This window comes from Trachypithecus francoisi, unplaced genomic scaffold (assembly GCF_009764315.1).
Source record: "Trachypithecus francoisi isolate TF-2019V2 unplaced genomic scaffold, Tfra_2.0 Lachesis_group7, whole genome shotgun sequence".
Classification (NCBI taxonomy): Eukaryota; Metazoa; Chordata; class Mammalia; order Primates; family Cercopithecidae; genus Trachypithecus; species Trachypithecus francoisi.
In genome coordinates this window covers 15,835,597-15,979,775 of record NW_022681472.1, presented here as the reverse complement: position 1 = coordinate 15,979,775, position 144,179 = coordinate 15,835,597, and the positions used below count along the sequence as shown (strand labels likewise).

At 39.6% G+C, this 144,179-nt stretch overlaps 1 protein-coding gene and 2 pseudogenes across 3 annotated transcripts; all 3 read right to left on the bottom strand.

The window, feature by feature from the left end:
* Positions 1 to 27,073: 27,073 nt before the first annotated feature.
* RAB2A (RAB2A, member RAS oncogene family) lies at positions 27,074 to 134,561 on the bottom strand. Of its 2 annotated transcripts, XM_033203226.1 has the most exons (8): positions 134,027 to 134,528; positions 90,136 to 90,207; positions 76,737 to 76,804; positions 64,781 to 64,863; positions 64,259 to 64,351; positions 57,366 to 57,477; positions 30,428 to 30,496; positions 27,074 to 28,405 (listed from the first exon to the last, which is right to left on the bottom strand). In XM_033203226.1, the coding sequence occupies exons 1-8, from the start codon at positions 134,070 to 134,072 to the stop codon at positions 28,310 to 28,312; spliced, it is 639 nt and encodes a 212-aa protein (XP_033059117.1). In that variant the 5' UTR covers positions 134,073 to 134,528; the 3' UTR covers positions 27,074 to 28,309. The 2 variants fall into 2 exon arrangements, with proteins under 2 accessions (XP_033059117.1, XP_033059116.1); XM_033203225.1 differs by lacking the exons at positions 27,074 to 28,405; positions 30,428 to 30,496 and adding an exon at positions 43,483 to 43,896 and having other exon boundaries at positions 134,027 to 134,561.
* On the bottom strand, positions 112,004 to 112,178 carry LOC117079725 (annotated as a pseudogene).
* Positions 116,887 to 117,440, bottom strand: LOC117079409 (annotated as a pseudogene). Its single transcript, XR_004435420.1, has one exon. The product of XR_004435420.1 is annotated as a ubiquinol-cytochrome-c reductase complex assembly factor 2-like (transcript).
* Positions 134,562 to 144,179: the final 9,618 nt, after the last annotated feature.

Here is a 144,179-nt window from a genome sequence, read left to right as displayed (position 1 = left end):
TCCTCAAATTTATAGTAATGCAATATGTCTTTTTTTTTTTTTCTTGGTATGGAAAAGAGAAGAGATATAAGGAAAATTTTAAAAAGTTGCAGCTTCCTCAAATGATGGTTTTCTAGACACCTCACCCTCATCCATCATAATACAGGAATAAAAAAAGCAGAAATAGCATGATTTCTGATAGCTGTCCCTGGAAGTGAACCATAAATAGTTGTGTGAGTGAAGCAGATTTAGTTTTATTTAAACTCCTAGCGCTTAAATTCTTAATTTTTATAATTAAACTGGTTTTACTTAAAAGTTAGTGATTAAAATTTAGAAATTAAGCTGAGTGAAATAAAAAGTTGTTTATAATAAACCCAAACATCAGGCAATATGATATAGGCTATCAGTTATAAAATACCTCAAAAAAGTAAGTTTGAGACTTTTCCAGCATGTGTTTTCCTTAGGATTTTTGCTTTGGTATTCAATATGTAACTTTATATAGAGTGATAGTATTTATGGAACACTTGGTATATGCCAAACACCATTCTAAGTATTTTATTTAATCTTCACAAAGATTTTAGGATGCAGGTACAGTTATCCCATTTTAAAGATTTGGAAACTGATGCTCTAGAGGTTAAATAACTTGCCCAAGGTCTGACAGTCGGTGGATATAGAACTGGGATTCCAGCCTAACTGATTGCTCAAAGCCCTGTGGCTGTATATTTGCAATCACTCACTAAACAGACTTATAGCTATAGATATGAGTATTTATTTTTCAACTTAGAGATTATTAATTCATTTTGATCAGACCTCTTGGACAGTTTACTAATTTAAACATTTTTGCATTAGCCTTTTCATTCATTTATATTTCAGGTGGCTGTGTGAGTATAAGATGGCCATCTGTTAAGTCAAGCACCCGTGTAATTTTTAACAGTATTATCCCTTCGAATTTTCTTCTTCTCTCGTCTCTTACTGATTGATGGATTGATTGAGACAGGGTCTTGGTCTGTCATCCCAGGCTGGAGTGCAGTGTCGTGATCACAGCTCACTGCAGCCTGGACCTCCCAGGCTCAGTTGATCCTCCTGCATCAGCCTCCCAAGTAACTGGGACTACAGGCACACACCACTACACCTAGCTAATTTATTCACTTTTTTAAAGATAGGGCCTTTTCATGTTGCCCAGGCTAAGTCTCGAACTCCTAGGCTCAAGTGATCCTCCCGCCTTGGCCTCCCAACATGTTGGGATTACAGGCATGAGCCACCACACGCAGCCTTCTGTGCTCTTTTAAACAGACCCTTGGCATGGATAGTGGTGTGTGGGTAAGTCTTTCCACTTCCTGTCTCTGTTCCCTTTCCCCCTCTTTTTCTTCCTTCAGACCTATTGCTCCATAGAACTCTATGCCTATTGGCTGTGGTTATGGCATCTAATGTGTCAGTCCCAGAAGAGGTGTTAGCATACGCAGTCACTCAGTTGTTGGCTGAATGCCTACAAGTCACCCAAACCTTCAGAAGATGGAGAAGGGAGGAGGAACCAAGAGGGCAAGAGACAGGAATGTTGGAGGTTCATTAGCATGGCTGAGAGGAAGGACTGTGTTTTTAAAATTTTTTTTTGTCTCTCTTCTTCAGTCTGTACCTTTGGTTAAGACCTGGCACATCGCTAATGGCAATCGAGTCCCCTTACAGTTCCTGTGCTCTCTCTCTTTAGGCACTGGTTCTGTAGTTTTTGACCATTAGAGCGCTCATCTGTAGCTCTGCTGAAGACAGGAGAAAAAAAGAGTGTAGTCAGTCTCAGATCAATCCCAGTTGTTGCTTGTTTACAGCGTCTATAAGGAGGGTTAAGAAGTTAGAAATAAAATTATTCTGAAGGGGATCGTTTGTGACTTATTAATCCATGTGATTTTTGATGCTCATTATCACTGAAAATTGAGTTGGCTAAGTCTGTTTAACTTTTGTGATTAAGGATCAGTGTGAGGATTTGATGTTCGGGCTGAGAAGGAGAAAAAGATTGTATGCACACATCCTCCCACTTATCACTTAGCTCTCTTTATCTTTGGCCAACAACTGATTCTCTAGCTCCTGTACAGTGAAGTGACATCTAGGGAACAGCATGGAGGAAGGGACAGCAGCTGGCAAGCCCGACCCATCGAGTCACTCTGCCATCGGGGTGACTGGCATGGCTGTGCCCAGTGTCTTAACACCCGAGGTGCCCCAGGGGCAGTGGAGACACCTCTTCAGGCCCTGCTAAAGAGGACCACCTGGCCTCTTATTAGCTAATGAGTGTGTCTTTTTTTCCCCAAGTTCCATAATTAAACTTTTACCATGTGGTATTTCTCAAACCCAGATATTAAAACATACTACAAATATTTAAAAATATTTTAAATCTGATAACAAGCACCTAGTTTTCCGGATCTTTTTTCTAGTATTTCTTAGGGCTCAACAGGTGGCCACTCTTCCTTGCCTCTAGCGCACGGCCCGACTCTGGCTGTGCCATCTTATCCTCTCAGGCTAAGGGAAGGCCTGGCTTCCCACTGCTGCTGGGCCCTGGATTTGATGACCTCCTCAGATGGTGCCTGATTCAGACGCCCATCATGGTCCAGCCCCTCCTTCACCTCCAGTCTACACTGTGGTCTTTGCTTTCTGCATCCTTGCTTCTGACGCATCAGACTGCTGCCCTAACCCACCCACCACTCTCAACCTTGCATATGCTGTTCTTTCTGCCAAGAATACGAAGACTTCCTAGAGCCCCTTCCACGTGGACTGCCTCTATTATTGCCGTTACCACATTGCATTTTTAAATTATTTTTACATGTCTTTAATTTTTATTTTTTTAGAGATGGTGTCTTGCTTTGTCACCCGTGCAGGAGTGCAGTGGCACAATCGTAGCTCACGGCAACCTCAAACTCCTGGGCTCAAGTGATCCTCCCACTTCAGCCTCCCAAGTAGCTGGGACTGCAAATGCCTGGCTACCATATTGAATTTTAACTGCTGCCTTGCCTTTCCAGAACTGGAAGTTCCTTGAGGTCAAAGATGGTGTCTTACACATCTGTACCTTTTTGGTGCTTAGCACAAAGCCTCACTTATGGTAGAACATGAGAAAGTAATAGCTGAATAATAACTGAAAATAAGTTTCTTTCTTCTGTTGATTCTTTTCCTAAATCAGCTTTCTAGAGTTTCAAAATTGAAATTTAAAAAATTTCAATCTTGTCAGTATTTGTGTACATAAAATTATGTACTTTAGTATGTACATGATAGCATGCTTTTACAATACTGTTTACGGCAGATGTGCTCCTGAAAGTTCCATAGATTAATATTTGAAATTTAAGTGTTTTTAAATGTAATTTGATTTTTTTATTAGTGGTGAAGATTTCTTTGTGTATAGTAAAGAATCATTCTGTAAGTTATATGACTTTTTCCTCTATCAGATTTGCCTTAACTAATCCTATGTTGAACTCATTATAAATAGGTTTGACTCAGAAGTATTGTTTTAGTGTTTTTTTGCTTGTGAACAGAAGAATAAGAACCACAGTGTAATCATCATATTTTTCTTCATGGGAATTCCACCATCTGTGTGTTTTGGGCAGTGGGAGAAGGGGAGGACAAACTTCTCCTCGGTCTCTCCCTGTGTTTCTCTAGTTCTAGCAGGGACGTTTCTGTAATTGGTTTTCAACATTTGCTGAGAGTCTGTTTCCTCTTAACATTCAACATGTTTAACAGAAGTCTTGTAATAGTTCCAAAAATAATAAAACCAGTCCCAAGAATAAAAATGATACATTCACAACATATTGGTGTGGGTTTTTTTTGTCATGGCTTTGGTTTTGTTAAGTTATTTTTAATAATTCCTAGTGTCAAATCACGTGAAGAAATAAAAAGGTTTTCTTCACAGTAACAAAGCCCAGTGAAGAAATGCTATCGATGGCTTGTGCAGCCGGGGGGGTTGTTGGCCCAGAGGCAGTCACAGGACAGTGTTGAAGCCACTCCCGGTACAGTGTGGCCATCTCAATGTCTATGGCTTCTCTGCAGTGATGTAAGTGGATAGTTATGGTTACATGTAATGCTGTAGCCTAGGACGAATGAGAGCTGATGCTTCTGATGTATCATTAATGCTGCTCTTAATCTGCTGAAATCCATTCCTCACATTGTCAAATATTGACATAAAAAAGCAACACCTACTTATATTTCATCCCACCCCACCATCACCCCTAATACAGTGATTAATGTGTCCCAACAATAAATTTCTCTGCTTTAATAATTAGATGTTTGACAAGTGAAAATAATTGGACTTCCTTTACAATTATTATTTAATTTAACATTATTATTATTATTAAAGCATCTTTAAGTGTTCAGGGATTCTGGACTTAGGAAGAGCTTTAAAATCCCAGAGAGAGATGAGAGGCAACTGCCAAGCAGGTAACTGGGGAGCTGATAACAAAATCTCTTTGATTTCATGCAAGGCATTTTAATTGTTTCTTCATCAGTAAACTGGAGTCCAAAAGACCTAAGACCTTGGCAATAAAAGCAATAATTCTGGTGTAGTGTGGTCCTCTGTGTTGCTGTTAGAGCATGCATCCCAGAGCTAGCAGGATTCACACCATGTTTGGGAAACTTTTGTCCTTTCCCTACATCTATCCCTTGCACTCTTCTAAATGAGCCCAGTTTTCCCGGACCTGGATGGGTTGTGAACAAAAAGCCTTGTCACAAGTGTGGTTTCAAGGCCAGCAGCATCCTCGTGGCTGTACTGGGATCGTCTGACTCAGATCTAAAGACATCTTCAGGGGACTTACATGCACCCCCCCATCACAGGAGAAGCCGGGCTGAGAGCAGACCCCAAACAGAGACCAACCAGAAGCCCCCATAGCTCTCACAATGGGAACCCCCTTGTGTATTTTGTACGCCATTTTGCAGGTTTCCAGAAAGTGGAAGGATTTGCAGTGGAATGAGAAGGAGTATGCACCTCACAGAGCTCCATCAATACTGCGGTTCTGGCCAGGCGCAGTGGCTCATGCCTGTAATCCCAGCACTTTGGAAGGCTGAGGTGGGCAGATGGTTTGAGACCAGAAGTTCGAGACCAGCCTGAACAACATGGCGAAACTTCATCTCTACTAAAAGTACAAAAAAAAAAAAAAAAAAGCCGGGCATGGTGGTACGTGCCTGTAATCCCAGCTACTCGGGAGGCTGAGGCACGAGAATAGCTTGAACTCGGGAGGCGGAGGTTGCTGTGAGCCGGGATCGAGCCATGGCACTCCAGACTGGGTGACAGAGTGAGACTCTATCTCAAAACAACAAAAACAAACAAACCAAAAAAAAACAAAAACAAAAACAAAAACACCCTGTGGTTCAAATTCAAATTATATCATCGCCAAGGTAAAACCAAAAAGACAAATGGTGGTGGGGGATTGTCATTCAGTGTGTAAGCATTACATTTAAATTTGTGTTTGTTTCTTAGGGCTGCTGTAAAAGTATCACGGACTGGGTGGCGTGAAGCAGTGGAACTGTATTCTCTCACAGTTCTAGACAAGAATGGGGAATCCAGCTACAGGCAGTGCTGTGCTTCAGAGCTGCTGGCTAGAAACCTTCGTGGCTCAGCCTAGCTTCCAGGGTTCCTGCAATTGGCATTCTTTGGCTTGCAGCTACAGGGGAAGAGGGCACAGAACAGAGAGGGACACAGCAGCTTGGGAATGTCCCTTGGAGCGACTTTGTAACCAGACTTCAGGCGACTCCCTTCGGACTCTGCGTCCTGGATCCTGTGTTTGTAACAAGTCCCAAGTGACTCTGATGCAGGGAGACAGCCTCACTTGCAACCCACCCCACGGCATCAGGATAATGGGGAGGTCTCCCCAACATTCTGCAGCCCACACCCATGCCCTGCCCAGAGTGCACCCCAAGTGTGCACGTACATGAACAATTGGGGGAAGTGTGAGAATAATGGATCCGAGCTGGAGGAGCCCAGTCCCAGGGAAAACAATTAGGAGTTTGCTGTGAGAGTACAGTGACAGGTGACAAAGGCCCTCAACAGTGTCATGAACACTTTCATTGTTGTGAAGTCCATACACTAACCCCAAGCCTTGTGAACTAGAGATGGTTCATTCACTTATCAAATATTTGAGTGCCAAATATATGCAAGGCACTATATTCAGTGCTTTGGGATTTGAGAATTTTGCTGTAGTTCTTTTTTAAGCAAATTACATAAATTTAGGAGATTAATATAGAATTGCACATTTACAATTTTTATTATGCCAAGTATGGAGATTTTTTGAAAGTGCCATCATAAAAGACTTTTTTATTGTTATTTTATTTTTTATTTGTGTTAATTTATTTTTAAATAGGTTAGTATTCAAGAGTCTATTAAACAGGCTGTGTGTGGGTGTGGCTTATGCCTGTTATCACAGCACTTTGGGAGGCCAAGGTGGGTGGTTCACTTGAGGTTAGGAGTTCAAGACCAGCCTGCCCAACATGGCAAAACCCCATTTCTACTAAAAACACAAAATTAGCCGGATATGGTGGCGTGCAGCTGTAGTCCCGGCTACTCAGAAGGCTGATGTGGGAGAATCGCTTGAATTCGGGAGGTGGAGGTTGCAGTGAGCTGAGATTGAGCCACTGCACTCCAGCCTGGGTGACAGAGTGCAACTCCGCCTTAAAAAAAAATCTATTAAACAAATTAATAGAGTATTTTTTATTTTTTAAATTAACAGGCTATTTTTTTTAGCAGCTTATAGAAAACTTTCCATGTACCCTCTTACCCACCTATTATTAATATCTTGCGTTAGTGTGATCATTTGTTATAATTGGTGAATGCCGATACATTATTACTAACTAAAATTAGGAATTTACATAAGGGATCATTCTTTGTGTACATTCTATGGGTTTTGATACCTGCAAAATGACATGTATCCACCACTACAGTTTCAAACAGAATAGTTTCACTTCGCTCAGGTACAAAGGATGGTGGTGGAAAGTAAATGTCCCTTGCACAGAGGCAACCTCTATTATTGTACTAAAAAAAAAAAGCCATTTTAATATAAACAACTTGGAAAAACATAATCTTGGAGAAAAAGAGTTTTTTTCCACAAAAAGAACAGTTGGGAAAACTATGCTTATATATTTTTCCTTTCTTTATTCATTCACTTATTCATTTACCAATGATGTTTTTATACCCCTCTAAATGAGGTGTGATTTCAGATGCAGGAACCAGAGAACAAAGCAGTGAAAAACCCATAGCCTGCCTTCTTGGAGTTGAAGTTCTTGTGGGAGTTGGATCAGAAACTGGGACACCTCATGGAGGCATGTGTGAGCAAATGGGGAACCCCAACAGAAGCCAAGGAAGAGAACATCTACCTGGGCCAAGAGTGAGCTGGGTTTATTCCAGGTACTTAGATACAAAAATGAGCACACGTTTAGAAATTGACCACCTGCATGGCCGGGCGCGGTGGCTCACGTCTGTAATCCCAGCACTTTGGGAGGCCGAGGTGGGCGGATCACCTGAGGTCAGGTTCGAGACCATCCTGGCTAACACGGTGAAACCCCGTCTCTACTAAAAATACAAAAAATTAGCTGGGCGTGGTGGTGGGTGCCTGTAGTCCCAGCTACTCGGGAAGCTGAGGCAGGAGAATGGCGTGAACCCGGGAGGCGGAGTTTGCAGTGAGCCGAGATCGCGCCACTGCACTCCAGCCTGGGCGACAGAGCGAGACTCTGTCTCAATTAAAAATAAAAAAAAAAAAAAGAAATTGACCACCTGCCTTGTCCAAGACTGGTCAGACAGGGCCAGTAGGACAACTAGTCGAACGTCTTGTGTAGGTCTGAACTGGACTCAGGAAACAGAGTCTGATAATAGGACTTGCTCCTGGCTTGAGTACTAATGCAAGGCGAGGCGGGAATACTAAAGCACTAAAAAGACAGTCTTTTTTTTTTTTTTTTTTTTGATGAGGGGGTTTCTATTTATGCAAAGAAAGCAGCTGAATCTGCCTGCCGTTTGCATGCTTCTCTGTTCATCTTTCAAGCATCTGGCCTTGCCTCTGATTCCAAGCGGCAATTGAGCTGCACTGAGTTACAGCTCTGCCCATGGCTCTCCCATCTGGAGATCTGTTGGGAAGGGTGAACCACAAGCTTTAAACCTTTACACAAATGAATAGAGTATTCTTTTGATTATTTTTTGAATGAATAGATTACTTTTTTTTCTTTTCTGAGATGGAGTCTTGCTCTGTTGCCCAGGCTGGAGTGCAGTGGCACGATCTCGGTTCACTGCAACCTCCACTTCCTGGGTTCAAGCAACTCTCTTGCCTCAGCCTCCTGAGTAGCTAGGATTACAGGCATGTGCCACCACCATGCCCAGCTAAGTTTTGTACTTAGTAGAGACGGGGTTTCACCACGTTGGCTAGGCTGGTTTCGAATTCCTGACCTCAAGTGACCCACCTGCCTCCGCCTCCCGAAGTGTTAGGATTATAGGCGTGAGCCACTGCGCCTGGCCTAGATTAGTTTTGTTTTGTTTAGTTTTTTGCAGTTTTAGGTTTATAGAAAAGTTTCCATGTACCTCCTCTGCCACCCTAATTTCCCCTATTATTAACATCCTACATTCATGTGGTAATTTGTTATAATCGGTGAATGCGTATTGATACATTATTACTTACTGAAATCAGTAGTTTTAAGGTCATGCCTATATTCCCAGCACTTTGGGAGGCCGAGACAGGCGGATCTCTTGAGGTCAGGAGTTCAAGACCAGCCTGGGCAACATGGCAACACCAAATCTCTACTAAAACTACAAATATTAGCTGGACGTAGTGGTGGGTGCTTGTAGTCCCAGCTACTCGGGAGGCTGAGGCAGGAGAATTGCTTGAAACTGGGAGGCAGAGGTTGCAGTTAGTGGAGATCACACCACTGCTCAAGCGTTCCACCCGCCTCAGTCTCCAAAAGTGCTGGGATTACAGGCATGAGCTACCGTGCCCTGCCCCTTTATGGGTTTTGATAATTGCAAAATGACATGTAACCATCACTGCAGTATCAAACAGAATAGTTTCACTGCCCTAAAAATCCTCTGTGTTCCACCTATTCATCTCTTCTCACCTCCCCAAAACCCCGAGTAATTATTGCTTTTTTGACTGTCTTTACAGTTTTGCCTTTTCCAGAATGTCATATAGCTGGAATCGTACAGTGGAGAGCCTTTTCAGATGGTCGTCTTTCACCTAGCAATATGTGTGTAAGATCCCTTCGTTTCATTTTGTGCCCAATAGCTCATTTCTTTTTATTGCCGAATAACATTTCATAGTAGGGATGTACCACTGTTTTTTATCCATTTGTCTATTGAAGGACATTCTGGTTGCTTCCAAGTTTTGGCAATTATGAATAAAGCTGCTGTAGACATTCATGTGCAGGCTTTTGTGTGAACATAAATTTTCAACTCATGTGGGTAAACACCAAGAAACGTTATTGCAGGATCATTTGATAAGAATGTGTTTAACCTTTATGCTTGTTTTTTCAAACAAACTTTTATGTAAAGTGTTTAATGCAAAAAATGTAGCATAATATTTTATTGTAAAACAATATGTTGCGTGCAATTTCTTTTTTGACAGGAGTTTGCCAGTTTAGGAATTTGCCACACAAAGCTAAACACTTTAATGTCCAAAACAATATTTGGGACATTTGGTTTTTTAAAAATAGACTTTGTTTTTGAGAGAAAATTTAGTTTCATAGCAAAATTAAGCATAAAGTACAGAGGTTGCCCATATGCCCCTCGCACCTTTTTTTTTTTTTTTTTTGAGACAGAATGTCACTGTTGTCTAGACTGGAGTGCAATGGCGTGATCTCAGCTCACTGCAACCTCTGTCTCCTGGGTTCAAGTGATTCTCCTGCCTCAGCCTCCCTACTAGATAGGATTATAGGTGTGTGCCCCCACGCCCGGCTAGCTTTTGTATTTTTAGTAGAGACGGGGTTTCACCATGTTGGCCAAGCTGGACTTGAACTCCTGACCTCAAGTGATCCATCCACTTCAGTCTCCCAAACTGCTGGGATTACAGGCATGAGCCACTGTGTCTGGCCTAGCACCTACATTTTTACAGTCTATCATTTATGAAAATATAGTTGCATGTGGGTTGGCTAATGAAAATGTTGACTTTGAAAAAAAGCAAAACTTCACAACTTTTAAAATTCAAATGCAATAGAAGCACACAGAAACAAATACAAGCAAAGCAGACCTGACGAATGTAACCATCACTTCTGGCCGGGCGTGGTGGCTCATGCCTGCAATTCCAGTACTTTGGAAGGCTGAGGCAGACAGATCACTTGAGGCCAGGAGTTTGAGACCAGCCTGGGCAACATGGTAAAACCCCATCTCTACAAAAATTACAAAAATTAGCCAGACATGGTGGCGTGCACCTGCAGTCCCAGCTACTAGGAGGCTGAGGTGGGAGAATCCCTTGAGCCTGGGAGGTGGAGGTTGTACTGAGCAGAGACTGCTCCACTGCACTCCAGCCTGGGCGACAGAGGCCAACTTTGTCTCAAAAACAAACAAAAATATAATTTCTCCTTCTTTCTCACTCCCACCTCCTTGCCTTGGTCACCACTCAATACAATGTGTAAACCTACAGACATAACTTTTCTGTGCTTCAAAAGTGAAGTTAAGGGTTTTTTGTTATTTTTTTTCTCAGTTCACTGGCAGTTTCATTTGTGTTATTGTTTTTACAAAAATAGGATTCTACCATAAATATTGTTCTGCAAATTTTTTTTCTTTAAATACAGTACAGATGCTTTTTAATTTATGATGGAATTGTATCCTGATAAACTCATCATAAGCTATCCAATAATTGTTAAGACCTCAAAAAATAAAATAAAGTAAAAAATGTCATTATAAGTTGAAAATATCATGTTAAAAATTCACTTAATACACCTACCCTACCAAGCATCATAGCTTAGCCTACCCTACCTTAATGTGCTCAGAACACTTACATCAGCCTACAGTTGAGCAAAATTATCAAACACAGCCTATTTTGTAATAAAGTGTTGCATATCTCATGTAATTTATTGAATTCTATGTTGAAAATAAAAACCAGAATGATTGCTTGGGTACTTGAAGCATGGTTTCTACTAAATGCATATTGCTTTTGACACCATCGTACAGTAAAAAAATCATTAGGTCAAACCATCGTAAGTTGGAAACTGTCTGTATGAACTTTCCAGCTGAGTGCATAATGATTGCATAGTATTCCACAATCCATTACCCTATGATAGAAATATAAGTAATTTTGTTATTCCAAATCATGCTTAAGTAAACATTCTATACACACATCTTTATGCATTCGTGCTAAAATTTCTGTAAGACGAGGCAAAGTATAGAATTGGGATTATTGGCTCATTTCATACACACACACACACATACACACACACATGCACACACACTGTCATCGATTTAAATGGTTCTCTATAAGTTCCAGCAACATAAGTAAATCTCTACATGCTGGATGGTATTTTTTGCCACCTTCAAAGGCAAAAATTGCAATCTCATTATTTCAAGTTATATTTTACTGATCTTGAACATCTTTTCATATGCTTGGAAACCATTTGAATTTCTTTCTTCTGAAATTGTCTCTGTTCATGCTTTTCACCTATTTTTCTTTTAAAATAATTTTCACAAGTAATATACAACAATTCATATAATACAAGTAATATATTAATGTAATGTCCTTATAAAATTTCAAACAGGGCCAGGTGCAGCAGCTCATGTCTGTGATCCCAGCGTACTGGGAAGCTAAGGTGGAAGCATCACTTGACATCAGGAGTTGGAGACCAGACTGGGCAACATTGTGAGACCTCATCTCTATAAAAAGTAAAAATAAAAAATTAGGTGAGTGTGGTGGTGCATGCCCATAGTCCCAGCTACTCAGGAGGTGAAGGTGCGAGGATCGCTTGAGCCCAGGAGTTGAGGTTACAGTGTGTTATGATCGTGCCACTGCACTCTAACCTGGATAACAGAGGGAGACACCATCTCTTAAAAAAAAAAAAAAGAATAATTTAAAAAAAGATTTGGACCGGGCGCGGTGGCTCAAGCCTGTAATCCCAGCACTTTGGGAGGCCGAGACGGGTGGATCACGAGGTCAGGAGATTGAGACCATCCTGGCTAACATGGTGAAACCCCGTCTCTACTAAAAAATACAAAAAAAAACTAGCCGGGCGCGGTGGCGGGCGCCTGTAGTCCCAGCTACTCGGGAGGCTGAGGCAGGAGAATGGCATAAACCCGGGAGGCAGAGCTTGCAGTGAGCTGAGATCCGGCCACTGCACTGCAGCCTGGGTGACAGAGCCAGACTCCATCTCAAAAAAAAAAAAAAAAGATTTGAACAGTACAGAAGTGGATAGAATTAAAATGTAAAAATTCTGTCTCCAGAAATCAGCTACTCTAGTCAGAATTTGGGATGTATTCACCTATAAAGTTTTTTTCTGCATATGTGATACATACATACATGTATACAGACATGTGTATGTGTATAACTATGATCATAAAAATCTATTATCCTGCATCATGCTTTTTGAACTTAATAGATTTATATATAAATTGTTTTACTTAACAATGTGTCATACATAGAGAACCCTGATTTATTTTTATTTATTTATTTATTTATTTTTGAGACAGAGTTTGGCTCTGTCACCCAGGCTGGAGTACAGTGAAGCGATCTCAGCTCACTGCAGCCTCTGCCTCCTGGGTTCAAGCGATTCTCCTGCCTCAGCCTCCTGAGCAGCTGGGACTACAGGCGCGCACCACCACACCAGCTAATTTTTTTTGTATGTGTGTATTTTTAGTAAAGATGGGGTTTCACCATGTTGGCTAGGCTGGTCTCAAACTCCTGACCTGAGGTGATCTGCTCGCCTCAGCCTCCCAAAGTGCTGGGATTTACAGGCATGAGCCACTGTGCCTGACCAAGGTTTTTTTTTCTAAATTATTTTATTTTATTTTATTTATTTTTTTGAGACGGAGTCTTGCTCTGTTGCCCAGGCTGGAGTGCAACGGTGCCATCTCGGCTCACTGCAACCTCCTTCCCCAGGGTTCGAGTGATTCTCTTGCCTCAGTCTCCTGAGTAGCTGGGATTACAGGCACCCACCACCACACCTGGCTAATTTTTTGTTTGTAGTAGATACAGGGTTTCATCATGTTGGCCAGGCTGGCCTTGAATTCCTGACCTCAGATGACCTGCCCACCTCGGCCTCCCAAAGTGCTGGGATTACAGGCTTGAGCCGCCATGCCCGGCTTTGGAGAACCCTGATTTTTAAACCATCCTTTAGTATTCCATGTGGTATAGACTGAATGTTTGTGTCCCACCCCCAAATTCATATGTTGAAACCCAACCCCGAAGTGAGATGGTATTAGGAGATGGGGTCTCTGAGAAGTTAGATTTGGATGGAGTCATGAGGGTTGGAGCGCCCATGATGGGATTAACGTCCTTTTAAGAAAACAAAGAAGCTAGAGCTCGAGTTCTTGGCCCTCTGAAGGTACAGTGAAAACGAAGCTGTCTCCAGACACCAGATGTGCCAATACCTTGATTTTGGACTTCTCAGCCTGCAGAATTGTGAGAAATAAACGTTTGTTGTTTAAGATGTATTTTTGTTATATAGCCAGAACTGACCAGAACATCATTAGATTTTTCTCCCTTTTGTTTCCTTTCTTTTTAATCAACACATACATATTGCGGGTGGATAAGGTATTCTTGTAGTGCTTTATAAGTATTAGCCCATTTAATCATCATAACCATCCCATAGAGCAGGTATTCATTTGATTAAGAAAACAGGTATGAAAAGGTTAAGTACCTTGCTCAAAATCACATGCTGGTAAGTTGCAGAATCAATTGAAATTTTACTTTAAAATTACCTTATTGATAAGTTCACGCCGTTTCTAGTTTCCTGCGGTTTCGCATGGTGCTGCAGTGCACATCCCAGGGAACCAGCAAGCAGCCTGGAGAGGAGCAAGGAGTCAGGTTCAGGGGGACTGAGAAGGTCAGAAGCACCAACACAGGTAGAAGAAAGAAGGGCTGAAAGCCTTCTTTCTGAAGTGTGGTATGCAGGTGGCCTGCAGAAAGAACACATTCTCACAGCATCCAGGAGCAGAAAGAACAGACCATGGAGCCAATCAAGGACAATTTATCTTGAGAACAAGGTTAAAGTAAGTCAATAAGGGCCAGCTTGCTGGGCAGGGTTTCAATGTGGAAAAGTTGCTTTATTGAGCCACAAGCTATGATCCTAACAGTCATTATTTCTCAATGATTTGGATGATATGTATGAAAGAATATTATATTACATTATCAAATAGCACATAAATATGATTTGATATATTTACCTGGTGAATTTGCTATATTTACTTAGCATTTGAGAAGTTTCATGTATATTGAATTGATTCATATGCATATGGAGTGAATATTTGCTGTTTCTTCCTGGATGACATTTTATAGCTAAAATAAGATAAATACTATTTTTCTTTTTATATATTTTTACTTTTTTTGGAGACAGAGTCTCACTCTGTCACTCAGGCTGGAGTGCAGTGGCGTAATCTCAGCTCACTGCAACCTCCGCCTCCTGGGTTCAAGCGATTCTCTTGCCTCAGCTTCCCAAGTAGCTGGAATTACAGGTTGCACACTACCATCATCATAACTATCCCATAGAACAGGTATTCATATGATTAAGAAAACTGAGGTATGAAAAGGTTAATTTTTGTTTGTTTGTTTGTTTGTTTTTGAGACGGAGTCTTGCTCTATCGTCCAGGGTGGAGTGCAGTGGCATAATTTTGGCTCACTGCAACCTCCACCTCCTGGGTTCAAGCAGTTCTCCTGCCTCAGGCTCCTGAGTAGCTGGGATTACAGGTGTGCACCACCAATCCCAGTTAATTTTTGTATTTTTAGTAAAGACGGGGTTTCACCATGTTGGTCAGGCTGGTCTCGAACTCCTGACCTCATGATCCACCCGCCTCGGCCTCCCAAAGTGCTGAGATTACAGGCATGAGCCACCGTGCCTGGCCATTTGTTTGTTTTTTGAGACAGGGTCTCGCTCTGTCACCCAGGCTGGAGTGCAGTGATGAGATCTCGGGTCATTGCAACCTCCACCTCCTGGGTTCAAGCAATTCTCCTGCCTCAGTCTCCCAAGTAGCTGGGACTACAGGCGCCTGCCACCACGCCCGGCTAATTTTTGTATTTTTAGTAGAGACGGGGGTTTCACCATGTTCAGGATGGTCTCGATCTCTTGACCTGCTGATCTGCCCACCTCGGCCTCCCAAAGTGCTGGGATTATAGGCGTGAGCCAATGTGCCTGGCCAAGAAAGACTATTTTTTAAGATAATAAACTAAGAGATGTATAGAAAGCAATAAATTGAAAATAAAAATAGATAAGAACTGATGAAAATCAGAGTTAGTAGAAATTATGGAACCTCTTAGATTTGGTCAAACAAAAAATAAAAACAGGCAGGAATTTCCTTCCTAAAATGAACAAAATTTTGAAAATACAGAAGCAAAACAAATTTTAGATTTTGAAAACAGAGATCATTAAAACAGAAGTGTTTCTGGAATAAATGTCATTATCTCTAAATATTTTTTAAAAGTCCTTGTTGCATGGAGGCATATCTTGCTCCTGGATGAGAACACTTGCTATTATAACAATATCAATTTTCCCCAAATTAAACCATACATTTACCTCAACTTTCTAAAATCCCAAGAGAACTATGAGGGTCTCAAGTGGTGCCACTAGCATAGAAATACAGAATCTGTGACACAAAAACTTGAGAAGCAGGTTCAAATATGCATATAAAAGTTGCCTGAAATTAAAGCATTTAAATGTACTGAGGAAAGGATTAACTGCTTAATAAATGATATTAAAACAAAACACGAGCTCATCAAGTTGGCCAAAAATATATTTTTCAAATAAAAATTTCCACTATTGGTAATAGAGTGCAGGAACAGAACATTCTCATGGTCTGATTGGAGTATAAATCGGCACATTTCTGGAGGGTAATTATACAGATATAAAATCTTCAACAATGTCTATACTTTATGAACCAGTAATTCAATTTCTAAGAATGCGTTCTAAAGAAATCTAATATTTTATTTTATTTTACTTTTTACTTTTAGAGACGGGGTCTCAGTTTCTCACCCAGACTGGAGTACAGTGGCACAATCATAGCTCACTGCAGTCTGGAACTCCTGGGCTCAAGTGAAAGAGTTGTTGATGTGTCCAAAGATGTATCTCTGAAGATAATAACTGAGTGTTGATTGTTTTGCATAAATTATTTGTCAATCTAAATAGTCAATAGGAAGGTATGATTAAATAAATTATTTAATTTATTAAATAATTATTAAATAATAATTAATGACATTTTATAGCTAAAATAAGATAAATACTATTTTTCTTTTTATATATTTTTACTTTTTTTGGAGACAGAGTCTCACTCTGTCACTCAGGCTGGAGTGCAGTGGCGTAATCTCAGCTCACTGCAACCTCCGCCTCCTGGGTTCAAGCGATTCTCTTGCCTCAGCTTGTGAAAATTTGCCTCGGCGATTCTCTTGCCTCATTGTGAAAATTTCATTTCACAATGAAACCTTCACTCAGTGAACAGCATCACTGTGTAGCCATCAAAATTATATAGCATGACAGTGAGCTAACATCTGCCCAGTGCTTAGCATTTGCCAAGCAGATTTCTAAGAACGTGACGTGCAGCAACGTGTTTCACCCTCCCCACACATCTGTATAAGGCCGGGCGATGATCACTTTCATATTATAGCTGAGGAACCCAACGAGGGGGTGCAACTCCTTGCTAGTAAGTGGTAGAGCCCGAATTTGAACACTCCTAATCATTACAACTATGTAACAACGTTGGAAGATTTTATGCAACATAAGTGGGGAAGGAGGCAGTGTGCTCAGTGTGACCTGATTTTGGTGAAAGAAGGCATGCATATATAATCATAGAAGGAAATCAGAATGAAATCCAGAAAGATGCTGAGTGTTTTCTCTGGGTGGTGGGATTCTCAGTCTTTTGAGCAGAGGCTGTTGATACCCTGGCCCACCCTTGTGTCACCACCTTGAGTTCCCTTATTACAGGCCACGAGTTTCCTGGTCTCTCTGCCCAAGGGCATCTCTGACCAGTGCACAGGGCAGACTAGACTGCTGAGGAGCTGATGTCCCAGGAGTACCCCCTACAAATGACAGAAGGTCCCCTTTGCAGGCTGTGTCCTTCCCACTGTCTCAGAGAGTCCCCAGGAGAATGAGCACCAAGGACCCATAGCAGTAAGATTTATAGCAGTGACAACACCTTCATGAGCTTTATCTGTTCCTGTCCCATCTCATTTCTGCTTTCTTTCACCGTGCTTCCTGGGATCACCTCCTGGCAAACATATTGGCACCCAAATCATCTCAGTGTTGGCTTTTGTGGAGAATCCAGACTTGGTGAGTAGTTTTTAAATGTTCTCCTTTCTTCAGGTTTTTTTTTTTTTTTTTTTTGCAAACATGTTGCATTTTAACAAGTTAAAAGGAAGACGAAGTTATTGTTAAAAAGGAATTTACTAGATTTCTAGTTAAACCAGGTGGATTGAACACATGCATTTATCTCCTTCACAAGACTGCAGAAAATGCCATCAAGGGAATAAAATATACAAATACACAGGGCAAAGAGAATAGGAGAAGAGATAGCAGTGTACAAGAAATGCCAACAAATATTTGACTTAGCAGAGCAAAATGTCGGTGAACAGAGTTGCAGTCATGAGGGAAGGTGAGCCAAGGTGTGGGGCTGCCTCTGTGTCTCCTCCAAACACCACACAGCCAGAGATTCAGCCTCCATCCTTCCTCACGTGGGAGATGGAGATTGAGTTCGGGTGCCACTGGCTTCAGATAAGGGATGCCCAGTGCCAAGGAAGGAGTGAGTAAGAAACAGGGCTGAGAGCTCTGGGGAGGGAATTGCGAGGTGGGTACAAAATGAGGAGGGGTTGCTTTCTTATTATAAGACTTGTAATACTATCTGGCTTCTAAAAAAACTATGTGCTTGTATAGTGTTCATTTTAAAATAAAATATTGAAGGAATGTTTTTATTTCAATTTAGAAAAATCAGACAAGTGCTATTTAATCCTCAGATGGACACAAAGGCACAATGTCTATGGCAGCACTGGTCACAACAGCCGAAAGGTGGAAACTGCCCACATGTCCATTGGTGGAAAAATGCATAAGCAACTTGTAGTATAAAATTCAGTTGTAAAAAGGAATGAAGTACTCGTACAGCTACAGTGTGGATGAAGCCTGGAAATATGCAAAATGAAAGGAGCCTATCATAAGATTTTATTTATGTGAAGTATCCGGAACAGGTAGCTCCATAGAGACAGAATGCAGATGGTGGTTGCCTGGGGCTGGGTGGAGGGTACTGGGGCGTAACTTCTGGAATGAGATCCCCTTTGAAACTAGACAGAGGTGGTGGTTGCACACATTGTGCATGTGCTAAACGCCACTGAATTGTCCACTTTAAAATGGCTAATTTTACATTATATGACTTTCGCCTCAGTTTGAAAAGAAAGAAGGGGAAAAAAAGGATTCAAGACTGATAAAGGACTATGTGCGGTAGCTCATGCCTGTAATCCCAGCACTTTGGAGGTTGAGGCAGGCGGATGGCTTGAGCTCAGGGATTCAAGACCAGCCTGGGCAACATGGCAAAACCCCATCTCTACAAAAAATACAAAAATTAGTTACATGTGATGGGGTGTGCCTGTAGTCCCAGCTACTCAGAAGGCTGAGGCAGGAGGATTGATTGAGCCCATGAGGTTGAGGCTGCAGTGAGCTGAGATTGTGCCACTGCACTCCAGCCTGGATGACAGAGTGAGACCCTGTCGAAAAAAGAAAGAAAGAGAGAAAGATGAAAGAAAGGAAGGAAGGAAGGAAGGAAGGAAGGAAGGAAGGAGAGGGGGAGAGAGAGCGAGAGAGAGAAAGAAAGAAAAGAAAGAAAGAAGGAAAGGAAGAAAGAAAAAGAAAAAGAAAGAAAGAAAGAAAGACAACTAAGTGGGAAGGCAAGAATTAGGAATGCTGGGCACTACTGCACTCTTGCCATGTTTTCAAGAATGTTACTGGGCAGACCAGTGATTCTGCCTCGCAGGATGACACATGGCCCTCGGACCAGGCGACACAGTGGAGACGTGCATGCCAGCCTCGTGAAATCACGGAGGCTCAAGGAGCAAAGGGCTCACATGCCTAATGAGTGTTGAACAGGTGGTAAGACACCCACAGTTAGGAAGGGGATTGATTATTCCACGTGCTGAGCTTTTCTCTAGATTCAGCAGACACAGATGAAAATAAGGAACACGAAGGAAGCATTCTTCAGAATCTCTTTATACCTTGCCTGTTTGTGTCACACATAGTGTTCCCTAAATCCCAGCTTCATCATAAAGACTCCCTGGGCTGAGGAAGGAGCTGAGGGCTTCCCTTTTTAACCCTCTAAAGCTCATAATCTACAGTCACATTTTTTATGAGTGGAATTGTGCTCCAGCCCAATTCATATGCTAAACTTCTAAACCCCAGTGCCAGAAAATGTGACAGTATTTGGAGATGAGGTCTCTACAGTGCCGTCAAGTTAAAATGAGGTGACCAGGGCAGGCCCTACTGCAGTATGACTGGTGTCCTTATAAGAAGGGGACATTTGAACATAGGGACCCACACAAAGGGAATATAATGTAACCAGACAGAGACAAAACGGCTATCTCCTAGCCAAGGAGAGAGGCCTTAGAGGGAACCAACCCTTCAACACCTTAATCTTGGACTTGCAGCCTCCAGAACTGTGAGACCATACATTTCTGCTACTTAACTCCCCGAGTCTGTTGTACTTTGTTATGGCTGCCGTAGCCAAGCAATACTGCACTGTATACTAATCCCTGCTCTTCAGCCTTCAAATGCATATTACCTGTACAAATACTTTACTCATCTTGTATTGGGTAATCTTGTGAAATAAACTCATGATCATTTTAGATAATAAATTTTTATAGGATAGATCCTAGGGATAAATAATTTTTTGGCTACAGCCTCTAACGGAACCATCTATGATTAGAGTCATTAGTAAATACTTTTATACTACTAACTGCAAAGAGGATGTTGAGTATCAGTGCTTTAACAGAAATCACCACCTGCTTGAGGAAAAGGTATGACATGAAGCATGGATAACTCACACCTGGGCAGCTCCCAACACAGCACACACACATAGGCAAAGAGGCAGCACGGGGCTGGCGCAGTGGTCATTTACCACGTTCTATAAATGTGAATTCTGTGCGGCAGCAGCATCTCCTGGGGACTGTAATGTGGCCATTTTAATGCAAAATTAATTGTCAAATATAAGACTGCAGCGGCCTTCTCCCGAGTGATTACCTCACCCTCCAGCAAGTCATCTTCGCTCTTGTCATCGATGCTCCCTACCTTGTTAGCAATATTCAAATGATCACAAATGACTTCAGGATCTCACACTTAAAATGCAACACCTCCTGGTCAGCTCACACCCATTCTAGAATTTGTTCTTACTTGCTTATTTCTACAATAGGAAGGGAATCATTGCCGGAATCTGTGTTATTTCTCCATTGTCATTGTCATCATCATAATCATCGTAAGATGACACTTGTGTACATTTGACCCCTGCTTGAAATTTAGACTGAATTCTGGGCATAAGTCACATAGAAAATGTGTCTCTAATATTATAGCAATAAAGTCCTATGTGATACGTGTGATTTTTTATGGAATCTCTTATGTACTGATATTTGATATTCTGAATAGCCTCTTGGTATACAGATTATTGTGAGGCTGGAAGATGTAAAAATAATACTCCTAGATATTCACTTTGCTTCTGCCAAGTTGAATTCTACACATGCCAGGCAGTGCAGCAGCTTTACCCTCCCATAGCCCCTGGCTGTGACGTGCCGTTTCACTGCAGGTACACAGACAGCCCAGCAGAACAAATGTCTTTGTTTGCAGGGTATAAGGGGTGTATTCGTTTCTATGACTCCCATAACAAAGAGACTCTTTGGTTTAAACCAACAGAAATTTATTCTTTTACCATTTTGGAGGCCAGAAGTCAAGGTATCTGCAGGGCCATGCTCCCTGTGAAACCTGGGGAAATCCTTCCTTGCCTCATCCTAACTTGTGGCTGGCAGCCAGTAATCTTCAGCGTTCCTTGGCTTGCAGCTGCCTAACTCCAGTCTCTGTGTTGGCCTCACCTGGCGTTCTCCTTGTGTGTCTGTCTTCACCGGGCCGTCTTCTTATAAGGAAACAGTTTTGTAGGATTGGGGGTCCACCCTACTCCAGTAGGATTTCATTTTCATTAATTGCATCTGTCATGTTCCTATTTCCAAATACGGTCAGATTCTGAACTACTGGGTGGTTAGATTTCATTTCATTTCCTTTTTGTTGTTATTATCATTTACAGAGACAGGGTCTTGCTATGTTGTTAGGGCTGGTCTCAAACTCCTGGCCTCAAGAGATCCTCCTGCCTCAGCCTCCCAAAGTGCTGGGATTACAGGCATGAGCCAAGTTAGGATTTCAACCTATCATCTTTTGTATTCAACCTATCTTTGCATTGTAGACACAATGCAACCCATAAAAGGGGCATGCTGCAAACTTCATGCTTTTTAGTTTTGAGGGCAACTTATAAGGCAGCATTTTTGTTTGTTGAATGGACACAAAATCTTATTTATAGGGAAGTGCATAAAACACATAGGTATAGTTTATGGACATATAAAGCAAATATCCATGTAAGTCTCATGCAGGTCATGAAACAGAACATAGCTAGTCCCAGATAATCTCCTTGTGCCCCTCCTATCCTGCTAGAGGTAACCAATATCCTGACTTTTGTGATAATATTTCCTTACTTAACTTTAGAGTTGATGAAATGATGCTATATGTATTCTTTTCTGTATAATATTTTCACTAGCAAAATTCATTCGTTTAAGTAAAATAAGGGTTACTAATTTAAAAATATCATTCATGTTGCTAAATGGTTGCAGTTCAACTCATTTTCATTGCTGTATGTTATCCCACCATATGAATATACCATGGTTCATCTCTTCTATTGATGCACATCAAGGTTGTTCCCAGGAACTATTACTTATGACACTGAATATTCTGGCAGAAGGATCCTGGTGCACACGTGGATGAATTTCTCTAAGGCATGTTCTGAGAGAAGGGTTTGCAGTTGTTTTCTAAAGTGGTTGCACACATTTGCTCTCCTTCCAGTAGTATATATGAGCATTTCCTTTGCTTTACAACCTTGCCAACATCCAAATATTTGATGTCAGACTTTTACATTTTGCCAACCCATGGATTATAACTGTTTCACTGTGAGCTTTAAAAAAATTATATATATTTAGAAATATAGATAAACATGTTGCAAAATTATTAAGATGGTGTCTTGTTCTGTCACCAAAGCTGGAGTGCAATGCCGTTATCATGGCTCACTGCAGCCTCAACCTCCCAGGCTCAAGCAGTCCTCCCACCTCAGCCTTCTGAGTAGCTGGGACCATGAGTACACACCACCACACACGCTAGTTTTTTTGTTTGTAGAGATGGGGTCTCCCTGTGTTGCCCAGGTTGGTCTCAGACTACACCAAGTTTCCATATACTTGTGATGCATCTACCCCGATATTAGCTTTTTCTTTTCTTTTTTTTTTTTTTAAGATGGAGTCTCACTCTGTCACCAGGCTGGAGTGCAGTAGTGGCACAATCTTGGCTTACTGCAACTTCCGCCTCCTGGGTTCAAGCAATTCTCCTGCCTCAGCCTCCCAAATAGCTGAGACTACAGGTGCACGCCACCACACTCAACTATGTTTTGTATTTTTAGTAGAGACAGGGTTTCAACCATGTTGGCCAGGATGGTCTCAATCTCTTGACCTTGTGATCCACCTGCGTCAGCCTCCCAAAGTGCTGGGATTACATGTATGACCCACCGTGCCCAGCCAAGATTAGCCTCTTACATAACCATAGGAACAATGATCAGAACTAGGAAATTAACACTGATTAAAATGCTGCTAATGAATCAGCAGACCCTATTCCTATTTCACCGTTTTCCCACTAATGCCCTTTCCTGGATCCAGCATCCCACACTGCATTCAGTTGCCATGGCTCCCTATCTCCTCTAGTCTCTGATAGTTCCTCGTTCTTTCTGTAACTTTCATGATGCCCAGATGTGAAGTGTTGGCTACTTTGTAGAATGTTGCTAAATTGGGGTGACAGGTTTCCTCATGACTGGGTTGAGGTGACCCATTTTTCGCCATGGAATAGTGTGTTTTTCTCAGGGCATCCCATTGGGAAGTACCTAGCATCCTCACATCTTCCTAATCACTTGATAAGCCATGGTGTCTGCCAGGTCTCTCCACTGTTGTATTGTATTTCTTCTTTTGCAATAATATTTTGTGAGGAGATACTCAGACTGTATGCATAGCCTTTCTCAGGCTCTTGCCCACGAATTTTAGTATTGATTCCTGCCTTTAACAATGACTGTGTTGTAGATTTTCTGTTTACATCATCCCTTTTATCTTTACTAACTGGTCGCTAATGTAAAGAAGAGCTGCGTCTTTCCCACTTACTTAATCATTCATATTAATATAAACTTACGGATATTTATCTCACTCCCTGGTTTACGATCCATTACTAGCACGTTAGTGTCCTTTGGCCTGACTCCCCTCTGCCCCATCATTTTACAAACAATTCCTTCCTTTTCTCTGGTATCGCAGGATATTCCAGGCTCATTTTCTAATTTCACTGCCCCAACCCAGGAAATCAATCATTTTTCTAATGAGCCCTAGTTTCCTTTATTAGATAATGCTATTTAGAAACCAGTAATGGGCAGTAGGTATTACGCTCATTGCTACTGGGCCCTCTCAGCAGACAAAGGTGAAGAAACATGTTTACTCACAGTGCATCTGTACATATAAAATCCACGAGTTCATGATCTCCGCAATTCCAACCTACCACCACAAGGTTCACTCTAGCCTTTCTCAACTTATGTGCAATGCATTTTTGATGAGGAACTTTGCTCTCATTATCCACAATGTATTTACTTGTTTGCTCAGTCTATGTAAAAGGTAGCTTTGCATTGCTAACCCATCCCCTTTACTAGCTACAGCCTTTGTGATCGTTCATTTTGTCTTCAGTCTTACAGTAAAGTGATACTACTATTTTCCAAAGTTATATATGTTGGTTTTCTTCCCTACCTCTTCAGTGTGGTGTTACTCATTTGACAAGTTCATTAATATTTTGTATTTTACCGAGTTCCCGCACTTCATGGTTGACTTTAATTACGTTTGGGTTATGTGAAACATAACCATAGTTGTCAGAGCCATACAAAAAATGTACACTGAAAGCAGCAACATTCTCCTCTTGTCCCAACCACCCTATTCCCAGCCCTCTTACTTTTCACCCTGTACCCACCCAGTGTTTGTAACTAGTTTCTGGTGTATTCTAGAGATCTTCTTCCTCATCCTTCTTTATAGCTGTGTAGGACTTCACTGTGTGGATGGACATAAGTTTATTGAATCACTATAGTTTACTGAATCACTATAAGTGGAAATGACATGTAAGTCATTTCCAATAATTTCTAATTACAACCAATGCTGCAGAAAGTAACCTTGTGCATATGGAGCTTTTGCTTTAATGGGAGAATTATCACTTGGGCAGATTCCTACAAGTGGGATTTCTGGGCTAACAGCAAGTGTGTATGTAATTTTATTAGGTATTGTCAAGTTCCCCTCCAGAAAGGTAGTTCCAGTTTGCACTTCTACCAGCAACACACAAAGGTGCCTCACCAATACAATACAAGGTGGCGTTGTATTTGACATTTCTTCCAGTCTCATAGGTGAGAAATGGCATCTTAGCTTTAATTTGCATGTCTGAATTTTTAAAAATAAATTCTATTGTGTTTAAAAGTATACAACGTTATGGGATACACATAAATAGAAGGTTACTAGATCACTTACATTATGTTTGAATTAAAAATGCATTTTAGGAACATTTTATATCTTTTCTTGTAAATTGCTCATTTTCCTCCATTTTTCTATCAGGAGTTTGGCGCTTTGTTCTTCAGTGTTTAAGAATTGGCCTCATAATTTTGTAAAACTAATTAATACTAATATATAGACTGACAGTTTTTGGCTGGGCGTGGTGGCTCACGCCTGTAATCCCAGCACTTTGGGAGGCTGAGGCGGGCAGATGACCTGAGGTCAGGAGTTCGAGACCAGCCTGGTCAACATGGCAAAACCTCATTTCTACTAAAAATACAAAAAGTAGCAGGGTGTGGTGGCAGGCGCCTGTAATCCCAGCTACTTGGGAGGTTGAGGCAGGAGACTCACTTGAACCTAGGGAGATGGAGGTTGCAGTAAGCCAAGATGGCACCACTGCACTCCAGCCTGGGGGACTAGAGTGACTCTGTCTCCCAAAATAAAATAAAATAAATATAACCAAGTTCTCTATCATGACTTCAACCAAGAAAGTAATAATACCTAGTCCATCCCAACAGAGGATGAGATGATCTACCGTGGTGTTAGGCTTCATTTTAATGTAAACATAAAGCACACCTAAACTCTTGAGAAACACAGGTAGACACTCTGGTTTACCTATTTGTACAGTCAATTCCTATTTATTATTAAACAGCTTTATCTCTTTGTGTATCTTTTACTCATATAGTCAAACCTCATGCTGCCAACCTCAGGACTAAATAAACTGAGATGCGGCTTTACTATGCATGAGAGAATAAATGTTTGAGGTGTTCCAAAGCCAGACGTGAATCAGTTTTTCTGAGTGATTGGAAACATTTTGGTACGATTTATATCCCAACCCTTTTTGACCATTAGCAGAGAAATAGGGACTATTTTCCTGTTAACAGGCTATTTTTAAATATCATTAAAAACAAACTGTATGCAGTTGTATATCCTGTTTCAGTTGTATATCTAATTATATGCCACATTCAAAAAATTGGCTTTTCATTCGGTTGTCTTAAATTTGGAAGACGAATGGTAACAATATCTTTATGAAGATCACAATTTTGAAATGTTACATGTTGAGTGAGACATTGAAAGCTGTGTTTTTCAGTGATTGATTTTCTGTGTCCATAGATGCTATAAAAGTTGATCAAAGATCAACTAAAGATTCAATTACAGTATTACAAATTCAACTGCAGGTACCAATATTACATTATTTGACAGGGATAATAAAATGAGCAAAGAGTGGAAATCATAGACAATAACATTGCTTTCTCAATTAACAGAAAGAATTCATAACATATTCCTTAATGGTAGATGCAAATTGTAGAGAATGTGGAAATGAACTATTGAGAAGTCCACCTGCTGCCCCAGACTGAGGCACATTAGGGTGGTTGTGGGAGGAGTTGTATTTGAGGGTTCGACTTTTCCTTAGGGTATTAAAATACATGTCCTGGTTTGTTGTTTTTGCCATTAATTTCTCTTCTTCGAATAAAATAATTAGGGGAGAAAGCATGGAAAAGAAACACATTAAACTTCTGGAAAAGTTAACAGAAGCTTAAAAATAACAATTTCCAAAGAATCATTCTCTTCTTGGTATAGAGCAGAACCTGTCCTAGCTGCCTTAACTTTTTCTACTCATTGGTAAAGAGAGTGATTACTAAGACCAGTGTATTTGATATGGCCACTTGAAAGAAAAAGGCTGTACTACAAATACCCATGAAAATAGATTTTCTCTCACCTTTCCCTCTGCCCTCAAGGAGACAGTTAAAACAAAACTATGAGAGAATTTGGTGATTTCCCACAAGAGTACTGTCAAACTTTTAACAGAGTATTGCTGAATCTTCAAGGAAGACCTGTAGAAAGTTGAAGGCCGTGAGTGAAATGAAAGTAGTTAGTTTCAGAATTAGAACTTCTTTATGCTTTTTTTCAGGCATGAGTGCTTTTGTGCTAGTTCAAGAGTAGAAAACACTTACATTGCTTACACCGTCAACAAAAATAATTTCAATATAGTGAGATTTGTCACATTTTAGCAAAATTTTTAAAAAGGGTTGAGTGTTAAAACATTGTGACCTTTTTAAAAAACATGCTTCAACACATGTAAAAGCTGTAAGGGGACTAAAAATACATTTAAAAAGAGGTGGTCATAATAAAAAAAAAAGAACACTTTTATACATAGGATTTTATTTTGCACTGCTGTAACAATTTCATTATAGACCAAGGGAGAAAAAGAAAAAAAAGGATAAAACCACCACACTGAGTAAATTGCTAAAGCTTTTCTACTTTGTAACAGTATTTTTCCATCTGATAGATTTATTGTCATATCCCCTTCAAAACAGACAAGATGCTTACCATATTTAAAGATTATAGAGGTTGCCACCGAAAGAAAAATTTTACACAGTCACTGTACATCAAGGTTGAAAAACTGTCCTGCATGAAAAATATACTTAGAAATCATGTGAATAAAAGAAAAAAGAAAACATTATTGTGTTTAAGGAAAGATTAAAGTCCTCATAATGTGCCATCTAAATGTGGATACTCATTCTTCTTGGAGTCGCTAAGATGTAGGAATTTCTTGCTTCTGCCCTTTTCACTCATTATACTGTGTTTTTCTCCAACAATATTCGTTAAGGCAAACAAATCCTTTTCTGAAGAGGTCTTAAGGAAGTTGTGGACAAAGCAAACTTTTGGCATTAAAACAGGTTAACATATACAAAGCCTTTAGTAATATACATTAAGCATATTTCTCTTGGACTAGTGACAAGAAAAGATGAACATGCTTGTTAACAATGTCAAAAAGTTTAAAATTCAGTGTCCAAGCAATTCCTAACAATGCTTCTGTAGCTTTAAGCTCTAAACAGTATAGAATTTATGCAAATGCATTAAAGAATTCAAGCTTGGCAAATTACACCCAAGCAGGTTATTAAACTATATATACAGAAAGTAAATGATAAATACAGAATTAAAAGAGTCCTTCTGTTCCTTATAGCCTTGAAAATTGACAAAGTTTTTGAGGACAGTTCTATAATATTAAACATTAGGTAACCACAGGTGTTGGGAAACCTAACTACACAAACCGATTTAAAATACTCAAGATGACTTTGTAGTGTTTAATACAATTCAGTTCGTAGTTAAGGGCACAAGACAACATTTAACAAAAATAATCACATCAATTGACCTAGAAATCAAATGCAAATAGATATGAATACAATCTCCAAAATCTGTCTTTTAAGTGAACATTAACCATTTATTCAAAGTTATACAAGAATTTGAAGGATTAAAGTCTTCTGTGACATAAAGCCATTTCAAATAGTTTCATGTCTCAGCTGAGCAGGAGGAGAGGGGGTGAAAGAATAAGTGAGTAGGCCCCGTTGGGCAGCTAGACAGTAAAAACAGACTCAACAGCAGCCGCCCCCAGCCTGCTGTCCTCCCTGATTGCCTGCATGTGTTGCATTAGTAGCAGCATGCTGAGGGCCAATTTTAATGCCATTTGCCTGAAATAAAAGAGAACAGAACAATAAATATGACCAGACACAACCAGACGATACAGTTTAACTAGATTCTTAAAAAACTAATTTAATTCTTTATGATACAATTTTATCAAACAACTGAGAAAAATATAGTAAGTAGATTTTAGCAACAATTAAAACAATATCTCTTAAGGGCTGTTCCTTCCTTTTAAAAACACTGTGGAAATGTTTCTGAAAGCAATTCTTTATCATACCAGGTACGCGGTAAATAGATACTGGATAATGCTGCTTTTCAGGAAATTCTCATAATGCAGAAATCGTTTAAAATAATTATTGCAAGTAATCTTTAAAGCATAAAAATACCCAAAGTCCATGCTGCTTTAATACAACGTAAAATTTTTTCACTAGACAGTGTTTCTGTTCCATGTTGAATCAGCTGTACAGGCTAAGGGCATATGAGTGTTCTGTGTCATCAATGATTTCTATGATCCCCAAAGACATGGCAGCTTGCCAAGAACCCACACACAGAGTAGTTCTTTCATTCATCAAACTCACACTTATGTCTTAACCCTCACTCCCTCAAGTGGATTTTACCTAAAAATACAACACTTTGAGAAAAGTAATACAGTAGCTTCAGAAATTAAGCTCTTAAGGAAACTTTACGTCACAGTAAATCTCAGATTTATAGTGCTTGGCAGTTGTTCTGCAACAGTAGTAGCCTTGGGGTTTCTGGCACTAGCTCAGTATTGACAGCAGCTGATGTGGTTTCTTTTCGCTCTTTTGACTCCTCTTTAATAAAAAGCATGCCCTATGGCTCATTGGTTTTGCCCCCTCTGGGCTGGTAGCAACTTCTTGAGGAGTCAAGGAGTCAGCCTTGGCATTAGGCCAAATAAATAGCACGGCCTGTTGGCTCCTGACAGCACATTACAATCAAAGCTGCATAAGGCACAGTAAAGCAGTCAGCTACTATATGAAACCAGACAGAAACAATGAATGTGCCCTTTCAGATAGAGGCCCAATTACTGTTCAATTTATATGGTATTAGTCTCTGAATGGTGTCACCTTTAAACTAACTCGAGAAGTACTATCACATAAGCGCAGAAGATAGGGTTGAGAAACTATATTACTCCAAATTAAACAATGAAAAAATCATGTACTTTTTGGAAACCTTCGGCAAACTGCTGTTTGTTTTAGCAGAGACTACTGAAGTAACAGAGAGCTCATTAATGTATAGGATGAGACAGACATACATAATGGCTTTCTAACACAATGCTTTTCTAACTGCAACTGGGGAGAAACCAGGGCTTTTCTTTCAGAAGCCAGAAATCTTAATACAGAATGGCAAAAATACTTATGTGAAAATAAGTATGCTACATCCACATAAACATTTTGAAGTAAATACAGATAAATGCAGAGTGGGGATGTGGGTCAAGTGATGATCTTTGGTGAACACTGAATTAGATGCTTCAAAGCTTTCCATTTTATCCTAATCATGTTGACCAAAACAGGATCAAAATAACATTACAAAAAACCCTATGCCAAATGCCAATTATATATATATATACACACACACACACACACACATATATATATATTAATTTAGTCTCCTGAAAACATGCTATGCTATATTGGGAGTAATTTCCAAATTTGGTGTTTCCCTCTTTCATATCAGATAACAGAGAGAGCATCTTGCATTAGTACATAGTACATGCATTTATATACCAGAACATTATTCCCAAAGCAGATGACACCATATGGTCATGTGGATAAAACTGGATTTTCTTTTCTCTTTGGGGGATTTGTATTATTTTGCATTGCTTGCGATGAATGGATAGGGTCACTTACTTTAATCCATTTCCATAGTCAAAGTGTTGCTCTACTAGAACATATTTAACTACTATACCACATATACCAATTTTTCAGTTGGATGATCGTAAACTAATGGTGTTAACTGATTATCATGATTGATTTTAGGATTAAAAAAATTATAAAATAATGAAGTGAATTCTAAATTAATATTGACCAACAATATTTATATGTATATACCTCATTATTAATGTCAAAGACTCCTTCTTGAATTTTTTCATAAATTTCTTTTGCTGTATTAATAAATGCCTGAAATAGAGAAATTGGTTCATATTATATAAAACCAAAGCAGTAAAATAACATTATATATGCTCTATAGAATATCATAATGTTCAACATATGAAAGTCAGTTGATGTAATACATATTCATATAAGAACAAAGATCATATTAATATAACATATTAATAAAGAACAATCAATGTAATACCTTATATTAATAAAGAACAAGCCCACATGATCATCAATAGACACAGAGAAAGCATTTGACAAAATCCAACATTTCATGATAAACTCAACTAGAAATAGAAGGGAACTCCTCAACCTGATCTAAAGAATGGCATCTAAGAAAAACTATACCTAACATCATATTCAAAGATGAAGGCTGAAAGCCTTCTCCCTAAGAATAAGAACAAAGGATGTATGCACATGCTAATTCGAATTACAAACAGCATTATTCACAATAACCAACAAGTGCAAACAACAGAAATGTTCATCAGCCAATAAAAAAAAAAATTGGGATATTCAATTAGAATATTATTTGGCCATAAAAAGGAATGAAGTACTGATTCATGCTACAATGTGGACGAACCTTGAAAAACTGTGCTAAATGAAAGAAAGCAGACACAAAAGGCAACAATACTACAACTCCATTTCTATGAAACGTCTAGAATAGGCAAATCCATGGAGACAGAAAGTAGATTACTGGTTGCCAGAAGCTAGATGGAAGGGAAAATGGGGAGAGAATGCTAATGAGTATGAGGTTTCTTTTTGGGGTAACTAAAATGTTCTGGAATTAGATAGTGGTGATAGTTGCATAACTTTGTGAATAGACTAAAAACCATGGAATTGTTTGTTTGTTTGTTTATTTATTTATTTATTTATTTATTTTTGAGACAGAGTCTCACTCTGTCACCTAGGATGGAGTGCAGTGACGCGATCTCGGCTCACTGTAACTTCCACTTCCCAGTTCAAGAGATCCTCCCGCTTCAGCCTCCTGAGTAGCTGGGACTACAGGTGTGTGCCGCCACACCCAGCTTATGAATTGTATACTTTAAAAGCATCAATTTTATGGTATGTGAATTATATCTCAAAAGAAAACATCATGACCATGAGAGGAAAAAAGAATATTGGAATATGAGAACAGCACATAGAGAAAAACACATATGTAAACTGCATAATCCTCCATGTAAAAACTAGCTTACTTTTGGAGAATACAGTTCCAGCCTTTTTTGCCATGATAATGTATTATTTAGTATATAGTTGAAGAGAGCAAAATCAAAGGATGCTTCTGATAAAGAGATAAAAGGCAGCTCAACTTCTTTGCCATTAAATTGTCAAAATAAAAAACTAGTGTTGAAATACTGTAGATCAAATTAAGCCTATAAATACCAAAATTTATACACAAGCATTCTCTATGTAAAATACTTAGAAACTATATAAATATTACCAATGCTATAGAAGGCATATACAAACTCTGAATAGGCTCTAAACTATCAGATTTGACAGATCACAGATAATAGTACCTATCAATATAGTAAAGTCCTCTTCAATTAGCATTCTATAAAAATTCACAGAAGAAAGCTATACTCCATTACCACTGATACAGACCTAATTCAAAGTTTAAAAAGTAAACAGGATTCATGGAGAGGAACAAATCATACCTTTCATCTTTTCTACACTGGAAACATTTGACTGCTGAACTTGCCATCAGAGCTTTTGTTTCCTAATTAACAGGACTGATATGTTTTCACCTTTAAAGGCCTTACAGCTCCCCAGAGTAATCAATCTACTGCAGCTCAATTACTGCACCAAGCACACACCAGTCAGTGAAGGAGATTTGAACGTCTGCGGCAGGAGCACAGAGATATGAATATGCATAAACTCTAAGTGGCTGATCGAATCATCACAGAGGGTCATGAGAATTTGCAGCAAAATAATGAGAAGAATTAATCACTACAGATTCACAAGGCACTTAGGATGCAAGTGCGCTTTTTATGTATGTGCTGGAGCTAAACTGAAGAGGGAACTGGCTTTCAGCCAAGTATGAATTGATTCACATTCTGCAAAATTGAGGTTATCCCTATAAATAAGGAAAAACTTAACTTTATTTCCAATAACATGTCAATTACTGTGATGGCTTTAGAAATCAAGCTAACTAAATATTGAAGTCAACAGATACATAAATTCACAGGGCTGGAGGTGCTTCCAGGAGCATCCACATGTGCACATTTCACTAGAACATTACATAGAACTACAAGGCCCCATAAGTGAGTTATAACTTCATACAAACAAGCACTTTTATACTACAAAAGTTATTATTAAATGTGTCAATTTACATAAAAATTGCATTTTTGCCCATCTGGTAATAAATCACTTTAAAAACGGGCTTAAGAAAGTGATGCTATATAAAATTTCATAAGTCACTACTAATTTTATTACCTAAATAGTAATGAATACTTTATTAAGCACTTTTAAGCATAGTTGTACCAGATGAACTGAGGATGTGCATACAGTATATTTTATCTGAAAGGCATGCAATTAACTTCATTGCAACTGAAATATAAATAATAACAAATAATCTTTGGATAATGATACATTACTTGGTCGTTCAATCTCCGATTACACATTACAGACAGTAAAATCAAATATTTTCTACCTCCTGAGCATATTATAGAGGATCCAATACTAATGGGTTTTACATACTTCATGACAAACATTAATATTTAATATATATTACTAAGTGATTAATGACTAATTTTAATGAGTCCTTGGCGTTTGAAACCCAGCATGACAAATGTAGACATTAATATACCTGTTTTAAAAGTATGTGGCTATTTGTAATAACACTAGGCTTTGCACACACACACACACAAACAATAAAATATGTGGCTATGGACTTTGAAACTGCCGAGTTCCTAAATATAATGAACATTAGCCAAATACTATCAAGGTTTATGAGGTCAAACAAAAGTTCTAAGGTAAGAGCCTTGGGTATCACAGACAAAATCTCCTCCACTTAAGATGCAAAACATATCCAAAAAGATGAGAAATATGTATGTATACAATACATTGGCTGGGATTTTAAAAAATTGATCATTTTACTCTCTTCATTAAATATCAATCCCAAATAAAAACTTTTTAAGGTATGGATGTTTCTGATCCATCTTCAGATCACTGCATTCCATATATACATATAAAGTACAAAAATACATTTTAAGTATTGCCTGGTAAATACCTCAAGGCAGTACTAATGTTCTTCACAGAATTAGTTTAATTTGAATGGTTAAGCTATTCCCTTAAAAATACCTTATCTAGACATATTAAATATATTGTAGTTTTGAATCTCTAGCACAATACCTAAAAGAGCATAGGTTCTTAAACCGCCTTTGTTAAACTCAATTACCCTTAGCAAGGAAATACCTACAGGGTAAGGTAGGCTTACATGAAATTGCTGGTTTCTTTTTGCTTATGTGCATCTCTTTGGGGGCAAGTTCTTTTAAGACTTCATTAAGGGACAAGCAGGAGGCAAAACTAGTAGGTTTTAGAATAGGAAAAAATATTTGTTGACAAACTGATGTCAAATGACTTCATTTGTTTCAATGATTTCACTGTTTGCATCATGAAACAATGTCTAGGCAGATCCACGATTATGAAGTGTAAACAGATTTCTCTGCAGCCAACTGAATTTGGTGCTCCTCCTGCTTCCCCATGTGGCGGGTGCTCTGTTGCAGTATCAGAAGCCTGCCTCTCTCATTTTATCACTAGCCCTTCATTTTCCCCACGCTTTAACTGACCCGTTCAGTCCTTTACCTTCCTTTTCTTCGTTAGCCATTCATTCTCTTGCTTTCCACCTCAAACACTAATCTTTCAGTGTTTGGCAGCATTTAATCTGAATGATACTGATAATACCTAAACTTATGGCAAAATTTCAGGGACTTCAATAGCACAGCTGAAACAAACGTAACCACAAAGGGCTATAAAGGTGTTGTAATTCAAATAAACATTCAGTAAATACACATGGCTAAAGTGAATCTTACACATCACTGACATTTAGCCAAGGGCACCTATGAAACTGTTGTCACTGACCAGGCTCACACCTGTAATCCCAGCACTCTGGAAGGACTAGGCAGGAAGACTGCTTGAGGTTGGGAGTTTGAGACCAGCCTGGACAATGTAGTAAGACCCCTGTCTCTATTAAGAAAAAAATTGTTGCCACATAGTCAGAACTTCTGTGGGTACCATAAAAGATACAAAGATGAGGAGGACTATTGTTGCTGAACAACAGGAACCATTTAGGTAGGAATAAAACCATTTAGTTGGCAGAATTCTAAGCCCAACGGCTCAAATCTCCATAAAGATGGAAGAAAAAAACTTTCTGCACTGATAGGAGAATGCAGGGCAGGATTAAGGCAGGTCTCACGGATACTGTGTTAACAGCAAAGGAGAACATAAGATACTATTTTATTTTTATTATGGTTGGACAGTTTTTAAGGCAAAATATTGAAAATAAATGGGCTTCAACAGAATATTTAAATTACTTCCTTACGTAACATGCTGCCACCTGGTGGCAAGATAAAAATTAGGTCAGACCAATATTTTGGACAGTTTAAATATCTTGAACAGATGCTACATAGCAGGGTATCTTGTAAACAAGTGACTTTTAGTTTTCTCTTAGAACTGAGAAATATGAGGTAACTAAAATGTGGCTTAATTTTCTTCTCAACTGCTAAAAGTCAATGCTATGAACATTACAGGTATCCATTTGCCTAAGTTAATAATAATATATACTAAGTACTTACCATAGGACAGTCACTATACTGATTTATAAAGGTTTTCATTATTAAAAGAAATTCTAAGTATGTAAACAAATAAGAAAATTAATGTTAACTTTCTTTTGCTTTCAAGAAAATCTATATTTGTGGGATGAAGTTAGACTTTTAAAATGAGCAGAATTACTGAGAGCTCTAGAACCAGGCTCTCCAGGACCAAACCCCAGTGCCATTTCTTACCAGTTGTGTTGCTCTGGAACCAGTGCTTAGCCTCTCTGTAAAATGAGGATGATAATGTGGGAGGTATGTGCTTTTTTTATGTTCAATTACAACTGCAACATAAACAAAACAAATGAAAATTCCTTTGACTTGTATTAAAGATAAGTGGTCCTAATAAAGGAAAGATAAATGTAGCCTACTTCATAGGATTGTTAGGAGGGTTAATGTAAAGCATTGAAAACCGTGCTTGACAGCTAGTAAGCACTCAATAGGTGTGTCAGCTGTTGGCGTGAACGTTTGGATGCAAAGACACATGGAGAACAATAGGAGAAGGGAGTACGGGTGCTAAATGTGTATGTGCCCTGCAGACACTACAGAGTTAAGGAGAGAAATGGTGATCAATGCTCTATAGTCAATTCAAATATCTTGATTAAATAGAGCTAAACCTTAAAAAAGTGAATTGACAACATATAATGTACACATTGAGCTCCCCAAAATAAAATATATTTAATAAGACTTAGACATTGGGCAAAAATAGGAGAATCCTGTGAAAAGGACAGCAGACTAGAATTTGATATTAGGGAGTTTAAATAAGAAACTTCTTCAAATTCTGTGACTTCTTCAAATTCTGTGATTCTATCTGATTTAGGGTCAGTGAAGAAAAACTCACACATCATCCAATAGTGGCTTTTAAATCGTATTTCAAGGCAATTCTGCAGGGGCCACCTTTTGGAATGAGATGGGAGTAGGGACAGCCCTGTGGAGGGAGAACCTCTGCCTCTTCCCCGCCTCTTTCTATAGCATCACTAGTTCCAAAGTAGAGCTGTTGTGCTGTTACTTCTCTCATACAGTTTCTCTGTGTTTCACTACAAGGAAAAGGGCCATTGCTAAATCTACAATCTATAATTTTATCATTTTGTAGATATGACTGAGCTGCAAAAGGAGAAACGACTTGCCCAAGACCACACATAATTATAGCAGAAGCAGGATTAGAATCTAATATTTTTCTCACTACATATATCTTTCCTTTATTAGAATCAGTTATCTTTAATACAAGTCAAAGGAATTTTCATTTGTTTTATGTTGCAGTTAAAACTGAACATAAAAAGCACACACTTTCTACATCCTTTAAAACCCTTTTAGTTAGAAATTATATTGGATTTCTAGGATTATTTTGGAAGTATATAAAATTTGTATTATTTACATCTTTTGTCTCTTTCCTACCCTTTACAAAAATTAATATCACCAGTATCAATGCTAATTAAAGGAAAGTAGGGAGCCTAAACATATCTTAATTTTAGCAGGGAAAAAAACAGGGAAAGAAACTAGAACTATTTGATTAGAAACGTTTGGGGAATATGGCATTTAAGAATTTGCTGTTCCTAGAAAACCAAACACCGCATGTTCTCACTCGTAAGTGGGAGTTGAACAATGAGAACACATGGACACAGAGAGGGGAACATCACACATCGGGACCTGTCGGGAGGCTGGGGAAAAGAGGAGAGACAGCATTAGGACAAACACCTAATGCATGCGGGGCTTAAAATCTAGATGATGGGTTGATAGGTGCAGCAAACTACCATGGCACATGTATACCTATGTAACAAACCTGTATGTTCAGCACATGTATCCCAGAACTCAAAAAAAAAAAAATAGTTGTTTATTTTAGGGTTTGTTGCTGCAGCATAACATAGCAAAAGCTGAGCAATGCAGATGAGTAATTGGTTTTCTATGTAAACGTAATAGTTTTAAAAATCGTAATTATTGCAGCATTTTACTCTTCAGTACTGAGTATACTAAACTAATGATTAACATTTTGTAATTCAAGTGATGGATTTAAACTTAGCTCATAAAGAAAAATTTCACTCCAAGTTATTCTTAGAATGCTTATTTATATTCAAAAGTAAATATTAAAATATTTTCAATTAAAAAAAAGAATTTCCTGTTCCTACTTTCTGTCAGAGGTAACGTAAAAATGTTTAATTCCTTAGCAATTTAGTTCTTCCATTTAATAAGCATTTACTGAGTGCTTGATTTGTACCAGGCACTGAGGACACTCAGATAAGTATGAATACCTTAAATCTCAAGGATGTGGTATATAGGATAGATATGAATCCAATACGGGAACACAGAAGAAAAACCTTCAGTTGCTTAGGTAAGTAAGGTGGCATGACCACTTCTGAGAGAGGAAAGTCCTTCAAGGGTAGGCCTGAAAGACAGGTAAGCTCCAACTCATTCATTAGGAAAATTGAGGGGAAGAAGGGCATTTTGGACAGAGGGATTCTAAGTTCAATTCTGTTGGAAGCTGGGGATAGCCAGGAATGTGAGACAAAGTTTGAGATGTGGCCCTATAGGCAGAGGAACCCCTGAAAAGGTAGGAAGCAGGCAAAATGAGAGGAGTTTGGAGAATGAATCACAAGGGGGCGACGCTGGCCACAGGGAGACTGAGGAGTCCAGAGCAATAATCCAAGAAAGAAATGAGGGCCTGACCAATTCAGATGGTGGCAATGAGAATGAATGGCACAGCTCAAACCTAATATCCGTTGTGAAGAAATTAACAGGACTTGGTAAGTGACAGGGTAAAATGGTGATATGTTTATGGATGACTCCACTTTTGGTTTAAGTGATGAGATAAAAGGGTATACCAGGAATTGAGATAAATTAAAAAGGAAGGAAATCAGTTTTCAAGGAAGGAATAAAAAATGTCTTTCAGACATGTAGAATTCTAATACGTCGTACACATGGGAAAGTCTTGGTAGATGGCCATCTATGTAATTGTGCACCTATATGGGAATATAAGCTACAGAAATATGTGAGTGTGTAAGTGTATGACATGCATTTATTAGCATAATTTTCTTGGGTAATGTTTAGCCACCCTGGTTTAGAAGTACAGAAAATGGATGCAACTTTCAAAGTCTATGAAGTTCTGGGGATGATGGCCAAATTAGAGGTGAAGAAGCTGATGCCAGTCAGCCAAGTCTACCAAAATGTGGAGGAGAGTGGTAAATATTTATTAAACTAAGCTATCCTCAAGGGATACTGGAAAACTACTGAGGAAGGCCAGGGCAGATTTCCAGTGAAGTCCTGTGGTACGCATTAATGAGCTTAACACTCAGAATCGGTTTAAGGGGGCAACAAAGCCTTCAGTTTACAACCTCATTACAGCTATATAAAAATACTCATCCCACCACTTACAACAAAGCCCAAGACAAGATGGTCCCTCAATGCAAATGAGGTCTACAGACTTTCAAGTACTGAGACAGAATGCAAGTATTAGGCAAGGGGCCTTGAAATTGGTAGTCTTCCTAGTTACTAATGTCTTAGTAAGTCACGTGTTCTCTCTGGACATAAACATTCATCTATCCTGTCAGTTTAGGTGGCTTGGTGGGTTACTGCAACCTGTCTTAGGGTTAGCTGGCTGTATTTTCAGCTATTGCCTTGATGGCATCTAGTACTTCGGCAGCATAAGCACAAGGCTTCTGGTGGGGTTTACCTGGCCTGCCATTATGACATGAACATCTCTCCATCTGAAAAGGCCTTTTCAAACCACAAAGATTCCAGCCAGCTACTGAAGGAAGAAGCACCTGATTAGAGGCCAATTTGCTTGTGTGGATTTTTTTTTTTTTTTTGGAGACACAGGGTCTCCCTTTGTTGCCCTAGCTGGAGTGCAGGGGCATGATCTCAGTTCACTGAAGCCTTTCCCTCCTGGGCTCAAGTGATCCTCCTACCTCATAGCTGGGAGGACAGCAGGTGTGTCCCACCATGCCTGGCTAATTTTTTATTTTTTTGTAGAGACAGGGTTTTGCCATGTGGGCCAGGCTGGTCTCAAACTCCTGGCCTCAAGTGATCTGCCCACTTTGGCCTCCCTAAGTGCTGAGAGTATAGGTGTGAGCTACCATGCCCAGCCTCATCTGGAGTTTCTAAAATCTCATGTTTTAAAATCCTTGGGCAAAGATAAGGTTTAGGACAGAATTCCACCTACATGTAACAAATGGGACCAAAGCATAACCAGAATGAAAGACTACAGGAAGAAGAACATGGTTCAAGCAAATATATACTTACTCATCCAAACTTTTGTTATCTACCATGTGGGGGTTGCAGAAATGACAAGAGTCTGTGTCTTTAAAGAACTCAATCCTTATGGTGGGCTGACATGACAGACAAGTGCAATGATATCATGCCAAGGTGAATTCATGCCCAGGATGACACAGGAAAGAGTAGAAGAAAAAGTCTATCGATTCAGATGCCGTGTGTGGTGGCTGGTGGTGGAAGGAAGACATGCTGGTGTCATGGAACACACTCCAGAGGAGGGATCAGACTTGACCATATCCTTGGAGGATCAAGTTGGAAGGAAGGGCATTTCAAGTGCAGAGAATACTTTTTTGTGGAGAAGGAGAGAGAACACTGTAAAGCTGATCGACTCTTAGTTTACTATGGAGAGCATATAGTGTGAACGGTTGGCAATCAAAGCATCCTGTATGCCAAGTTAAGGAGTTTGATGCTGAAGCTGTGGGGAACCACTGCATGGTTAATAAAATTGGAGAGAGACATTCAATCTTCATTTTTAACAAGATCCCAGAGGTCACAGTGTAAAAGCACTGAAAAATGAAGACAGGAAGTCCAATTAGGATACAATTATGACAGAGGACAATTTGGAGAGATATTTAATAGGAAGAAACAATAACAGGTGAAAAAGTGATACGTATTAACTGAATAAATCAATGTGAAGGGGTGAGAGAAAGAACACTACAGAATACAGAAGATTTGCAGACTAGAATAGCGAAGGGCTGTCAGTTCAGTTGGATGTGTTAAATTGGAAAGGTGTGAAGATCACTCAGCACAACTGTCTAGGCAGCAGCTGTCAGGGTGGAGCTGAACATACAGCCTAAAAGGGTAACTGAAGTAACAGACTTAGGTGATATCTCAAAGTGGAAAAAAGAACTGGTAAAAAAAAATCTGGGGAAGGCCAGTGAGGTGGGGGTAGGGGTAGAGGGACAGAGGGACAGAGGGAGAAAAGGAGAGAGGGAGAGGGGAACGGTGAGGGAACGAGAGACAGAAAATGGTGTCATGGAGCTAAGAAAGAAGTTTACTGAGGAGTAGTCAAAAGTATCAAATATTCCCAAAGGACTGTTTAAGCTAAAAACAGAAAAGCAGAAGAAAAAAAAAAAAGGTATAATTCTTGCTTTTTGAGTGCCTATACAGTCATTGCTGTTACATTTTCTTCTAGCCTTTACATATTACGCATGATATGTTTCTATTATTCTTTTACTTACCTATTTTGCAAGTTTTCTTTCATGCAATTACTTTTTTATAATAAACTTCTTCTAAAAGTAAAAATAAAAACCAAACAAACCCAGAAAAGTATTTATTACGTGTGGCTTTTAGGAAGACCAGGACGACCCTGGCCATGGTGGAAGAGGTCAGACTATGAAGAGAAGTGTGAAAAAGAACAAGGAAATGGAGACAGCTCTTAATAGAAGCCAGAAGGAAAAACATCCAGGAGAAATGGAGTGAAAGTATTTTATAAGATGGCTGAAACTTAATTATATGCTGGGAGCCAAGAATCAATAGAGAAGGAAAGGGTGAAGATAATGAGATGGCTTGAAGCAATAACATCTCTGAGAAAATGGCAGGAGACAGCACTCTGCCTGATTCTCCTGTGACAGAACAGACTGGATTCCTCTACAGCCTCTGTATCTCCTCAGAGTGTGACCCCTGGATCAGCAGGATCTACATTAGTTGAGGGCTGGTTACAAATGCAAGCTCCCAGGCCACACCACAGATCTACTGAAGCAGAATCTGCATTTTAGCAGAATTCTTAGGTGATCTGTATGTACATTAATATTTTGTGACGCTCTGGTCAAAAAGACAACTGACTTAGGTAGGTTGGGCATGGTGGCTCATGCCATAATCCCAGCACTTTCGGAGGCTGAGGTGGGAGAATTGCTTGAACCAAAGAGTTTGAGACAAGCCTGGGCAATATAGAGAGACATCGTCTCTACAAAAAAAAAAAATCTTAATAAATAAATAAATAAATAAAGACAACTGACCTGAAAAAAAAGGAAAATCTTACGAGGCATTTAGTTTAGCTTAAAAAAAAAAGTAGTCTCTATGCACCCACCACAAGATATACGTGACCATGAAATAAGAGAGTAAGCAAAATAACACAGACATCAGTCCATGGTATGTTAAGAGATGTTATGCATCCCCCGGCGATTCCAATTTTAGGCATTTCAGAGACTTTACAGGAGCCCTTCCCATCACAGGCCTGGAGGCCGAAGAGGGATGAATAGTTTTGTAGGTCAGGCCAGGACCCCACCACCCTGTGTTGCCTCAGGACACTGCTTGTGTATCCTAGCCATTCCAGCTCCAGCTGCAGCTCAAAAGGGCCCAGGTATAGCTTGGGCAACTATTAGAAAAATTTGCTGACTTTTTTTTTTTTTTTTGAGATGGAGTCTCGCTCTGTCGCCTGGGCTGGAGTGCAGTGGCGGGATCTCAGCTCACTGCAAGCTCCGCCTCCCGGGTTTACGCCATTCTCCTGCCTCAGCCTCCCGAGTAGCTGGGACTACAGGCGCCCGCCACCTCGCCTGGCTAGTTTTTTTGTATTTTTTAGTAGAGACAGGGTTTCACCGTGTTAGCCAGGATGGTCTCGATCTCCTGACCTCGTGATCCGCCCGTCTCGGCCTCCCAAAGTGCTGGGATTACAGGCTTGCGCCACCGCGCCCGGCCTGCTGACTTTTTAAAATCCAGATTTCCCAAGTATTATTTGTGTATACAATAAATATCTATGTGGTTATACATTAGTGTTATGAATGTAGTATATGATAGTACTCTCTCTCTCTATGATCCTGTCTTAAGAAATTCTTCCTTCTAAGTAATACCTAGTTTAGGAAGACTACAGCATTTTATTTTTATGCTCTTTGGAAATAAACTTCAAAGTGTTGCCTTGGGTGCCATTTTACATTTAAGATCCTAGTTCAAGATAGGCAGCATAAATCCAGGTAAGAGCAAAACAGTTGGAATATCAGAGGTATAATTAAAGGATCTGGGTACCAATATCATCTGGACAGATACTAAAATATTTAAGAGTATTCACTGCAGGATTTGCAGGTCAGAGGCAGCTCCAAAGACTAGTACTTCCTAGTCTTTACTCTCTCCTTGCTCAGGGCATCACTGAAACGAAGCATTTTATATACATGTATTAGTTTCTTTCACCTATGAGTCTTTACTCCTTCCCAGCTCAGGGCGTCACTGAAATGAAGCATTTTGTTTATTTGTGTTCTAAGATGAAATCTCTGTCGCCCAGGCTGGAGTGCAGAGGTGTGATTTGAGCTCACTGCAACTTCCACCTCCCTGGTTCAAGTAATTCTCCTGTCTCAGCCTCCTGAGTAGCTGGGACTACAGGCACAAGCAACCACGCCCGGCTAATTTTTGTATTTTCAGTACAGATGGGGTTTCACCATACTGGTCAAGCTGGTCTTGAACTCCAGACCTCAGGTGATCTGCCTGCCTTGGCTTCCTAAAGTGCTGGGATTATAAGCGTGAGCTACCACCCCCAGCTTGAAATGAAGCATTATATATATATGTATTAGTCCCTTTTGCCTATGAGCCTGTAAAATAAATGGCTAGTTACTTTCAAGATACAATGGGGGCACAGGCATTGGGTAAATACTCCCATTCCAAAAAGGAAAAATTGGCCAAAAGAAAGGGGCTACATACAGATGCCATATAAGTTCAAACCCAGTAGGGCAGTCATCAAATCTTAGAGCTCCAAAATGATCTTTTGACTCCATGTCCTACGTCCAGGGCACAGTGGTGTGAGGGGTGTGTTTCCAAGGCCTTGGGCAGCTCCACCACTGTGGCTTTGCAGGGTTCAGACCCCATTGCTGCTCTCACTGGCTGGCACTGAGTGCCTGTGGCTTTTCTAAGCAATGGGTGCAAACTGTTGGTGTATCTACCATTCTGGGGTCTGGAGGACATGGTCATCTTCTCATGGCTCCACTAGGTGGTGCCCCAGTGGGGACTCTATGTGGAGCACCAAGCCTACATTTTCCCTCTGCGCTGCCCTAGAAGAGGTTCTCTGTGAGGGCTCCACCCCTGCAGCAGGGTTCTGCCTGAACATTCAAGGTTTTCCATACATTCTCTGAAATCTAGGCAGAGGTTCCCAAGCCTCAACTCTTGGACTCTGTGCACCCACAGGCTTCCCACCACATGGAAGCCACCAAGGCTTGTGGCTAGCACCCTCTGAAACAGTGACCTGAGCTGTACCTGGGGCCTCTGAGCCACAGCTGGAACTAAAGTGGCTGGGATGCAGGGAGTAGTGTCCCGAGGCTGCGCAGGGTGGTGGGGCCCTGACCCTGGCCCTGACCTACAAAGCCATTCTTCCTTCCTAGGCCTCTGGGCCTGTGAGGTAGGGGCTTCTGTGAAGTCTCTGATAAATGCCTTCCAGGCCTTATCCCCATTGTCATGGCTATTAGCATTTGGTTCCTTTTTACTTACGCAAATTTCTGCAGCCTGTCTGAGTTCTTCCTCTGAAACGGGTTTTTCTTTTCTACCACGTGGCCAGTCTACAAATTTATCACCTTTATGCTATGCTTCCCCTTCAAGTCTAAGTTCCAGTTTCAGGTCACTTCTCTGCTCACACATATAAGATAGGCTATTAGAAGCAGCCAGGCCGCATCTTGAATGCTTTGTCGCTTAGAAAATTTTTCTGCCAGACACCTTAAATCATCATTCTCAAGTTCCAAGTTCCACAGGTCCCTAGGACAGGAGCACAATGCAGCCAGGTTCTCTGCTAAAGCATAACAAAAGTGACCTTTGCTGCAGTCTCCAGTAATTTTCTCTTCTCCATTTGAGACCTCCTCAGCCTGGACTTCATTGTCCACATCATTATCAGCATTTTGCTCACAGTTCAAGCAGTCTCTAGGAAGTTCCAAATTTTTCCTCATCTTCTGAGCCCTCCACATTCTTCCAACCTCTGCCCATTGCCCAGTTCCAAAGTCATTTCCACATTTTGAGGTATCTTTATAGCAAGCCCCCACTTCTCAGTACCAATTTTCTGTATTAGTCCTTTCTCACACTGCTATAAAGAAATACCTGAGACTGGGTAATTTATAAAGAAAAGAGGTTTAATTGTCTCATGGTTCTGCAGGCTGTATAGGAAGCATGATGCTGGTATCTGCTCAGCTTCTGGGGAGGCCTCAGGAAACTTACAATCATGGCACAAGGCAAAGGGGGAGCAAGGCACTTCACATGACCAGAGCAGGAGAAAGAGAAAGACGCGGGAGGCACTACATGCTTTTAAGCAATCAGATCTCACGAGAACTCACTATCATGAGAACTGCACCAAGCAGTATGGTGTTAAACCATTCATAAGAAACTGCCCCATGATCTAATCACCTCCCAGCAGGCCCCACCTCCAACAATGGGGATTAGAATTTGATATGAGATTTGGGCAGGGACACAGATCCAAACCCTATCTGTCTGTCTGTCTGTTATCAATCAATCATCTATTTTCTTTCTTCTTTTCTTTCTTCTCTTCCCTCTCCCTCTCTTTCTCTCTTTTTAAACAGAGACAGGGTCTTGCTATGTTGGCTAGGCTGGTCTTGACCTCCTGGTGTCAAGCAATCTTCCTGCCTCAGCCTCCCAAGGTACCAGGATTACAGGCATAAGCCATGGCATTTTGACTCATTTTTAATATTAATATCATAGCACCATCCCTCCTATTACTAAGTGAATAAAGGGGATTCATATATTATGCTGTGAGTAGGTGCTTCATTTCCTTGAGTTGAACTGTGTTTTATTATTCTAATTCAGTATTTCTCAATCTCAATACTGCCGACATTTTGGACCAGATAATTCTGTGTTATGAGGAGCTATCCTTTGCATTCATTTACCAGGCTGCCTCTTTTCCCCCTCAACAGATCCTTCTTGGATGAAATCATAAAGCTGATTAATAGGAAATCTATAGATTGATAGTAAACTTATTTCCAGCAACAACACAGCTAGTGCTGGAACAAAGCTGTTGTTATCTTGTGCTGTAAATTATCCAGTCCCTTATAGGGAACTATAACAGTTAAACTTCATGGTGTCCACTTGTATTACAGTAACTGGGTCTTGGTTAAAATGTATAAATAGACTACAGCACAACATCAAAAGGAAACAGGTCCAATTCTAAACATCATCAATGTGCCATTTATATTTAACTTTAACAAATAATAATAGTCTAAAAAATATTTTAAGAGAGTTCCTGTGCACTAAAATTTCTCTACACATGGGTGCCAAGGATCAGCTGGGATGTGAATAATTCTCAACAGATTATAAAAAAGAGGATGATGACCTTCCCTGAAAAGTCCAAACACCAACCACCACCGTCACTAGACAACTGGAATGTGTCATTAGAATACCTGCCTTTTTCTTTTTTTTTTTTTGTTTTTTGAGACGGAGTCTCGCTCTGTTGCCCAGGCTGGAGTGCAGTGGCCGGATCTCAGCTCACTACAAGCTCCGCCTCCCGGGTTTACGCCATTCTCTTGCCTCAGCCTCCCGAGTAGCTGGGACTACAGGCGTCCGCCACCACGCCCGGCTAGTTTTTTGTATTTTTTTAGTAGAGACGGGGTTTCACTGTGTTAGCCAGGATGGTCTCGATCTCCTGACCTCGTGATCCGCCCGTCTCGGCCTCCCAAAGTGCTGGGATTACAGGCTTGAGCCACCGCGCCCGGCCCTCCTGCCTTATTCTTAACCCCCATCACATGATCAGCTCTCACAGAAGAGAGTCCTCCAGAGAGCAAGCTGAGGATAGATCTTGTCTTAGCCCATGTCAGTTTCTACCCACTGTGCTAAACCGCGTCTCCCATACAGCTCTGCTTATTCTCCTAAGGAACAAAAGGATGGCACAGTTAGGCAAATCTGAGTCCTTGAAAAGCAAAAACGTTAAGGCATAGCACTTAGAAAAACTTCCCCATAATTACTATAATTGCTGTTTTTTCCAAGTCCAAGGGTCAACCTGATCAAGAATCAATGGGCCATGCATATCTAACATTTACCTCCTTGGATCTAATTCTGCAGGATAATTCTTGCTTAAATCTCTGAGTTAGTATATTGTAATATGTCAGCTGCATAGTTTGGTCTTGGCTCTCCTGTCATAGGAACTGATGGTGAATGCCTATCAAAAGGCAGATACCAAATGCTGGTTTTTGGTTCTCCTCTTTCCTACTTCTCTAAGGAGGAAGAAATCCTTTCGTTAATCTTCCTAGATCCCAAATACAGAAACTAAATACTTGTTTTCCAACATTACTTGTTGAATGAAATAAAAGGGATGACATTAAGACTTTATATTAGATATTAAGGAATTACTGCTTAGTTATATATGATAATGGTATTGTGTTGTATTTTTAAAAATTATTTATACTGAAATATTTATAGGTAAAAATATTGCTGCCATTTGCTCAACAAATGAGATGTAAGACTCAAAATGTCTACATGGTGATAACCTTTAAAACTAGATGATGTCTATAAAGGTTTAGTTTTTTAAGTGATAGTACCGATTACATTAATTTGAAACAGCAGCCTTTCCAGGTACAGTGGCTTGAGCTTGTAATCCCAGCACTTTGGGAGGCTAAGATGGGAGGATATCTTGAACCCAGAAGTCTGAGACCAGCCTGGGCAACATGGCAAGACTTTGCCTCTACAAAAAAACAAAAAAATTAGCTGGGCATAGTGGCACACACCTGTCATCCCAGCTACTTGGGAGGCTATAGCAGGAGGATCACTTGAGCCCAAGAGGTTGAGGCTACAGTTCAAACCACTGTACCCCAGCCTGGGTGACAAAGTGAGACCCCATCCCCAAAACACAAAATAAAACAAGGCTTAACAACAGTTCTATCAACTTCATTTTGAGCCGACCAAAATGCTTTGATATACATGATGTAGAAAAATAAGCTAAAGAATAAAAGTGTATTGTCCAAAAAATGCCTTTTACTTAAAAATCTGACATGCAGACATTGTGAATGAATGCGGCTTGTTTTGTTTATCTTCTCACCAGGACTTTCTTATTCCATATTAGCACAATTTCATCTTTAGCTACTTCTGAGAAATGTTAACTAAGAAAGTCTATGCATAATATGCTGGGCGTGGCAGCTCATGCCTGTAACCCCAGCACTTGGGGAAGCCAAGGCAGGTGGATCACTTAGGAGTTTGAGACCAGCCTAGGCAACATAGTGAAACCCCGCTTCTACTAAAAGTACAAAAAATTAGCCAGGCATGGTGGTGCATGCCTGTAGTCCCAGCTACTCAGGAGGCTGAGGTGGGAGAAGCACTTGAACCTGGGAGGTGGAGATTGCAGTGAGTTGAGATTGTGCCAATGCACTCTCGCCTGGGTGAGAGCAACACTCCATCTCAAAAAGAAAAAAAAAAACAAAACAAAACAGAAAATAAAGTCTATGCAAAATAAAAATTAATTATTATTTGTTAGGCATGTGCTAAACATATATGAAGGGAACTATTTGTATAAAAATTTGCCCTGTGCAGAAATGCGACATAAAGAGCTCTTGTGAAAAAGTCTTATTAGGAAAAATTTAATAATTTGAAAAAGAAAATCTGTATTCCTCAAGAATTCATAAAAATACCAACAAGCTCCTATAGCCATATTCCATATTCTAACATTAGTATTTTATTGTGGTTGGGAGGCTTCTTCCTGATGAATTTTCATTTTTAAAATTGTCATCATGGTGTTAAAGGACTGAATTTAATTAAAGTTGGATGTACAGTTATTTTTTGATTAAACTTTTTGTTTTAAGGTAATTATAGATTCACATGCAGGTGTAAGAAATAAGATAGAAGAATCCCATGTAACATTTATGTAGTTTCCCCTAGTGGTGACTTCATATAAAACTATAGTATTAATACATTGTTACAAAAAAATTTTATCATTTCAAGAAAGTTACACAGATGGGATAATACAGGATCAACCTTTTGAGAATGGCTTGATTCATTAAGTACAGTTCTCTCCAGATTTATCCAGATTGCTGTATAGTATCTGAACTCTCCCTCTTCTTATTGTTGAGTAGTATTCCATGGTACCGAGGGACCACACTGTAACCACGCAGCCACTGAAGTGTCCTTCAACCGAGTGTCTCTGGTCTGTTTCCAGCTTTTGGCCATTCTGAATAAAACTACTGTGAACATTTATGTATAGGTTTTTGGGTCAACCTAAGTCTTCATTTCTCTGGAATAAGTGTCCAGGGGTGCAACTGCTAGGATGTATGGTAGCTGCATGTTTAGTGTTGAAAGAAACTGCCCCATTTCCAGACTGGCTATGTTATTTTACATTCCCACATGCAACGTTAAGAGTGATCTGGTTTCTCCACATTCTCTTCAGCATTTGGTGTTCTCAGTATTTTTCATTTTAGCCTTTCTGACATTCTGACAGGTATGTGGTGATAGCTCATTGGGTGTTTTTCTTTCTTTTTTAAGACAGGGTCTGTGTTGCCCAGTCTAGTCTCAAATTCCTGGGTGCAAGTGATCCCCCTGCTGCCTCAGATTCCCCAGTAGCTGGGATTACCGACTTACACCGACCAGGCCTGGCTCACTGAGGTTTTAATTTCCACTTCCCTAAAGGCTAGTGATTTCAAAGATCTTTTCTAGTGCTTATCTGCCATTTGTAGATCCTTTTCAATGAAATATCTGCTCATATCTCTCTTGCCCATTTTGTAATTGCATTGTTTTTTACTACTGGGTAACATTACTCAATACTTACGAGAATTTTTACTTCTAGCCACTAGTCTTTTGTTGGGTACTTGGTATGTAAGTATTTTCTCCCAGTCTGAAGATCTGTCTTTTCATCTACTTATACAGAGTCTTTAACAGGGCAAAAGTTTTTGAAGGCGAATTTATCACTTTTTCCTTTTATGAATCATCCTTTTGGTGACACGTATGCCAATGCTCAGATACTGAAATTTTTGGGGTTTTTTTCTCCCCTAAAAGATAAATACTTCAATATTTTACATTTAACTTCAGGATTCATTTTGTGTTAGTTTTTTTAAGGTGTGAGACTTAGGATGAAGTTCATTTATTTTGCCTATGGATTTCTAACTGCTAGAGTTCCATTTCTATCTTCTTCCATTTAACTATTTCTGAACCTTTGTTAAAAATTAGTTGTGCCTATTTGCATGCATGTTTCCAGGTTATTTATTCTGTTCCATTGATCTATGTGTCTATCCTTTTACTAGTATCACACAGTCCTGATGACTAGCTATGCAAAACTTGAAATCAATGGATGGATTCATCCCATTTTATTCTCCTTTTCTAAGTTGTGTCAGCTACATTAGTTCTTTTGCCTTTCCCTATATATTTTATAATAATATTGTCTATATCTATAAAACATCATACTGGAAATTTGATATGAATTGTGTTAAACATTTATATCAATTTGTGAATAAGTGACATTTTACAAGATTGAATATTCCAAACAGTAGGCATAGTATGCCTCTCCATTTATTCAGATCTTCTTTTACTTCTTTCATCACTGTAACTAGTTTTGCAGTTTTCAGAGTATATGGCCCGCACATGCTGTTTTTAGATTCACACCTAAGTATTTCATTTTTTGTGTGCTTAAAAATGATATATTTTGAGTTTTGGCATTCATGTTTTCACTGCTAAATTATAGAAATACGACTGATTTTTATGTCTACCTTGTATCCTGCAACCTTGCTGAACTCACTTATTAGTTCTTTTTTTTGTTGTAAATCCCTTGAGATTTCCTACTCAGACAATTACATCATCCACAAATAGAACAGTTTTTATTTCTTCCTTTCTCAGTTGTATGCCTTTTATTTCTTTTTCTTTTTTTTTTTTGCTTTACTGCACTGGCTAGAACTTCCATCAATATGTTGATTAATGGTGAGAACAGACATTCCTGCTTTGTTCCTAATCTGAGGAACAAGGCCTTCAACCTTTTGCCCTTACGTATAACATTAGTTGTGGGGTTTTTTTCGGTGTATGTTTACGTGCTCTTTAACAAGCTGAGGAAGTCCTCCTCAATTCCTATTTTTCAGAGAGTTTTTAAACATGGATGGGTGTTGAATTCTGTCAAATGGTTTTTCTGCATCAACTGCTATAATCACATGGTTTCTCTTCTTTATCCTACTAAATAGTGGAGTACACTGATTTGTTTCTGAATACAGAGCAAGCCTTGCATCCCTGGAATAAACCCCATTTGGCCATGACGTATACACTTTATACACATACATACATAATTTCACATATTGTTGAAATTCTATTTTCTGGTATTTTGTTGAGGATTTTTGCTTATATATTTATAAAGGCTATTGGTTTGTACTTTTCCTTTTTTTGTTTTGTCTTTGGCTTTAGTGTCAGAGTAGTATCAGTTTCATAAAGTAAATAGGGAAGTGTTACGTCTATTTTCTGGAAAAGATGGTCTAGAATTGGTGTTCATCCTTTTTTTAAACGTCTGGTAGAATTCTCCAGTGAAACCATTTGGACCTAGAGATTTCTTTTTTGGGAGTTTTAAAACTATGAATTCAATTTCCATTAAAGTTTATAGGGCTATGCAATTTTTTTCTTTTTTTGAGATGTAGTTTTGCTCTTGTTGCCCAGGCTGGAGTGTAACGGTGCATCTTGGCTCACCGCAACCTCTGTCTCCTGGGTTCAAGCAATTCTCCTGCCTCAGCCTCCCGAGTACCTGGGATTATAGGCTCCTGCTACCATGCCCAGCTAATTTTTTGTATTTTCAGTAGAGACAGGGTTTCACCATGTTGGCCAGGCTCAAATTAACTTTTTCATACTGGCTGGGTGTGGCAATTTATGTTTTTGGATAAACTGGTCTATTTCATCTAAGTTGTCATATTTATGTGGGCAGAGCTATTCACAGCATTCCCTAATTACCTCTTTTATGTCTGGAGAATCTGTAGTGATAGCTTCTATTTTGTTACTGACATTGGTAACTTGCACGTTTTCTGTCAGTTTTGCTAGAGGTCTGTCAATTTTATTGAAGTTTTTAAAAAATCCAGCTCTAAGTTTCACTGATTTTCATATTCAACTTAATTGATCTCTGCTCTTATCTTTAACATTTCCTCCCTTCAATTTATTTGGGGTTTTTCTTTTTTGGGGTTTATTTTGCTTTGGGTTCTTGAAGTAGGAGTTAAAATTATTTTCAGACTTTTCTTTTTTATTACACTTTAGGTTCTGGGATACATGTGCAGAATGTGCAGATTTGTTACAAAGGTATATACGTGCCATGGTGGTTTGCTGCACCCATCAATCTGTCACTCACATTACGTATTTCTCCTAATGCTATCCCTCCCCTAGCCCCCCAACTCCTCGACAGGCCCCGGTGTGTGATGTTACCCATCCTGTGTCCATGTGTTCTCATTATTCAACTCCCACTTATGAGTAAGAACATGTGGTGCTTGGTTTTCTCTTTCTTTTTTTTTTTTTTGAGACGGAGTCTCGCTCTGTCGCCCAGGCTGGAGTGCAGTGGCCGGATCTCAGCTCACTGCAAGCTCCGCCTCCCGGGTTTATGCCATTCTCCTGCCTCAGCCTCCGGAGTAGCTAGTTTTTTGTATTTTTAGTAGAGACGGGGTTTCACCGTGTTACCCAGGATGGTCTCGATCTCCTGACCTCATGATCCACCCGTCTCGGCCTCCCAAAGTGCTGGGATTACAGGCTTGAGCCACCGCGCCCAGCCTGGTTTTCTATTTCTGTGTTAGTTTGCTGAGAATGATGGTTTCCAGCTTCATCCACATCCCTGCAAAGGACATGAACGGATCCCTTTTCATGGTTGCATAGTATTCCATGGTGCATATGTGCCACATTTTCTTTATTCAGTCTACCATTGATGGGCATTTGAGTTGGTTCCAAGTCTTTGCTATTGTGAACAGTGCTGCAATAAACATACGTGTGCATTTAACTTTATAGAATGATTTATAATCCTTTGGGTATATACCCAGTAATGGGATTGCTGGGTCAAATGTATTTCTGATTCTAGATCCTTGAGGAATTGCCACATTGTCTTCTACAATGGTTGAACTAAATCACCCTCCCGCCAACAATGTAAAAGTGTTCCTATTTCTCCACATCCTCTACAGCATCTGTTGTTTCCTCACTTTTTATTCATTTTTTTTCAGACGGAGTCTTGCTTTGTCGCCCAGGCTGGAATGCAGTGGCACAATCTCAGCTCACTGCAAGCTCTGCCTCCCGGGTTCACGCCGTTCTCCTGGGACTACAGGAGCCTGCCACTATGCCCAACTAATTTTTTGTATTTTTAGTAGAGATGGGGTTTCACCCTGTTAGCCAGGATGGTCTCAATTTCCTGACCTTGTGATCCGCCCACCTCAGCCTCCCAAAGTGCTGGGATTACAGGCATGAGCCACCGCACCTGGCCATTTCCTCACTTTTTAATGACTGCCATTCTAACTGGCATGAGATGGGATCTCATTGTGGTTTTGATTTGCATCTCTCTAATGACCAGTAATGATGAGCTTTTTTCATGTTTGTTGGCCGCATAAATGTCTTCTAAGTGTCTGTTCATATCCTTTGCCCACTTTTTGATGGGGTGTTTTTCTTGTAAATTTGTTTAAGGTCTTTGTAGATTCTTGATATTAGCCCTTTGTCAGACGGATAGATTGCAAAATTTTTCTCCCATTCTGTAGGCTGCCTGTTCACTCTGATGATAGTTTCTTTTGGTGTGCAGAAGTTCAGTTTAATTAGATCCCATTTGTCAATTTTGGCTTTTGTTGCCATTGCTTTTGGTGTTTTAATCATGAAGTCTTTGCCCATACCTATGTCCTGAATGGTATCGTCTAGGTTTTCTTCCAGCGTTTTTATTGTTTTAGGTCTTATGTTTAAGTCTTTAATCCATCTTGAGTTAGTTTTTGTATAAGGTATAAGAAAGAGACTTCTTTTCTATTGTGTGCATTTAACGGTCTAAATTTCCCTCTTGTAACACTGTTTTAGCTGTTTTCCACAAATTGGTATGTTGCATTTTCATTTTCATTCAGTTCAATGTGTTTTTTGTAATTCAAGACTTGCTCACTGACACACAGAAGCATACTGTTTAGTTTCCAAGTATTTGTAGATTTTCCTATTTTCTGTTCTCATTTCTAGTTTAATTCCATTTTGTTTGGAGAATACATTCTGTATGATTTCAATACTTCAAAATCTATCGAGGTTCATTTTATGGCCCAGGACATGGTCTATATCTTGGTATATATTCTGTGGGCACCTAAGGGATGCTGGAGTTTCCAACCATAATTGTGAATTTCTCTATTTCTCCTCGCAGTCTATCAGTGTTTGCTTCACATATCTGGTACACGCACGTTTAGCATTGTTACATCTTTCTGGAGAACGGATTCTTTTATCATTATATAATGTACCACTCTGATAATTTTTTTTTTTTGCTCTTAAGTTTACTTTATGTGATATTAATGTAGCTACCTATCATTTTATTTTCAACCTAACTGTACTGTTATATTTGAAGTGAGTTTCTTACAGATACCATATAGCTGAGTCATTGTTTTTAAAATTCTTTCTGCTAATCCCTTTTGATTTGTGTATTTTGACCACCAACATTTAGTTATTGATATATGAGGGCTTACATCTGCCATTTTACTTTTTTTCTATTTTCTTTCTCCTGCTTTCCTGTAGGCTAATCAAATCTCTTGGCATTCCTTTATTCCCATGGCTTATAATATTTCTGGAACACACTGATAATTACATCAGACAGTGGTTGTTTATACTTCAAACATCAAACATAATTTGCCAGACTTGAAGAAAAAAGTCTATCATATTTATCCATATTTTTATTTCTTATTTTTCTTCTTTTATGGTTTTCTAAGATTCTTTCTTCAATCATTGCACTTCTATTAGAAAACTTCCTTTAGCCATTCTTTTATGCAAATCTGCTACTAACAAAGTCTTGGTTTTTCCTTCTCTAAGAATGTCTTGATTGCACCTTCATTTCTAATTTTCTTTTCTTTGCTGGGTAAAGGATTCTGGGCTGATAGTTCTTTTCTTTCAGCTCTTGAAAAACACTTTGCTACGTATGTTTATTATGGCACTATTCACAATAGCAAAGACTTGGAACCAACCCAAATGTTCATCAATGGTAGACTGGATTAAAAGGATGAGTTCATGTCCTTTGCAGAGACATGGATGAAGCTGGAAACCATAACTGTCAGCAAACTATCACAAGGATGTTTTCACTCATAGGTGGGAACTAAACAATGAGAACACTTGGACACAGGGTGGGGAACATCACACACCCGGGCCTGTTGGGGGTCGGGGGGGCTAGGTGAGGGATAGCATTAGGAGAAATACCTAATATAAATGATCAGTTGATGGGTGCAGCAAACCAACATGGCATATGTATTCCTATGTAACAAACCTGCACGTTGTGCACATGTACCCTAGAACTTAAAGTATAATAAAAACAAACAAACAAACAAAAACCACTGTGCTATTTTCTCTGTCCTCCATGGTTTCTGATGATAAATCTGCTATAATTAGAACTGTTTTTCCCCTACAGGTAGGGTGCCATTTTTTTGCTGCTTTCAAGATTTTTTTTCTTTCACGTTCAGACATTTGACCATACAGAGGTTTGTCATCACGTAGATTTGTTTGGGTTTAACCTCTTTGGGGCTGTTTTCAATCTGTAGGTTTATATACTTTTTGCCACATTTAAGAAGTTTTCAACCATTACTTATTTGAGTATTTTTCACAGCCATTCCTTTTTCCTCTCCTTCTAGGACTTATGATGCATCATATAACATCAGCTTTTGTTACAATCCTATAGGTCCCTGAGGCAGTGTTCGTTTCCTCAATTTTCTCTCTGCAGTTTAGACTAAGTAGTTACTACTATTGTTCTATTATCCAGTTCACTATTTCTTTCCTTTATCTCCATTCTGCTATTGAGCCCATTCACTAAGTTTTTTTTCCAGTGTACAAAGAGCTTTGAAAGAGTTTTAAAATTTCAATTACTGTATTTTTTCAGTTTTAAAATTCCTATTTGGTTCTTTTTTTCCATTTTGCATTCCTTTTGCTCAAATTGTTTGTTTGCTAAGATTCTTTTGTTTCAAGCATGTTCCCTGTTTGTTGAGGCATTTTCATGATTGCTGCACTGAAATCTTTGTAAGATAATTCGAACATCACTGCCATTTCACTGTTGGCACCTATTATCTTTTTTTTTTCATTCAATTTAAGATCTTCCTGGTTCTAGGTATGATGAATGATTTTCTATTGAAACATGGGTATTTTAGATACTATTTTATGAGACTCTGTGTCTTATTTAAACCACTGCTTTAGTTGGCTGACTCCACTCCAACAAGCGAAATGGTGGTGGTAGGGTACTACTTCATTACTGCCTGGGGATGGTGGAAGCAGAGCCACAGTTTTTTCTGTGATGTTTGGCTATAGAATGGTTACTTTCTAAGAGTGTTCTGACTTGTGAACACTGTTCTGACCTGCCTATTTCCTGGTTCTCTGGCTAGAAAACTTTCTTTTTCTGCGCCTGTTGACCTTTCTATTTTGCCTGTTTCTCTAGCACCCAGTCTTGGGTATGTGGCAAAAAGAAAACTAAGGGAAATCATCACTATGTCATTCCTCTGGCACCAAGGTCTGAAGCTGGTGTGTAGTAGGCTATGCCATCTAGGCTTATGTAAGTACACTCTATGATGCTCACCTGACGATGAAATCACCCGGTGACATATTTCTCAGAATGTATTCCTGTTGTCAAGCAACGCATGACTGTATAATATTTTACCTAAGAAAGAATTCTTCAGTGAAAATACCAATGCTGTAGAATTACTGTGGTCAATTTCTAGGTTCAAGGGTTAATCAGAAGAGCTCCAAGTATCACTCTTAATAAATATTTACTGACTGCTTACTATGTTGAAGGCACATGCTAGTTGTTTCCCAAGACCCTGACCTCTGTTATCCTTACAACAGTGATTCTTAAATCATTTGTTTTTCAGAACTACTTTCTGTAGTTGCTCTTATAAGCTGTTCTTATCCAGAAATCGGGAACTAAGCATTACTTTGGATAAACTACGACTTTTCTTAGCTTCATTACCTCTTTTTATAAAATAAGAGTAATACATTTACCTTAGAAAGGATCTATTTATAATATGTATAAACACACTACCTCCAAACACATACAGCATAAAGGAATACACTGTGTTCAGAAAAGTTCCAACAGTCCAGGTTGATCAATGGAAATAATTGAAATAATACAAATTTCATCAATAGATGAAACAATTCTCATGCTTTATAAAATATTACACAGCAATACTATAATACTTTAAGCAGAAGTGGTGATGTGATAATATATTGATAGTTAAAAAAATAAATAAAATTTTAAAAAATAAGCAGAAGTGGATATAAATAGCTACAAATGTTCTGGTGTCTTGAAACATTTCCAAATTTCATTAGTGTGTTCTTTATTTCCCTCCCATGCAACACAAAAAAGATTTCCCTACCATGCAACCCAAAGAACTTCAATACCTTGTATCTTTGAGTACAGTGGGTTCCCAAAGAAAGCCATTTTGCTCAACATAATCTGAAAGAACAGAACTACACTATCCTCCTCCATTGGCCAGACTGACTTTATATGAATGTGATTAAAATACAACTCTCAGAAATTACAGGAAATTGTTTAGAAAAAGGGAGGGAGGGAAAATACGTACAAAGATGTAAGAAAGCATTCAGGCTTTAAGAGAAGGCTCAATATGATTTAAGAGTCTGACAGAAGGTAAATGTTACAAGGCATTTCAAAGGGAAGAAATTTTCCTACTTTATGATGTTCCAAGGCCATCTGACTAAAAACTTAAATAATAAAATGAAGATATGTAAAACATTTCTATTAAGTTAAAGATGAACATTTTAAAGGGCCTCTTATTTACCTCTTCTACATTGGAAGCAGTCTTAGCAGACGTTTCCATGAAGATAAGTCCATGTTCTCGTGCAAAAGCTTCACCTTCTTCTTTTTTTACTTCTCTTCTAGATTCTAAATCACTAAATATGGGAAAGAAAGGGTCGCATTATTAATCAACATGGTACAAATAGAAGCATCTGTGGAAAGTGTACCATGGAATTCAAAGTTGTGATGACCATTCTTTTAATTAATTTTTAACATACTAACTGTATTATTCAGGGTATTATAAGGGTTAGTATTTAGAACACACTGTCTAGTTTCCAAGAACAATCCAACAGAACAAAGAGTCTGTGTTAAGAGTTCTAGAATGTTAGAACTAGCTGTGACTTAAGGGAGCCTCTAGTCTAATAACTTATATCTTTGAGTACAGTGCATTCCCAGAGAAGAAAGCCATTTTGCTCAACATAATTTGAAAGAGCAGGACTATAATATCCTCCTCCATTGGTCAAACTGACTGAGTTTCTATGAATGTGATTAAAATATAACTTTCAGAAACTATAGGAAATTGTTTAGTAAAATCCAAAGTACTAAAGATACATTACATCATTGATCCCAGTTTGTTTAATTCCCAGTTTCTTCTTAAAGCAAAACTGATATAGACAGAGAGAGAGAAGGAGGGAGGGAGGAGGACTAGAGAGAGAGAGAGAAAAGGAGAAAGGGTGGGAGGGAGAAAGTATCAGCTAGAAATTTCCGATGAAAGCAGGGTATTCATTTTTATCATACTAGAATTGTATCAGTGAGGTGGGGGAGGAAGTAGCAGTCGCTTTTAAAGCGTGTTTTATTTTAAAAGTTAAAAACCTTTACTATTTCTTTTTACATATTATTTACCATTACATGTTTATACATGAAAAAAGATGTATGATAATATCCACATACTTCCAGCTAGTCTTGACATATAATTTGCCAGATTTCAGGTTTCTTTCCCTTTAAGAAATAAAATCAGCAGAATCATCACCTGTGTGTCTCTGATCCCACTCTCCTCCCTCTTACCCTAAAGGTAACCATTACCTGAATTCGGTGTTTTCATTCTCATGCATGTTTTTGCATTTATACTCATGTTTATAACTATAAATGGTATTTCTTTTTCATATCTTTAAAATTCAGATGTAGCTACTGTTTTACAACTTGTTAACTTTGGTCAACATTATGTTTTTCAAATTTATCCATATAACACATGCAGATCTAGTTTATTTTTTAACTGGTGTATTATAGTCTACTGAATGAATGCAATACAACTTAAATTCTCTATGAGACAAAGTTATTTAAAATTTTTCATTATTACAAACAATGTTACAATAAGCATTTTATATATATATATTTTGGGTATACATGTGCCAAGGCTTTTCCAGGGCAGTTTTTAAAAATTTTTTCAGAGACAAAGTCTCACTATGTGGCTCAGGCTGGTCTTGAACTCCTGGACTTAAGTGGATCCTCCCACTTTGGCCTTCCCAATTGCTAGGATTACAGGACTGAGCCACTGCGCTAAGCCTGGGTAGGATTTTTCAAACTGTGTCATGACTCAATGAATTGTAAAAATCACTCAGTAGGAAATAATCAGAATTTTTTTAAAAAAAGAAACAATAGGCCGGGTGCAGTGGCTCATGCCTGTAATCCCAGTACTTTGGGAGGCCGAGGCGGGAGGGTCACCTCAGGTTAGGAGTTCAAGACCAGTTTGGCCAACATGGTGAAACTCCTTCTCTACAAAATACAAAAATTAGCTGGGTATGAGGGCGGGTGCCTGTAATCCCAGCTACTCAGGACGATGAGGAGGAAGAACTGCTTGAACCTGGGAGGCGGAGGCTGCAGTGAGCAGAGATCATGCCACTGCATATACTGTTTCATGGAACTTATGTATAAAGGTATAATTTATGAATATTTTGTTTTATGTGTAGGTGTATACACAATTTATTTACTAGGTCATGATGTAAAATATATTTCTTACCATAGGTCAAGTCAAAAACTCAAAAGCCATAGTACTTGATTATATACTTAGTGCAAAGTTTTAAAAATACCTCAGTTTTCCAGGCATTATATCATATTGTTGTCTTAGTTCACTCCCTCTGAATTCCACTTCAGTTGCTTAGGTTACTTAAGCATCTTTCTTTTAATTTATGCCCCCTTTTTGTTTAGGGTTTGCATTGTAATCCTTATCCTATTAAAAAACTTTCATCTTTTAAACGTCTGTTTCCTATTTCTTATGTAACTAATTTATTAATACAATGCCATAGTAAGAAAAATCTGTGTCATCTGTCGCTCTGACTAGGTCACTGCCCTTCACTGGTTCCCTACTGCTTAATGCCTCTAATTCAAAAATTGCTTATTCCCTGTTTTGATGTCTACCCACAATTCAATTCATCTAAAAATAATAATCTCATTTATTTCTGTTCTTTGTTGTTCATTATACTCCTGATTTTAAAGGTCACCCACCTACGATCATCAGAAACATCTCGTTTACATACTATGCTTTGTTTATGTCTTCTCACATTTGAACTATCAGCTCCTAGTGGTCGGCAACCAAATTTAAGCCACCAGTAAGCTGTCACTCATCATGTTTCAGATACAAAGAAAAAATCGGTAAAATAAAAGGACTAAAAATTCTCTTTATTCTCCAAGTATTTTTCTCTTATTATTTCATACCTTGAATGGCAGAATAACTATTTCCATCAGAGAAAGACTAAAGCTTCCTTCCAATAGCTTCATAACCTTAAAAAGATTTAGTGAGACGATTTAAATGTGGAAAAGAATACCCAGGAAAGACCTTCAGAGAATATAATGGTTTCTTCTCTACACAAACAAGCAATGTTTATCTTTTTATAATGTAAGTATCACTTAAGTAAATATTTTCTCTTAATAGCAAATCTCAATTTCTATTAAAACAACACTCTAAAATCTATACAGTGTAATGATGTTTTACATTATAGTTTTATAGCTTTTTTGAGGTCTAATAGACATAAAAGAAGTTGTACTTAAAAGCAAAATTTGTTTAGTTTTAAGATATGTATGCCTGTGAAGCCATCCGTCTCCCAAAAGTTTCCTCAGACTCCATTGTAACCCATCCCTTCTTGCCACTGCACCCTAGGCAGCTGATGATCTGCTTTCTGCCACTACAGATTAGTCCGCATTTACTAGGATTTTTATATAAACGTAATCACATGATATTTTTGATCTGAGTTTTTTACTCTGTAATTATTTTGAGAATCATCCATTTTGCTGCATGTATCAATAGTTCATTCCTCTTTACAGCTGAGCCGTAGTCTGTGGTAAGGCTATATCACTGTTCTTCCATTCATCTGTTAATTGATATTTCAGTTGTTTCCAGTTTGGGGCTATTACAAATAAAGCTGGTATGAATATTTGTACATAATTCTGTGGACATACGAAGACATATTTACGTTGTGTAAACATCTGGGAGTAAAATGGCTAGGAAATATAGACGTGTGTTTAATTTCTTTTTTTGAGACAGGGTCTTGCTCTGTGGCCTAGCCAGGAATACAGTGGCGTGATCATGGTTCACTGCAGCCTCGACCTCTCAGGCTTAAGTGATCCTACCACCTCAGCCTCTGGAGTAGTAGCTGGGGCTGTAAGTATGCACCACCATGTTCAGCTACTTATTTTAAACATTTATTATTTTTGTATAGACGAAGTCTCCCTACATTGCCCAGCCTGGTCTCAAACTACTAGGCTCAAGTGATCCTCCCACCTCAGCCTGCTAATTTCTAAAGAAACTACCAAATTGTTTTCCAAAGTGATTGTATCATTTTACGTTCCCATCAGTAGTGTATCTTCTGCAGTGAACTGCTGGTTCAAATCTTTTGTTCATTTTTAAAAACTGGATGTCTTATTAATGAACTATAAGCATTTTTCATATATTCTAGATATAAATCCTTTGTCAGTTATGTTTCACAAATATTTCCTCCCAGTCTGTAGCTTGCCTCTTCATTTTTGTAACTGTTTTTCTTCAAATTTATTTATTTAAATTGATAGATAAAATTGCATATATTTATCATGCAGAACATATTGTTTTGAAGTATATATACACTGTGGAATGGCTAAATCTAGCTAATTTGCATTATCTCACAGTTATTTTTTGTGGCGAAAACACTTAACATCCACTCAGCATTTTTCCAGAATGCACTATATTACCATTAACCATGTCACGATGTTGTAAAATAATGTAACTGTCTTTTGAAGAACAAAGTTTTAAATTGTTAAAGAGCAATTTATTGATTTTTTTCTGTTTATAGTTCATGCTTTTTTCTGTCCCATTTAAGAAATGTTTGCCAAAATAGGGGCACTAAAATTTGTTTTCTCTAGAAATTTTAAGTAGTTTTAGCTCTTACACTTAGGTCTATGATCCACTTCCAGTTAACTTTTGTATATGGTATAATGCAAGGGTTGAGGTTCATATTTTTACATACGACTATTAACTGATTCAGCATCATCTGATGAAAAGATTACCCCTTCTTCAACTAAGTTAGCATCTCTGTCAAAAAATTAATATATCATATATATCATTAATATATCATGAATCTACTTCTGGAACTTCTTATTCAGCTCTACTGATCTATGTCTGCTTATGCCAAACAATATTAAATTGATTATAGTATAATAAATCTTAAAATTTGTAGAATAGTAAATTCTCTTCAATATTGTGCCTCTTTGTCAAAGCTGATTTGGCTATTCGGTAGACTTTGCATTTTCATAGAACTTTAAAGTCAGCTTGTCAATATCTACACTCCGAAAAAAAGTCTGCCAACATTTGATAGTTTGATTAGGGTTACAATGAAACTTTTTTTTTTCCTTGGAGACAGTGGAGTCTCGCTTTTTTGCCCAGGCTGGAGTACAGCTGGCTCAATCATAGCTCACTACAACCTTGAGCTCCTGGATTCAAGCAATCCTCTCACTTCTGTTTTCTAAGTAGAGCTAAAGGCGTGTACCAGCAAGCCTAACTAGGTTTTTTTAAAATTATTATTTTATTTTTTGTAGAGACAAGATCTTGCTACATTCCCAGGTTGGTCTTGAACTCCTTGCCTCATGTGATCCTCCCTGCCTTGGCCTCTCAAAGTGCTGTGATTACAGATGTGAGCCACTGTACCTGGCCTTCAATGAATTTTTACATAAATTTGAGAAGACATCTTATATTTAGTCTTACAATCCATGAACATGATTATATCTCTTTATTTATTTAGTCTATTTACAATATTCTCTTTATCTTTTTTATCTATAGTGATGTCAACCTTTCTTTCCTGATATTGCTAATGTTTGTCTTTTTACCTAATCAGTATCTACTTTATCTTCTGAAGAACTAGCTTTTGGTTTCATTGGTTTTCTCTTTCTCTTTTTTTTCACGGGCAGGCGGCTTTCCTTGAGTTTGATTTGCTCTTACTCCAGTTTCTTAAGGCAAAAAAATTATGCTATTTTCTTTGTTTTTTTTTTTTGAGACAAGATCTTGCTCAGTTGCCCAGGCTGGAGTACAGTGGCATGAACAGAGTTCACTGCAGCCCTCAACTGGGCTCAAGTGATTCTCCCACCTCAGCCTCCCAAGTAGCTGGAACCACAGGAATGCACCATCATGTCTGGCTAAATATTGTAATTTTTTGTAGAGATGGAGTCTCCCTGTGTTGCCCAGGCTGATCTTGAACTCCTGGGATCAAGCAATCCTCCACCTGGGCCTCCCAAACTGTTGGGATCACAGATGTGAGCCACTGTACCTGGCCCTAGGCTGTTCATTTAAAATTTTTCTTAATAGTACTATTTTAATTGCATCTCACACATTTTCAAAGATTGCAGAGAGAGAAGTTAACTTGTGGGAATAAATGCAAATAATTCCTGTTCATGGAAACACAGACTGTGTCCTGTGGAATAAAATTAATACCCTGTTAATATTGTTCAGTTTTGCATTCATCTTGTAAATGCATTTCAGTATTCCTTATTTGATTATAAATGTGTGGTACTTTGAGTTCCCTTATGAACTGGTTGAAATATCTTACCAGTTTCCTTATCTTGTTAATTAATGAGATAAAAGTTTTGAGATGTCCTCATTATCACATAAGCCATGATTTTGCCTATATAATATTAATATAACCCTAAAGAAGGAAAGGGCTGGGTGTGGTGGCTTATACCTGTAATCCCACTACTTTTGGAGGCCCAGGTGGGAGAATCACTTGAGGTTAGGAAACCAGCTTGGGCAACAAAGTGAGACCCTTTCTTTACAACAAATAAAAAGACTAACTGGGGGTGGTCATGCATGCCTATAATCTCAGCTACTTGGGAGGCTGAGGCAGGATTCCCTTGAGCCCAGGAGGCCGAGCTGCAGTAAGCTATGATCACACCACTGCACTCTAGCCTGGGTAATAGAGACCCTGTCTCAAACAAAAGAAACAAAACAAAATAAAACAAAAAGAATGGTGCCTAGCATTTTGAAAATACTAATATTTTCTTACCACTGTAAGTTTCTACAAAAATTAGTGAAAACTTTCCCACACTCTTGGAAGTTTATGGAAACTGGTCTAGCAAGAAGGTTTTCTCATATTTTAAATGGACAGCACAAAGATGTTCAATCCATCTCCCCAAATAAATCAGTAGGTTTTAACTTTACATCAGGAATCTGATAAAACTCCTTCAGATTACTTTTTAAAGTACTTCTTTACACAAAAACTATTTCAAATAATAACAGTAATAATTTCCAAGAAAGTTTATTATCATCATTTTAAAAATCAAAAGAAACACCTTAGAATTTCTGAAATTTTATAACTTAAGAGGCTGGTAACTCACAGTTGAACACATGTTAAGGAAAGTAGTCAAATAAACAGTACAGTCTTCATCACTAATGCAATGTAAACTCTAAATTAGCCTTTTTACCTTTTATTTCCAATAAGCATAATGACCATGTTGGAATTGGAATGCTGGCGGGCATCTTCTAACCAGGTTGTCAAGTGGTTGAATGTATCTCTCCTAAACGTAAATAATAATTTAATTACTATGTTCAAAGCATTTCCCTCAGTATACAACGAACAATATACATATTATTAAAGATAACCATTTTTAGCCACATCCACTTATGTAACGAGAAGTAGTTTTAAGCACCATATCTGGGTTTAGAGTTCACTGATTACACTTCAGTTTATAAATTCAATGTAATCACACTTTAGAAAATTCCAATGAATAAATAATATTGCCAATTTCAATTTGAAGGTGCTAATTCAAATAAAAACAATTCAGGTGCGGGTTTCTGTAGTAAATTTAAATTGGCCTCAAGACGCAGTTTTAAAGGTGAGTAGCCAGGGCAGAAAGGGTAAGCTGTTCTTTCATCACTGTTAACCACATTTATTTAGAAAAACTCTCTGTATTGACTACTGAATTGCAAAGTTTTCAAGTTCTCACCGTGTAATATCGTAAACTAGTAAAGCTCCTGCTGCACCTCTGTAATACGACCTTGTGATGGAACGAAAGGATTCTTGCCCTGCCTGTGATGAAAGAAAAGGTTGGAGAGTTTCCTTTAATACAATCTCCTCTATATTTTCATATTATTCATATACAGAATACAGGCAGGTAGGGAAGGAGTGCATAAAGGGAGAGAAGAAAACTTAACTTCATCAGTCTTAGGAAAAAGTTACAAAATACCACTATTGCTCAAGATTGCTCAAGTCAACCAGACGCACATATAGTGCACACATAGTTGCTCCTGCAACCTCCCCACCCCGCAAGACCTCTAAACCCTTTTTGGCAATCCCTGACAACCCAATTTACTGAATGGCTTCACAATACATGAATCATTATTAAAGGACAGAATGGACTCCTAGCAACTAAGCTCTGAAGAAAAATTTGAAAGGAAGCAAATAACCCAGAGCCTCACATTTGAATTCAATAACCCACTCCCTGGGGCAGCTGTTGACACTAGAATAAATAAAGCCCATTGTAAACAAATGATGAATGACATCTTTACGCCCACCATCTGCTGGTGTAAAGGTTGTTGGAAGGCCAAGGATGCAGATTTTATCAGTTATATCATAAACTGCAGTGAGCTTTCAACAGTCATCAAATGGAATTCTTTGAGCAATCATTTTATTATGAAAAACAAAATGGTTCTGAATTTAATTTATATAAGTTTTCTCTCCACACTTAATCAATTTTCTCTGTATTTGATATATAACGCTTGTCAAAAGGCAACAGGATGTAAAAGTCATCTTTATATCCACTTGTGAAACAGACACAAGAGATTATGCAAAGCTAGGTGATTTCTCTTTTACTCGTGGTACTAATTTCTGTTTTTTTAAGAATTGCTGGGGAGGAATGTGACTGTTGTCTCTGAGTTTAAAACGGAGACAGCTCTTATAATAAGTTATTTTTCATTTTTAATCCCTTCTTTCTCTACTTTTGCAAAAATGTAAGCATTTTAATTAAGTAAACGTAAAGCCAATTTTAACGATTTTTATATTCAAAATCCCCTAACTTAAAAAATACTGATGTTTACACATTCTGAGTTCTCATCTTGCAATGGAAATAGCCCTTCCCACCTTCAGAATGCGCATGGACGGCTCCTGTTCTGCCATGTTTAACACTCAACACGCTACAATACCTTGCTCTTCTTAGCCCCTCTTCTATACTCCCTCCCTCCCCGACCCCCTGCATGTGGCTAAGTGTGTGCTAGGCACTGGGTCTGGCACATAGCAGGCATTCAGAGAAAGCCTGTTGAGTGAAAAAATGGAAAAATAGGCTGGGCATGGTGGCTCATGCATATAATCCCAGCACTTTGGGAGGCCATGGCTGGTGGATTGCTTGAGCCTGGGAGTGTAACCCATTTATGCCTAGTGTTCCATTATTGGAATGCTAAGCTTGTGGGAGTTATTTACATCCTGCTGCTCAAGGCCACTGACAAGGTCTGATTTTTCACAAAAAAAATTTGCAATCTCCTGCATAAATGGGTTAAGACCAGCCTGGGCAACATGGCAAAACCCTGTCTCTACTAAAAATACAAAAATTAGCCCAGTGTGGTGGCATGCCAAGCTACTTGGGAGGCTGAGGGAGGAGGATCTTCTGAGCCCAGGTGAGGAGGCTGCAGTGAGATGTAACTGCACCACTGTACTCCAGCCTTGCTAACAGAGCAACACCTGGTCTCCAAAAACAAAAACAAAAAACCAACAAAAAAGTGAAAGAAGAAATCCTAATGTCTTAGTTATACACATAAAATAATCAGTACTCCATCCCATGTAGCTGAGTGGACATCTGTAAATTCTAACGTGCTAAGATTCAATGCAAATAACTTTTCCCATGTGGAAACTAACAATTAGACCCTCTCTTGGGTAGGCAATTTTGGCAGTTAGAATAATATCATGCTAACTTAGATAGTGAGAGAGCCATCACATAAAAGGGCTTTATAAAAATAGCCAAATCATCTCACATAGCTTAGGTCAAACTGAAGACAGCTGGATATAGTGGCTCACGTCACTTTGGGAGGCTGAGGCAGGAGTATTGCTTTAGGCCAGGAGTTCAAAACCAGCCTGGCTAACATGGCGAGTCCCCATCTCTACAGAAAAATTTTCAAAATTAGCTGGGTGTTGTGGCTCACACATGCAGTCCCAGCCACTTGGGAGGCTGAAGCAGGAGGATCACTTGAGCCTAGGAGTTTAAGGCTACAGTGAGCTATAATCACACCACTGCACTCCAGCCTGGACAACAGATGAGACCCTGTTTCTTTAAAAAAAAAAAAAAGAAAAACAACAACAACAACAACAAACCCAAAATACGAGAAGATACCTTGTTTTTATTTTAAATTCATTGTTTTTTAAAATTTATTTTTTATTTTTATTTTTCTATAGAGACCAGGTTTTACCATGTTGCCCAGGGTGGTCTCAAACTACTGGACTTTAAGCAATCAACCTGCCTCGGTCTCCTAAAAGTGCTGGGGTTACAGGTGTGAGCCACTGTTCCAGGCCAAATTCACTCTTCTGAAGGCACACTGGCAGGAAATATCTTCTTTCACTGCTTAGCACAGGAAAACTAAGGACTAGATCTTTAGGGATTAATTTCACTGTAAATCCTATGTATCAAGAAAGGATTCTGTGTTAGGTACAGTAGTTCCCCTTTATTTGAGGTTTTGCTTTCTGAGGTTTCAGTTATTGGTGGTCAACTGCAGTCTGAAAATATTAAATGGAAAAGCCCAGAAATAATAATTCCTAAGTTTTAAATTGTACACTCTTCTGAGTAGTGTGATAAAAGTCTCCCACTGTCCTGCTGCTCCGTGCTGCTGGGCATGTGAATCATCCCTTTGTCCAGTCTATCTTCACTGTTTACACTACACTACCTGCCTGGTAGTCACTTAGCACAGGTTGAGCACTCCTTATCCGAAATGCTTTGAACCAGAAGTGTTTCCGATTTTAGAATATTTGCATTATACTTATCAGTTGAGCATCCCTAATCTGAAAACTAAAATCCAAAACGCACCAAAGAGCATCTCCTCTGAGGGTCATGTGAAAGCTCAAAAAGTTTGGGATTTTCAAATTAGGGTGCTTAAACTGCAGCTGTCTCTGTTATGGGATAGAAAAACTAGTATATACAGAGTTCAGCACTATCTGCAATTTCAGGCATCTTCTGGGGGTGTTAGCATCTATTCTTCATGGGTAAGGAGGAACTACTGTAATACAAAAAAGATACGTATTTTGTTAGTTCAAAATAAAAATCAGGTTTACAGCTCTAATATCGTCCATGGCTGATCATTAAGCAAAGGTAAAGTCCTTTAAAACAATCTCTCCAGGAACATTCTGTGGGATGAATTAAAATGAACACATTGCTAGAAAAGCACTACTATAAGATCTAAAATTTCCAGTTCAGAGCCTAGATAAAAGAGTAAAAGACAAAACAAATTTAGGAAAAGGAGAAAGGCAAACTTTCATAACCATTCTCATTCCTTCTGAACAAAGAACAAAACATGTTCCAATATGGAAATAACTTACACAATACATTTGAATCTACACTTCTGTCCATTACAAAATCAAACAAAAACTTGAGCAAATAAAAAAACACAATTCCCACTGAAGACTATGACTGTAGCTATGCATCTTAAGATCTATGATTATTTTATAATAAATAAAGATGAGTATTCAGAATAGTTTACAAATTCTTGAGAACTTACTTATCTGAAAATTATCACAACTCTGGCCTATTCTCTTATGGCTTCTCTAACTATAAACAAACTGTTATAAAACAACTAACTGAATAAAGTTAGCCCAAAGGTTAACAACCTTGACGTATTAAAGCAAAGTAATCTGATTTTTAAAAAGTACCTTAGGCCGGGCATGGTGGCTCACACCTGTAATCCCAGCACTTTGGGAGGCCGAGACGGGCAGATCACAAGGTCAGGAGTTTGAGACCAGCCTGACCAACTGGTGAAAACCTATCTCTACTAAAAAATACAAAAATTAGCTAGGCGTGGTGGTGCACACCTATAATCCTAGCTACTCCTACTCGGGAGGCTGGGGCAGGAGAATCACTTGAAGCCAGGAGGCGGAGATTGCAGTGAGCTGAGATCATGCCATTGCACTCTAGCCTAGGCAACAGAGCGACGCTGTGTCTTGGGGGGAAAAAAAAAGTACTTGAATATATAACTATCCAAACTCGGACTGACCTACGTTGTTTTAAGTGAAACAAAATGGTTAACTTAGGGCTGGGCGTGGTGGCTCATGCCTGTAATCCCAGCACTTTGGGAGGCCAAGGCAGGCAGATCACGAGGTCAAGAGATTGAGACCATCCTGGCTAACACGGTGAAACCCCGTCTCTGTGAGCCGAGATTGTGCCACTGCACTCCAGCCTGGGTGAGAGAGCAAGACTCTGTCTCAAAAAAAAAAAAAAAAGTTAACTTAGGAATTGTGAATGTTGTGTTTGATCCTCTTCACTATATCACTATAAACTGTTGGTTAAAAGGGATTTTTGGAAGCTTGAAACCAAAAAGGATACAAAATTCTTTGTACGTAATAGTAAGATTCCTGAGAGTAGCTTAGAGTGTAAAGAAAAACACATTTCATCAAACAGGAATGATGCCTAAGTGAACAGCACCACAAAACAAACTTAGGGTGCAGTGGCCAGAGTGGACAGTAAGTTCTCTTGGCTCACAACATAACTGTTAGATTTATTTTAAAATCCGCAAGATTAGCTGGGTGTGGTGGCTCATGCCTATAATCCCAGCACTTTGGGAGGCCAAGGCGGATGGATCACCTGAGGTCAGGAGCTTGAGACCAGCCTGGCCAACACGGTGAAACCCCGTCTCTACAAAAAATACAAAATTAGCCAGGCGTGGTGGCATGTGCCTGTAATCCCAGCTACTCTAGAGGCTGAGGCAGGAGAATCACTTCAACCCAGGAGGTGGAGACTGCAGTGAGCTGAGATTATGCCACGGCACTCTAGCCTGGGAGACAGAGCTGGACTCTGTCTCCAAAACAAAACAAAACAAAAAACAATTCACAAAATACTCAGAGATACAAAAAAGTAAAGCAGAACAAGTCTGCCTAAGAGATAAAGAACATGCTCATTTTTAGTGATGCTTAATATTAAATCAGAGTCATGGAACATCTGTGCAAAAGAAGTCTTACACCTTCATCTTTCACGTGAGGATTGCCAAATCAAAATTGATCTTTTGCATCATAATTTTAAAACTTATTTCTAACTGCCAGATAAAGAATCCCCCAAATTGGCTTTCCCATGCATCTAAGTCTTTTGGTGAATAGCAGTATTTGTAGTAACCATGCTGGCAACTAGTAGTCATCTTTACCTCTTCTACTCCTATAAAACATAACTTTATACATATTAAGCTATAGTTCAAAAATCTCTAAATACCCTGAATTAAAGTCCTAAGCTCTTGAGAATCAGATCTCTATTTGTCTCACATGAATTTTTTCTTATTCAATCAAAGTCTTATTCATACAAGTCCATTTTTTTCTACTGATATCTTGTCTATAGTCTGAAAACTCCTGCTTTTGTGCCTCTGCTTAACTCCTTGCCTGAAAAACTATTTTCTTCTCTCTCCACCTATCCAATTTCCATTTCCTTTGAGGACCAGCTCAAGTCCCTAATTCTTTCACAAAGCTGGGAAAGCTTGTCTACCACAGCCCATAGTTATCCTTTTCTCCTCACAAATCCAAAAGCACTTTCATGTGGTCATTTGGTTCTAATACTATTGATTAGACACAATGAACATACTATTCAATGCTTATCTTTTTTCCTCTTCAGTTATCCTTGAGGGATAGCTTAACTCAGAGTACTAAAGTATATTTATAGTAGGCACTCAAATATGTTACCTGGATTGATCCCAAAGAGCCAATAAAGTGAGAAAATTAAGATTTGTGAGAATCAGTGTTAGAGTAATACTTCTCTTACTTGCATTGCTAGTTATTTATCAAACAACTCCAGCTATGTAGAATACAGATGAGAACCAAAAGAAGGAAAGAAGGATTTCTAAACAGCCAAATAAACTGTCCCTTGCCCAAGCACTAAATCTCTGGTACTTTACTTAAAAGACTCATCTTAAAAATTCAGACCTCTATCAAGGAACTGCTATCATTGAGAGGAAAGATTTTGAAATCTACATGCATGTCCAAAACTTCTATTCTGGGTGACAGTAAGATCAGTGATTTTTAGGCTGTCTTAGTGTCCACAGAATCAAAGTGATTTTTAGGCTGTCTTAGTGTCCACAGCAAGGGTGGTGAAAAAGTCAACCTGCACTACTTAGCCGTGGGATCCTAGAAAAGTAACAATGGGTGGAAATACCTAGAAAAAACAGTAGAAGTTGAATGCTTTAAAAAATTTGAGGATATTTACTTTGGAAAAAAGGCTTAGCTGGGTGCAGTGGCTCACGCTGTAATCCCAGAACTTTGGGAAGCCAAGGTGGGCAGACTGCTTGAGCCCAGGAGTTTCTGACCAGCCTTGGGAACATGGCAAAATCCCGTCTCTAAAAAATTTAAAAAAAATTAGCTGGGAGTGGTGGCTTGTGTCTGTAGTCCCAGGTAATGGGGAAGCTGAGGTGAGAGGATCACTTGAGCTCAGGAGTTGGAGGCTGTGGTGAGCTGTGATCACACCACTGCACTCCAGCCTGGGCAACAGAGCAAGATCCTGTCTCAAAAAAAAAAAAAAAAGAAAAGAAAAAGAAAAAAGATAAAATAGGATATGATTACCGACGTCTGATTCTTTTTGTGCTGCCATGTAAGAAAAACTGGAGACCACAGGTGGGAGGTAATCGCTAAAGTACAATGAAACGTCTAAGACAGTTTCCTGTCCCTGTAGTTCTTCAAGAAAATGTTGATGAATTGCTGCCTAAGGAGGCAGAATAGTTGGAGCTCTAAGCCACTCAACTCCTGGCTGTGAGGATGATGGGGGAGAGGAAGGAAGTGAGAGTAATGGGAACAGAGAGGAGAGGCAGAAGTGGAGGCAGGATTGTTTCCAGCCTTCAGGGTTCCAGGTCCTCTCCCTGGCTCATTACATCTGGTCATCCATCCTTACTGATGCATTCAAACAAAACAATATTCAATTTTTAGAAATAATACGTCAAGAGTATAAAGTAACACTTTTTTTCAAAGGAGAAAAAAATACCTGCGATTTGCTGAGAAGAAACTTTTAGCATATTAGTTTTCATATAATTTTGTCAAAAGTTTCACTAACTCTTACTTGATATAAGACATGTAAAACAAATATTTCTAGGGAAGGTGAGTAGATAAATGAACTTAACTAAAACATTCATATTACAAATTTTTTTGGAGGGGCTGGGAAATCAAATGTATTTGGATATGCTGGAAGGCAACAGAAAGAGTGATAGAAGGCAAGAGAAAAAGTAAGAGAAAAAGAACAAGAGCAGGACAAGGCAGTAACGGCTGGCCATGGTCTAACAGTGAGAACACACCTCTGCCCTTTTTCTACCAATGAACAGAAACCAGGGGCAACATATGTTTCTTCTCTGAATTCCTCTGGCAGAAGAAGAATATTTACAGTTTGGCTTTGGCTTTTAATAAATGAAAAAAAAGTAACTCAGTACAGGGCCAAGTGTCAGTGCTTTAAGGGAGGCACTGATAGACTTTTTTTTTTTGAGACGGAGTCTTGCTCTGTTGCCCAGGCTGGAGTGCAGTGGCACGATCTTGACTCACTGCAAGTTCCGCCTCTTAGGTTCACGCCATTCTCCTGCCTCAGCCTCCCGAGTAGCTGGAACTACAGGCACCTGCCACCACGCCCGGCGAATTTTTTGTATTTTTAGTAGAGACGGGGTTTCACTGTGTTAGCCAGGATGGTCTCAATCTACTGACCTCGTGATTTGCCTGCCTCTGCTTCCCAAAGTGCTGGGATTACAGGCATGAGCCACACTGATAGACTCTTATCACTGCTTCCAGCTGTGAAACTGATTGACGGCCTTAAGGCCTCCAAGGAGTATCTGCTGTCAGCTATCCTAACTATTTGCAAAAGAAAGCAAAGGTGGGGGATGTGAACATTTTGCAAGGAAAACTCCTTAAATTTTTTGAAGATAAAAATGACAAACATCCTGTAGGCCAGGTGCAGTGGCTCACGCCTGTAATCCTAGCACTTTGGGAGGCCGAGGCGGGCGGATCACCTGAGGTCAGGAGTTCAGGACCAGCCTAACCAACATGGAGAAACCCCGTCTCTACTAAAAATACAAAATTAGCCAGGCGTGGTGGTGCACGCCTGTAATCCCAGCTACTTGGGAGACTGAGGCAGGAGAATCACTTGAACCCAGGAGGCAGAGGTTGCAGTGAGCTGAGATTGTACCATTGCACTCCAGCCTGGGCAACAAGAGTAAAACACCATCTAAAAAAAAAAAAAAAAAAAAAAAAGACAAAGATCCTCCTAAGATACTAAGAAAACCTCAGTCCTATAAGGCTGATGAAACAAATAACAACATTTGGCTAATTTTCCCCTGAAGGACTCTAGGATGGTTTTGTAAACATCTTGGGCCATGAAGAGACGTAACCCTTGCTACCAAAAATGCAAATGACTATCCAAATGTATAGACACACATTAATGGTACGGAAAATCCTGTTTCACTCAGATATAAACTAAGTGTGAGACCAATCTTAATGCGTATTAGATTACATTTATTAAAAAGTTTTGGAAGTTGGGTATGAAAGTATGAATAAAGTCAATGAAAATAAGAGAAAAGCCTGACCAGCCTGGGAAACATAACGGGACTCCATCTCTACAAAAAATTTAAAAAATTAGCTGCACATGGTGGGATGCACATGTAGTCCCAGCTACTCAAGAGGCTGAGGTGGGAGGATTGCTTGAGGCCAGGCGTTTGAGGCTGCAGTGAGCTGTGATCATGCCGCTACACTCAAGCCTGGGCAACAGAGTAAGACGTCTCAAAACCAAAAAAAAAAAAAAATCCAACAAAAGAGGAAAACCTGTAAGACAAAGACTCAAGAAACAACAAAAGAAATAAGTTAAATTATTTTAAACAGTCCTTTAAATCTGGATCAGGCCATTCACTCGGGAGCTCTCTATGTAGAAGTTGGAAGTTGTCGAATTCTTTCTTGGGCGTTATGATGTCTTTAAAGGGACCACAGTCTCTCTCAGAAATAGAGGAAAGAAAACAAGCCCTCTGCCCTCCTAGAGGAACACAAACACGGGTTTTTCTTCTATTCCCTTCTCATACTGTCCAGCAAAAGAAATTATTTTAGATTTCTTTTGCAAGTTTATTGTTGTGCAAAGAAATCAACTCAAGCAAAAACAAAAACAAAAAAACAGCCACAAAAAACCAGGCTTCTATCAAAAGAAAGCATGATGAGTTAATCTACAAAACAGACAACTAGGAAATGAATGGCTTACTCAAGTTTCAAAAAACAAAGATTATTTAAGGGACTACTTTAAGAACAGAAGAACAAGTGAATAAAATAACCTACAGACAGTGAAGTGGTTTATGCCAAAAATATCACATAATTATCATTACTATATTAACCTTTCCTTTTCAAAACCGTGTACTTTAACTTAGTAGATGACATCTCCTGAACACATCCAGCGACCCTACAAGTTGCTTAGACAGAATTAGATTCTCTATTCATTCATTAAAATTTACCAAACACTGTATGTATCAGTCACCAAGCTAAGAATGCAGGATACAAAGCTGCCTAAGATATAGGTGGATCCTTCTCTCATAATGCTTATTCTGAGAAGGGTAGCTAATGTGAACAAAAAGCTATGACAATGGGATCAGAACTACAAGAGATATATGCACAAAATACTACGGGAAGAATAAGTTATTCCCATGGGGGTCAAAAAGGCTTCACAAAAGAGCTGACATCTTAGTTGTCTTAAATGGAAAAGAAAAAAAAAAGGCACTTCAAGCAATGCAAGTATTTATGCAAAAATATAAGAAATGAAAAATATGTTTATTGAAGAATAACAGTAGTCTGGTTCACACTACACAATGCAAAGATGTGTGTTACACAAGGTTATAAGCTAAAAAGAGTAACTTAGTTTATGTAAATCAGTTCTGAATAAGAGATAGAAACTCAGCCAGGTGTGGTGGTGCACGCCTGTAGTCCCAGCTATTCAGGAGACTGAAGTGGGAGGGCTGCTTGAGCCCAGGATTTTGAGGCTGCAGCGAGCTATGATTGTGCCACTGCACTACAGCCTGGGTGACAGACACCCTGTCTCAAAAACAAGGAGAGAGAAACTCTTTTAATACAGAAGTAGAAAATATTTCTTTTTGGTTGGAGATTATTAATTTTAAATTTCTAGGAAAAAAGGGACTTTGTGTATTTTATTTTCCTCTTTTCCACGCAGTTTTGAGATGTTGCCTGAGAGAATGCAAATCAAAAGTTTTGAGATGCTTTAGACTCACATGGGAAATCCCTAAGAAATAGTAAAAGTATGAATCTTCACTGAGGAAGAAGAGGCAAAAAAGCACAAGAACCCAGAGTTGAGTGGACAATTCAAGGACAGGACAAGACAGACATGTAGGGTTATCATTTAAGGGACAACTGTGACACATAGGAAGATCAGGAAATCCAGGTTCCACAGCAGCCTTCAGTAACTTGCTTGGTCTAGGGAATCCAGTCTGTGAGACTGGATGTTCTCTAAGGTTCCTTCTTTCAATGGCTACTACACATGACAAGTGAGAAACTAAGACTGAGTGACTGAAGAAAAACAGGCCACAGGTATATGATGATTAAATCCTCTGTCTTTTATATCTCATTTACCAGTTTAGAGAATATGGTCTTTGACAACAACAGGAGACCTTTCAGGTTTTCTTAACTGGGGTTCTGTGAAGAATTATTTCCTAACGCCCTAAAGCAGTGGTTCTCAAAGTGTGATCCGAGGATCCTGGGAATTCCTCAGACTCTTTAAGGGTCCATGTGGTCCTCCATTTCCCAAATGACTATTTGTGTGAGGCTGGATTTTCTTAACATACTTCAATTAAACAACATATGTAAGGCTCAGTGCAGAAGCAGATATGAGAATCCAGTGTCTTCTATTAAGCAGACAGACATCACTAGTCTCACTAGAAAAATGTAGTTGTTTGTTTTGGAAAATATAGTTTCCATTACAATTGTATTATTTACCCTAACAAGTAATTTATTAATTTAAAATGAATTAATGATTGAATATTTGATACGTTTCTCATTTTTAATTTCTAATACAGTAAATATTAATACCTTTAAGCCATATAAGCTAGAGCTCTTTGGGGGTCTTCATTAATTTTTAAAAGTATAAAGCAGTTCTGAAACAAAATGGTTTGAAAATTGCTACCTTAAGGCACCCAATGTATACAATACAATCACTTCACTTTTATGCATCTAAAATGGGAGAATAGAGAAAACAGTCACTCAAATCATTTTCTGTGTATTATGGTTCAGATGAGGAATCACGATTAAAAACAATATTGTATGGCATATAATAGGTACTCAATGAACAACGGTATGACAGAATTAGGATATTGGATTAAGAGCAACATATGACTTCAAGTTGTTAGGACCAAAATATTTAAAATAATAAGCTTGAAGAATAAGTTATTGTATAATATTGATATTCTTATTTTACTTCCTACGTGTACTTGAGACATGCTGATTGTTTTTCTTAAAAATACAGTTTCTAGAGCATTTCAATTTAGACCACATAACGTGAGCATTCACTCAGATATCCTCACTAACACCAACACCCGGGTCCCATCTATTGAAAACAGCGCATAAGAAAAACGAATCTACTCCAGCACCACATTTCATCTCATGGCTGCAGGAAGTTAGTGTCTAACAAACCTTAACAGGCATATAACAACATTAAAACAAACATACAATGTACTTTCATAAAGCAACTTTACTGAGATCATACAGTGCATTTTCCCTATACTTACCGTATCCCATATCTGAAGTTTTATCTGTTTCCCATCAATAGTTATCATTCGAGCACCAAACTCTACACCTAAATAGAGTACAAAATGATTTGTTACAAAATTAGTGGGAATATATCTCACTTTTGAGGATTCAAAACAGAATGTTTACTTCCAAGACATGCTATGCTAGGTAATATACAGATAGACTTTAACAAATGCAGCTCCTATACTTAGAAAATATATAAGCTAAGGAAGAGGTGCTAATAAGACATAAGCTAAGGACATAATTAAAATACTAAGACACTGAAATGTGGCAGAGTCAATATTAAGAAACCAACTGTGGTCTTCATGTTTTGCAGGCTCAGTAACATAAAAATTAAAAAACAGATCATCCAAGAGCCATAATTATTAATCATAAATGTTAGATATTAAAATTTCTTAAAAATTACATTAATATGGTATAAAAATCACCAAAAAGGGACAGATATATTTCAATATCATAGTATTGGTTCCAAGCATGAATAATTAGCAAGGAAAGAAATCTCCAAATCTGCCATTAGCTATAACCAACGTTTTAACATACTTCCCAGACAGTGCTCCATGAATACACATGCAGAAATAAGTATATAATTCTGCATAAATGGGAACATAAAAATTCTGCTCTGCAATTTGCTTTTTATTTAATAATACATCACAGACATTATTCTGTATCACAAACATCCCTGCAAATCATTAAACATAAAACTATGCCACTATTTTTGATGTCTGCATAATATTCTTTTGTGTACAGATAATTTACGAACTTGATACTTTATTGCTACAGATTTAGGTTGTTCTCCTATTTTCACTAAGCAGTGAATGTTAAAATGAACTTTCTGCATACATTTTTCAACTTACTATAATTTTAGGCAAATTATAAGAAATCGGATTATAGGTCAAAAGGAACACAGACGTCACACCTACAACTTTACTACTTTGGCTTTTAACTTGCATTTATCATCTTTGGAAAGTACTCATTCAGTCATCAAAATAGTAGAAAAATAGGGGATAATTTTAGAAGGGCAAACAGTTGTGAAGACAACTCTGGAAATAGCATATCTTTTATACCAAATCATTACTACCCAGAGTATGTTCAATCAGTATTTAGATCATTTAGATCAGAGTCAGGGTGAAGGGAAGACACACATGGTACCCAGAAACCAAATGTTATCCTGGTAGAAAAACAACTTCTAGTTTCCCAGAGAAGAACATACTGCCCAATGTCGGAATTCCAATTCAGCATCTCCCATAACTCCCCAACTGTGATTAGAAAGGTGAGAAACAAAGGTAATTTGTCCCATGACATAAAACCTGATGAGCTTTTACTCTACATTATAATAGTTATTCCATCCCACAGGCCTGATGAATACCAAGAAACTAAGATGATGTTTATGTTTCTCAGGCTCAGAAATACAAGAAAGCTAGAGAAAAGAGATTCAGGGGTCATGATGTATCAGACTGAAAAATGAAAAATTGACAAATTATGCCACATAAAACCATTACAGTGTTTATATATATATGCACCTACATATGCACATAGATTCATAACATATCTATGTGAATATACATATTCATATCTGTTCTATGCCACAGGGTGGAGTCATACACAAAATCCATTAATGACATGAAAAATGAAATTAGTTGGGGGAAGAAACCAGTTGCTAAGTAAGATACAGATGTTCTTTGAAATACTCCGTATTGAAAATGAATATATTGAAGCGCAAAATTCTACATGTCAGTGAGATATCAGACAGAGTAGAGGCTTTTTCATGAATCTATTGTTTCTACCTACAAATGAGACAGAGAGAGAGAAAAATTTATTTTTATTTTTCCTTCCACTGTCAGGGATGGGCTGGCTTTTTTAAGCACAATCCAAAACTATCTACATTGCTCATAATGTCAAATTTAACAAAAAACAACTACAGACTAGAAACAGACCGACCCATGAATGCTCCTGGTACCAAGGGTGAGTAGGTAAGGAAGGCAAGGCTAGCAAAAGCAAGCAGATGCTCCCACTCTGGAACTGGTATCTTGAGCAGAGGGCTAAAGATATGGAAATTGACTTCTGTTCATTCCATCCGAGCAGATGAGAAGCTAACACAACTGCTTCTGCTGCAGGAGAGCTATTAACAGTTTCTGCTTCCTGACCTCCAAGATGCTTTGTTCCTGCCCAATTCCAAGACAAAGTTTCCAACTTACTGCAGGTTCCATATATAACTACAGATATTCTAGAATATTTCCTTTGTTTACCCTAGCTAGAATTGGGTTTTAGTATGTTCATCTCTTTACTCAAATTAAGCAGATCACCTGGACCCAGTGGCTCAGTATGGCCTGCAATCCCACACTTTGAGAGGCTGAGACAGGAGGATTGCTTGAGCCCAGGAATTGGAGACTAGCCTGGGCAACATAGGGAGACCCAGTCTCCACGAAAAATTAAAAAATGAGCCAGGTATGGTGGCATGTGCCTGTGGTCCCAGCTACTTGGGAGGCTGAAGCAGGGAAGGATCACTTGAGCCTAGGAACTCGAGGTTGCAGTGAGCCATGATTGTGCCACTGCTTTCCAGCCTGGGCAACACAGTGAGACCCTGTCTCAAAAAACAAAAACAAAAACAATAATAAAGTAAGCAGGAAGAAGTCATGAAGCTTAAAATCTTTAAACAATGATTTTGCCTCCAAAAATACATCCAATTTTAAATAAACCTGTTAAGTGAACATCAAGAATGTTTCTAAACCAGGGATATGTCATAATATAATAGACATTTTAACTTCACTTATCAACCAGGTCAGGATGGATAAAGAAAACCAAAACAGCAACAACAACAACAACAAAACACAAGAAGCAAAGAGACCAATTAAAAGGCTATTGTATTATATTTAGGCATGAGGTTAAAAAATGGTGGTGGGAAAAAAATACACATCTCAAAAAGAAAAACTGACAAGTGTTGTTGATTACTGAAAAACTATGATTTCTGTTTTCCTATCAAATGAAACAAAAACACACTTTAATTTCAGCTTCAGAAATATAGCTCTTTCCCATTTACCTTCCCATAACTGGGTTCAATGTAGGTTTTACCCTTTAATTCTATGTGACAAATGAAAACACTGAATCCTAGTCTCTTGGAAGCCTCAGAAACAAATACAGAAACCAAAAACTTGACTTCTTTTCTGGAATATTAACATTTTTAAATCCTTTTCCTTGGATGTATACATGCTTGAGAATTCCATTTAGAAAGGTTTCCTTCTCTTTTTTTATGTGATAAATTGTTATTCTCTATGCCTTTGAGGCCTTCTTCCCAGATCCATTTTCAATTAACAGCCAATTTGGCTGCTAGATAAATTTCTGTGGAGTCAAAGTCAAGACCTCATTTACCTGACATTGTCAGGGAGTAATGCTTATTTTCTCAGAAATGTTATTCACTTCCAAGCTTCCAGAATCAAATACTCTGAATAGGTACACTTTCTAATTGTCTCCAATCATTATCATCCTTGCATCATTTACTGAGCATTCATAATCAATATCTACTAGGTTGTGTGACCCTAGGCAAGTTATTAAGCCCCTTCTTTGTCTTAGTTTTCTCATCTGTAAAATGGTATTCACAATACCTACCTCATGAGTTTTTTTAAAATTAAAAGATGATTACATATAAAATAGAACAGTGTCTGGCACACAGTAAGTATTTAATATGTCAGGTATAATTATTATTATTCCATATTATGCACTAGAATGTCTAAACTACCATCCACATGACTAATGATGACGGCCCCTGTGAGAAAGGGCTATCTGTCAGAGACAGGTAGTCACTGGTACAGATACGTGCAGAGGCAGAATGTGGCTCCTCACCTAGGTAAGACTGGGGCGTGCCCATTCAGGTCTCCTTATAATGTCAAGGCCAGAACTTCCAGGCTGCTGGGGTACTAGGTGGGGTGCTAAGCAGAGAGCACAGCTAAGTGTAGAGCAAACAGCTTTCCTTACCAGCACGGTAACATATGGACTCCTATCCCCTATTCCTGTTCCTGGAACCTAGACACTGCAGAAGTTCAAAATGGAGACTTGTGGGAAGGTGGCCTGATTTTTCCTAATTCTAGAAACAAAGGAAAACTAGATACAAAAAGTAATGTCCTCAATTTTCTATGTAAAACAAAACAGCAAACACCACACTTAACGGCAAAACCCTAGAATTATTCTAGAGAATTTGGTAAAAAATTAGAGTAACAAAATTAAGAGAAACAGATTTTGGCTTAGGAAAAAATTATAACTTACAGATAAGACTAAATAGTCTACCTAGAACACGCAAAATAATTTAACAACAGTGATGAAAAAAATTTACTTACAATAAATAGCAACAAATCTATAAAATCTCAAAACAAACTTAGAAAAGCATAAGGCCTATATGAACAAAACTGTAAAATTTTACTGAACAGCATTTAAGAAAGTCTGAATAAATGAAAATATATATTATGTGTATAAACAGGTAATCAATGCTGTAAAAACATAAATTATCTCCAAATTAGCCCATAAATTGAACAAAATTATTTTCAAATTTAAAAGCCTCACTAAAAATCTTACAACTTGGCAAAGTTCCATCTGGAAGAACAAATGCACAAGAAAAATCAAGAAAACTTAGAAAGAAAGAACACCAACTGGTATGAAGTACACTACAAAGTTACAACAACTACCACAGTATGATATTGCCTCATGAAATAGAAAAAAAGATGTGGGAGGCCAAGGCAGGCGGATCACAAGGTCGGGAGATCAAGACCATCCTGGCCAACATGGTGAAACCCTGTCTCTACTAAAATTACAAAAATTAGTTGGGTGTGGTGGCACATGCCTGTAATTCCAGCTACTCAGGAGGCTGAGGCATGAGAATTACTTGAACCCAAGAGGTGGAGGTTGCAGTGAGTGGAGATCGCACCACTGCACTCCAGCCTGGCAACTAAATGAGACTCTGTCTCAAAAAAAAAAAAAAAGGAAAGAAAGATGAATATATTTTGGCACCCTCAAACAGGCTTGCTTACACACAGGGATTTAACATATTACAAAGGTAACAGGACAAGAATGAATGGCTTAGTTAATGGTGTGAGGCCACAAGCTATATAGGGATTAAAGAAAATGATAGCAGCCATAAAAAAGAATGAAATTGTGTCTTTTGCAGCAGCAGGGATGGAGGTGAAGGCCATTATCCTCAGTGAACTAACTCAAAAAATCAAATACTGCATGTTCTTGCAAGTAGGAGCTAACCAATGGGTACACACAGACATAAAGATGGAAATAATAAACACTGGGGACTCTAAAAAAGTGGAGTTTGGGAAGGGGGTGAGGGATGAAAAATTACCTATTGAGTACAATATTCACTATTTGGGTAATGGGTATGCTAGAAGTCCAGCGCCCACCAGTACACATAAAATTTTAAAAAAGAAAGTGATATATACATGACCACATATCAAATAGAATGCAAATTTAAAGTTACGGAAGAATATTTAAGACATTATATGTAATTTTTGCATAGAGCAAGGCTAGGAAGCCACAATAGATTTGAGTTAAAAAAAACAAAACAAAACAAAAAAAACAACTAGCTATCCCTTAATAATTCAAAGTAGCAAAAAAAAAAAAGACAAAGATATATGACAAGTAAAATCAAAGAGAAGATAAATAGTTCTTAAACACAGGAAAAATGCTCAGCCTCACTAAAAAAGAACGAAAAAGTAAAAAAAAAACAACTTTTTTGTCTCTAATTTACAAATATTAAAAACTGAATGAACTGCAGTAGAAGGAAGGATGAGAAGGAATGGGCACTTTGATACAACAGCAGGGAGAGTGCAAATTAGAACAGCTTTATGTGTGTGTTTAGGAATACTTTAAAAGCTTCAGAAGGCACTAACACACACCACTCAGTGGTTGCTGGAGGGCCCAAGTTATATAGGGAATTTAACTCTCCCCAGATTGTTACATTTTCACAATGATCACACTCTGAGAGGAAAATACTTTCACATTTTAAAAATCAGCTACAGAGGGCCAGGCACAGCGGCTCATGCCTGTAATCCCAGCACTTTGGGAGGCCGAGGCAGGCGGATCATGAGGTCAGAAGATCAAGACCATCCTGGCTAACACGGTGAAAACCCATCTCTACTAAAAAAAAACTACAAAAAATTATCCAGGCATGGCGGTACATGCCTGTAGCCCCAGCTACTTGAGTGGCTGAGGCAGGAGAATCGCTTGAACCTGGGAGGCAGAGGTTGCGGTGAGCCAGGATGGTGCCACTGCACTCCAGCCTGGGCGACAAAGCGAGACTCAGTCTCAAAAAAAAAAAAATTTTCAGCTACAGAGATTTTATGAGAGCTTAATGAGAAGTTCGAGAGGTCTTTTAAACTATTATTCTAACTTCTTAGCAATGTTGTTCTAGGCAACTCAAGTTACTAGAAAACTGAACCCCAAATAAATGAGGTGTATTTTAAAACTGATTTCCTGTGGTGAGCCTGATGGAAGATATCATGCTTCAATTCTATTACTTTGTCCTAAAAGTATACTTTCATTTCCACCAATCATTCCTTTCTTTTTTTTTTTTTTTTCTGTGAGGCAGGGTCTTGCTCTGTTGCCCAGGCTGGAGTGCAGTGGTGCTATCATGGCTCATTGCAGCTATCATGGTTCATTGCAGCCTTAAACTCTTTGAGTTCAAGCAATCCTCCCACCTCAGTCTACCAAGTAGCTGGGGCTACAGGCATGTGCCACCACGCCTGACTAGTTTTTAAACATTTTGTAGAGATTGGATCTCACTCTGTTGCCCTGGCTGGTCTCAGACATCTGGCATCAAGTGATCCTCTTGTCTCTGCCTCCCAAAGTGTTGGGATTATAGGTGTGAGCCCAGCAATCATTTCTTATAGGCTGACTGGTTTAAGGAAGTGGGGGAGATAGGTAAGAAGGTGAAATCAACATATAAATGGCCTACCCACTAGACTAACATTTGTCAAACTGTCCATTTGTAGGTAGTGAAATAAATGTAGTGGAAATTAGCAGGCTATGCATTATTTGTAAGCAACATAACTGAACAGTGTAACATAAAGGAATGCAAGCATTAAGCCCTGCAATGGCAAGTACAACTTTATGAAGTTTTCCTCCACTAAGTAGGCAGAATATTTAGCAAATATTTTTAGAGTCCCTAATATGTACCAGGTGCAGATACAGCAATAAACAAAACAGAGAACCATCTGCTGTCATGGACCTTACTTTTTATTGGTGGGGTAAAATCTATTTACTTATATTTACTTGTATAAAACGTTAAGGAGAACAATAAATCTAGGTGGGAGGATGGGTATGAATGTGTGTATATGGGTATGCAGATTAAAAGCTGGAAAAGAGAGCCATGAAAAATAACCATCAAAAAGGGAAAAATTAATGATGCCTGAAAGCAAAAAGAACTACTAAAGCAGTGTCCTTCAGTAGGCCCTGGCTAAGAACTTAAGTTTACCCACAGCACCAAGGGAAAGGCTTAGTTTATAGGCACAATGCAGATAGGTGGGTCAATGCAGTAGTGGAAACCTGTGAAAATCCTCTTCTACTTGCCTCTATTTTCTAAGTGAAACCAAAACCAGGTTATCAGTTGTGAGTAAAGATAGCAAAGATATCTTGCTTAAAGAGCAAGAAAGTCTGATATCGGTCTACAGGAAACTAAAGGGTGCATATAATGGAAATAAAAGTACAATTATCAGGTAGTACTAAGGGTTTACTTGACGTGAGTGTCCAAGAAATTAAAATGAGACTAGTTAGCATGGCTCTGTACTTTTCTCCAGACGTGTCTAGCTGTACATATTGGGAATAGATGACTGGATTTAACCTATGGTTTAGCCACAAGACTATGATACAGCATGAGAGGGACAAGAAAACTGTGGGTATATGCAGGAATGATTAAGGAGGAAAGTAGGAACACAAGAGAGATGAGAGTGAAAAGATGGTAGAATCAATGGCATAATTCTGTTGAGGTGAAAAAATTGTTAGCATTAGGGACTAAAGAAAGTGAGCAGGAAGGACAGGATAGAAAGTCAAATAGTCAATGCATGAAACTAAATTCTGAAGTGGTTCCAGATATTGGTAATGATGAGTCCTGAGAGTAACTATGGGAGGGAGTAGCTGAAGCAGGGTGGAACCAAGATCACCGGGGGCAGGGGGAGAGAAATAAAGCCACTGAGAGGCCAGGATGTGTGCACCAGGCAAAGAACATAAAATGTATTTCCAGCTGGGTAATCAATATTTAAAAGCCATTTCTCCAATGTTTTTTAACCTTCAGTGCCCATATGAATCACTTGGAGATCCTGTTAAAATGCAAATTATGATTCAGTAGGTTCTTTAACAAGCTCCCACACGATACTGATGCTGCTGCTGGTCCAGCGCAACAGCACACGAACCATCTTTTGAGGAGCAAGGCTCTAGTCTGAACCTTCTGAATTGTGTCCATGAAGCTATTTATAAACTGCTTCTATGATTCATTTCTTAACAATTCTCATTGAGAGAGACAGTCAAAGGTTAAAGAATATTTGTACACAGTCTTTTAAAAACTTTCACGGTCTTTTATATTCTCTTTTCTATCATTTAATACCTTCTTAGTCACAAACCAACCTTAAATTTTTCCACCCTCATTTATTCATCCAGCAAAGGCAAGTATGCAGCATAGTAAAGATACTGTCTTACTACTTATTTTACCAAAAATTCTAATGTTCTTTTTAAAAATATGTGACAATAATGTGCTAAGTTTTTTTTATGTCTGAAAAATAAATTGCTGTGATGAGTGTCAAAAATGTTAAGTAGGTCTTGGGCCAATGAAGGCAAAAACATGCCTTAACAATATTTAGCTTGACTAAATGAATGGTGGTACTGAATACCCTTTTAACGTATGTATGCAACTCTACATAAGTTGTAGAGGCAAGAAGCACCCCTTTACTCTTCCAGAGTTGGCTTTTACTTTAAAAAATGACTTTCAGTGAAAACAATGTAATTATCATTATCATTATTAACAATGAACATTAAGCATCTATCAGCATTCTGAGAACAGTTTTAGGATCCTAAATGTTCTGTTTGCTTCAGATAATTTTTAAGTATCATTACCTCAATTATCCTGAAACATCTTAAATACTGAGACTCTGCAGAGTGAATGTATAGAGTATATTTATGTTCACTTTATAGGATCTAAAATAAAATTTCAACTTAAAAAAATAGTTCATGATAGCTACCATCTTCGTTCTGTAATAACAGACTGTTGCTAAAGCCATGGTTGGACTATGACCCCAACAAAAAACAATCCATTTTATGAATGTGTACTGGGTATAATTTCCCTTAACACATAGCAGGTAAAAAGATGGGACTTTCTACATACATCCTCCATAAAATTTACTTTGCCTTTTTAGGAGGACTGATCCTGATTATGAACAATGAATTTCTAATGCATGAGCTACTAGGAATCCATATTGGTGCTGAGCATTATATTGAAATTCTGTGCCTATATAGTAGTTGTTCCTTTCCTGTTAACAATGTTTCTCCATAAGTGTGGGTATACAAATCTTATTTCCTTTAAATGGGACCTATAGTTTGGGATATGGACAGTTGTTCAGAAAAGAACTGTAATAAGCAAATATGTCAAGCAATGGTATCCTCTGAGAAGAGAAAGATTGAAGGTATGAAAAAGTACTAAGTGTTCAGGCAGGAGCAAGCAGCAAAGACTTGATGGCACAGTGTCTACACATGTTAGAGAAAAGTAGGAGAGAAAGCAAGAGAGGCAGACTGAGAAGAATCATGAGCTCAAGAGTCAATGGTTTATAAACAGAGTAGAGAATTGATCATTACAGGGGACAAAAGATAAGGACACGATGACTAGCTAGAATAGCTGGTGTGAGGGAATTCTGGTGGTGGCTATGTATGACTACTCACCCAGATTGCTCCTACGACTACCAATTTGGAAACCATGTTGTACAAAAGTGATTCTGGGCCCATGAAGAGAGTGGACCGAACAAGAGATAAGTGGGCCTGAACCAAATTGAGCCAATGAACTCTCTTGCCTAGGAAACTTAGAACTGTGTTAAAGAGAATCTCTGCTCTCCTAAATGGTATATGAACTTTGGAGCTACTGACAATGGCCATTTCCCATCATGGACATAGGGAAATCAAAAGCAATGGTCAAAAGGGAGAGAGAAAAATGAAACAGGCATGAGAAGAGAATGGGAGACAATGAGGGAAGGACGGGAGACTGAGAAACAGAATTTCCCGTGTTCCCTCCTTAAGAGCTCTGAGCTCTGGTTCCAGGCTGACCCAGCTGGCTCTCTGCTCTCATGTTGAGACATACTTGAATACTAAAATAATAAATTGTCCTTTTGTTTAAACCCATCTAGGTAAATTTTTGCCATTTACAACCAACTGTAAAAGTTAGAAAAAAAATGGTATACCAGTCAGTGCAACCAGAAAAACAGAAACTACACTTAAGTACATAGGGCATAGGGAATTTAATGTAGGGACTTGGTTAAAGAAAGAGCCCCCAAAAACCCAAAGAAGAGATGGGGAATAAACCCAGAGATTACAAACAGCAGGAAGCTGCTACCACCCCCAGGCTGGAAAGACAAGAGGGAAAAAGGTTATCAGAGCTCAGGAACCAGACCACTTGGGCCTGCCAGGCAGGGGCTGGAGCCAGAGGAATGGAGAATACACAGTCAACCCAAGGAGAAAAAGATCCTTGGTTTTTCTTCTCTTTCAGCCTCCTATTTCCCGGTGCCTGCCATTAGCAAACCTAGTGTGAAGCCAGCTGGCAGTTTATACGAGTTACAGTTTCCCAAACAACTCTTGGGTCTACTCCTTTATCTCTCCCCAGAAGTACAGCCTATGGCAGAGGTGTCCAATCTTTTGGCAACACTGGAAGAATAACTGTCTTGGGCCACACATAAAATATACTAACACTGACAGGTGATGAGCCAAAAAAAAAAGCAAAAAAACCTTATAGTGTTTTAAGAAAATATATGAATCTGTATTGGGCCTCATTCAAAACTGTCCTGGGCTACATGCAGGTTGTGGGTTGGACAAGCTTGGCCTACGTTAACTTCTGACAATCAGGTCCATCTTCTCCACTCGGTGTGCCATACTAACTTAGAAATGTATACATAAGATTCAAAGAAAAGGAAGAACGCTGTTGTTTAGTATCCTATACTAAAAACAACTGTTTTGCTAGTTATCTTAGAACTGAGTCATGCCTAAAAGTTGGCTAGTTTCAAATCTGTTAAGCAAAGAGCAAATTTGCCTCTATAGGAGGTGGGGAAGAGAGCTCATTAAACAGGCCAGAGCGGCTGGGCGCGGTGGCTCAAGCCTGTAATCCCAGCACTTTGGGAGGCCGAGACGGGCGGATCACGAGGTCAGGAGATCGAGACCATCCTGGCTAACACGGTGAAACCCAGTCTCTACTAAAAAAATACAAAAAACTAGCCGGGCGCGGTGGCGGGCGCCTGTAGTCCCAGCTACTCCGGAGGCTGAGGCAGGAGAATGGCGTGAACCCGGGAGGCGGAGCTTGCAGTGAGCTGAGATCCGGCCACTGCACTCCAGCCTGGGCGACAGAGCGAGACTCCGTCTCAAAAAAAAAAAAAAAAAAAAAGGCCAGAGCAGTGGCTCACACCAGTAATCCCAGCACTTTGGGAAGCCGAGGCTGGCAGACTGCCTGAGCCCAGGAGTTTGAAACCAGCTTGGGCAACAAGGCAAAACTCTGACTCTACCAAAAATACAAAAAATTAGCCAGGCGTGGTAGCGCATGCCTGTAGTCCTAGCTACCTGGGAGGCTGAGGTGGGAACATCACTGGAGCCAGGGATTTGGGGGCTGCAGTGAGCTGTGATTGCACCACTGCACTCCAGCCTAGTCTACAAAATGAGACCCTGTCTCAAAAAATAAAACAAAATGTTACAGTTATCAGGACCAGCATGAGTTACCTGTTTCACCTATCATTATTGTATACACTTAAAACTATCAAAATTAAAATAGAATATGGATAGTCTTAATGACAGTAGTTGCTAACAAAAGATTTCAATATATCCACAAAGTATTATACCTGTAGCTTACTTAAAAACTATTAGTTAATAATGTTGGGCCGGGCGCGGTGGCTCACGCCTGTAATCCCAGCACTTTAGGAGGCCGAGGCAGGCGGATCACAAGGTCAGGAGATCGAGACCATGGTGAAACCCCGTCTCTACTAAAAATACAAAAAAATTAGCCGGGCGCGGTTGCGGGCGCCTGTAGTCCCAGCTACTCAGGAGGCTGAGGCAGGAGAATGGCGTGAACCCGGGAGGCGGAGCTTGCAGTGAGCCGAGATCGCGCCACTGCACTCCAGCCTGGGCGGCAGAGTGAGACTCCGCCTCAAAAAAAAAAAAAAAAAAAAAAAAATGTTATTCATGAGCTCTATCTTTGATTTGGTATTTTAAAAACACACCAAACATAAGGATCAACATGCTATAAATGGTAAATTAATAATGTCTACAGAAAATGAGCAGTCAGTAGCTAAAAAGATTCATTAAGCAGTTCATTGTAAAGAATGACTAGATTTCCAATTATCTGTTTCTTCATATTTGACTAATTTATAGTTAATGGGCTACAGCCACAGAAGAATAATCCAGCTAGATTCTTCAGCTTTCAGAATATAAATATAATTTTTAAACAAATAAAAACCCTAAATAGTAAGATTACCTAAAGTTTTTAGCTTTTCACTCATCTTAATTTTTTTCCTTTGCATATTAATAAAATGGAAAATCATTATTTTAAATAATAACAGCTAATATTTGTTGACTATTTCTTACCAGTAACTATTTCATTTACTCTTTACAACTGAGGAAGATATAAAATGCCCAGTGGTACTTTTTCTCAGTTAATAATTATAGGAAAGTCTAAAGCACTTTCACATTGCCGGGCACTTTAATGCTTTACATTTACTAACTCACTGCTCACAGTAACTTCATGTAATTGGTACTACTACTATTCTCATTGAACAGAAAGAGAAACTGAGACATGAAACAGAGAAGTGGCTTGCATAGCAAGTTAGCAGCAGAGACTTGATTCAACTTCCAGCAAGTTGAGTCCAAGTTTCTGCTCTTACATTGCTTGGATACTGTCTCTTAATTGTTTCATCCTTAATTACAATTGAAATCTTAAAAACTACTGTCTTTCAGCATACTAACCACTTCTACCAAGCTGGGTAATATTTATTTTTAATACACATACTTTTAAAAAGTGACAGAGACAAAACTGCATAACAACAAATCCAGTTTCACGGATTTTAGCATCATCACTAGTAGATTGGATGGACCTTCTAGCATTTTCCATTTAAACTACCCAAAACTTTTAATGCTTCTCATCCCTTTTATAAAACTTACCAATAGTAAGGTCATGCACTGGCTGAAACCTCTTGTCTGTAAACTGTAGCAATAAGCATGATTTACCAACACCTGAAAGTTAAACAAAAAATAAATGAGACAAAATTCACAGAAATTAAGACACTTTACAAAAAGGACACAGAAAAGAGGCAGCCAGTGATTCTGGTGCACTGTGAATAATCTACCATGATTTCCTCAGTACTGTAATTTCTTGCAAAATAAGAAGACTAATGATTTAGGTGGAAGCTGTAAACCAATCTAAAGTACACTTGCTTTCTTACAGTCTAAAGTTCATTTCTTACAATCTAAAGTACATTTCTTTCTTACACATTCAATATTTCAATGTGAAAGACAAATGTGGCAGCTAAACTCGTAGACGACAACTAACCAGGTCCTCCTGATAGCCTCTACTACGGTAGTGTTTTTGCACACTTTTGTTTTTTGTGTAACAGTGAAAATATTTAAAGCATAGTAATAGTTCATTTTATCATACTCCCCTATGAACAAACAAATAAATAAGCTAGCAATAAGTGTCTGAGATCTACTTTTCTGGGAAAAGCTCCTTGCTCTGTTTTCTCGCTAATTCATTTCACGAGCAAATGGAATCTGAATTGCATTCCTTCACTCTATTAAAATTGACCCCATTAAGGTCATGAATATAACTTCCACATTTCTAAATTCAAAGAAAAATTTTCTATATTCATCCTACTTGTCCTCTAAGGAAAATTGGATACTGAATACCATACCCCCTTCTTACTCATTTTCAAGTCCTCTAAGAAACACTTCCTCATCCTCATACTAGACAAAGGCTGCTTAATTGATAGCATCCTGCACTTCTACAAAATACTAAAAGCAGTCACCATTCATTCATTCATTCATTCACTCACTTACTCAAAGTCTTTATTGAATGCTAAGTATCACTACACTAGGACTTTAAACTACAGTAATGTGGAAAACCAATATGGTTCCTGTGTATGGAGTTACAGTCTAGTTACAGGTAGAGAAATTAAACAAAATGAATACCGAAATAATATACTGTATATGAATAATTTGAAATAATTATAATGACTGATCTGAAAGAGAACAAAGTGTTATGAGAACGGGTAACAAACTTAGTGCTGTGGCTCAAGCCTGTAATCCCAGCATTTTGGGAGGCCAAGGTAGGCCTTAAGCCCAAGAGTTCAAGACCAGCCTGGGCAACAGAGGGAGACAGTCTTTTAAAACAAAAAAAGACCAAAAAAAAAAAAAAAAAAAAAAAAAGATGGGTGTGGTGGTGTGCATGTGTAGTTTCAGATACTCGAGAGGCTGAGGTGGCAGGATAGTCTGAGACCAGGAGTTGAAGGCTGCTATGATCACCCCACTGCCCTCCAGGGTAGGTAACAGAGTGAGACTCTGTCTCAAAAAACAAACAAATGATACTTAATTTAGACAAAAGGAATGAAGAAAACCTTTTTTTTTTTTTTTTTTTTTGAGACGGAGTTTTGCTCTTTCACCCAGGCTGGAGTACAGTGGCATGATCTCAGCTCACTGCAACCTCTGCCTCCCAAGTTCAAGCAATTCTTCTGCCTCAGCCTCCCAAGTAGCTGGCATTACAGGCGCACAGCACCAAGCCTGATTAACTTTTGTTATCTTTACTAGAGACAGGGTTTTGCTATGTTGGTCAGGCTGGTCTCAAACTCCTGATCTCAGGTGATCCATCCCCCTTGGCGTCCCAAAGTGTTGGGATTACAGGTGTGAGCCACCATGCCTGGCTGGGATAGAGAAAATCTTTCTGAAGAAATGACAGTGAAAAGAAACTGGAATTTCAAAACATGTGATCTTTAGTTTTCTTCTTCGTTGTATTACAAAAGGCCCAAAGTCAAATTCATTTTATCCAATTTTTAACTCTTTTGAACAGACTTTCAGGTGTAGGACAGAAGACAAAAGAACAGTTTTTTTAAGTTAAAAGAGTTAGTTATCAAGTATACGAAAAGAATTTACTCTATGTCCTGAACCTAGCATGAAAGAAAAATTATCTTTTTTTTTTTTTTTTTTTTTTTTGAGACGGAGTCTTGCTCTGTCGCCCAGGCTGGAGTGCAGTGGCCGGATCTCAGCTCATTGCAAGCTCCGCCTCCCGGGTTTACGCCATTCTCTCGCCTCAGCCTCCCGAGTAGCTGGGACTACAGGCGCCCGCCATCTCGCCCGGCTAATTTTTTTGTATTTTTTTTAGTAGAGACGGGGTTTCACAGTGTTAGCCAGGATGGTCTCGATCTCCTGACCTCGTGATCCGCCCGTCTCGGCCTCCCAAAGTGCTGGGATTACAGGCTTGAGCCACCGCGCCCGGCCAAGAAAAATTATCTTTTAAAAGGTGTGAAAGTTCAAAATAGGTTAGCATTTATTTAATATCCCCAATTTTTTCATGTGGTATAGAAAAAATGTATGTAGTTAGAAATCACAAGTTTTCTTGAGGGACTTCAAGAATCATCTAAGAGTTTGGTAATCATTTAAGTGACAGAAGAACCAGAAAACCCTTTCCCACTTCACAAGAGAATATGTATCACTTTAGTAATACTAATCTTATTCTAAGTGTTGGTTAAATACAGAAAATGCTTATTTCTTTGGTTCCTCATTTTCAGGATTCCATATTCCAGCTCAGACTGGCCACAAACTCTTGACCTCAAGAGATCCTACCACCTTAGACTCTCAAGGAGCTGGGACTATAGGTATGTGTCACTACACCTAAGTTTCCGTGTTCTTAAAAATCTTTTTTTAAATTTTAATTGACACATAATTGTACTTATTTATGAGACAGTGATATTTCCATACAAGTATACAATGTGTAATGATCAATCAGGGTAATCAGCGTATCTGTTCACCTCAAACATTCATCATTTTTTTATGTATGTTGGTAACATTCAAAAATCCTCTCATAGCTATTTGAAAATATACAAGAAGTTATTAATCATAGTCACTCTATAGTACTATAGAACAGGAGAACTTATTCCTGCTGTAATTTTGTACCTGTTAACCTAACCACTCCCTATCCTCACCTTTCCCCTACCCTTCCCAGCCTCTAATACCCACAATTCTACTTTCTGACTTTATGAGCTCAACTTTTTAAGCTATTACTTATTGTGGATATGAGGACATGCAGTGTTTACTTTTCTGTACCTGACTTATTTCACTTTACATAATGTCCTCCAGTCTCATCCATGTTGCCACAAATGACAGGATTTCATCCTTTTTTATGGCTGAATAGTATTCCATCACGTATATTTACCACATTTTCATTATCCACTCATCTACTGGTGGACACTTAGGTTGATTCTACATCTTGGCTATTGTGAATAGTGCTGCAACAAACATGGGAGTGCAGATATTAACACTACTTTGATATAATGATTTATATTCCTTTGGATAAATACCCAGTAGTGGGACTGCTGGATCATATGGTAGTTTTATTTTTAGTTCTTGGAGGAATCTTGATATTGTTTCTCTTAGCGACTATAATTTAAATTCCCACCAGCAGCATATAAGAATTCTCTTTTCTCTGAATCCTCACCAGCATGTTATTTTTTATCTTTTTGATAATAGCCAGTCTAACTAAGATGAGATGTTATCTCACTGCGGTTTTGGTTTGCATTTCCCGGATGATTAGTGATGTTGAGCATTTTTTCATATACTTGATGGCCATTTGTGTGCCTTCTTTTGAAAAATGTCCATTCAGATCCTTCCCTCATTTTAAAATCATTTTTGTTTTTACTGTTGAGTTCTTTGTATATTCTAGATATGAACCCCTTGTAAGATAGTTTGCAAATATTTTATCCCATCCTAAAAGCTGTGTTTTCATTCTATTGATTGTTTCCTTTGCTGTGAAGGATTTTAGTTTGATTAATCCCATTTGTCTATTTTTCCTTTCGTTGCCTTTTTGTTTGCTTCTTGTGCTTTTGAAGTCTTATCCATAATATCTTTGCCTAGATCAATGTCCCGAAGCATTTTCCCAGCATTTTCTTCTAGTAGTTTTATAGTTTTGGGTCTAGTTTTGAAAGACCAAAGTATTTCACCCACTTTGAGCTGATTTTTGTATATGGTGAGAGACAGGGGTCTAATTTATTCCTGCACATGGCTATCTAGTTTTCCCAGCACAATTTATTGAAGATAAATACATTCATGCCCATAAACTATATCTATATAATGTATCAGTCTACAACCTCCTTGAAAATAATCTCTTCTGGCTTTGTCAGGTTACAACTATCTCCTTGATGTCTTAATTCTGTGACAACCAACTCCTCTTCTTCCATGTAACCCTGAAAATACTGGAGGTCTTCCTTAACACTCTGCACTCTACCTTTCGTTACCTGTCACTCAAGAGCACGAATCCAGTCCTGTGGCCTCAACCTATGTTCTTCTTTTTCTTTTTTTTAGTTTGAGACGGAGTCTCGCTCTGTCGCCTAGGCTGGAGTGCAGTGGCACGATCTCGGCTCACTGCAACCTCCGCCTTCCGGGTTCAAGCAATTCTCCTGCCTCAGCCTCCTGAGTAGCTGGGACTACTGGCGCACGCCGCCATGCCCAGCTAATTTTTTGTATTTTAGTAGAAACGGGGTTTCACCATGTTGCCAGGCTGGTCCTCAACTTATCTCTATAAATTAGTCAGTGATTATCAAAATCCACCACCTTAACTTCACTCCAATTATTTCCAACTGCCTACTAAACATTTACACTTCAATACCTTCAGCTCCAAAACTCAGACTTCTGGAACCGATTTCATTCTTTTTCATTCTCTTATTCATTATCCTCCCAATCAACCTGTGATTCACCCTACCCATGACAGAAGAGACCAAAACATAGCTTCTCCTTCAGTATTTCCTAATCTCTGGAATTGTTTCCCAATGGATCATACTTAAAAGAAACTTGGAATCATCCTTAATTACTCCTCTTCTTTCATCATTCAGCTCTAGTGGTTCATTAATCTCATCAATTCTCTCCGACGGTCTTCATAAATTCCATGCTCTAGCCTCCTCTGAATCATCAGTGCTCTAGTTCTGGTTCTCACTAAGAGCCAGACCTTTTGTCCTTCAGCCTTTCTAATCTATTTTGTAAATCACTGTGAAAATGTCTGCTAAAATGCAGATACAGTTAACTCACTCTCACGTTACACTGACTAAAATATAAAAATTCAAGATCTTCAAAATAGTACACAAGGTCCTTTTTGAGCTGAAAATTATTACTCTAAGAGATTAATACTATGACAACACAGTCCAAAGACTCTACAGTTAGCAACAACAAACCATCTCTTGTCCCCTGAAATGATATCATATCTTTTTGCTGGTACCTTTTACAAAGGAACTTTTCACCTCCTGGCAAATTTAAATTCATGCTTTAAGACTTAACTCAAAGTTTCATATACTCTCTTTGGTAGAACACTCCTGTTCCAAAGATTCTACCAATCCCCAAGCAGAACTAATGGTTTAGCCCCGACAATCATATACGCCAATGAATCAATCAATTTCAGCCTTGGGTTCCCATAATACTTTATACACGCCTCAAAACCCTGATTAGAATCCCAGCTCTGTCACTTATTAGCTGTAACACAGGGTACTTGACCTTTCTGAGCCTCAGAATTCTTGTCTATAAAATGGAGGAAATCTCTACCCTCAATGAACTGTTGTAAGAAGCAAATGAAATATACAGATATAAAAGGGACCCTGTACAGTACTGGTAACCTGAGTGTGTCCTGTTTATAACAATTATTTGAGCTATACACTTAGGATACATGCATTTTTCTATGTGCCTAATATACTTCAATAAAAATGAAAACAGCAGGCAGGTGGCTCAAGCCTGTAATCCCAGCACTTTGGGAGGCCGAGACGGGCGATCACGAGGTCAGGAGATCGAGACCATCCTGGCTAACACGGTGAAACCCCGTCTCTACTAAAAAATACAAAAAACTAGCCGGGCGAGGTGGCGGACGCCTGTAGTCCCAGCTACTCCGGAGGCTGAGGCAGGAGAATGGCGGGAACCCGGGAGGCGGAGCTTGCAGTGAGCTGAGTTCCGGCCACTGCACTCCAGCCTGGGAGACAGAGCAAGACTCTGCCTCAAAAAAAAAAAAAAAAAAAAAAAATTGAAAACAGCAAAATGACGATCTTTTTGATGCATCAATTTGGCTAGGCCCTACCCTAGTTATGCAGTCAAACACTAATCTAGGTGTTGCTGTGAAGGCATCATACATGTAATACAAATCCATAATCAGTTGACTTTAAGTGTGACGGGGGCTTCCCAAAGAGAAGAAATAATTCCACCTGTGGATAGCAACTTTAGCCATACCTGTGGGTTACAGCCTATCCTGAGGATTTCAGACTTACTTGTCTAGCCCCCACAATCACATAAACCAAATAAACCAATCAATTTCAATTTCAACTCCCATCTCTATCTATCTAATCACATGCACACATATATCCTACTGGTTCTGCTTCTCCAGTTGGACATTGACTTTTTTTCACTTTTTCTTTTTTCAACCCCTATCTTTATTATCTCAGATACTGAATCTTACAAACAACTATCACCATTCAAAAAGCACAGTGTGTAGAACGGAAAGCCCTCAAATAAAGCTATTATTTTTATTAATTGTATCACGCTTTATAGGCTCTCCCATAACAGAACGTGACCCCCAAGTCACATAGTATGTGAGCTCTATTAGGACAGAAATCACTTGCAAGTGTGTGTCCCTAGCACACAGCAGGTACAAAGCAAGCCTCTATCTGTCCTCATATCTTTTTTACTAGAAAACTTGTCTAAGTTGTTGACTGATAACAGAGAGAAAATGTGCATATACAGCTAATTCTGAATTTTCCTTACTACCTCTAGAAGATGGGAGGGGTTTAACCAACTGTGTAACTTTCCATATATCATTTCATCTCTTTGGACATAATTTTACTATATGTACAGAGAATCACAGAATTGAGCCAGACAATCATCAAGTTTCTTTCTAACTCTACTAATTGGCCCTGATGATTTATTACTTAGAGCTTTAAATTTTTAATAATGTTTTCTTCTCATGGATAAAGTTAACCTCTGAGTATCTGTTTAAATAGAAATGGAAAACAATGAATCCATCACGTCACAAAGTATACTAATGAAGAGAACATAGAGAACTTTTTTCCCTACAACTTATAAGAGTGATAGGTCACGGAGCATGGTGGCTCACACCTGTAATCCCAGCACTTTGGGAGGCTGAGGCAGAAGGATCACTTGAGACCAAGAGTTCTAGTTCAGCCTGGGTAACATAGCAAGACCCCATAGGTATTTAAAAATTAGGCCAGGCATGGTGGCCCATTCCTGTAATCCCAGCACTTTGGGAGACTGAGGTGGGTAGATCATGAGGTCAGGAGTTCAAGACCAGACTGGCCAACATGGTGAAACCCCGTCTCTACTAAAAATACAAAAATTAGCCGGGTGTCGTGGCAGGCACCTGTAATCCCAGCAACTAGGGAGGCTGAGGCAGGAGAATCGCTTGAACCTGGTAGGCAGAGGTTGCAGCGAGCTGAAACTGTGCCACTGCACGCCAGCCTGGGCAACAAGAACGAAACTCCGTCTTTAAAACAAAACAAAACAAAAACAAAATCCCAGCTACTCAAGAGGCTGAGGCATCAGAATCGCTTAAACCTGGGAAGTGGAAGCTGCAGTGAGCCGAGATTGTGCCACTGCACTCCAGCCCAAGCGACACAGCAAGATTCTGTCTCAAAAAAATAAAAATAAAATAGAAAGGCATGGTAGCGCATCTTGTGGTCCTAGCTACTCAGGAGGCTAAGGAGGGACGACTGCTTGAGCCTAGGAGTTTGAGGTTGCAGTGAGCTATGACTAAGCCATTGCATTCCAGCCTGAGTGACAAGCAACACCCTGTCTCTAAAATAGAATAAAAATAGTAAAAATAAAAGATGTACAGCTTCTATTGAATGTCACTTTTGCACCACTGCAAAGTTGAAAAATTGCTAAGTCAAACCATCATAAGACAGAGACCATCTGTAGTTATCTTTTTAGTGCCTCAGTTTCCTAATCTGTAAGAAGTAGGTTAATAACACCTATCTAATAAGATAATTGAGAACATTAAATAAGTTAATCCATTCTAAGTCTTAAAACAGTGTCTGGCACATAGTAAAGTTTCAAAAAATAATTAAACAAATGTTTGCTGCTACCATCAATAGTAAACCACTATTACTATGTCTGTTTACACTTTAGGCTCCCTAAAAGCATGAACCATGATCTATTCATCTTCAGCATTAGCCACATGTATCTCCAGTGCAAAGACAAAGGCTCACCAAACTTGCGGAATGGGGTGAAAGACTATAAACTTGTTTCTTTCCCAACATGTGTGCACAAATGTGTATGCGTATACAGGAGAGGGAGAGAAATAGAATCAGTTGCAGGGTGTTAAATGCTATGGTAAAAAGAAAAAGCAGAGCAGGGCAAGGATGTAGGACCCGAAATGCTGGGGTAGGGGGAAGGAAGACGGTATATTACTAAACCAGGTAGTCTCTCATGGAGAAGGTGAGATTTAAATGAACGTTTAAAGGAGATGAGGAAATAGGCCAGTGGATCACTGAGAGAAGAGTATTATTCCACACCAAGGAAACAGTTTAGAAGAAAAGTTCTAAGGTGGCACATTTTAGAGAAACTGCAATAAGGCCAACACGGTTAAAGCACAGGAGGCAGGGAGAGTCATGCCCCTAGGAACTAGGATATAGGAATGACAGGGGCCTAATCATACAGAACCTAAAGAACTCTGTAAGTTTATTGAGATAAAATAGGGGATTTACTGGATAGTTTTCAGCAGAGGAGTAAAATAATTTTACTTAAATTCTAAAAGGCCTACTGGCTGCTACAATGAGAACAAACTTATAAGTAGAAGCAGACGAAGGCAGAAGCAAAGAAGGCAGGTGTGGTGGCTCACGCCTTCCCTAGCACTTTAGGAGACCAAGGCAGGTGGACTGCTTGAGCCCAGGAGTTCAAGACCAGCCTGGACTACATGGTGAGACCCTGTCTCTACAAAAAAATACAAAAGACTTAGCCAGGCATGGTGGTGCACACCTTAGTCCCAGTTACTTGGGGGGCTGAGGTGGGAGGATCACTTGAACCTGGGAGATGGAGGATGCAGTGAGCTGAGATCGTGCCACTGCACTTCCAGCCTGGATGATGGAGTGAGACCTTGACTAAAAAAAAAAAAAAAAAAAAAAAGCGTGAACCAGTAAGGAGTTTTCTCAATAAGACAAGAAATGGTGACTTGGACCAGGGTGGTTGCACTGGGGGTAGCTCAAAGTGACTGATTTCGTGAGGCAGAGCCAAGAGAATGTGTTGACAGTATGAATTATTTGAGAAAGAGAAGTGAGTTAACAATGATTCCAATGTTTTTGCCTGATCAAACAGTGAGTTCAGTGAGATGGGAGATGTAGGTAGAGCAGATTGAGAGTGGACAGGTCATCAGTTCCAGTTTGGTTATTTTGAGTTGAGATGTCTATTAGTCTTCCAAGAGACAAAGCTGAGTAGACAACTCAATATGTGAGTACAGATTTCAAGAAAGACGTTCAGGATGAAAATAAGCCACATGTAAAGAGGAATCAGCAAAAAAAATAATAATAATAAAAAAGACTGACACATAGCCCAAGTTTGTTATTTAATCACAGAATTAAACAGAATGAGAATAAACAAAAATGGATTTTGAGTGAAGGCTGGCAAATTCCAAAACCTTTTTTTTTTTTTTTTAAAGGAGGACAAATAGAAAGCCTGGATTTAAATCTTTACCAACAACAACAACAAAAAAACTTCTGGAAAGGAATCCCCTATAAACAGTTATTTTTGCTACTTTTCTAATAGAAATGGAAAATTAAAGAAAAAGCAACTATCTAGTCTTTTAAAAAAATTTATGCTGGGATCTCTGATAAAAACCCAATTTGAAATGGGGAGAAAAAACTATCTCCTGCCAATGGCTTTCATTCTGCACCAAGAACAAGGCCTGTGCACATCCTCTCCCTTTCTCTCCACGTAGACAGATATTCCACATTACAGATGCCGTCCTTTGTCACTCCATGTGAAGTAGCTCCAATCCCCAATCATTTTCTACCCATTAGTAGTTTTCAATCCACACCAAAAAAAAAAAAAAAAAAAAAAGGCCCAAAAAGCAAAAAACAAAAACAAAAAGCAACCCAAGCTGATGCTCAGGCCTCACACCTCCAGAGATTCTGACTGAATTGTGTAGTCATTAAAAGCACTACCTGGGTGATCTTGGATAAACTACTTGGCCTTTGCACGCATCACTTTCAAAAATGAGGATAAGAACAATACATACTTCACAACAAGAGTTGTGAGAATTAAACCAGTTAACATATATAAAGCACTGAAAACATGTAGGAAGCACTATGTAATAACTTACCAGTATTATTATCTAATTAAACAAAGACAAAAATCCAACAAGGATCACCTCTTCACTTGAAGCTTCCTCTAGATGTCCATGTAGTTTATCTTTTCTTTACATCCTAGAGAAGTACTATATTCCTTTACCATTCAAAACTAGATCTCAGCCCTCTCTCCCTGTTTGGAGATCTAGCAACTCGTTTTTCTTGCATCTTTATTACCTGCTTCTCCATGGAAATCTTTTGACACATGCATTCAAGTCTCCCATCCTCGAACACACTCAAGAGAAGGTTGGTCAAGTCTTGTACATCAAATTCTCTTAGCTATCACAAATAGTAAATATCACTAACTAGAATCTTAAACCTGATAGAAGGTTTGAGAAGGCTTAAGAAAAAAGAAAAAGTCCAACACAAAGAATTACCCTGAGATTTTGAAGACTACCTGTACAGATGACAAAGGTTATTTATTTGTTTTCCTAAACAAACAGAAAGCCATACGTTCCCTCCACCTCTTCTAGTATTGCTCTGGATGTGATCTTTCCCTCAATGGACTTCAGAACACTTTATCTCTGAAACGATAATTATTATGTACTAACTTTTATCTTACACTACAGTTATTTAAATGCCTGTTTTTACAACATTTATAAACAAAGTTCCTTTGGGGCAAGATCTGTATTCCTATTCATCTTTTCATCCTCCAAAGCACCTAGAATGATCTGTTCAGCTAGTATTGATGAAATATTTGTTTAATGAATAAAAAGCAGATGTGCAAAACATTGTTTTTTAAGGCCTGATGTGGATATCTTGGATATACACAGATCATCACCACTCTGTAATTAATTGAAATCACTACACTTATTAATGCTGCTATTAGAGTTGCTACCATATCTTACCTTCTTCCTTTACTCAGGGTCGGAGTCACTGTCCCTCAGTAGGACACCATTGTGAGAGCTGAATATTAAATACCAAGTCAATGAAATAACAACTATGAGTAGTACTCATTAAAAATCAGATTCCTGGTCGGGTGTGATGGGTTCACACCTATAATCCCAGTGCTTCAGGAGGCCAAGGCAGGAGGACTGAATGCTTGAGCCCAGGAGTTGGTGACCAGCCTGGGCAACATAGCACCTCTACAAAAAATAGGCTGGGTATGGTGGTGCATGGCAGTAGTCTCAGCTACTTGGAGGATGAGGTGGAAGGATCACCTGAGTTCAGGAGGCTCAGACGTTATTGTCCCACTGCACTACAGCCTGGGTGACAGTGTGAAACCTTGTCTCCAAAAATAAAAATAAAAAAAAAAAAACAGACAGATTCCTGAAGCCCCATCTCAGAGATTTAGTATGTCTTTGGTGGGGCCCAAGAACTAATTAAGTCCTCTGGTCACTTTAAGGCAAAGAGTCCTTACGAGTAGGTGCTGGGTATTCTACTGAAGTTCATTTTCCTTGTCCTAAACCAACTTCCCACTAATTGCAAGATTTGTCAATATTAGTGACGATTCTATTTTTACAATCACAAACCAAACAGCTTTAATTTAAAATATGTGAAAACGAGGTCAGGCATGGTGGCTCACAACTGTAATCCCAGTACTTTGGGAGGCCGTGGTGGGCAGACTGCTTGAGCTCACGAGTTCAAAACCAGCCTGGGCAATATGGTGAAACCCCGTGTCTACCAAAAACACAAAAAAAACTAGACATTTTGTAATTATATTATAAACTGAAAAATCATGAAACATGAAAAAATAAAGTCTGCCCTTTTCAAATAGAGTATTAATAAACAACAGGCTTTACAGTTGTAACACCAGTGTTCAAATTCATCTGGATAATTTCATAACCTGTGACCTCAGGCAAGTTAGTTACGGAAACTGAGCTCTACTTCTACATCTATAAAATTGCAAAATGAAAATACAGGCCAGGGGCTCACACCTATAATCCCAGCACTTTGGGAGGCGAAGGTGGTAGAATCACTTGAGGCAAGGAGTTTAAAGACCAGCCAGGGCAACATACGGAGACTCCATCTCTATTTAAAAAACAAAAAGAAAAAAAAGGCACTAGGAAAAAAAAAAAAAAAGAAAAGAAAATACAGCATTCCTATTTCAGAGGAATGTCATGAGGCTCAAGTGATAAAAGTGGTAGCATTTTGCAAATTTAAAGTTTTAATACAAATGTTAAACCGAGGATTCTTCAAGATGAGTACAGCTAAGAGAGCATTATCTCCAACTAAACTCACCTGACCACATTAAAAAACTTAAATGAATTGGGCTGGGCATGGTGGCTCATGCCTGTAATCCTAGCACTTTGGGAGGATGAGGCAGGCAGATCACCTGAGGTCAGGAGTTTGAGACCAGCCTGGCTAATAGGGTGAAACCCTGTCTCTACTGAAAATATAAACATTAGCCAAAATAGCTTGAATCCGGGAGGTGGAGGCTGCAGTAAGTGGAGATCACACCACTACACTTCAGCCTGGGCAACAGAGGGAGAAAAAAGAAAAAAAGAAAAAAAAGAATTGAAGGAAATATCTACAGTTTTATCACCTTTTTTTTTTTTTTTTTTGAGAAGGCGTCTCACTCTGTCGCCCAGGCTGGAGCGCAGTAGTGCGATCTCAGTTCACTGCAACCTCCACCCCTCTAGTTCAAGCGATTCACCCTGTAATCCCAAGTAGCTGGGATTACAGGCACCCGCCAACATGCCCAGCTAATTTTCGTATTTTTAGTAGAGACAGGGTTTCACCATACTGGACAGGCTGGTCTTCAACTGAACTCGTGACTTCAAGTGATCCACCTGCCTCAGCCTCCCAAAGTGCTGGGATTACAGGCGTGAGCCACCATGCCCAGTCATCACTCTCTTTTTAAACAGAATGATTTCGGGATTGTTTTCATGCTGTTGGTTTGCCATATATTATCCCCTTGCCTCCAAGAGAATAATCTTCATTTCATCAGCTACATACTCTCTGGCGGTTTACTGTAGTAAACTGGAAAATGGCCCCCCAAAAGATATGTCCAAGTCCTGACCCCAGAACCATGAATGTGACTTTATTTGGAAAAAGGACCTCTGCAGATGTAATTAAGGATCTCTAGATGAGCTCATCCTGGATTGAGGGTGGAGCCTAAATCCAAATGACAAGTGTCCTTCTAAGAGAAAGGCAGGAGACAAAGACACAGGGGAGAAAGCAAAGTGAATGAAGACAAGGAGAGAGAGTACAGTTCTGCTGCCAGAAGCCAAGGAACGCTTGGAGCCACAACAAGCTGGAAGAGACAAGGCAGGATTCTCCCTGGAGCCTTCTGAGAGAACGCATCTAATATCAGGCGTCTGGCCTCAAGAACTGTGAGAGAACACATTTCTGTGATTTTAAGCCACCAAGCTCATAAGTTGTTACAGCAGCCCCAAAAACCTAATACACTAATCAAGAGTCATCTTTCATTCCTAAGACTCTTACGTTGTTAGTTTCCCAGTCTTGTCGATTCTGTCTATAATAATTCCTACTGCGATCAGTAAGTTACTCAAACACAAGAAATACTGAGTAGTATGGGAAAAGGAAATTGGGAATACGGAGCATTTATCTGAGAAGGCTGTCCAGTGAAAGCTAGGAGGGAAGAGAAGAGACAGTTACTCAAAGAATATTAATTGAATGCATCATGCCTACTATATTTCAGGCATCAAGCTTAGTAATAAAAATAAAGTTTCCAAGAGGATGTAGCTTTAAGAACGTAAAACATCTTTCTCCTGGAAACTGCAAAGTGTAGAAAAAAGTATGCTAACAAAGCTGAGAGTTGCTAAAGAATCAATTAAAAAAAGAAACAGACAATATGAAGAACTAACCTTCTATCCTCTTTCCCTTGATGCAATCATCTACTACTATGTCTGTTTCTTTCTTTTACAGTATTAAAGTACACCCAGTATTAAAACACTTCTGGGATGAGACCAAAATCACAAAAATGAGTAAATGAGACATAAACTCAGCTGAAAGCCTATGTTCCCATATGTCAGTATCTCTTACACACTGGGGCTCTGCATACATTTTTTATTCAGTGTTCTTTCTTTTCCTTTTTTTTGACGGAGTCTCGCTCTGTTGCCCAGGTTGGAGTGCAGTGGCACGATCTCGGCTCACTGCAACCTCCGCCTCCCAGGTTCAAGCGATTCTCTTGCCTCAGCCTCCCGAGTAGCTAGAACTACAGGCACATGCCACCACGCCCAGCTAATTTTTTTGCATTTTTAGTAGAGATGGCGTTTCACCGTGTGAGCCACAATGGTCTCGATCTCCCAACCTCATGATCTGCCTGCCTCGGCCTCCCAAATGGCTGGGATTACAGGCATGAGACACCACACCCAGCCTATTCAGTGTTCTTCCTCTAATAATAACCAGCGACTTCTTTTGTCTACAGCTACTCATCTTCAAGATTTAACTCAAGTGTCATATCCTCCAGGAGGCTTTCCATAACACACACCTCTCTTTACAAAGGTAGAAGTATCTTCCTTTGTATTCTCCTGATTTTTATTTATTTTTGGTGGTGGTGGTGGGGGGGTACTGCTGCAGGCCACATCTGATTTTTTCAAAGATGAAAATTATCTGTCTGTGAATGTATAAAATAATTTATTTAACTGTCTGGTTTCAGGGGAAAAACACAATAGCCTCTTGTCAACGCCAGAAGAGAAAGAACACTGACAAGTTTCTGTGATTATCTCACTCAGCATGGGTGTGACATGGACTCCAGGAAACCAAATCTAGACCTGTGTTTCAATCACTAAATGAAGTAGGCCTCACTGAAGGCCTAGACTTTAAAAATAGACTTATGAAGAACTGTAAGCGTATGATGTATTCAGAAACTACTTACTAAGCACCTTAAATGGATACACAATGGTTAATGGAGTTCTGTTCTTGTCGCCCAGGCTGGAGTGCAATGGTGCGATCTTAGCTCACTGCAACCTCTGCCTCCTGGGTTCAAGCAATTCTCCTGCTTCAGCCTGCCGAGTAGCTGGGATTACAGGTGCCTGCCACCACACCCAGCTAATTTTTGTATTTTTAGTAGAGACGGGGTTTCATCACGTTGGCCAGGCTGATCTGGAACTCCTGACTTCAGGTGATCTGACCACCTCCCAAAGTGCTAGGATTATTCTTTATCCTGCATTCTTTATGAAATCTCTTTACTTTTTTTTTTTTTTTGAGACGGAGTCTCATTCTGTCGTCCAGGCTGGAGTGCAGTGGTGTGATCTCTGCTCACTGCAACCTCCACCTACCAGGTTCAAGCAATTCTCCTGCCTCAGCCTCCTGAGTAGCTGGGATTACAGGTGCACGCCACCACGTCCAGCTAATTTTTGTATTTTTAGTAGAGATGGGGTTTCACCATGGTGGTCAGGCTGATCTCGAACCCCTGACCTCGTGATCCACCCACCTCGGCCTCCCAAAGTGCTGGGATTACAAGCGTGAGCCACTGCGCCCCGCCCAAAATCTCTTTACCTTTAACTCCCTTAAAGTTCTAATTTTTTCCCTTAGTTTTCACCTAATGTCCTTTTGTTGTCTCAGGATCACATCTAAGAAACCATATTACCGCCGGGCGCGGTGGCTCAAGCCTGTAATCCCAGCACTTTGGGAGGCCGAGATGGGCGGATCACGAGGTCAGGAGTTCGAGACCATCCTGGCTAACACGGTGAAACCCAGTCTCTACTAAAAAATACCAAAAAAGCTAGCCGGGTGAGGTGGCTGGCGCCTGTAGTCCCAGCTACTCGGGAGGCTGAGGCAGGAGAAGGGCGTAAACCCGGGAGGCGGAGCTTGCAGTGAGCTGAGATCCGGCCACTGCACTCCAGCCTGGGCGACAGAGCGAGACTCCGTCTCAAAAAAAAAAAAGAAACCATATTACATTTAACTGTCAAGGCCTTCTTAAGGTTCCTCTTGGTTTTAACAGTTTCTCATGCTTTCCTTTTTTTGATGTTCTTGACAGTTTTGAGGAGTACTGATTAGGTATTTTGTAACATGCCCTGTGTTGAAATCTGTCTAATTTTTTCATGATTAGACTGGGATTATAAGTGTTTGGGAGGAAGATGACAGAGAAAGATTATCATTTTCATCACATCATATCAAGGGTACATACTATCAATGTGACTGATCATTGTTGATTTTAACCTTCATAACCTGGCTAAGGTAGTCTGTCAGGCTTCTCCAATGCAAAGGAACTTTCCCCCTCTTTTCCATACTGTATTCTTGGGAAGGAAGTTACTATGCACAGCCCACACTAGAAGAGTTGACTTCTGCCCCAGAGTTTTCACATAGGGAAAAGTTTTTTCCCCATTGTGTCTTATATAATGTCATCTCTCATCACCATATCCAATCTTTTGCCTTTCCATATTGTTTTAACATTACCATGTGTAGGCATTACTTTTACATTAAAAAAATGGGCCAGGCATCATGGCTCACACCTGTAATTCCAGCACTTTGGGAGGCCGAGGTGGGCAGATAACTTGCGGTCAGAAGTTCCAGACCAGCCTGACCAACATGGGGAAACCCCATCTCTACTGAAACTACAACAAAACTAGCCAGGTATAGTGGCACACACCTGTAATCCCAGCTACTTGAGAGGCTGAGGCATGGGAATCGCCTGAACCTGTGAGACGGAAGTTGCGGTGAGCCAAGATTGCGCCACTGCACTTCAGCTTGAGCGAGAGAGGGAATCTGTCTCAAAAAGAAGAAGGGAGGGAGGGAGGGAAGGGGGCAGGCATGAAGGCAGTATTTGAGGTATACACTTTTCAGAAATGGAAAAGTGCCTAAAAATTATCTTCATTTTTAACACTTTTCACTCCCTATGATATCCTTCACTAAATCCTGATAATTCCAGCTCTCATCTGTACATACCACTGCCTTAGACAAGGCCTCTAGGAACCCCTTCTCTGGAACATTTTAATTACCATCTAACTATATACCCGTACCCTTCTAATCTATCCTACATGTGACTGCACCAGGAATGGATGAGAAAAAAAGAGAATGGATGAGTCAGAAGAAAAGGATTACATTTAACATCTAGTGTGTCTATGCCACTATATTACAATATGAATATATATGGTATTTGGTTTTAAAGTTAATTATAATTCTAGTTGTATAATCTTTCTTTTAAAAATTTCAATGCATTCCACTGTCTACTCTCAGAATAGAGTTCAAACTCTACCTTAACCTGTCACATGTACCTCCCTAGGTCTACCATGTTTAATGGATTTATCTTTCCAGCCTTATTTCTCATAACAGCCTGACACAGGGTCTATACTAAAGTTAAACTGGACCATTCATATCAAGGACAGTACAAGGTGTGGAACTTAGCAGACAACTGCCTTCCTGTTTACTCCTATTTCTATATTTTGATTTTTTACCATTTCTACTTGTCAGAACCAGTTCAAATGTTATTGTACCCTATTTTCCAAGGAGAAAAAAGGCATTCCCCTTCTTACAAAATGCCACACTTTCTTGCAGTTCCTCAATCAGAGTCCTTATCATATTCTACAAGTACAGCTAGACTATAAACCCCTTAAGGGTAACGACGCATCAAATCTACTTTTTAAATCCTTCACAATTGTACTTAGTCCTACGTTTTATATTTGGTGAACTTACACCTTCTTCGTTTCAAAAGACACGACCAATTTAAGAGATAACAAATATTCACTGGACTAGATTTGAATCCTGTGTATGACACTGAAAAAGTTGCTTCAGGTCTCTAGGTCTTGTTTGCTTATTTGTGTAACGGTAATTATACCACATCTTATTCATCGGTTATTGTGAGAAATAAAAGATAATATGTAATACTGCATCTAGGAAAAATCACTTCTTTTTCCTTTCCAAATACCTAAAGACAAGCTCACTTTATCTGCTAAGGCCAAATTGCTCTAAACGTACATACTTGATTAAGCACTTATCATATGGTACTTTTATTATCAATTTACATATCTAGCTTTACTCCTCAGGAGCAGCAACATTTGCCTTTTTGTATTTTGAAAACGACCTTGCACAGTGGACTGGCTTAAAAGCAGATGCTCAGGGAATGAATTAATATATCTCATGCTCACTGGAAAGATCACAAAGTAACAGACAACAGACTATTCTATCAAACAACTCTAGCCTACATCTCAAGAAAAAAAGCTACCAATTTCTAAAAAAACCAAAAAACATTCAATAGTGGATTTTTCAGATGGGAAAATGATGCTAGAGAATGAAAACATGACTGCATTAAATTAGAGTTGTATCTATATTATTATCTGCCCCTAACTTAAGTGTTATTTTCCTTTGAAAAGGTAGTGAGTACACTCATGTGCCAGTTATCAATTGACTGCCTTTTTGCTCCAAATCCACCCTTCACTGTCCTTCAAGTGAGACTGAAACCTTCCTACCTTGGCAGGGCACAGGGCATGACAGCTTCATTAGCACTCAGCAACCCTCTATGGCCATCTGCCCCTAGCACTCCTTCAGGTTGCTTTCCATGGAGTTCTCAGGCCACACACACACCATGGAAGGCTTCCCAAGCAGCTGTCCAGCCCATTTCAGTTCCTTAATGTCTCTGACATCTAGTAGGCCTCAGCCATGCCCCTCCAATGAGGTCTGAAATGTCAGATCTGTTCCTTCCTTCCGTGCTCTGCATAGCCTTAGAGGTAGTGACTACTACCCTAACTGCTGTTACTATAGTCTTCAGAGTTCTCTCTACCTCTCAGCCAATTCCCCCATTACTCTAATCCTACGTTACAGTTAAGGACTGTTTACATTAGACTTTCTCTGTTCAAATTCCTGTGTAGTTTCTGTTTCCTAATTGAACTCTAAATGATACAACTAGCATGAATAATAATATCCTTCATTAGATAAGCCAAATTTAATTTGGTAAAGTTGAGGGTATTTGAATATCGGTAAAATTTAAATTTTCTTAGGAAAGACATAGTTTGTCTTTAAGTGTAGTATTTTGGCAAATACAAAGCTAGATATGATTTAAATCTTAAAAAACTAGAAAACAGAGCATTCAATAATTTTATTAGGGAATACATTACAGAGATATTAAATCTGATAGCAAGTAAGAATGTGGCAAAAATGGCATCCCTATTCCTTTCTTCCTCCCAACTCGTGGAACTTTCCTCACTAGTTTGTCTTAATAGTGGAAAATGGCTAGAATGTTTACGAAAAATCAGGAAGAATAAAACTGGGCTATATGGCCAGGCATGGTGGCTCATGCTTGTAATCCCAGCACTGGGAGGCTGAGGTGGGAGAAATGCTTGAGGCCAGCAGTTTGAGACCAGTCTGGGCAACACAGTGAGATCCTATCTCTATAAAAAATCAAAAATTAGCTAGCCGTGGCGGTGTGCACCTGCAGTCCCAACTACTCAGGAGGCTGAGATGGGAGGATTGCTTGAGCCAGGGAGGTCAAGGCTGCAGTGAGCCATGATCATGCCACTGCACTCCCACTGGGCAACAAAGTGAGACTCTGCCTGAAAATAAACAAATAAAATAAAATAAAAAAGAAAACAGTTACAAATACCTCTTAGAATTGTAGGATGTCAGTTTTGTTGGAACTAGAGAGGTCCTCTGGTGTGATGTGTTTTAGACAGCCATACTAGTCAGGTCATGAAACCAATTTAGTGGATTGGAACTAGCATTAAAAAAAAATTAGATGGGCCAAGGGCGGTGACTCACGCCTGTAATCCCAGCACTTCGGGAGGCCAAGGTGGGTGGATTACCTGAGGTTAGGAGTTCAAGACCAGCCTGACCAACATGGTGAAAAACCCTGTCTCTACTAAAAATACAAAATTAGATGGGTGTGGTAGCACATGCCTGTAATCCCAGCTACTTGGGAGGCTGGGGCACGAGAATCGCTTGAACCTGGGAGGCAGAGGTTGCAGTGAGCTGAGATCATGCCACTGCACTCCAGCCCAGGCAACAAGAGCAAAACTCTGTTTCCAAAAAAAAATTATAACAAAATAACAAATATGTATATGATTAGAATAAGCACACTTAGAAATTTTTGTTTTGGAGATATACATGCATTTACACACATGAACCCTAGATTGCAATGTAAAATATACTTTATACTGTGGCTTATAAAAAACAAACCTAGAAATTACTGTGTAGTGTCTAATCCAACTCATATACAACAAAAGATCTCATCCACATTTTTGCTAGTACTGACGGTAAAATAGATAAACTGGGAAGAATCTGGAATACTTTTATTCTCTTTTAATTGATATTTACGAGGACAGAGATATTTACAAGGACAGAGATCAAAGAAAAAATTTGATTGAATCATTTGTTGGCAATTTAACATAAATAATAAGAGGCAGAAACTCAAAATCAAGTTTTTTTATTCTAAGTCATAGTTTCTTTTCCCACTGGTCCACTCAACCTCCTGAATTTGTTCTTTCCCAGATACATGCTGCTATTTGCAATCAATACATTTGCTAACTAAAAAGAAAGTTATCTCACTTTCCAGCTAGCAATACTAGAGATGAAAGGAACATTCTATAAGTGAAATGATTCTGACACTGCAGAAATTTAATAAAGAGAAATGTTATTAAAAGAACACTATTTCCACTATGCTGACTTTATCCTAAATAATACTGTTCCAATTAGGTCACCTATGTGACCTAATATACACAATTAATGTTGGTTAGGCTGTTGAATTGTAAGTACCTGAAATATATACCAAAGTCAAAATTAAATATTCTTTCTAAATTCATACTTTTAATGGAAGGTAATTTGGCAGTACCTATCAAAATGCAAAATGTAACTACCAGTGACCCAGAAATTTTACTTCTTGCACAAATGCACAAGAAGGCTAACAGCAACACTGTCTATAACGATATTCATCAAAGCAGGTGTAGGTGGACATTTGCTGTTTCTCGCTACCTAGCATCAGAGCACTCTTCTTTGAGATCCCTAGCAGCTAGGGCAGGGAGATATGTGTCCTAGACTGAGCCAATCAGATACTCCTATCTAGAACTTAGAATCTTGAAAAAGTGCTGCAATATCAAGGACCATCAACAGACAATACATGGTGGCTACAGTGGAGATGAGAGCAGTGGAGGCCAGTGGTATGCATCCAGCATCTTCTCAAGCAGGCCGTACTGACAACAGCAATTTTGCTGTGCCTTGCCTTTCTTCATTTTGTCCATCTTCAAATTTGATTTTATTGCTTTCCCGTCTGTGAACCATCCAATCTTTCCAATAAAATCTTCTGTTTACATTAACCAGAATTGGTTTCTGTTATTTGCTACCACAGACCTCAACTAACAGAAATCAGAAGCTGATAAATTGTGGTTTGTCCATCTAGAGTTTTTAAAAAATGAGAGAGATTTACATGTGGTGATACAGAAAGACACTCAAGATTTACCCTCAAATGAAAAAAATAAAACTGTAGAACAGTAGTGATTGTATAATCTTACTGGTAGAATTGGGACACATGTACACATACACAGGCTTACAGAGGTACAGAAAATTTGTGGAAGGATGTTTACTATGCTTGCTTACATATGTAAAGTGTGAAGAGGAACTTTCATCAACACTATATAAGCAGTACTTTTATTTTATTTTATTTTTTTTCTTTCCCACATTTGGGGAAATCGCAGGGGTCAGCACATCCAGAGTGCAATGGATAAGCCTCGGCCTGGGAAAACCACCTTCGTGATCATGGTATCTCCCCTGCCAGGTAAGTATAAGCAGTACTTTTATTGACTTCATCCAACTACCTCCATAGTGTCACTGCATTTAAATAACCAGCAAAACTTCTAGTGTGACCAAATATAGCTACTTTAAATGTTGATCTGGTAAGAAAATTACAAGAAAGCCTGCAAGTAAAATAATGCACTGTGAAATAGAAAATTTTGATTTATTTCTCCTCCCTGTGTCTAAAAATCTCTGAAGAATACTACTAAGTAGTACTTTTTAATAAGACTTATTCATGGCTAAGGCTGAAAATTCACATAGTCACACTTAAGTCCAATATGATTTTTCTACTTCTCCTACAAATTCTTCAAGAAATGAAACTTTAAGCCAGAAAGAATGGGGGGAAAGGCCAAGCAAGAGAAAAAAAAACAAAAAAAAAGATTAAATGGTGAATGAGGCTTATTACTGTACAAATATCTGAGTTGAGGGTAGAAATTTGCCCCAGTTAGAGAATGGGGAAGGGTCTAAAATTCTCTTTTTTTGTTGTGTCTCTGCCAGGCTTTGGTATCAGGATGATGTTGGCCTCATAAAATGAGTTAGGGAGGATTCCCTCTTTTTCTATTGATTGGAATAGTTTCAGAAGGAATGGTACCAGCTCCTCCTTGTACCTCTGGTAGAATTCAGCTGTGAATCCATCTGGTCCTGGACTTTTTTCGGTTGGTAGGCTATTAATAATTGCCTCAATTTCAGAGCCTGCTATTGGTCTATTCAGGGATTCAACTTCTTCCTGGTTTAGTCTTGGAAGAGTGTAAGTGTCCAGGAAATTATCCATTTCTTCTAGAGTTTCTAGTTGATTTGCGTAGAGGTGTTTATAGTATTCTCTGATGGTAGTTTGTATTTCCGTGGGGTCGGTGGTGATATCCCCTTTATCATTTTTTATGGCGTCTATTTGATTCCTCTCTCTTTTCCTCTTTATTAGTCTTGCTAGCGGTCTGTCAATTTTGTTGATCTTTTCAAAAAACCAAGTCCTGGATTCATTGATTTTTTGGAGGGTTTTTTGTGTCTCTATCTCCTTCAGTTCTGCTCTGATCTTAGTTATTTCTTGCCTTCTGCTAGCTTTTGAATGTGTTTGCTCTTGCCTCTCTAGTTCTTTTAATTGTGATGTTAGAGTGTCAATTTTAGATCTTTCCTGCTTTCTCTTGTGGGCATTTAGTGCTATAAATTTCCCTCTACACACTGCTTTAAATGTGTCCCAGAGATTCTGGTATGTTGTATCTTTGTTCTCATTGGTTTCAAAGAACATCTTTATTTCTGCTTTCATTTCGTTATGTACCCAGTAGTCATTCAGGAGCAGGTTGTTCAGTTTCCATGTAGTTGAGCGGTTTTGATTGAGTTTCTTAGTCCTGAGTTCTAGTTTGATTGCACTGTGGTCTGAGAGACAGTTTGTTATAATTTCTGTTCTTGTACATTTGCTGAGGAGTGCTTTACTTCCAATTATGTGGTCAATTTTGGAATAAGTGCGATGTGGTGCTGAGAAGAATGTATATTCTGTTGATTTGGGGTGGAGACCAATATCCCTGATGAACATCGATGCAAAAATTCTCAATAAAATACTGGCAAACCGGATTCAGCAGCACATCAAAAAGCTTATCCACCATGATCAAGTGGGCTTCATCCCTGGGATGCAAGGCTGGTTCAACATTCGCAAATCAATAAACGTAATCCAGCATATAAACAGAACCAAAGACAAGAACCACATGATTATCTCAATAGATGCAGAAAAGGCTTTTGACAAAATTCAACAGCCCTTTATGCTAAAAACGCTCAATAAATTCGGTATTGATGGAACGTACCTCAAAATAATAAGAGCTATTTATGACAAACCCACAGCTAATATCATACTGAATGGGCAAAAACTGGAAAAATTCCCTTTGAAAACTGGCACAAGACAGGGATGCCCTCTCTCACCACTCCTATTCAACACAGTGTTGGAAGTTCTGGCTAGGGCAATCAGGCAAGAGAAAGAAATCAAGGGTATCCAGTTAGGAAAAGAAGAAGTCAAATTGTCCCTGTTTGCAGATGACATGATAGTATATTTAGAAAACCCCATTGTCTCAGCCCAAAATCTCCTTAAGCTGATAAGCAACTTCAGCAAAGTCTCAGGATACAAAATTAATGTGCAAAAATCACAAGCATTCTTATACACCAGTAACAGACAAGCAGAGAGCCAAATCAGGAATGAACTTCCATTCACAATTGCTTCAAAGAGAATAAAATACCTAGGAATCCAGCTTACAAGGGATGTAAAGGACCTCTTCAAGGAGAACTACAAACCACTGCTCAGTGAAATCAAAGAGGACACAAACAAATGGAAGAACATACCATGCTCATGGATAGGAAGAATCAATATCGTGAAAATGGCCATACTGCCCAAGGTGATTTATAGATTCAATGCCATCCCCATCAAGCTACCAATGACTTTCTTCACAGAATTGGAAAAAACGGCTTTAAAGTTCATATGGAACCAAAAAAGAGCCCGCATTGCCAAGACAATCCTAAGTCAAAAGGACAAAGCTGGAGGCGTCACGCTTCCTGACTTCAAACTATACTACAAGGCTACAGTAACCAAAACAGCATGGTATTGGTACCAAAACAGAGATATAGACCAATGGAACAGAACAGAGTCCTCAGAAATAATACCACACATCTACAGCCATCTGATCTTTGACAAACCTGAGAGAAACAAGAAATGGGGAAAGGATTCCCTATTTAATAAATGGTGCTGGGAAAATTGGCTAGCCATAAGTAGAAAGCTGAAACTGGATCCTTTCCTTACCTCTTATACGAAAATTAATTCAAGATGGATTAGAGACTTAAATGTTAGACCTAATACCATAAAAACCCTAGAAGAAAATCTAGGTAGTACCATTCAGGACATAGGCATGGGCAAGGACTTCATGTCTAAAACACCAAAAGCAACGGCAGCAAAAGCCAAAATTGACAAATGGGATCTAATTAAACTAAAGAGCTTTTGCACAGCTAAAGAAACTACCATTAGAGTGAACAGGCAACCTACAGAATGGGAGAAAATTTTTGCAACCTACTCATCTGACAAAGGGCTAATATCCAGAATCTACAGAGAACTCAAACAAATATACAAGAAAAAAACAAACAACCCCATCGAAAAGTGGGGAAAGGATATGAACAGATATGTCTCAAAAGAAGACATCCATACAGCCAACAGACACATGAAAAAATGCTCATCATCACTCGCCATCAGAGAAATGCAAATCAAAACCACAATGAGATACCATCTCACACCAGTTAGAATGGCAATCATTAAGAAGTCAGGAAACAACAGGTGTTGGAGAGGATGTGGAGAAATAGGAACACTTTTACACTGTTGGTGGGATTGTAAACTAGTTCAACCATTATGGAAAACAGTATGGCAATTCCTCAAGGATCTAGAACTAGATGTACCATATGACCCAGCCATCCCACTACTGGGTATATACCCAAAGGATTATAAATTACTCTACTACAAAGACATATGCACACGTATGTTTATTGCGGCACTATTCACAATAGCAAAGACTTGGAATCAACCCAAATGTCCATCTGTGACAGACTGGATTAAGAAAATGTGGCACATATACACAATGGAATACTATGCAGCCATCAAAAAGGATGAGTTTGCGTCCTTTGTAGGGACATGGATGCAGCTGGAAACCATCATTCTTAGCAAACTATCACAAGAAGAGAAAACCAAACACCGCATGTTCTCACTCATAGGTGGGAACTGAACAATGAGATCACTTGGACTCGGGAAGGGGAACATCACACACTGGGGCCTATCATGGGGAGGAGGGAGGGATTGCATTGGGGAGTTATACACGATATAAACGTTATGCACATGTACCCTAGAACTTAAAGTATAATTAAAAAAAAAAAAAAAGAGAGAATGGGGAAGGGAATAACGTTCCTTAATGCAGATATCCAGAGGGTTAAGCAATCCCTTAAACTATGACACACAATGGTCTTCACAGTATAGTCCCAAGATTCCTTAGTGTTAATCATCATATCCCTTTCCCCCAGTCCTGATGAAAACCCTTTATTGCCACATTTTGTACATCACTCCTGGTATAAAGTCATTAAACCTTCTTGGCAAAATAAGTATGAGGAGCCAGCCCAGTATTTCTCATGTAATATAAAGATGTGCAAAAGTACAAACTGATTCTACTGATTAGGTGGACAATTATTTAAACAAGTTATACCAAGTCTGTACCTATCACCTGATTTTTCATGTGTGATTTATTTTAAAGAGACAGAATTTTACTACACTGCCCAGGCTGGAGGGCAGTGGCTACTCATAGGCGTGATCATGGTACATTGCAGCCCTGAACTCCTAGCCTCAAGCAATCCTCCTATCTCAGCCTTCCACGTAGCTAGGACTACAGGCACATTCCACCACATCTGGTTATTGATTTTTCATTTGGAAAAAGGGGTTAATAGTTACCTACTAAGATTACTGTGAGAACACATATGAATGTCACAACATAGTACCAGCATACAGTAAGCGGGTGCTCAATAAAGGTTTACTGACAATCTGAAATCTAAGCCTGTCCACATACCTTTAGTACTTCGTACGTATTTTTATTACATTTTCTTGTAGTTATTGTGGCAAACTGATCTTCCCTGTAGGGTGGGACAGTCTTCATTTTTTGAACTCCAGCACAGGGACTGCCCACAATAGTATCTATTTTTTTTTTTTTTTTCCCCGCGGGAAACTGGGGCAGTTTTATTGACGATGGCAATGTACAAGACTCCACACCTAGGTATGTGGGCGAGGTAAGGCCTGAGTTCAGGCCTTATGATCCTCCTCCAGACCCTTGGAGGAAAACTTCTCCTGCAGTTTCTTCCACATGCTTTTATCTATTTCCTTAAGCTCTTCCAAGGTGTCTGTGGACAGGATCACCTTGTACTCTTCCAACAACAGGTCACTGAAGCTGGTGTCTCTGGGGCGAGGGTACTTGGGTTTGTAGTAGTTTATATGGAGTCGCGCTAAGCTCTGGTACATCTGATCACAGGCTCAGGCTCTGCAACCTGGGTATTCTCTCCCTCCCGAAAGGCCTGTGCTACCAGCTGTTGCGGGTAAGCGCCAAAGTCCCGGCCCCGTTTGGTCTCACAGAGCTTAAGAAAAGGCCAGTACCGGCTGGCCACCATTTTGGGCCCCCAATAGTATCTTTTTGTTGTTGTTGTTGTTGTTGTTGTGTTTTGTTTTTGAGACAGAAGTCTTGCTCTGTCGCCCAGGCTGGAGTGTAGTGGTGCGATCCCAGTTCACTGCAACTTCCGCCTTCAAGTGATTCTCCTGCCTCAGTCTCCCGAGTAGCTGGGATTAGGCACCCATCACCACGCCCAGCTAATTTTTATATTTTAGTAGAGATGGGGTTTTGCCATGTTGGTCAGGCTGGTCTTGAACTCCTGATCTCAACCAATCCACCCGCCTTGGCCACCCAAAATGCTGGAATTACAGATGTGAGCCACCACGCCTGGCCCACAACAGTATCTTACATTTCTTTAAGAGGAAGAAGAAAAAAAATCAACTGCGAATCTCTATCCTTTGCATAAACTCCACCTTCCAAGCCTTCATATGTGTCAATCAAACTCCCACTCCAGCACAAGTTAACTTACCAGTGAACAAGCTCTTTCCATTTTATGAAGAGTCCAACTGTATGTCTTCTACTCATGGTCCTGGTATGAGTCCCTCTTTTATATGTCAGTCACCTGAGTATCTGAAAGTCATTATTATATTCTCCTTTAAGTCTTCTTTTTAAGGTTAAAATGGTTCAGATACTCAACAATTCCTAAAATGTCATGAATGTTATAGCCTTCATACCAGTGTTACTGGTCTCCTGAGCATGAACTCCTGCTTGCAGATATTTCTTTAAAACAAGATTTTCAGAACTGAATTGCAGTTGAGGCCTGACAGGGTAGAACCTGCCTTATCTGTACACTATACTTTTACTAATCTAGCATCACATTTATTCTTTGGTTCACTTTATTACTTATCTGACTCATATGAATCAAGTAATGTAAAACTAAGTTTTTAGACATGTGTGGATATCGAACCAGCTGACCTCCATTTTGTATTTGTATGGTTATTTCACAAGCAAATACTGGGTTTTAACTTCATTTTTATTTAATTCAATTTTGCTAAAATTTGGACAATCATTCTGCCTACCAAGGTCCCTTTGGATTCTGTCAGTTAAAATCCAAATTATATATTAGCTCTTTCAACCAAATTGAACTGCGTCCAAGTTGTTGCTAACATCAGAAGTAAAAAATTCAGGATTGCACGTAGTAGCATGCTCCTTCCAGCTTGCCTACATGGCAGTCCTTTATGGACACAGTTCTTAAACCAGATGAAAATCCCTGTAGCAGGCTGTGTGCGGTGGCTCATGTATGCAATCCCAGCACTTGGGGAGGCCAAGGCGGACAGACTGCTTGAGCCCGGGAATTTGAGACCAGCCTAGGCAACATAATGAGACCTTGTCTCTACAAAAAATACAAAAATAGCCGGCTGTGCTGGCATGCACTTGTAGTCCCAGCTACTCAGGAGGCCAAGGTGGGAGGATCGCTTGAGCCCGGGAGACGGAGGTTGCAGTGAGCTGAGACTGTGCCACCGCACTTCAGCCTGGGCAACAGAGCAAGATTCCGCCTCGGGAAGAAAAAAAAAAAATCCATGTAGCTATGAATCCAGTAGAATTTCTTCACCTCACACCCAAGTTTATCCTGAGCAAGTATAACAAATACCTTTACACAGAGGACTGGTGACTCAATTCATCAGGTATACATTATTATTGCTTTAATTTATAACTTTTTAGCTATTTATTAGTTTTTGTGTCAAGTAAAGCCTTGAGCATAAGTAATCTGGGACACATACACTTTTACTTTGCCCTCTGACATAGTTAAAACTGAACTAATAATACTTTATCCAAAGAAAGAAGACAACCACTAACAGATTTATTTATATCAAAGACTTCTATAGAGCTACAAAACCACCTCTTTCCAAAGGGGTTCAAAATTGACTGAAATCATTCAAGTGGTACCATAAGTACCAAGAGTGAGTGTAGAAGAAATCAATGTAGGCCGGGCACGGTGGCTCATGCCTGTAATTACAGCACTTTAGGAGGCCAAGGCGGGTGGTTCACCTCAGGTCAGGAGTTCAAGGCCGGCTTGACCAACATGGTGAAACCTTGTCTCTACTAAAAATACAAAAAAATTAGTTGGGCATGGCAGCTGGCACCTGTAATCCCAGCTACTCGGGAGGGTGTGGCAGGAGAATCACTTGAACCCAGGAGGCGGAGTTTGCAGTGAACCAAGATCACGCCATTGTACTACAGCCTGGGCAACAAGAGCGAAAATCTGTCTAAAGAATAAAAAAAAAAATCAAGGTAGAAAACAACTACTGGCTTTCCCATCTCTTCCTTGAAGACTAGTGAAAAATAGTATCTCCTTGATATTCTTCTCAATCTCAAGTGGATCGTGAGGATACCTGAGATAGAAAAGTACTTTTTCTTTTATTGAGTCAAGGAGGACAACAGAATCAAGGAGAGCCATTTTGTGGTTAACACATGCTCAGCAGAGTGAACAGCTTTTTTTCTATAGGCAAGACTAACTCCACTAAATTTTAGAATGCTCAACAGATAGGAAACATTATCTCTAAGGTATTACTACTAATAAAGCACTTTGTAGCTTACAAGGCACCTTCACATATTATTTACTTTAAGCTCACAAAAATCCTGTGAGGTAGATAATCCAGGCATTGCTGTTGGTTTTTCCAAATGAGAAAACTAAAACTGAAGGGGTATGAACTTTACTGAAGTCACAAGTAAACAGTACAGACACCACATTGATCAAGATATGCTAATTACAAATACCAGGCTCTTGGAAAATTTTCAAGAGTGGTGTCTAAGCTAAAATAACCAGAGAGGCCTGCATAGTAGTTATTTCTAAAGAAAGACAAATGCAAAAGGGTCATCCATCAATTTTAATAATGCAGGGGCAGCAGAGCAAGCATGAATACACCACTGACACTGATATATCAACTGTAAATAAATGAAGGAAACAGATGACTAACACTTAAATTTTAAAGACAGCTGTAAAGCTAGGGGAAAAACCAAAACCAAACCCTGAGCCTTGGTGAATAACTCTATAGGGTGCACTAGACAGATACTATACCTGTTTTAGAAACAAAATTTCAGAATTTAAATTAATTGTTCATGCGCACTAGTAAGTGGCAGGTATCTTCTCTTCAGTAACCTCTCTACTGGCCTACAAGGAATAGGTGACCTATTCATGCTTGGAAAAATCTACCATATTGTTTCCTGTGCAGGACATGTGCCCGTCTAAACTCAAAAGCCCATGGCAAGTGGGCATGCCTGTGATCTACACCCTGATCTTTGTCTATATGACTGAACCAGGGTGGTACTCGATAGCAGAAATAAACCCAAATCCATCAGTGATTTCAATACATATGAAAACATTAAATTCTCCTGTTAAAATACAGACTCTCAGATTGAAATTTTTAAAATATAGAAATGGGCTACAATAAAAAAACAGGCCTTTTTTTAAAAAAAGGTGATAAAGGGCTGGGCATGATGGTTCATACCGTAATTCCAACACTTCGGAAGGCTGAGGTAGGAGGATCACTTGAGCCCAGGAGTTGGATACCAGCCTGGGAAACATGGCAAGACCCATTTCTGCAGAAAATTTAAAAATCAGCCAGGTGCAGCCAGGCACAGTGGCTCACATTAGTAATCCCAGCACTTTGGGAGGTTGAGGCAGGCAGATCACGTGAGGTCAGGAGTTTGAGACCAGCCTGGCCAACATGGTGAAACCCTGTCTCTACTAAAATACAAAAAGTAGCCAGGTGTGTTGGTGTGTGCCTGTAATCTCAGCTACTTGAGAGGCTGAGGCAGAATGGCTTGAACCCAGGAGGCAGAGGTCGCAGTGAGCCAAGACTGTGCTACTGCATTCCAGCCTGGGTGACAGAGCGAGACTCTCCCCCCAAAAAAAAAAAAATTAACCAGGCGTGGTGGCATGTGCCTGTGATCTCAGCTACTTGGGAGGCTAAGATGGGAGGATCCCTCGAGCCCAGGAGGCAGAAGCTGCAGTGAGCCATGATAGTGGTATTGCACTCCAGCCTGGGTGACAGAGCGAGACTCCGTCTCAAAAAAAAAAAAAAAAGAATGGAGAAAACTGCAGTACAGTCAAACAACAGAACATAATCAAGCAATTAATATCAATAAAACAGAATGAAATGTATTAATACAGATAAACCCCCAAAGTAATAAGCAAAAAAGTTTCAGAGTCAAGTGTAACGTTTACTTCCTAAACAAAGCAAATATGAACCAAGTATGCAAAATTAATATCAAATACCTGAATTCAAAAAAATCATACTAAGAAACAAGTGAAGGGAAATCTACTGACAAAGGAATAACTCCTCAGTACGATGTATGGGTCATAAATACCTTGCAAATTAGCCCCCAAATTCATGCAGGGAGGGGAGAAATAATCTGACAGAAGAACAAGAAAAATCCATTGTCATAATATGAGGTTTTAACATCTCTCCCCAAAGGTCAAAAAGAAGTAGACAAAAAACTATATAGAAGATATGATCCATGCTAATATCAAGTCTGATCTAACAGACATGTATGAAAACCTGAACTCACTACATACACAAGAATATACTTTTCAAGCACATACGGAACATGTACAAAAACCAATCAAGTACTCGGCTACAAAATTAGTCTCACACACTGAAGAATCAGTACATATAGTCTACAGTCTCTCAGTTTAATAAAGTCAGAAATCAATAATGAAAAGATTCTTTAAAGAAAAGAAGAAAAATACAAAAGAAAAAAAAAAAAGAAACATGCTTACTGGGTCAAGAGAGAAGCCATGACAAGAAAACAAAAACTTCGGAGTAGCCAACTGCTCAAGATCTGTTACACTATTTCACTTGGATTCCTGTAAGTCCTCTTTAAATTCTTATCATAAATCTCTTTTCTTGAGCTATTTGCAGTGTGTTTCTGTTCCTTCACAGAACAAAATCCTACCCAGTCTTTTAAATCATTACCAGGAGCCAGGCACAGTAATTCACACCTGTAATCCCAGTACTTTGCAGGGCTGAGGCAGGAGGATCACTTGAGGCCAGGAGTTTGACAGACCAGCCTAGGCAACATAGTGAAACCTCATCTCTTAAACAAGATAAATCATAAGGTGGACTTGGATGGCCATTCACTCTAAATTAAGCAAAACTGCCAAAAATATAGACATCTGAAATAAAAGGAATCTTGATAAACAGTCTTGATAACGTAAAAAACTTGCCATAAAACAATTTGATGCAAACAAATAAAAACACCAACACAGGCTAGGAAAAAAAACAATTAGAGACAAGGATAACATGCTCCTTCAAGTATCAGCTGCCCAAAAACAAGCAAGCTAAATGGGTGGCAGTGGGAGGATCAACATATTAGAACACAGAGGGCAAAAAAAATTGTTTTTGCTATTATTAGCATTACTTAGACACTATACAGTACTGGTCAGATTTGGGTGAATTTTTCAAATACATATGGGGAAATTATAGAAACATTGAAAGCAGCAGGATAAAAAATAAAGATATAACCATTTTTTATTCTAGTTGCTGTTACATGTATGATATCATTTATTCATTCTCATTTTATAGATAAAGACACCAAGGCTCAGAAAGATCAAATGGGTTGCCCACAGTCACATGGCTGGTAAATAGCAGAGAAAGTACTTTATCCTACTTTTATATAGGATAGTTCTGCACTATTATGCATGAATGGAGGTCCTACCTATTTAAGGGAATTAAAGGCTATGTACTCCCACAGCAACTCAATCGCTCAAACAGAAAGCCAACAGAAGAGGTCTGATGTGAAATTTATGAGAATCAGGAACTGTAATATGGGGAAGAGAGCATGAACTTTGGAGTCAGAAAAACCTGGGTTCAAGTTCCAGATTGGTCAGTTACTAGCTGTATACAAGAAGACTGTATGTGGTAACATGTGTCCCTTTCCTTACCTATAAAATGGTGTCTTCCTCAGAGATTCAATGAGTTATGCCTCTAGAGAAAATGCCCTATAAAACCAGTTGTATATTTATACTCACGATACTGTATTATTTTGAAGAGGAATCAGAAGCAAAGCTTCTTTCAAGACTCACAATGTCAGCAGTTACTAAGTATATACATGAACGTACTTCAAAAAAAAAATGGATACTAAGATCAGGATAAATTAGCAGGATTGTCTTTCTGCACTGGTTAGTGCTAAATTCAGTGTCCACTTCAAAGAAGTCTACACAACCTCATATCACAGATTCTGAGTATAAATGTCCTGATACAGTTTGGCTTTGTGTCCCCATGAAAATTTCATCTGGAATTGTAATCCCCATGTGCTGGGGGAGTGGCCAATCTGATTGTTTGATAAGGCATGGCCCTTCCTCCACTGTTCTCTCTCCTGCAGTCTTGTGAAGAAGGTACCTGCTTCCCCTTTGCCTTCTGCCATGACTGCAATTTTTCTGAGGCCTCTCCAGCTATCCAAACTGTGAGTCAATTAAACCTCTTCTGTTTATAAATTATCTAGTCTCGAGCCATATCTTTATAGCAGTATGAAAATGGACGAATACACGTCCTTTCTGATCTTACTTTACTGTTTCTACCATTTGTTCCTTAGCCCTTGAAATTGTCTGGCTCTGTGTCCCTACCCAAATCTCACATCAAATTGTAATTTCCAACATTGGTGGAGGGGCCTGGTGGGAGCTGAATGGGTCACAGAGGTGGATTTCCCCTCCTTGTTGTTCTCAGTGACAGTGAGTTCTCACGAGAGCTGGTTGCTTAAAAGTGGGTAGCACTTCCCCCTTCACTCTCCCTTTCCTGGTCTGACATGGCAAGATGTGCTTGCTTGCCCTTCACCTTCTCCCATGATTGTAAGTTTCCTGAGGCCTCCCAGTCATGCTTCCTGTACAGCCTATGGAACTGTGTGTTAATTAAACCTCTTTTTCTTCATAAATTCCCCGGTCTCACGTAGTTCTTTTTTTTTTTGAGACGGAGTCTCGCACTGTTGCCCAGGCTGGAGTGCAATGGTGCCATCTCAGCTCACTGCAACCTCTGCCTCCCAGGTTCAAGCAATGCTCTTGTCTCAGCCTCCTGAGTAGCTGGGATTACAGGCACATGCCATCACGCCCGGCTAATTTTTTGTATTTTAGTAGAGACGGGGTTTCACCGTGTTGCCCAGGCTGGTCTTGAACTCCTGAGCGCAGGCAATCCACCTGCCTTGGCCTCCAAAGTGCTAGGATTACACGTGTGAACCATCATGCCCAGCCTCAGATACTTCTTTGTAGCAGTGTGAGAATGGATTAATGCAGCCCTTTATGGTAGGCAGAATAATGCCTTCCAAAAGATATTAACATCCTAATCCCCAGAACCTGTGAATATTTTACCCTACATGGCAAGGGAACTTTGCAGATTTGATTAAGATTAGACCTTGAGATGGGGAGATTAGCATGGATTATCCAGGTAAGCCCAATCTAATCACACGCGTCCTTAGAAGTGAAGAACCTTTCCTACAACAGAGAGACATGGGATGGCCCAACAACAAGCAGAAAGATGAGACACAAGAAGGACGTGACCCACTGTTGTTGGTTGTGAAGATGGAGGAAGGGGGCCATGGGCCAAAGGATGTGGGTAGGTGAGTGGACTCTATAAGCTGGGAAAAGCTCTTAGATGATAGCCAGGAAGGAAATGGGGTCTCAGCCCTACAGTTTCGTGGAAGTGTATTCTGCCAACAACCTGAATGAGCCAAGACTCTCTAGAAGGGAACCCAGTCCTGTTGAAACCTGGATTTCAGCCCAGTGAGACATGTTAGACTTCTGAACTATATGATAAGATAAATTCATGTTATTTCAGTTGCTAAGTTTCTGGTAGCTTGTTATGCTAGCAATAGAAAACTAACATATATACACACACACACACACACATATACATACACATATATATACATATATATCCTTACTCTCTCATTTACATTAAAAAACTAAAAAAAGTTATATAAGTGCCCTTAAATCCTGTTTTGAAACAAGGAGGAATAAATTGGTCAATGCATGCAGCCCACCCAGCAGAACCTACCTAGCACACATTCATCATTTACTGAAGCACTAACTCTAACTCTGTATCAGGCACCATCCTTCCTTTAAGGAGTTGGCTACAGCATGCAGCTATCAATATTCATTTTCTCCCTTAGATGTGGCTAAAAGCACAGTGACTCTCAGCTATACATGAAAATGAGAATACTTTAAAGTAAGAACTGGGAGAAACCTAAAGCTACATTGTGACTATGAAAAGTAAAAATTCAGAAGATATGGGGAAGGAAAGAGCAAAGGGGAATGGAGCCAGACCACCCTGTAATCAAGAGAACAACCCGTGGAGTCAGACACCCCTAGATCTTTGTTCTACCACTGTATTTGTTCGTTTTCACACTGCTATAAAGACACTACCCGAGACTGGTAATTTATAAAGGAAAGAGGCTTGACTTACAGTTTTGCATGGCTGGGGAGGCCTCAGAAACCTTATAATCATGGCAGAAGAGGAAGCAGGCACATATTACATGGCGGCAGGAGAAAAACAGAGTATGAATGAGGAACTGACAAACACTTATAAAATAACCAGATCTCAAGAGCACTCACTATCACCAGATCAGCATGGGGGAACCACCCCCATGATCCAGTCCTCCCACTGGATCCCTCCCTCGACACGTGGGGACTACAGAAATTAAAACTTGTGGCCGGGCGCGGTGGCTCAAGCCTGTAATCCCAGCACTTTGGGAGGCCGAGACGAGCGGATCACGAGGTCAGGAGATCGAGACCATCCTGGCTAACATGGTGAAACCCCGTCTCTACTAAAAATACAAAAAACTAGCCGGGCGAGGTGGCGGGCGCCTGTAGTCCCAGCTACTTGGGAGGCTGAGGCAGGAGAATGGCGTGAACCTGGGAGGCGGAGCTTGCAGTGAGCCGAGATTGCGCCACTGCACTCCAGTCTGGGCGACAGAGCGAGACTCCGCCTCAAAAAAAAAAAAAAAAAAAAAGAAATTAAAACTTGTGATGAGATTTGAGTGGGACACAGAGCCAAACCATATCAACCATCTTTTAAGATAATTTGCCCCAAATGGCACAACTCAGTTTCTTCATCTGTAAAACAGTAATCTCATATATCTGTTGAACAGATAGTAAGTTTTTGATATGGTGTAGGAACTATAAAAAGTGTGGAGGATTACTCATGAGAATCTGCTATACAGACCACAGTGCCAAAAGCTAATGTGATGGAGAATTCCATACGAATTCAGTCTGGCTACACCTTAGGGATTAAATAAAATCCTCCAAAGCAGAAAATCTGACAGCAGAAAAAGAATCAATTTTAGAAAAATAAGCAAAAAAGGCCCATGGCTAAACCAGCAGTGGAATTTTACAGTACTACCATCACTACAAACAATATTTTTTAAAAATACTGATGACTGGGACTCCCCAGAGAGTGACTAAAACAGCATTTCCATGAATGAGAACCAAATATTAATAGTTTGAGCTGAGAAACACCGCAGAAATTAAAAGGGGGCTTCTATCTGTGCATGACAGGAAAAGAATCTAGAACCTTTTTGCCAGGCATCTGTTACTCACAAGTAACAGCTAAAACTAGAGTACTTTAAAACTTGCAAATAATCAAGGCTAACGAAACCAAATGGGACAGTTTCTTGGAGAAAATGTAAAGTTAGGAGGGAGACAAGAGAGGTCTGCGTATGGCTGCATCTTTTGTACCAAAGGACATAGTCTCACAGACTGAGGATGAGCAGAGAATAACAAATGAAGTAAGCACAGCTGGGCCAGAAGGAAAGGGAAAAACAGCTGAGATGGCAAAATTAGGGTTTGCTCAAATAAAACATCAAACTGGCTGGCTACTGCAAGATGAGGAAAGCTGAAGAGTTAAAATGAAGGAGGGGAGCAGTTGGGGTGATAAAAGAGAAAATTTCACGCTGGACAGGAATGGCATGGAACAGAAAGGACAGAACACCAACGGAGAAGATAAGGAGGGAGAGTCACCAGAGGAGTTTAAGAAAGGTAAAAAGGAATGAGAACAACAGGGACAATGGCCTCTATGATTCACTATAAAGTCTCAGGCACAGCATAAATATTAGGTGGAGGAAGTAGTAAATAAACTGGGTTACAAAACAGACAGAAAAGAGCTAGTCAAAAATCCTGAAGGACCACCAATAACATACATAAAGCAAAAATTTAAGGATAACAAAAGTATATCATTTAAATTGCAAATGATGCTAAAAGATGTTTCAGCTCTCATTTGATAAATGAAACAGCTAAGCACATCTAAAAATGGGCAAGACTAAATAACATAGTTTAGGAATCTGTAAGTCATACAACTATGAAGAAAAGCAGGGAAGGATTAATACAAAATTCAGGCTAGTGGAAAACTGGTTGAGAAAGAGATGTATGTAAGAATGTAGAGTCCTTGGCTGGGCGTGGTGGCTCACACCTGTAATCCCAGCACTTTGGGAGGCAGAGGTGGGCAGATCACGAGGTCGGGAGATCAAGACCATCCTGGCTAACATGGTGAAAGCCCATCTTTACTAAAAATACAAAAAATTAGACGGGCGTGGCGGCATGCGCCTGTAGTTCCAGCTACTCGGGAGGCTGAGACAGGAGAATGGCATGAACCCGGGAGGCGGATGTTGCAGGGAGCCGAGACTGCGCCACTGTACTCCAGCCTGGGCGACAGAGAGAGACTCGATCTCAAGGAAAAAAAAAAAAACAAGAATGTGGAGTTCTTTTGCATGTGTGTTTATCATTATTCTTTAAAACTATTAAACTGCATATATATTACATATATTCTTTTATATGCATGCTATATCTTATAATAAAAAAGCTTTCATAGAATTTTTCTACCTCTGAACTTCCCAGTTTGTTTTTTGAAGATAACTCTAACAAATCTGCTTATATAATAAAATAAAATGACTAGTATTTCTGGCCACAGGTTTTGCAACATTCAGCTCCACCTCAAATTTAGTCAATCAAAATCCCTAGGGGTTGGGTTGCTGAATTTTTTTTTTTTTTAAACAAACACCTCAGTGATTCACAAGAATCTAAAGAAACTCAAATTTGAGTCTCCCACAGGAAGGTCTTCCTTCTGTTTTTCTCTAGAGCTCCTGAGAATCTAATCCCATTCCTTCCCCCAAATCCTCTAGAACTTTGCTCCTTCCCTCCCCTTCTCTTGTATTTAACTTTCAACCTCAAGTCTCTCCTATCTTAAAATACAAACACGCACTCACATTTACTCTTCAATAAAATAACCCATGCATGGTTCTACTTGTAACTTCCCAATAACTCCTTTGGTAAAAGCACCAATACTATGTGTGATATTGTTTAAATTTTTTTAAAAAACAAAGTAGGAGGACCCTACAATATAAAAAGCCCCATTTCACCAACACCAACTCTTCCAGTGTAATCAATATAAGCATATAATTCTACTCTCCTCCCCAGAAGTAACAGTTAAGTGTGTAGTCTTGGGACTTTTTCTGTCTATTTACACATATAAAAAGCCACATTTTTTTTTTTTAACAATATAAATGAAAATACATCTTAGTTCTCCCCCTCATTGATGTCTGAATCAAACACTGTGGCAAAGCACTAATGTCTTCCTACCATTTCAACCAACAGTCCCTAACCTCTACTGCACATGACACTGGTAACCACTCCCTCTCTATTCCATGACACTGTACTGCCCAGGTCTCTCTTGCTTTTTTGATTATTCCTTGTTAGTCTACTATGCTGATAACTTTCCCCACATGCCCCATGAACACTAGTATTTCCCACCATTACATCCACGCTTTCATCTGTCAATGCATTCAATGAACAATCACACCTACTTCATTCCAGGAGGACAATTTTGTCAGATCCCCATTTGTCAATGGTTTGGCATGTGAACCAATGCTCCAAATCACTTGCATCAAAGAAACAAATGCTGCCTTGCCATGGTGGCTCACACCTGTAATCCCAGCACTTAAGGAGGCTGAGGTGAGTGGATCACCTGAAGTAAGGAGTTTGAGACCAGTCAGACCAACATGGCGAAATCCCATCTCTACTAAAAACACAAAAATTAGCTGGGAGTGGGGGCGGATGCCTGTAATCCCAGCTACTGGATAGGAGAATCACTTGAACCTAGGAGGTGGACATTGCAGTGAACCAAGATCACACCACTGCACTCCAGCCTGTGTGACAAGAGCAAAACTCTGTCTCAAAAAAAAAAAAAAAAAGATAAAAGAAACAAATGCTTGCAATTTTGGCATGATACATAATTTCACTTTGCAACTAATTCAAACTATATTATGATCAGCAAGCCCCTAAGCCAATCAGGAGGATGGGAATCAGAAGTAAGCTTGAGAAATTAATTTTTTAAAGTGATAACTTATCAATAATTATTTTCATATCATGATAATTTTTCTTCCCTACATAACCCTGTAATTTCAAAAGCTCAGAAAATGAACTCTCAGGTAACAGAGACTCCATTTTATGTTATTAGCTCCCAAATCTATCCCAGATTACTCTCTCCTGAGCCAGAAATCAACTTTCAACTACATACCAGACATTCCCCCATGCCCACTCTGGCGGTGCCTACTCATCATTCCAATTTCAGCTCAAACATCACCCAGCGCCTCCCCTCAGGGATCCATCCACTTATCTATTAAATGAATCTGACACTCAATGGTGTACCCTTGCATCTAAAACAAAGCCAAAGACCTTCCTAACTAAAAAGATTATTTAAAATGCAAGTGGGGCTGACAGCAGTGGCTCGTGCTTGTAATCTGGCACTTTGGGAGGCTGAAGTGGGAGGATGGCTTGAGCCCAGGAGTTTGAGACCAGTCTGAGCAACACAGTGAGAGCCCATCTCTACAAGAATTTAAAAATTAGCCAGGCATGGTGGCATGTTCCTGTGTTCCCAGCTACTTGGAAGACTTAGGGTGGGAGGATTGCTTGGGCCCAGGAGACTGAAGCTGTAGCGAGTGAGCCTTAATAGTGCCACTGCACTCCTGTCTGGGCGACAGAGATCATGTCTCAATAGATAAATAAATAATATAAAGTAAAATAAAATAAAATGTAAGTGGTGTATATACATAAGACTGAAAAATAAATAAAAAATAAAATGTAAGTGGGACTGGGACTGAAGAGAAGGGAAACAGAATGAGGGAACAGAGGAGGGGACCAGCACAAGATGCAACAGGGAGTGATAGGATTTGTCACTAACAGAGAGTGATAGGATTTGTCAAAATCTCAAAAGAACGGATAAAAAGGAGTTGGCCAGGTGACAAAAATCTTTGACATAACTTTTTTTGATAGGGAAGAACAAGAAAGGGTGCTTCAGATATTAACAGAAAGAACGCAACCAAATTTGTGCCTTTGTTTACCCTGCTGAGCATTGAGCGGCAGGGAGGGTTAGTGATAAGGTATGATAAGGTATGATAATGGTAGGCAGATGCTAGAATTTCAGGAGCAAAAATTACTATAGGTTTGTATTTTTTCTCTCCTTCTATGCTTGATAATTAACTGCTTATTAAATAAATAACTGCTTATTAAAAACCACTTTCCACTTTACATCTAGATTTAAATGACACATTTTACTAAATGACTCAGAAACAAGACAGGAACAAGGAAAAAATTTAAAGCTACATCTTAACTGCATTTAGTCTTACAGTAAGAAAACAGCTCAATAGTATCATCTTGATCATGTAAGTTTTTAAAACCTCTTCTACTAAGGAGGGAACTCTGTAAAGGAAAAATGTGCATTGTTCCTTTCCCTTGAGAAGTCAAAGTACTTTCACATTTATCCTCATTTTATCTCACATACTGAGAGAAGGTTATAGGTTAGGGAAACAGGGAACCAGAAAAATTAGGTGATTTCCTTCATTCTAAGATGCATGTTTTTGACCTTGACTTTTTAAAAAATCAAGGTGGATCTCACATTACTGATTTTAAAGTCATCTTTTCTAGGGGAGGGCCACACTGAGTGTATCTTACAACTGTGAGTACACTCTTAAAAAAATATGGTAAAGGATTTTGCCCAAATTAATAAGCAAGAAAGTGGCAGAACTGGGCAAAAACAACAACAACAAAAAATCTCTGTTAAGCTATTAATATATACAAACAGGAATATAGCAGCTTGTTTGGCTCCTCTCTTATTAATTAAATATACAGGGCCTACCTTTTACTAGGCTCTTCCTGAAAGAAACACAGCCATACAAAACATCTTTTCTGCCTTCAAGAAGTTTATAATGGTGCCTACATAACAGAGATGCCTATATAAGTATCTATAAAACAAAAAAGTCTGGGATCAATATCAGAAGAATGACACAGAGTGAGAAACATAAATTCAAAAAAGGAGTAGTCACTTTCGGCCAGAATACTGTGAAAATCTTCACACAATAAGAGCTTAATATATGTTGACTGTGAAGGCATTATGGAAAACTCAGATAAGACTTGGAAGGACTGATGGATTTTCCACAGGGAGAGATTGTGCCAGAAAGCACTCTAAGAATAGAGAGTAGCAGGGCCCAGGAAAAAAACACCGAAATCAGCCACGGGGTCTCAAATGGCAGAAGCAAGGTAGGGAACAGTGGGAAAGAAGGCTAGAAATGTAGATAGGGGCTAAAATACAGAGTTCATTGAAGGTCAAACTAAAAATTGTGAGCAAACAGGAGTAGCCTTTTGACATTCACGCTTCAGGAAGACTAAACTGACAGTAAACTACACTGGCTGAACTGGAGTGAGGAGAAGTACTGCTGCAGACAATATAGCGTCAAGAATTCCGTTCCTGAACTAGGTCGTATCAGCAGCAATGACAAGAAAGAAGTGTCTTCCTTTTGAACTGCGTGGGGACTGCTTTTGGATAAGAGCAAATTCCAAGACAACAGAGCATTAACCTGTTAGGATTCGTAGCCCCACTACTCCCTGCACAATACTTTATTTACCCACAGTAGAGTCTCAAAAAACTGAAAAATGGCAACCAGCAAAGTCTGATTTGAATCTTCACCACTAATGAGATAGCCAAAAGGCCATAGTCACAGCTTCTATTTCTCAAACCCAGTCATATTACAGTCAATGTGGCATTCCTCTCCAATCTTGTTCTTACAGCCTAAATCAAATTTTGCCAGAAGGCTTTAGAATTCCCCTTCCTTCCTTCCAAATACACCACAGCATTTTTCTTTTAAAGTTTATAAATCCAATTTACACACACACACACACACACACACACACAGCAGAAAACCTTGCTGAAAACTCATTTATCTAGCAGAAAGTTTTTCTTTCAGGCAGCAATCAACATGCCTCTTTTTTTTTTTTTCTTTTTGAGACGGAGTCTCTGTGTCACCCAGCCTGGAGTGCAGTGGCATGATCTCGGCTCACTGCAACCTCCACCTCCCGGGCTCAAGTGATCCTCCTGCCTCAGCCTCCCAAGTGGCTGGTATTACAGGCGCCCACCATCACGCCCGGCTAACTTTTGTACTTTTAGTAGAGACGAGGTTTCACCATGTTGGCCAAGCAGGTCTCGAACTCCTGACCTCACCTCTGGTGATCCCCCACCTCGGCCTCCAAAAGTGTCGGGATTACAGGCGTGAGCCACCGCGTCCGGCCAACATGCTTATTTAGTTACTTATAGAGCCTGCCACATCATTAGTTCAACTGCAAACTGCTGCTTATATTACCAAAGTTGTGCAAAGGCACCAAAGTTGTGCAAAGGCTCCAAAGTTGTGCAAGAGTAACCACTGAAATCAGACTCTGGTATATTAATAGCTGCAACATCTAAACAATCTTTATGTTTATTATTAGATTCAAAGCAATGCCAAATCACAAGTATTAAAAATATCTACGAAGAGTTTGTTTACTTTTCTGTGAAATATACTAGGATGTCATTTTAAGTGAGAATAACTGAATTTCTTTCTGCTTCAAATGGACATGAGCTCACCCGAAAATTAGCAGTTGACACCGAACTTGACATATCCAAAACATCAGCGTCCCCAACAGACATACGTAAGTACACACCAGAGCACTGAACGACTTTACATTACTATTAAATAACCCCAGTTCACACGTGGCAAAAGTGCACAGAACTCGTTCATGCTTTCCTAACCCCGAAACGGATTCTCCAGCCGTCAAGTAATGAGACGTGACTTATTCTGCCTTGAGAGTTAAAGGTGTTAAAAAAGCACATATATGTACATATTATACATATTTTTTAAAGCTTTCCTTTTCTCCTTCTCAGCTGCCTGTCCCACACCACAACGCGCCTTGCCCAGGCCTTGACAGATGCGTGCAGGTGGAGGAAGGTTGTTACTCGTCAGGAACTAAGACCCAGGCCCCAACACCTTCTGCTCTCCTAGGATTCCCTTTTTCTTTCTTCTGGGGCCGCGAAGAGACCTAACGCGAGGGGCTCTGGGGGTGGGGTGCAGTCATGTGAGTCGGGTCCCGGCGGCCCTGCGCTAGGCCTCCCCTCCTGTCACACACTTCCTGAATCGAGTGTCGCAAACGGCTGCCGCGGCCCTCAGCTGCAAGACTGGCCCGGTCGGGGGCCGCAGACCGGGCCTGGCCAGGCCGCGGCCGCTCGCAGTGCCCACGTCACCAGCTCCAGCACTGCGGAAATGGAGCGGCGCGGACGGGAGGGAGGCGCCGGGTGGAGTCCGCGTCCCCGCCACCGCCAGACGCCGTTTGCCCCTCAGCCCGGGTCCGGAGGCCGCCGACACTCGCCCGGCCGCGCCCGGGGCCCTCACCTGTGTCGCCGATTATGATGTACTTGAAGAGATAGGCGTACGCCATGGCCGCGGCCGCTCAGTGCCAGGGCACACGGCTCCTCCTCCCGCTACTGCTCCTCCTCCGCGCCCCTAAGCCCGGCGCCGCTCAGCCTCGAAACGCCAGGCCCCGCCCGCCGCCGCTGCCGCTGCTGTCAGCCGCCGGGAGTGAGTGGCTGTGAGGAAGCCGGACGAACTGACACCCGCAGAGCAGAGGGAGACAGCGCCCGACCGAGCCCAGCCGAACAATAACAGCCACCGCAACACCTCCGCCCCGCCTCCGCGTTGACCCGGAAGTGCTGCGGCCGCCGGCGCCGCCGGAGGAAGGGGGAGGAGCCCCGCACGCTGGCCGCGCCCGGTCGCCGCAGCACCGCCCCGCACCTAGCCGGAATTCCCCGGTCCGCTCTGTCCCCCGGCAGGGCGAGTCCAGGCTTTGGTTTTTCCGCGACGTTTGAGCGGGCGAGCCTGGCGGCCGGGAGACGCCGGGAACGGGGCTGGTGGGGAGGCAGAGGCCAGGTTCTGTCGCCTTCCGCCCTGCGGTGGGGGCGCGGGGCACGTCGGGGGACGGCAGAGGCGGTGTTCGGTGCAGGGCCCCGCCCTGGGTTGCTGAAAATGTGTGTGAAAATGTGGGAGGCACCCGGCGAGGGGGTGGGGGTGGGGTGTTATTTCTGTGTTTGGCATCGGGGCTTGAAGGTGAAAATGGCATTATTTATAAATGGGAAGCCGTAAATCTGGGACTGCGAAGTAAATCATGGTATACGCGTACAGTGGAGTATTACGTTGCTCTCACCTGAGGTCAGGAGTTCGAGACCAACTTGGCCAACATGGCGAAATCTCGTCTCTTCTAAAAATACAAAAATTAGCCGGGCGTGGTGGCGCTCGCCTGTAATCCCAGCTACTCGGGAGGCTGAGGCAGGAGAATCACTTGAACCCGGGAGGTGGAGGTTGTAGTGAGCCGAGATTGCACCACTGCACTCCAGCCTGGGCAACAGAGCGGGACTCTGTCTCAAAATAATAATAGTAAATAAAAATGAATAAAGCCTCTGGATCTGTCCTAGTTCTGAGGGCTGCTCAAAAAAAAAAAAAAAGCCTGATTTAGCTTAAGCAAAACCGAGAAGTCTGTATATGTGTGTGTATATAACATGCACCATATGTAATATATGAATTGTATACAATTTTTATGTGTAACAAATAGTGGGAAAACATTTACATACCCATATATGCATAATCAATCTGAAAGGAAAGGTAATTGGTGTTTAAGAGAAAGAAGGGAATGGGATTGGGGGGAAAATGTACTTTTCCCTGAATTTTTTTGTGCAGTTTGATGCTTTTTGCAGTGTTCATGAGTTACCTGTTAAGAAATACTGTTAAAGGAAAAAGCAAAATGACTATGCATTCGAGTAATAGTTATTGAATACTATGTTTCGTGTACTGCCAGGCATAGCAACTAGAGGCCCTGCATGTTCTATGTTCTGTTTTTCTACTTTCCTTTTTAAATCATCCAGCCCAAAATGTCACCACTCTGTTAAAAAAGAGCACAGGTTATGGAAGAGGAGGTGGAGAATAGAGTGTCAGGAAAGATTATGATTCTTAGAGATTATGATTTCTGAGCCAGGAATATGAATGATGTATAGAGTTTGTCAAAAGAACAACAGTTTGGGGAAGGGAACCAAAGTTTATGGACGAGGAACAGAATGTGCAAAATTCCTGGATCTGTTGAGGGAATTTGAAGTTGCAGAAGGAATCTAATTGACTAACTCATATCCTCATAACCCATAACCTCATATGGAAGGAGAATCATTGCTGGGGAAAAGTGATTGGGACTTAGTAGCCCTGGTTCCTTTTGCCTAATACTCTTCTCTTTGGGGCCTCTCATTATATAATTAGTGCTGACATCATCATGCTGGGTAGATGTGGAGAGTTGCTATGTGCTTTGGATGGCCTTGCCAAATATGAACTCACAAGGTTTTTCTGGAATATTTGGAAGGGATTTTACTAAAGGGTGAGGGATGGCACGGAAGAATTTGACATGAAAAACTACCTGGAATTGCAAAATTTGGTTCATTCACCTTTAGTTTGAGGAAGGAGAGGTCCCTGCCCAAGGCTTCCAGGTTTCAGATGTCATTTTGTCCCTCCCACTTGAGTGCCTTCACCCAAGTCTTCCTGGGTGATAGAGGAGAAACTCAAGTCTTCACTCTCACAAGATAGAGGGACGTGGCCTTCCTTCACCAACAGCCTCAACTGAACAACTCTGTCAGGATGTTACACAAATGCCTGGCATCCTAGGAGTCAGGAGTATTCTTGCATTGTTAGAGGAGGAGAATACCTGGAGAGGTCTCTTGTGCCAGGTTATGCAGGGCCTTGTATGTTATGTCACCATGCATTTAGAACTTTACCCAGTAGACAAAAGGGAAAATGTGACAGGAAACAGGGTCAAAACTGGGTATGTAACAAAAATCATAGAAATGGGTATAAAGCTATAGAGGTAATGTGTTATAAGGAGAATAACTTAGGAAACATGGCTTCTGGTCTTGGCTGTACCTGTAACTGATTGGATTAATGTGAGGAATCGTTTAGCCTCTTAAAGCTTCAGAGCACAGGTTGCGATAGCTTGTGCCTGCAGTCCCAGCTACCTGGGAGGCTGCAGAGGGAGGATAGCTTGGGAGTCGAGGCTGCAGTGAGCTAAGGTGGTGCCACTGCACTCCAGCTTGGGCTATAGGTTGAGACCCTGTCTTAATAAATAAAATAATTATTAAAAAAAAATTTTAAAAAACGTATGAGTGGTTCAGTGCACTTGTCTATAAAGTAAAGGAGTAAGGGCTATTCCAAGCATGAAGTCTTAATTTTCTGCTTAACCAGTGTCCAAATCTAAAGCCATCTGTAAAAAAGGTAGTAATCCTCTTGTGAAAATGCAAGGGCCATAGATGTCAAATGCATATTGTTCTGACTGACTGATTGAGAGGAGGTCTCGCTCTGTCATCTAGGCTGGAGTACAGTGACCCAATCATGGCTTACTGCCGTCTTGACCTCCTGGGCTCAGGTGATTGTCCTGCCTCAGCCTCTTGAGTAGCTGGGACCACAGGCACATGCCACCACACCCCAATCATTTGTAATTATTATTATTTGGAGAGATGGAGACTCCCTCTTTTACCCAGGCTGGTCTTGAACTACTGGCCTCAAGCAAGTCTGCCACCTTGAAGGACAGGATTTTCAAGTTCTTTTCTGGGCTTCCGTTTTCTTATTTGGAAAATGTGGATAATAACTGCTTCACAAAGTCCATTTAGGATCAACTAAAATAATGTATGTGAAAATACCATGTAACTTATGAAAAATGTATACCTAATACGTAAAACTCTTTGTGCTGCATAATTTTTAGAAATTGCCTTGAGGGACTGAGTGCGGTGGCTCACGCATGTAATTCCAACACTTTGGGAGGGAAAGGCTGGAGGATCCGTTGAGCCTAGGCGTTCAGGATCAGCATGGGTTACATGGTGAGATCCTGTCTCTACAGAAAATTTAAAAGGAAAAAAGAAATTACCTGGAGGAAGTAAAGGCCTAATCACTATATAAATTCATGGGTTTAAAATTAGCTTCATTCCTGGCTCTATTTTATGTCTCTACCTTTTTATCCTATGTATGACTCATAATATTTTGTTATATTTTCTATAAACCTATAATCTCTTTTAAATCCTCTTGGAAAAAATACAGGGTATAAATAAAAATCACATAAACCTCATTTAAAACATGTTCTTTAGCCCATAAAATCCAAACATATTTTTCAAGAAAAGTTCCCTAGACAAAATAAGAGAAATAAACCTCTCTCCCATTAAATATAGTATACTTCCTGGGTTTTCCATTCAGTTTGATTTTCGGCCATTTTCAGTCTCTCTCTTAGGATGTGTTGTGATAACTCTGTCTCTCAGCCTTACATCATATGTGGTCTGAATGTCATAACTGAAATTTCAAGATTGTAACACTACATTCTTCAGTGTCTCCTAATCAAATTCTCCATGACATTTTCGAGTACAATGCTATGTTTGAAGTTTGCATTTGCTTCTCCCAACCAAACTTTCATGTTTGTATTTTCTCTGGTTTTAATTACTCTCAGGCTTTGGGAAGAGGGATAGGGTGGAGTGGAATGGGAGAAGGTGGTTGGGAATACTGTAATCTTGAGGTTTTTGCCTTCGTTTCCATGGTTCCTTAGCCAATCCTTCTGAAATGGTATGCAAAACTGATAGGTATATATTTGCACATGTACACTTTTATGGGAGAGATTCTTTCATGACCCAGAAGTAAGAACAATTGTGAAATGCCTTCCTTCAGCCCTCTCCAAATACCATAACAGAACTAATTTTCCAGCAAATACTTAAACTCGTTACCAGTTTTTTGTTGTTGTTGTTTTGTTTTTTTGAGAAAAAAGTCTCGCTCTGTCACCCAGGCTAGAGTCCGGTGGTGCAGTTTCAGCTCACTGCAGCCTCCACCTCCCGAGTTCAAGCAATTCTCATGCCTCAGCCTCCCAAGTAGCTGGGACTATAGGCGCACACCACCATACCCGACTAATTTTTGTATTTTTAGTAGAATTGGAGTTTTGCCATGTTGACCAGACTGGTCTTGAACTCCTGGCCTCAAGTGATCCACCTGCCTTGGCCTCCCAAAGTGCTGGGATTACAGGTGTGGACCAACACACTCAAACTCAGTACCAGTTTTGGAAGAAGAAATAATTAGATTCAAATCCTGACTTTACCACTCAACATCAGTTGAGCGATCTTGGATAGATTACTAAATGCTGTAAGCCTTAGTTTCCCCTCTGAGATGACATATATAAAATGTCTAGCACTGTGTCAAGCACACAGAGGACACTTCTTAAACATTGAGGTTGCTTCCCCCTTCCTTTCCTCTCCTCCTTGTCCTCCACCTTCAACCTGTTAATAAGAACTGTAGCTGTGAAGAAAATATATCTCTCCCTCTACCCCAGCTCACCCAACTGGCAATAACAAAAAAACACAGGAGGCTGGGCGCAGCAGCTCACACCTGTAATCCCAGCGCTTTAGGAGGCCGAGACGGGTGCATCACCTGAGGTCAGGAGTTCGAGACCAGCCTGGCCAACATGGTGAAACCCCATCTCTACTAAAAATGCAAGAATTAGCTTGGCGTGGTGGCATGCACCTGTAGTTCCAGCTACTCGGGAGGCTGAGGCAGAAGAATCATCTGAACTCAGGAGGGGGCAGTTGCAGTGAGCCGAGATTGCGCCACTGCACTCCAGCCTGGACAACAGAACAAGACTCAGTCTCCAAAAACAAACAAACAAAAAAAACCATAGGAGTTAAATGAGCCCAACAAGGACCCTGCCTTAAAGGAGATTAGAGTCTTCTTGTGCTAAGTCATAAATAGCTTTGGCCTGATGAAGGCTACAGGAGAGGTGCTGTATTATTTTAGAGAGTACAATTTTTTGGGGGGAAATGAGGGTAGGTTTTGTAGAGGGAGAGTCTTAAGCTGGGTCTTCAAGGGCATTATCTTTTATAGCTATTGCCTTAGCCTAGTCATTCCAGGTGCTTCAACAACCCTCCTTATTGTGCTTTGTTTTTCTCATCTACTTGATATGCCATTTCTAGTCTAGTTGGATAACATTCTTAGTAATATTTCTTGTTTTGCTTTTCCATTCATGACCTATTTCTGGTTAGCTTATTATTATCCCAATATTCATTGTTTCTGGTTCAATAATCTGGTTCCATGTTGAAGCCAGAAGTGACTGTTTTCTCTTTTCCATTCCGTTCTGCTCTTCCTTCAGAAAGCTACCTGAAGAGTCAAAAATTGGTGACAGCAAATTCACATCCTCAGTCAAAGTGTGCGTAGGTAGGAGAAAAACGTTTGTTTTATATGTAGGCTATTCTTTGTACCAATGGACTGATCATTAGTAATGGAAAGGACTGACATAAGTGTATGGAACAGAAACAATGAATATTGGGATAATAATAAGCTAATTTTATAAAATAGTGCATTGAAAATATAACTGTATGGCCAGGCATGCTGGCTCACACCTGTAACCCCAGCACTTTGGGAAGCTGAGGTGAGAGAATCATGTAAGCCCAGGAATTCAAGACCAGCCTGGGCAAAATAGTGAGACCCTATCTGTATAAAAAATACGTATATTTTTTGAGATGAGGTTTCTGTCACTCAGGCTGAAGTGCAGTGGTGCAATCGTGCTCACTGCAACCTCAGCCTCCTGGGCTCAAGTGATCCTCCCACCTCAGCCTCCTAAGTACCTGGGACAATAGGCATACACCACCACACCTGGCCAACTTTAAAAAAAATTATTTGTATAGCCAGGCATGGTGGCTCACACCTGGTATAGCAGCACTTTGGGAGGCCGAGGCAAGTGGATCACTTGAGATCAAGAGTTCAAGACCAGCCTAGCTAACATGGTGAAATCCCATCTCTACTAAAAATACAAAAATTAGCTGGGTGTGGTGGCATGTGCCTGTAATCCCAGCTACTTGGAAGTCTGAGGCAGGAGAATCGCTTGAAGCGGGAGGTGGAGGTTGCAGTGAGTCGAGATGGTGCCACTGCACTCCAGCCTTGGTGACAACGCAAGACTCTGTCTCAAAAAAAAAAAAAAAAAAATTATTTGTACACATGGGGTTTTGCTATGTTGCTGAGGCTAGTCTCAAACTCCTGAACTCAAGTAATCCTCCCACCTTGGCTTCCCAAAGTGCTGGGATTACAAGTGTAAGCCACTGTGCCTTAAAAATTGTTTTTAAGTATTTAAAAAAATTACTATATAAGCTGGGCACAGTGGCTCATACCTACATTCCCAGCTACTAGGGAGGTTAGGGTGGGAGGGTCCCTTGAGCCTAGAAGTTTGAGGCTGCAGTAAGCGATGATTGTACCACTGCACTCCAGCCTGGGCAATAGAGTGAGACCGCATCTTAAAAAAAAAACACTATATAATATATATTGAATTAATAATTAATATAGAACTTAAAAGTGAATGAAAAACTAGAATAATACTCTTAAATTAATTATTTTTTCTAAATCCTAGAGATTTGCTTAGTGCATTCAACAAAGAAAATAGGAGAAAGGCTCCGTTTTGGATTCCAGAAAGTCTGAATTACAGTCTCTTCCTTGCCACTAACTAGCTGTCCTTGAGAAAGTCCTCTTCAAACTTTCATCATCTGTTCAAAAGAGATAATAATTCTGGTTACTTACATAATAGCATTTCTAGTAATAGATGTGAAGACACTCTGAAAAGTACATTATTGCTAGGAGAGAATATATATACCAAGTTGCAGGTGGATTATTTTCTACAAGTGTATCCAAGTATATTAAGAGAACAATTCCTACAGAACCAGGTAACATCAGTAGTATTTTATCATCTGCATTGTTGAATTTTTTTTTTTTGTTAGTGGAGACCAGATCTTGCAATGGTTTCAAACCCTACTCTTCATTTATCTTTAATATGTTCTATGTTTTATGTTAAATAGTGGATGTTCCTTGCTTTGGAAAATTTGGGATTGGAATGGGAATGAGATATTGAAAATATAGTTTACATGGTGCTAAAGAGAGAACTACTCGTTATTCTTTGTTTTTTGTTTGTTTATTTTGGCTTTACTGCTTCTTGTAGAGCAGGGCTACCCCATGGGCAATGTGCCCAGAGTAGTGGTACTTGTTACTCTTAGAGATGTCTCAATTAATTTTAACCTCTATGCCTAATTGGTGTTTAAATTTTGATAAATAAAAATTCGTTTTTTCTTTATTCTTCAAGAAATGGTAAGCTATCTTTGTCCCTATGGGAGATGTGGACAGAGAAAACTTTCTGTCTCTGATGTCTTTTGTGTGAGACAAGATCTTAGGAAATAAATAAGTGGTGCAGGAAATTGTGAGATTACATTTCACCCCCTTTTCTGTCTCCTCCCTCTTTTATATAATCTTTTTTTTTTTTTTTTTTTTGAGACGGAGTCTCGCTCTGTCGCCCAGGCTGGAGTGCAGTGGCTGGATCTCAGCTCACTGCAAGCTCCGCCTCCCGGGTTTACGCCATTCTCCTGCCTCAGCCTCCTGAGTAGCTGGGACTACAGGCGCCTGCCACCTCGCCCGGCTAGTTTTTTGTATTTTTTAGTAGAGACGGGGTTTCACTGTGTTAGCCAGGATGGTCTTGATCTCCTGACCTCGTGATCCGCCTGTCTCGGCCTCCCAAAGTGCTGAGATTACAGGCTTGAGCCACCGCGCCTGGCCTTTTATATAATCTTTATCTCTGCTTCTAACGTTCTCATTATCAGAATTTCCAACATATGTAATGAGAGAGAGAAAAATTGCCACCACAGGATCAAATTTCATTTCTAATATGGAGGAAATAGGAGTCTAGTTTTCCAAACATTTTTATTTTAAAAAAGAAAAGTTAAGCTATTGAAAGGATAAGTCTGTTCTCCAAAAAGTAAAATTATATCTCAGGACTCATATTAAAAAATCTGTAAGGTTAATTCAGGTTTGTGGCAAGAAAAATTGCTGTACATCCACTGCTCTTTTAAATTTCTCAATTTATGGAATCTGGAGATCAATTCTCAGAAACCTCTACAAATGTTCAGATTACGAGAAAATACTGCACAACCTTGAAGCAACAATAAACATTTGATCTCTCACACAATTTTTGTGCATCAGAAATCTTGCAGCAACTTACCTGGGTGATTCTGCCTTAAGGTCTCTCATATGTTGCACTTAATTTTTCAGCCAGGGCTGCAGTCATTTGAAGGCTTGACTGGGGCTGGAGGATTTTCATCCAAGATGACTCACTCACCCAGCTGTTGGCAGGAGACCTCAGTTCTTTGCCACACGGACTTCTTCGTAAGACTGTGAGTATCCTCATGACAAGGCAGTTGATTTCTTCCAGAGAGGGTGATCTGACATAGAACAAGGCAAAAACCTCAATGTCTTTGTATGACCTAGCCTCAAAAGTTGCATATCATCACTTCTGGTGTATTCTGTTAGTCCCACAGACCAGCTGTGATAAAATGTAGGAAGGGACTACACATGAGCATTTATGCCAGAGGCAAAGGTCATTGGGAGCCACCTTGGTAGCTGGCTGCCACAAACCTGAATAGATAAAGAAATAAAAACGTAATCTAATAAATATCATCTGAAGTCAGATACATTTTGAGTCGAATCACTTTCATGTAATCTATCTAAATACAATTTTATTATAAACAGATTAGCCTGTAAAGAAGTTTGTGGTGATTTTGGTTTTATATACTACTAGAAATATTGTATTTTATTTTATATTTTTTTGAGATGGAGTCTCACTGTGTCACTCAGTCTGGAGTACAGTGGTACAATCTTGGCTCACTGTAACCTCTGCCTCCCAGGTTCAAGCGATTCTCCTGCCTCAGCCCCACTGGTAGCTGGGATTACAGGCAAGTGCCACTACGCTGGCTAATCTTTTCGTATTTTTAGTAGAGACGGGGTGTCACCATGTTGGCCAGGCTGGTCTCAATCGTGATCTGCCTCAAGTGATCTGCCTGCCTCAGACTCCAAAAGTGCTGGGATTACAGGCATGAGCCACTGTGCCAAGCCTGCTAAGAATATTTTAAATAAGGAACTGAAAAATACTTATTTTAGGCCAGTGCTATGGCTCAAGCCTGTAATCCCAGCTACACAGGAGGACTGCTGGAAGCCAGGAATCCAAGATCAGGCTGAGCAACATAGCAAGACCCCATCTATAAAAAAATAAAAATAAATTAGCCAGGCATGGCGGCATGTAGCCTTAGCTACTTGGAAGGATCACTTGAGCCCAGGGGTTTGAGGCTACGGTGAGCTATGATTGTGTCACTTCATTGTAGCTGGGGTGACAGAGTGAGACCCTGTCTCTAAACAACAACAGCAACAATAATTGTGTAGTCATTAGCAAGCAATGAGTTTCTGATTAAAAAAAGAAAAATTGTGTAGTCAGAAAAAAAAGATAAAGCATATTTTTTTTCAGTTTTTAAAAAAAGTTACATGCAAAGCAATTGTTTTGAGGCTAGAATACAATGACAAAGTAGCTCCTAAAAAGGATTTTTTTAAAGAATAATTGCTGTTTGTTTCCATTCCACGTCCTTAGGGATTCATGTGAACAACAGAGTAAACCATTTATTTATACTTTTTCATG

Excerpts from the sequence above, each read along its gene's own strand:
- RAB2A (XM_033203225.1), bottom strand. The coding sequence starts at position 134,072 with ATGGCGTACGCCTATCTCTTCAAGTACATCATAATCGGCGACACAG. Across the intron at positions 64,352-64,780 it reads CTAGTTTACGATATTACACG|GAGAGATACATTCAACCACT; the intron begins GTGAGAACTTGA and ends ATTTACGTTTAG. Across the intron at positions 57,478-64,258 it reads ATGCTTATTGGAAATAAAAG|TGATTTAGAATCTAGAAGAG; the intron begins GTAAAAAGGCTA and ends TCCCATATTTAG.